Here is a 143165-nt window from a genome sequence, read left to right as displayed (position 1 = left end):
GGAGACAGAGCGAGCTGCAGGAACGGGGATGTGGGACAGGGATGTCCCCTGCCTGGAGCTGAGGGAATTAACGTCCTTCTGAGCCCCACGTCTGCACCTGACTGCTCCCACGCTGCCCTGCCTGGCTTGTTTTGAATAACCTTCATGTAACCCAGGCCGGGCTTCCCTGTCCTCCTGCAGAGCATGAAACATCTGTCTTAATATCTAACCTTTGAGCTTTCTCCTTGCAAATTAAGTTGATTACATCTTGGCCCAGCTCCAGCTCCGGAGAGCGATTGATCACTGTCATCTCAGAGGTCTTGGGAGGCTCTTATCATGTCCTCCTCCTTCGCTGTGCCAAAGAAAAACAAAACCCCGTCTCTTTGGCCAGGTCGTGCCGTCCACTTTGTCATCCCTGCTGCTCCGCCGGCTCCTCTGAGTCGTCTGCATCCGCCAGAGCACTGCAGGGCCCTGCAGCGGGATTGATGGCACCCTTAAAGGCAGGAAACCTCACATCCCAAAGACCAACACAGGTCACTTGGTCCTCTTTACATTTTGAGTGATTTTTGGTCATCAGAGCTTCACCCTTTGGCCTCTGAGCATCTCTCTCTCAGACCGCATGCAGCAAAGCCGACAGGATTTTTCTAAATTGGCACCCTAGTGGGATTTAATGGGGTTTTAGGATAAGACAAGATCAGCCCTCATGGCAGATATGCTTCTCCTGTTGGCTTTGCCTCAGCCATGGCAGAGTCAGCATGCCCTGACCGGAGGATGCTGTGCCTTGCCCAGCTGCCTCTTGACTTTATTTTCCCCAACACCAACACCCGGCATCCCTCTGGGGTCAGCCGAGAGCTGTCTCCAGCTGCCAAAACTTCCACACCGGGGGTGTAGCATTTCTCATCCAACCCCCTGCCAATCAGCCTCCCCTTCCCCCCTTCTCTTATGATTTAAAGCAAGAAAGAGCCACCGGGCAAACAGCTCGAAGCCGGCATCCCGGCAATTATAAAAGCGCTTTCTGCCAGCTGCTAGACTCCTTGTCACCAAGCTGATGGGTAGACTAAACAGCGAGGACCCGGGCTGATCCCCCCGTCCCGCTCCCCGGGGAGGCGAGTCTCGGGCAGGCAGACAGCTGGGGCTCTCGGAGGATGCAGCTCTGCGCCGCTATGGCAGGAAAACCGGGGGGGCTCGGGGAGGGGAGCGCAATGGTTAGCATCAAACCTGGCAGCAACGCCGCAACGGGGAAGGCCAAGGGGATCCTGAGGCTGCTTGAGTGAGGCGGGTGGGAGGAGACGGAGGAAGGGCTGAAGGGACTTAGAGGATGGAGCCTGGGCGGTGGGAAGCGGGGATCTCCCCACGCTGGGGCCTCACCCCCTTCTTCCCAAGTGTGCTGGCAGCTCTGGCTCATCCCTCCTCTATCACCAAAGGGTCTGAGCCTGGAGTGCCAGGGGGGCTGGGCTAATAAAAGTGATTTTTCCCCCCATCAGTTGCCCAAACCTTGCTCTCCCCCACAAACCCCGCCACGTTCTGCCGACAGCTGATATCACAGGTTTCCCCAGGGGTGCTGGCAAGGAGCAGCCGGTGCTGTTATCTGGGCATCACTCCCTTATCTGGCTCCCATTTTGGCTGCAGGGAGCCAGCACCTCTCAGGTGAGGGAGGCTTGGTCAGGAGCTGCTCCGTGGGGGAATCCACCTGGCCAGCCCCGTTTCTAGTAAAACCCCATCAGATAGCAGTGCCTGGACATCCCCAGGGGTGATGGGGTGGAAATGGGACATTGCAGTTGAGGAACCCAGGGATACAGCTGCTGCTTCCTTTAAAAAATAAAGGGAAAAAAAAAAAAAAAAAAAGAGGCAGCTCAGGTTCCCCTTTCCATCAGTTAGTGGCTTGATCATGCCAAAAGAATTAAGCAGGAGTGATGCTGGAGAGAGCTGTGGCTTTTATTGCTCTTATCTGCTGGCTTCTGGAGGAGTGGGATGGCTGCGTGGGGGTCTGGGCAGGGGACGCGGTGCACACGCCACGGGGAGAGCAGCTCCCCTCTAAATCACTGCTTGCCGTGATTTATGTGGAGGCTCACAGGTTAGGTAACTGCAGTAAACAGAATAAACAGACCTCGGTCTGAATTTATGGACCGACAAAAGGACCTTTAACCATAAAAGAAATGTGCTTTCCAGCCCTCTTCTATCACCAGATCCCGAGCAAAGGCTTAAATACTTATGTCAAGCCCTCGCAGATCAGGAGCTGGGCTGGATTCAAACCTCTGCTCTATTTCCCTGTTCTCTGAGTAAGCCATCTCCTAGCGCACCTCCCGCTCACTCTCAGCTGCCCACTGACACCCGAGGGGTGTTTTTGGGGTGCTGCTGGCTGCTCAACCCTTCCTCCCCAGCAGCTACCCGTATCCAAGCAAGGAGCTTTGGCTGCTGTCGCAGAGATAAGCCTCCCCAGTACAACAGCTGCTATCTGAAGAGCAACTAAGGGCTGTATCTTTTTCTCCCAAAGTAAAAGTGGTGGTAGATTTTCGTGTGGTTCTCAAATGTTTGATGCATCTCTCCCTATAGACGTGGAAGGTTGTGGCATGATAATATTACCCACCTTGTGTGCCAGGCAGAAGGGCGTGTGTGAAGGCACAGCATCCAGGGAGCCTTCTTTTTTTTTTTTTTTTTTTTTTAAACCCACCTTTAGACCATCCTTTGAAATATGGTATCAGTGCAAGAAAAGGCAGCTGCAGAGGTGTCTGTCCGTCCCCAAACAGGCACAGCTCATGCTCGGAGCTGGTCCCTCCAGGGGAAGGTGTGCACAACAGGGAGTGCGGGAGGCAAGGGTAAAACCAGAAGCTGGGCTAAAAAATGTTGGAAAATTTGATATTAATAGGACTTATCAGCAGAGTCAGCCACAGAGCAGCACAGAAAACCCAGTGCTATGGAATCTGCTCTGTGAGCCCCTCTTTACCCTGTCCCTTGGTAGCCAGAGAAGGGAAAGCGTCCAGGAAAGCGTCCTGCCTTCCCTCCATCTTGCACATCTTTATTTAATTCCATTGAAAGCAAGCTGACATATTTGAAATGGAACAATTTAAATCCTTGAATTGTTCTAAATCCAGGAGAATTGCCAAAACCCCTGTTTTAATACATTTTTAAATTGCCTTTTCCTCCTGTCTTTGGGAGCCAAGCTATGGCTATTTAATTACAAGCACAGCCTCCATTTAAGAAACCCTTGTAATGAGGCTGGCGTGGAAAGGCACCCAAGTTTTCCATTGTCTGACCGAGGCACTGCGATTAGCACGTGTTATCCCGTGTTCATATTTGGCATGGGTTGGTTCGTGATGCTTTGGGGAAATGGGCTAGCAGTAATCTCCACACCCCGGGCTCTTCCTGAGCTCACAGCAGTGCTTCAACCCGCCCCTTAGATGGGATCAAATCCAGAATCCTACTAGGTAAAAGGGTCGGGATGCCTGCTTTGTGCAGCTCAAATCTGGGAGCAGGGGCTTTCAGTCCTCCAAGGCACAGTTAGGGAACAAGGGGATAGGAAATAAATACAAAAGGGAGGAAGGATTGGGTGAAAAGGAGGCAAAGGAAAATCCTAGCAAGGGAGAGAAGCAAGAACAGCACCACAAAGAAACGACTCTGTGGTCCTTGCGGTAGCAGCATGGAAATATTTCCCTTGGCTCGCATCGAGCCGGGAACTAGAGCCGACCCCGGGGGGAGTTCTCCGAGTACTGCAGCAGCCACTCAGCTCCGAAAAGCACTGCGGAGAGCTTCCCAAAGGGTCAGTGGTGTGATGCAGCAATGTGTCCCAGCTGGGATGCCCCACACCCCGCAGCAGGGAGCTCTCAGTGCTGGAGCCACCACACCACATGGACCAGGGCTTGCAGAATCCTCTAAGCAAAGCTCCTGCCCCAGAAATCCCCACATAAACCAAAATGCAGCCGACCAAAGCCACCCCCTGCTCTCATCCCATGGAGGGGACCAGGCTGGGCTCCAGCATCACCCCGGAGGTGATGGAGCAGAGCAGAGGGACATCTCCTGCCCCCTCCCAGGGCTGGTGCGCGAGCAGCACCAAAACCTGCTTTTGGGGCAAGGAAACCACTCGCACCCACACCATCCTTAAAGCAGCTCCGCATCCCTTGAACCCACATTCCCCGGGGAGAGCTGGGCCGGTTGGGGCTCCCAGGAAGCGGCCGGGCCGCGCTGGAGCCAGCGCCCTCGCCATCCATCATCCTTATCAGCCCCGCTGGCAGCCCGCCGGGCCCTGGCAAGCGGGGCCGCACGGCGAGAGACAGGCAGGAGGCAGCGGGGCGATAAGCCACGCCACAAACAAAAACAACTGGCCCGGCCGGAGACTTCAAAGCGCCCAGCTGAAATTTATGTGGCTGCGGAGCCCGTGCCGGTGCTGGGAAGATGGGGGCAGCCTCCAGGGTTGGGGGGGGGGGGGGGGATGCGGGTAGGATGCGCTGCTGTGGTTCATGTATGCAGAGCCATGGCTTGGATAAGTTCTGGGGGTGTAATCGGGATGCTGGCAAGGGGTGAAGCACGTTGTCCTGCACCGGGCACAACCCAGTAAAAGCTTCAGGCAGGATCGTGCCCCATGGTTCTGCATGGGAGCAGCCCTGGGGCAGCGCTGCTGCCTGCACCCACAGGCTCCCAAAGCTCCCACAGACATTTATTCCGAGTGATTTACCAGCAACAAGGCCGTTTGCTGTCCATACGCAGCCTTCTCAAAGTAGCTTCAGCGACCAGCTGCCGGGTGGAAGATTTCAGGCTGCTGCCAGGGAAATGAGGAGCCCAGGCACAAAGTGCTCCACCTGCCTCGGAAACACCCCATGAGCATCAGCTGGGATCGGGTCCCTCCACACTCAGAGCTCCCCTGGGGCAGGTGCAGCCGCACAGCACTTCGGGAATAAACAGGACAAAACAGTTGTAAGAGCTTATACAAGTTCCCTCTCAGCTGTATTCACATATCGAAGTGTAACAATGCTGTTGAAGCAGAGCCTCAAATTGCTTTGCTGATAACTGCTTCCTTGTCTTTATAGGAAATTTCATTGAGCTTTGTTTGGATGTCATCGTGCTGACAAATAAATGATCACTGACTTTTAAGAAAGTCTTTTAAAATATTAATATAATAATAATTTTTAAATTATGAGTACTGATCAGAAGCTCTTGCTTTCATTTGCCAACAAGATCACTCAAAAATTAGAATTGCTAGCTTAAATTTGTGCAAATGGAAATTGAGTCAAGTTAAATATCTGTTCCTTGTATCTTTTCTTTCCTGTCCCTCCACTTTCATTTAAAAAAAAAAAAAAAAAATTTAGGTGTGGTGTGAGGGCAGTAATAGAAACAATCTTCCATTTCAGTTGCATCTAATGGAAAGGGGAAGGATTTTATTTTTACCATCAGACGAATGAGTCCTATGGCAGCTGAATGAAGAAGCAGTGATTTCAGATAGTTCTTTTTTGGGGGAGAAAAGACCCTTTTCCCAAGTTTTGCTCCCCAGGAGCCTTGGAGGAAGGCTCCCCCCAGACTCACTCCGACAGGAGACTTCCAAGCACTTCAAGGCCCGCTCTGCCTCACCTCGGGGCTGTACAGGGCTGCCCCAACCCCTGTCCCCCTCCAAAGACCCCCAGGGACCCCCAGCTCCCCCCTCCCCTTTATACCCCTGCGGGTGACGTTAGGGCTCCCTGCCCACCCTACTGGCTGGCGGGGCTGGGGGTGGGACGTGGCAGCACCCCTTAAAGCGTGGGGCCGAAGCCCCCAGCCCCAAGGAGCCCACTGACGCGCGGGGGGCTATCTTGTTTTAATTACATCAGAGCAAATGACTCCTTCCCCCGTGCTTTATGTCAGCACGGCGGGGCCGTAATTTCTCTTGGCACAGTCTAGACTGGAGCCCCTTTGAAGCCGCTCGAGGCCGGAGGAGAACAAACAGCTCCTCCCGAGCCGGGGGATTAGGGGAGCCGGCGGCCGCCCCGCTTTGGGGCACGGCCGAGTCCTCGCCGGAGCCCCCCCAGCCTCCTGCTCCCTGCAGTGCCCCCACGGGGGTCCCAACCCCACCGGGGTTTGGGTTCCTTGAGCTCAGCTTGTCCCTGGGGAACAGAGGAGATGCTGGTGTTGGGTGAGGCCAGGCGGGATGCCCACCACCTATCCCACATCCCGGTGCTGAGGGTGGTCCCGCTGCCCCTACAACCCCAGGCTGCCCCCACCACACCCCCAAGCACCGGTCCTTCACCCTGAGCAGCATCAGGTCAGCAGCCCCCATGCTTTTCCCTGAAAAACTTACTGACATCTTCAATGCAGGAAATCTCTTCTTGTTTTCTGCTGATGAAAGTAATCCTGGAAGTACCTTTACTAAGTTACAGCATTTCTCCATGACGTTTATTTTATTTTTTAAGGACACCAATACCAGTTTCATTAACTGGGAAAGGCATTTTCTACCTCATTATCTCCAAGAACCCCAGAAGCCTGAGGGCACATTTTAGAATGAGCACAGAGAACAGTTCTCCCCGAAGCCTGCAAGGCCACAAGAAACACTGACTCCTTCCCCAAATCACTTCTTCCCCTCCCCAGCACCTGCCAGATGAAACCCCAAGGAGCAGCACCGCTCCCCTGTAGGGCTTCAGGCGTTCCCCAAGGTCCCTGGAGGAGATGGGGCTGGAGATGAGCCATGGTGTGGAGCTGTGGGGTGCCCAAGGAGAAGCACAGCCTGTAGGGGGGCCTGGGCCCACCCAGGCACTGAGCTTATAGGGATCCCGCCCGTGGGCAGGGTGAGGGTCCCAGCTGAGGCTGCTTAGGCCCGTCAGCCCCTGTCAGTGCCCCCAGGCCCTGCCGTACCCACCCCACCCCAAGTTCTCACCTTGCCAAAGCGCCGTCCCCATCCCCAGCTGGGCCGAGCTCTTGCCCCCGCTGCCGCCCCGGCTCGGAGCAGCAGCAGCAGAGCTCGCATGGAAACACACGTGTTTTCTATATTTTCCACCCAAACGCCGGGTTTTAAATATTCTAGCAGCACCACTCGCTCGGCGAGAGCTGCCAGGGTTTATGACAGGTCCCTCCTCCTTACAGCTCTGAAATCGGGCTGCAAACAAGCTCTCCGGGCTGCAGTGCTGCCTGCGAAGGGGGCTGCTCCCCTCGTGCTGTGCCTGTTGGCTCCAATTAGCGCTGGCAGGAGGCAACTGCAGAGAGAGGGAGAGCTTCGCCCTGCGAGTGAACTCCTTTATTTACAGCGTTTTCAAAGCAAGATGAATATTTTTATTTTTATTTCTTTTTTTTTATTATTATTTATTTTTTTAAACAAACTTACCCATCTGTGAAAGAAAAAAACAACCAGCCCCTAAATAGAGGAAGAGGAAGGATGCTGCCTGCTTTCCCTGAGATGGAAATTCAGCTTCGATTAGTAAGGGCACGATAGGATCACCTGGCATTTCTCTGCAAGCCCTGCCCTGGCCAGAACTTGGCTTCAGCCCCTGCCTGGATCCAGCTCCAGCAGCATCCTTGCCCCGGCTCCTGCCTCTGCCCCTGCAGGAGTGACTCCATCCCTCTGCTGTTAATTAACACCTGACGAGCAGCTTCAGAGCCCTCAGCCGAGTGTGTGGGCAAATTGGGGGGACCCCATTTGTGGGGTCCCCGTGCCCCCCAGCTGTGCTGCCCGCTGTTTCAAAAGGCACAAACGCAACCCGAAACTTCTCCTCCATGCGGGATATTGGTGGTGTTACTGCAATAAATGGGTTTTGTAGGAGTGCCTCCGGGGTATCACTGAAGTGGATTTGGCAGGAGGCAGAGGAGCTCAGCCTGGTGGGATTTCAGACCTGCCTTGTTCAGACGTCCCGTCACAGCTTTGGGTACCAGCGGATGCTCCTGCTCTTTGCTTCCTGTGGTGCTGCAGGCAATGCACGCTCTGCAGGGCCAGGGGAACGACCGCATCAGGGAAATCCTGCAATAAATAACCCCACGGGAGACAAAACCCCTTGTGCAGGGAAGCTGGGCTCTCTGCTCCCCGTGCCAGCAGCCTCAGCCAGCAAAACCCAGGGAGAAAAGCCGTGTGCCTGACGTACCACATCCAACCATCACTTTGGGTTCACGCCTCATTTGCTATATTCCTTCCAGCCGTGCTCCTTCCACCTCAGCCAGCCGCAGCCCGCGGTGCTTCCAGCAGCCGAGCAGCTGCTTTCTGTCCCGTACCACCAGGCAGGAGCCGGGAGAGGGGCGGCCCCGTGCGCTCGCAGGGCCAGGAGTTACGGCCACCGCTTGCTACCGACTGCGCGCTGCCGACAAGAGCCCTCCCGGCCATAACTCAGCGCCGAGGCCGCCCCAGTGGGGTAGTGGCCGGCAGCAGGGGGTTTATGGACTTTGGAGTGGGCTTAGTTAGCTGTGCCCCCAGGGATTTCTCTCGCTGAGCCATACGGAGAAGGCTGGATGCTCGTTCTGCTCATTAAGCAAGGGAAGCGATGTGGTTTGCAAAGGCAGGAGCACTGCGTTGTGCTCCCTGCCCTAATGCAGCCTCCCCAGCTCCCTGTGCCACCGGGGCTGCTCTGAGCGGGCTGTGGGGGCATCCCCTTGCCCCCTACAGCACCTCAATTGTTTCTCATGTGCCTTCTCACTGCTGATGGGGAAGGATGGAGCTCTGCAGCTCTGTGGGAGGATGCGATCAAGACTCCTTTGGTCTGCCCAGCCACCTGAATGCCCCTACCCTGCCTCAGTTTCCCTGCAAAACCTGCTCGTGATGCAAGGCAGACCAGCAGCTCAGGGTGCAGTGCTCGGCTCTGCCTCCAGAGAGAAAACAGGCGAAGCCGAGCGCAGAGCCCAGAACATCCCGGCGCTGATAGCAGGCGCGGGCCAAAGCCCCACGTTGGGGCTGGGCTCAGCTTGGCAGCTGAATCAGCAAATAATTAGCAGGGCCAGAGCTGGAGGATTAGCAGCGCTCCCCTTTCCAGCCATCCAGCCTGGCGTTAACCCTTTCATCCACATCTCCAAAACCCCAAAGCTTTGGGGACTCCTGGGGGGCGAGATGCTGCTGCAGGACCAGCATGGTCGAGGGTGCCCGGGGTGCTGCCCCTCGCCAGACCCCGGCCCTCGCCGCAGTAGCATCCCTGGGAGCCGCTGTGCCGCGGGGCGAGCCGTCAGTCCCGTGCCTGGCGGCTCGTTTGTTCACCTCCGGGCAGCCCGATGACAGCGCTTCCCTTTACTACCAGCTGCAAAAACCTGGCAGCTGATTTAGGAGAGCTCCCGGGGCCCAAAATGTAAACCGTTTTTCACCAGGAATGTATAAGCAAGCCATAAAATAAGGGATTTGGGTCTGGTCACATGGGACAGGCCTCCCATAAAATTGAAGCATTGATCTGTATTTTAGTGAGCAGCTTCGAAGCTGCCCGGATGATTGAAGACCTGAGCTTTAACAAACTCTGTAATCTCCCGCCATACATCTGAAGTGGCATGTTTGAAGTCCGAGGACGAGTTATTTATATTATTTATATAATGCACGGTGAAAGGACATTAGCCGAAGCCGGAGTGCCGGTGGCGGGTATCGTTTGTGGGTAAAAAAAAGCATCGGCCCCGCTGTCCATCATTGTTCCTCGTTGGGGATGCCCTGCGTGGGCACACACTGGTGATGGCCAAGGTGTCCCAAAATCTTCCCAAAACCTCAGGAACTGGGACCCAGCCCTCAAAAACCACCCTGCAGTGGCTGGGCTGGGACAGGTGTCGGCCCATCCTGGTGGGGGTCACCCCGGTGGCAGGACACGGTGCCCCTTCCTGCACATGTCACCCTGTTTGGGGATGGATCACCCCATTCCCTAGGGCTGCTGGCTGGGCTGTGCTGGGATAAATCATCAATATCTGCGGAGTCCCTGTGCCTTAGCAAAAGGGAAATCCCCACTGCCACCAGCTCATTTCCATCATCCATGCCTGGCCAGCAGAGATCCCGTTGATAAACAACAGCAAAGATTGTAAAAGAATGTTCACAAATTAAAAATAAAATAAAATAAAATAAAATAAAATAAAATAAAATAAAATAAAATAAAATAAAATAAAATAAAATAAAATAAAATAAAATAAAATAAAATAAAATAAAATAAAATGTAAACCTGGGGGTAAACAAAGTGATTTACAAATTCAGATCAAACTCCAGACAGCTTCGGTGAGGCCAGGGGGAGGCCTGGGACATGGGGGGATTGTGGCAAGGTGCTTCATTTCAGCTATTTAAAGCACGGCTGTATTCTTGCCCAGATGTTCCCTCCCTGCACTGAATTCACTTTCTGTAATTTAAGGAGTTAGGCAAAAAAAAGAAAAAAAGTTAAAAGCTGAAAAGCAGCTCCTCCAAACCCAAACTGGAACACCAAAAACCTGCTGGAGTCACCCACAGCACTTCTCAACCTTTAAACCAAATTCTTGGCCCTTTCCCTGAACACGGTGCTGCAGCACAAGCACATGCAAGATCTGCAGCAGCTCCGCAGGTGTTAGCACCGTGACCTTGTAATCCCAATACCGGATAAGCCCCAGGCTCTCCCATGCCCTGCAAATCCTGGCAACCCCGTGCCCAGGAGATCTGCAGCTCAGGCAGGTGCAGCAGCTCGAGCTCAGCCCCTTTTGCCATGAGGGCCTTCGGGGGTGCGTGGAAATTGTGCCTGTGCAGAGACCGGTGGGTGGAGAGTGCCCCAGCAGCCCCGGGCTGCTTCTGGGAGCCTGTGACAGAGTTATTTTTTTCAAAATCCTATTTCTCAGCAGTTTCCTTCTGACAGTTTTCTCTGTGACTGCTAAACCCAGGGAATATTGCAGCAGTTCTTGGGTTCCCATAAAGGAAAGGAAGCACATCTCCAAAGCAAACAAATAAATGCCCTTACCCAAATAACCCCAACATTACTCCCCACCACAAACCAGCTCCGTCGAGCCTAAACGATTTTTAGGGACACCCTGAACATGAACTGTTATTACCACACAAAACCCAGGCTCCCAGCAGCATTTTGCAGAGGCTGGAGCCGGGCTGCCGTGCCCTTGGCAGGGCCGAGGTGGCGGCGGGAGGCTGCGATTACCAAATCCCTTGCCCACTTAAGGCAGGCTCCGCGCTCCAGCCTGCACGGGGCATATTTGAAATGCTTCGGGCCAGATTCGGACTCCAAGGTTTCCAAGAGCAGCCGGGAGCGAGCGGGACGGGGTCTGCTTTGTCTCAGGGAGGCAGCACCCGAGCAGCGAGCACTGAGCATCGCGGCGGGCCAGGCGCGGAGGGGGCCGGGGGAAGCATCGCTCCCCTGGGGATGCGGCTCAGCAATGCCTTGGAACAGGAGCCCCCTAACCCAGTGCCACTTAAAGGAGGGATTAAGCCTACAAGATAAGGGTGTAGGGGGGTTATTTTCCCCACGGAGGTGCCAGAGAAGGTTTTGGCCGGGTGCAGAGTGGATGCCAGTGGTGCTGAGCCCCAGTGTGCTCTGTTCTCAGGGAGCGTGGCAGTGTAAAACCAAAGAAAACACCCAGCATTTCACCACATGGAGAGAGTATTAGGACAGGTTTTTGGCAGGGGGCAGAGCGTCATTTAAATAGGATTTACTTTAAGGAAAGTCAGTGTGTGTTTACAAGATGCCTGCGAAGTTCCCTTTTCCCCTGGAAATTGCTCCGAGTACCCGCTTGGCGCTCACACACCGGCTCTGAAAAGGACCGAGCCCATCACTGCCCACCCTGACCACCAAAACACCCCGCAGCCCATCACTGCTTTGTGCCAGCTGCTGTATTTCCCAATTTCCAGGGATATTAGACAAATCAGCTCCTCCTTGGAGCATTTCTGCTGCAGGACAGCACAGTCAGCCCTGGCTGGCCAGCACCTCCTGCCTTTGCTGCAAGCCCTGGCTGCAGGGCAGGATTTACACCAAAACTGCTGGAGTCCTGTGATTATGTGAAAAATCAGCTTTTGTTAAAAAAAAAAAGTACATTTTGAAAAGCTTTAAGTGCAATCACTTAAAAACGTGTGTCTGTGTGTGTGTAAATAATTTCAAGTTGGTCTCAGGAGCTTTGCTTGCCTGACTCATGGTTTTTTTATGTATCACAACAGAAAATACTGTAAAACATACTTCCAAAGTCTCACAGGGCCTTGGCCTCCTCCAAGTATTCAAAAGCATCAATTACACGAGCATTACGGGCAGGATAGTTTGTACGAACCCTGTTAAAAAGTCAACCTGAGAATTGTGCCTCCAAATCCCCTCGCTGCACCGATGGCTGGAACTGATTTCTGCCCGGGCTCCGGCACAAGTAAATGTTTCAGTTTAAAAACATTGAAAACCATTAAAACCAGGCCGTATGCACTTATTATCGAGAAAATCCCACACAGATGGACTGCATTGAACCGCGAGCAATTATTTTCTGCTGTTCTCGTGAGTTAATGAGATCATCAGGAGTCCCCGGTGGCGTGCCTTTCCCTGTGAGCCCGAGCATCCAGCCTCCTCCTCCGCAGCTCGGGCAGCGCGGCGCTAGCACGGAAACCTCTGCGAGCCCCGGAGGAGCTCGAGAGGCGGCTTTGGAGACCTGGGAGGCAGAGATAGGGACAGAGCCCTGCCTGTGCTGCTCCCATCCCCGCTGTCCGTGCAGCCAGGAGCCCGGCCGGCAGCCGCCCCGCGCACACTCATCCCTCCGGCATGGCCAGAGCAGAAGGTGGCTGAGGTCTGCAGCCTTATCAGCACCAGAGCCCTAATTACCCTCCCAAAGTATAATACTGTGGGCTTGGCCGGTGCCTTACGGGACTGGCTCCCTTAGACAGAAGCTGTTATTGTCCAGATGAGGGGTTTGAAGGCTTGCAAACACAACCCGATCCTCAAAGGGAATTTCTTTTGCTGACGCTTCCCAAGACAAAGAAACATTTCTGCCTGTGCGCCGGCAGATGGGTCTGGCTGCAGGCACGGCTGTTTTTTGGTTTTTTTTTATGCTCTGGATGGTTTCAGAGCTGCTCACTCCTGCTTTCGATGAGGAACGAAAGCGGGCAGGGGTAGGGCGACCACCGCCGTGCAGGGCAGCGCCCGCATCCTGCAGCTGCCGCTGACCGCTCCGGGAGCACTAATATGCCGCTGTAATCGGTGGTTTAAAGGAGTAATCTGATCAGATGCAGCTAGTTATTATAATGGAATCAGCGACTTTAACAAGCTCCTGCGCAGACTGGATTACTGCGTTCACTCACCCATAGTTCATTAGAGCTTCAGAAAGGGAATCCATGAGAAGTCATGAAATACGATCTCCTAATCTCTCCTAAGCAGGAGAAGCCCAGCTATAAAGAAAATACCTTTTAAAAATACCCGTGAAGTGAATAAATCTCCCCTGTGCTAAAAGGCACAGAAAGCTGACCTGCTAGGGAAGGGGATCTGCTAACTGGATGCATTTTCCGTGCACGCACTTAAAGAGGCTTCGTGAAAGAGCAGCGCGTTTGGGCAGAGGAACAGAGGGCTTTCTGTTTTTCATCGATTGGAAATCTCTTTCCGATGGTTTTCTTAGGGCTCCTGGGGGGGGGAAATAAAAGTCATGGGTGGAGGAAGGAGGCGGGTGGATGCGGTGTCCCTGAGGGGCAGCAGAAAGCTTGGAGGGAGGAAATTCTGCCCATCCTGGAGAGATGCCTGGGTTCTGGTGTCTCTCTCAGTCCCAAATGCCCTCACTGAATCTGGCACTGGAAATGTCATTTACGGCTAGGGAAGAGCATCCAGCTGGCACCCAAACACCTCCGGGCATCCCCCACAAGTGCCTTGCCCAGGAAGGGTGGTTTTGGTGTCTGACACCGGGAGGCCAGGGTAGGGCTCTCGTCTCAGCCTGGCACATCGCTTGGTGCCACCCAGCCACGTGTGCACGTCCCCACGTGGGACATCCTGAGTGGGACACGCAAAGCCAAGCTCCGTGCAGTTTCCCCATCCCCTTTGAACCATCCTGGCCCTTATCAGGAGAGCGTTCAGCATGCGATTAAGCAAAGACTTCATTAATACCAGTGCAGCTGGGACTGCTCAGGGGCTTAACCTGAAGCATGTGCTTCTCCGGCCGAGGTCTCCATGCGCTCCGTGCACATCTGGCTACCGCCCGCCTCTTCCAGACCTTTCTTCTCTCCGCGGGTTATCTAAAGGGGAAGGAAGCCTGAAAGCTGACTCTGTCCTCCAGGGCCGTGTTCATTCCTCGGTGTTCCCGAGGGAGGATTTGGCAGTAAGGAGCGTCGTGGAAAGGAATGTCCCCTGATGGACAGGGCTTAATGGGACACCTCGGCACGCACCGCCCGGCAGAGAGGCCAGGGGCACAAACCCCAACCCCGTCCCCGGTGGCATCCCCACACCCTGCCAGCCCCAGCAGCCTCCCTGGCCTGTTTTGGCCAGTGTGGAGAGGGGATGCTTGGGGTGGGAGGATGCAGGAGGATGTTTGAGGATGAGGGAGGATGCAGGAGGATGGGGGAGGATGCAGGAGGATGCCCGTGCTCACGCTCAGGGCAGACGCTCTCCTACCAGACACCTCTGCACAAGCATCGGTACCTCTGGATGCACGGGCTCTGCAGACTCCAAACGCGGAGAAATGTTTGACAGAGCAGCATACGTATTCCAAACATCGTTTGATTCATGTTTTAAAGTCCCACTTGCAAGCATACTTCCACAGCTTGGACATCAATCACTGCAAATATGTTCTTATAAACAAAGCAATACAGACTGACTGTCTCTTCCACCCCTACCATATGCAGGTCACCGGGCAGCACCCCGAGGAGAGGCTTTTTCCAGCGCATCTGAGCCTGCCCCTGGCAGAAGCCACCACAGGTAGCTTGGGAAAAAGCAACAGGAAACCTATTACTGGTGCCATGCTGTTACCTAAGGGCCTGGTAGTCCAAAACAAGGCAGCTGAGTCCTCCACTGCTGCCACGAGGATGACATGGTGCCGATGGGTGGCTGTCCTCCCAGTGCCCAGCTGTCCCTTCAGCTCCTCACCTCCATCACTCAGATCCCCCAAACACACACCAGGCAGGGATGGGAATGCTGTAGAAAGGACAGAGCATTTCCCAGCACCCAGGGTTTCCCCGTTCGGCTGCATGTTTGTATGCTTATTGAGGGCGGGAGCATCATTTCATTTCATTCTTCAGCCCTTGAGGTCTGATGGTTGCATCTAATGCCTGGTCACTAAGAAATTCCTCCTGCAGACCTGTGGATTTTGAAGCCTTTACAAACCAAACTCTGCTTAGGGCACTCTGTGAAGCGCAGAATCCCGCCGGTAGGCAACTCTCCCCCTCCTCAGCCTTCTGTTTAGGAAAAATAAATAGGAAAGAATCCAGCAGCGGCGCTTTCCTCCTGCTGCGTGAGATGGATCGGCGCTCACAACCGCAGAAAAAACCTTCCCAACGTGATCCAGCCCAGCACTTTGTCCTGAAATGCTCTGCTACGTATAAATAAATGGCTCCTCTGGAGCAGGGTGACACATTCCAGCTCCAGACAGTGACACTGACGGATGGAATCAGCCTGGAAGTTTAACGGGAACATGGCGCTGGTGGAGCCGGCAAAGGGAAATTTATGGGGGATTTGACAGAGGAAGAGGAAAAACACTGGCGTTTGCTGCTCAGGGCGAGGAGGACGGGCCAGCACCCAGCTCAGCAAGGTGTGGTTTGTCAGGGCAGCTCGGGAGCGGGTCTGGCAGCTGTCCCTCTGTCCCCAGGGCAGCAAAGGGGTCCAGTTCTGATTGTTGGTCATGAAACAACATCCAGGAAACCAGCCGGTGCCCCAGCTCTCCATTTCTGACACATATATTTGGGATTTTCCTCCCCCGGCCTCACACCGCAGCCCTGCAGGCCCTGCAGCATCTCTGGCTGCATCTCGCCTGAGTCAGCCCGCAGCGGCTGCGATGGCCCCAGATAGCAGCGAGGGGCTCGGCCAGAGGGCTGCAGGGGGGCGATTAGTGAGGAGACAGCTCCTGTCTGCTCCCACAGGGGGCCGGGGGAGGCTCGGCCAGCTGGGGGCTGATCTGCTCCGGGGCATTTCCCCATGGGGAGGCGGTGACAGAGGCGTGCGGCCAGCCCTGTCCTGCCAGGCGCCAGGGCAGGAGGGGGGGAAAAAATGTCCTTGCTGCTCTAGGGAGACTGACTGGGCTCATTATCAGCACAGGAGGAACTTGGGCAGAGGGGCAAATAGAAGTTTCTTTGCCTGGTGAGGTGTTTTTTCCTCAGCACGGCATGCTCAGCTGCACCGCTCATAAGCCTCCTGCTGCTCCAGGCCCAGAGCGAATGCTCTCCCAAAAATCCTGGTTGGATTTAACACCAGTGACTGTGGGCCTGGTGCAGCCCATTGGGGCCTTATTCTGTGTCCAGCAGTTTTGCTCCCAGCCACTGCTCTGGCCTCCATTTCTGTGCCTATTTGTACCCCTACAAATACATCGGGGCAGCGCGAGCTCACCGAGGAGCTGTGGGGAAGTTACCTTCATTCGGTGGGGATGTGTGTGAGAGAGGGGGAGAAATGGCTTCCTCGTCCCACATGCTGAATAATAACATCCATATGAAGAAAGCCAAGGACCGAGCAGGGGAAAGGGACCAGCAGAGGCCTTTATCTGGCATAATCAGAGAAAGATCAGCTGTGGCACGCGAGGGAAACCCGCCGCACACAGGAGACCCAGCCCATCTAAGGTTTCAGCTCTGGTTAATGACACTGTAAATTAGGCCTGTCATCTTCAGAAATGATATTTCTTTCGGTTTCGGCTCGAGAAAACAACAACAACCCTCCAAAAGGGAGATGTGGCAGCGGCAAGGCCTGGCCCCCGCCTCCTCCCAGGCGAGGGGACACAAGGAGCAGCACCCTTATGGCTGGGCAGGTTCGCCCCCATCCGTGCTGATGGTGTTTGCCAGAGGGCAGAGTAGGGAGCTCAGCCATCAGGCTGGGTTTTGGGGAGCCAGCTGCATGACAAACATAGCCAAAGACCCCATTGAGAGGCATTTATGCCCAAATTGGGGTCTGATGGCACTCACTGGGAGGGCGGCCCTCCAGCTAAGTGAGCTCTTGTCCCTCTGTATTTTAATATATATTAATATATTAAAACATATTAAATATATATATTAAAATATATATTAATATATTAAAATATATTTTAATATATATTACATATAAATATATTCCTATAATATATATAGATATATAGTATATGTATATGATATTGTTGATGTTTTAATTGCAGCCTTAGGAATTACTGGGATTTTTTGGGAGTGGATCATCTAAAAACAAGGATTTTACAAAGGGGTCTTGACGGCACCTCCTTGGAAAAGGCTGCTTGTTCGCCCACGAATCAGGCCCCAAACGCAGCTGAACCCAGAGCCAGGCTCCTGCTGCCCTCTGCCAGCGCTGGCAGCAGCAGGGGAGAAGGCAAAACGCCGCCAGTGCCCCTCTCCTTGCCTGGATTCTGTAAAAACATCCCCGGCGAGACAGAGGGCGGGTTTCAGGGCATTTATAGCGTAAAACAAACCTCTTTCTTTCGCCCAAACAAGATGCTTCCTGCAGAAATGGCTTTTATTTATTTTATTTTTTCTTTTACTGGTTTCTCAAAGGGGAGGACTGGTTTGCACGAAGCTGCCCCAAATGTTTCCAAGCAAAGTTTAACAGAAAACTGGAGTTTCGATTAAAGACATTTTAATGGGGATGGCTTGTTTTCCCTTCACGTTCACTTTCTGGGAAACAAGGAGCCAAGAGCAGAAATATCTTCAGCTCAAAGCAAAGTATTTTGTTTCATTTTTGAGAAGTGTGGGGTGGGGAACATCAGCATTTTTACAGAAGTGTTTTCCTCCCAATAAGCTAGATTTTAAGCTTTTTTTTTTTTTTTTTTTTTTTTTTTTCTTCCAGAGCACGTTAGGAGGGCTCAGACACCAACATACAATAAATGTACTCATTATTCTCCACAGCTCTGGATTCACTTTTCCATTCCCAGCACATCCCCAGCTGGGACACCCCAAAAGCCATGCATGGGGTGCTGGGGTGGCTGCCCACGGCAGATAACAGCATCATGTTCACCACACCTCCTTGGGCACCGTGTGGGGCCAGCATGTCTGCAATGCTTCTCCCATGGGGTATTTTGGGAGCACATTCCGACGGGATGGGGATGAACCAGGCAGCCGGGACAGCCCCTCCTGCCACCCCCCTCCTTATCGTGCAGGTTTGCACCTATAAAAGCCGGGATGGCGAGGCAGAGGCTTGGGTACAACCAGTGATCAACACAATTTTCTGTGCTGAAATGTTTTAACCAAAGATACGGTTGCTTTGCAGATCTCCAGATTTTTACTTCTCCCCATTTTATTTTATTTCTTTTTTAAATCATAAACCCAAACTCAAAGAAACAACAAAACTGACTGACCCCCAGCTCCTTCGCCATCTCCTCCCCCCAAGCTTTTCATCCTAAAAAGGAAAATATTTGCAGCCCTGGTCTGATCCCGGCTGCGCTCCTGCTTCTGCCATCTCCCGCTTATGAAATGGGAAAGGAGGGTGGAAAAAAGCACTAAAATTATTTAAAACCCCCAGCCCCCAAATAATTTTCAGTTGTGAAAAAGTCTTAGCAGATGCTTGTTAATTTTTAAAATCATCACAAATGGCAGAAAATGAACCTGGTCTTGAAAAACCAGCCTGCACCACTTGCTGCAGCCTTACAGCAGCCTGGTGGCTGTACAAATCTGGGGACAGCGGGGTCCCCGTGCTCCCCGACCCCCAGCTCCATCCCAGCCCCTCTTTCCCCCTTTTCCCTACATCTCGCCCCCCCAAACCTCGAGTTTCCTTCAGGTTTTCATCTTTGCTCAGCTTCATTTCCTGCCTCCGGCTTTGGAGCCTCCTGACCACTTTAATAAATTTGTGGCATCTGCCTTTTCTCTGCTTAACGCAGGGTGCTTCGTCTGCATTTTTTCCCCCACCACATTTGAAGAGGCACACGAGCCGCTCACACTCACGGGATAGCAGCGGGGGAACGGGTCCGTTTGGGCTGATAAAGCCAATTCTTGTTACACTTCTTGTGAAACTGCACCAGGAGCTGTAGGGATAAACCAGGCTCCAAGAAGGGTTTATATCAGGAGGCATAACACTAGTGCTGGTCTAATGTGGGGGCACTGGTTCCCATCCATCAGTATCCCCAGCAACTGGATCATTTGGGGCAGGCGGCTGCAGCTGAGCCGCACAGCCATGGCAAATCTGCAGATTTTGGTAGGGAGCAGGGCTTGGGGTGTTGTGGAGAGGCTGGGCTGCCTGTAGGAAAGCAGCCCCTCTGTCCCCGGACAGCGGAGAAGCGATTCCCGCACCAGGGAGAGAGGAGCATCCACACTAATAATGCCCCCAAACAGAGATTGTTCTTGTTGCTGTGTAGTGCTGGGAAGGCTTAGCCCAGATCATGGCACCGGGAGCTCTGTGAAGGGACCTGGAATTGCTCCAGACCACTTCTAGTCCAAATGTAGTAGAAAACCGCGGTGGCTAGGTATGGAGAGGAGGGTGGGAAGCCCCAATCCTCAGAAATGCTCTGAGCCTAGGGGACCGTGGGCAAAGCACCTGGCACCACCAGGAGGGCAGACGGAAGGGGAGAAGCTCCCCACACCGCAGCCCCTCGCCTTTTTCCACGCACATGCGGGCGAGGCGACCCAAACCTGTGCTCCCGTCAGGACGAAGGGAAAGTTGGAGGCACCGGCCCGGCTCTCACCCACCCGGATCCAGCAGCTTGTCTCCAGCCATGCCCCAAACCAGATGCTGGAGACGAAGACGCCAGGAGCTGCCTTAATAAGCGATTATGCAATCCTTCTCGCATGGAGGAAATGTCTTTCCCAATCCCCAGCCATTAGCAGTTGGCTTATGCCCTGGAGCATGACATTTTAGAGCCCTTGTAAATTTGCTTCAGGAGTGGAAAGAGTACGGAGGAGGGGCGGGCGCTGGTTTTTGTCAGGGACCTGCACCAGCCCGTGGCTCCTCGCCGCCTCTCCCTGCAGCCGGGGAGATGCCACCAAACCCACAGGCGGCCCCAAACCCACTGCAGGGCACCTCCTGCAGCTGCCCTGAGGGGCTCAGTGAGGTCTCAGCAGGGAATTTGGGTGGGAGGCTGAGGATTTAGGGCAGCAGCACGGCTCCTGCTTCGTTACTCAGGTTCCTTCTGGATGAGGACAGGCCACTTGGAGCTGACCAGTGCGGCTCTCCATGCGCACAGGGTATCTGTACCACAACCTGGCGCTCACAGATCCTTTTTTCCATATTTTTCAACCATGTGCCTGTAACAGGTAATGGAAAATAAAGAGAAAATCCCCTCTGTGGCAGGTAGAGGCCCCTTCCACTGATTTCATTAGGCATCAGCTCAGGGAACGGCACTGGCTGAAACGAGACTCGGGGCACCCTCGCCAGCTCAGAGCAGAGATTTGGGGATGGGTTATAGCAGGGAGCGCCGAGGCTGCCACGAAATCCCCCTCCCGCCTATTGTTTGCGTCCAAACGCAACTGCAAATTGACACGGGACGTCTTTGGGGATCGGCCCTGCTCCGTCAGCACAATGAGCCGTTGTTGATACGGCCGCAGCAATTTTCCAGGTTAATTTATGGCCGCCACACCCCATTAGCGGCAATAAATGTGGAGCCCGGTTTTGCCGAAATTGTGAGTTACGATTTTTCAAATAAATACATTTTCCTATAAACCAGCGCTCTGTTTAGCTCGACTGTTCCTCACAGACACATCCATCTACATAAAATACACAGGAGAGGAAGCTGAGCTGTGACTTTGCTCTGATGACATAAAAACTTCTGTAAACACGATGTCATTTGCAGTACGCGCGAGGAGAGAGGAAAAAAATAAACACCGAGCGCCTGGCGCATCCCTTCAGGAGCACATGGAAAATTTAATAATCTTTTTTCCATAAAGCTTTGTTTTCCTTTTGATTTATCCAGACAAGGCAGGGGCTGCTTGGCCATAAATAGATTGTATTTCTCGAGAGGCAATGGTTGCAGTCATCCTTTACGTGGCGGGGAGGGCAGGCGCGGGAGACGTGTATACAGAGGAGATGCCAGGGATAGCTGCTGGGAACAGGGGGCTCGGGCTCGGCACGCCACAGCCACCGCAACGGGATGTGCCTGGGGGTGAGGAGCCACGGGGTTTGTCCCCAGATTCCCCCCCATTCCTCTGGCAGGGTTTTGGCAAGCAGCAGCCTGTCCCCGCGCTCGCTTAATAGTTTGGGAAGGAAAGGAAAACCCTTTTGGAGTCCTCTCCAGAAGTCTAGGGAGGCCGAGAGCTCTGTGCTGCTGTCACCTCGCTGCAGCAAGCACTCAGGGACAGAATTTGGGGTTGGGAAGGCAGCGGGACGAGGAGGGGCCGTGGCTGTGCCTGTTCAGCTTTGGGAGAGCCGTGCTGTGCCCCAGGTCCTTCGCCCTGCGTTTCCAAAAGCCCAGCTGCGTGGGCACATCCTGGTGGCCTCACCGGTGCCGTGACAGCAGCAGTGGGGCCACAAGCAGCAGGTTTGGAGCCGGGGCTGGGACAGGCAGCAGCTCTGCAAGGGCTGTGCGGCGCTCTGCTGTGATGCTCCAGCACCTCGCCTGGGTGCAAGCAGCCCCCGTGCCTCCAGCACTCATCTGTGCACCCGGGCAGGGTTTCAAAGCTGCAGCGCTTGGAGCCAGCCCCGCTCCACCCCATAAACCCTCCCCAGAACCACGGCCCGCCCTGCCTCAGTTTCCCCAGGCCTTCTGCAGCCGTTCCCCGAGGCCCGGAGGAGCAGCCAGGCTGGGAGGTGCTGAGTGATTATTATTGCGTTATTCCAGGCCGGTGCTATAAATACCCGGGGGCACCTTCAGACACAACCCAGCTGCCCCGGGCTCAGCCCCGCTCCTGCAGGGGGGGCTCGGAGGCACGGCTGGGTGCGGAGCTACCCGGGGGCACGGCCTGCCCGGGGTGGGGGGCACAACCCCATGGGGAGGGGGGCATCGGGGCCGGATCCTTCCCGGCGGCGCCCCTGCAGGGAGACGCTAGCGGGGAAGACAAGGGGAATATTTTACGGGGCCGCAATGTAAACAGAGCTGGAGCAGAGCCCCTTTTTATGGAGTCCCTGTCCTGCCAGGGCATCTGCCAAGGCCCTGATTTACGCTCCTATTTAGATAAGGGAGCAGGGGAGGGGGGAGCAGAGCTGGCGTCAAAGTCACAGGACACCCTGCGCTGCCACGCTGATAAGGAGGTGGCCGAGGGTTTGGGGCCGAATCTGCAGCCCCGCACGGGGCAGGTGATGGGAGCTGAGCGGGGCGGCTCCCGGGGTGCCGGGGGCTGCAGAGACCCTCGATAACCTCCCCCCGTGGCCATGTGTGGCACTGGCCCCCTCGCCCCTGGCCGGCTGCGAGGGCAGGAAGCCTTTCCCCGGGAAGGATTTGAAGGAAAACAGGTGGAGAGAAAGCCGGCTCCTCCGCGATGCGAGCCGTAAATCGCCCGATACGAAACGCTCGGCGTTTCCCCCCAATCGCGAGCGGGGAGACGTGAAATTAAAGAAACTCACCAAAAGCTTGAGACGTGCTAAATTTGGATGCCATGACAAAGGCAGTCTGGTTTGATTTAGAAGGTGTCGGAGTGAAAAGGGCTCCGGTTTTATTATTTTATTAAAACGCGAAAAGATTAGAACGATTTTCCAAAGGAAAAGCACCACGCTGGTCCCGCTATTTGCTCAGCTGAGCCCCACCAAAAAGCACAGGGTGCGGGGACCTCTTTTTTGGGGGGGATAAAGCAAGATAATGCCCCGGCTGGGGCTGGGCTCACTTCCCTCTGGTGTTGCTGGGCCGAGGCGATGCTGTAACGCCTGGCTCCGGCAGGATGAGGTTGTCAGCAGGCTGTGCAGTGCCGGGCTCTGGTGATGGGAGGTTTTTGGGCAGCCCCCAGCCCGGTGGTTTGCTGAATCGGGGCTTTTTGGGGCTGGGGAGGGGCTCGGTGAGGAGGGTGGTGATTGCCAGGGGGACCCGGGCACCGTAGGCGATGCTGTGCCCGCACCCTGCAGCTCTCCCAGGCAGGCACCGGCACCCCACGGCCCCACGCAGGGCTTGGGGATCCCACCCAGACCCCGGTTTGGGAGGGAGTGGGGCGGTGTGGGGGGGACACGATGCCTTATCCAAGGCCTGAGTCCAACAGTGGGGTAATCACTAGCAAATGTTTGCAGGGCGCTTGTATAAAGCGGGAGGGGAAGCGGGGGGGGCTTTGCATCATCTAAGAAAAAAGCAGGGGGGTGAAGCGGGGCTGAGCCAGTTTGCTCCCCCCCAGCCGCTGGGGCCCGGCAGCAGCAGAGACCCCCTCGCACCCTGCCCCGGCTGACCGGGGTGGGGGCTGGCCCCCAGCCTCCTGCCTTTGCAACTCGCCTTGTAAGAGCTAACGATGGAAAATCCGAGGCATTTAAGTGGCTCCCGAATCCGCCCGGGAACCGTGATTGAGAGAAGTCAAATAAAATTTGTCATCTTTAAAATGCAGGAGGACGTTAATGGTGTGTTAGCCCGGATGATTAATACAAGCGCCTGCAAACAACCCTCCAACGTTTCCACCCTCCGCTGCAAGATGAATCGCTGCAAAGCGCCGCTAATCGCTAACATACCTCGGGCCCAAAGCCCCTTCCTGCCCCGCCGTGCCGCGATCACCACCGCAGTGCCCGGGCTGTCCTCACTGGGACAAACTGGGGAAGGAGCAGGGGTCGGTCCCAGCATCACCTGGCTGGGCTGGGACCTGGGTGCTGTCACCCCAGCAGCCGTCACCCTTGGGTGCAGGGGAGAGCGGGATAATGGCCCCAGCAGGACTCAGGTTTGGGGCTGCAGCGGTTCAGGTTCCCAGCCCCAGTGGGACCCCCTGGGACAGGGTAACGCAGGGCACATCCCCTGAACCCACTGCCCTGTTGTGTTGCATACGTTTGCAAGCAGAGTATAATTTTTATGTATTTATATGTGTGCAGTGTCTGGATGGCTGCACACGTGTGTGTACATGCAAGGCCTGCACAGTGCACGTGCACAGATCATGTGTGTGCGTGCAGCCCGGGGGGGTTTGCAGCACCCTGAGCGTGGGTGCGTGCCCGTGAGCTGTGCCCGCAGCCCATGCCCGTGCCGGTTGTGCTGTGCACAGCCCAGCAAGGCGTGCAGCACCTCCCGCTCGAGACGTGGGGGTCTTTGTGTGAGCAGCACGTGTGCGGCGAACCCGTGTGTGTGCGGCGTGCAGTCGTGCAACGCAGCGGTGTGCTGCACACGCGTGTGCAACGTGCCCTGAGCGATGGGAGCCCACCCCATGCGCCCAGCCTACGGACACCCAAAGGACACCCCGCGGTGCCTTCACCCCACTCCCCGACGTACTCCAAGCACCCTTGGCACTCCGGGTGCTGCCGTGCCCTCGCCACACTGCATCACGCTCCCGTGGGGTCTACCCCGTGTGGGTCTGGGACCCTGCCCCGGGACTGCGGCCCCCAGGGGCTCTCCTGCCCCGGCCGTCAGGGATGCGGCACCCGCAGCTCCCCCGCTGCCACCCCTCGCCCCCCGACGGGCGCTGCGCTCCGGGGAAGGGGGCTCGGGCACCCCCACCACCGGCAGCAAAAAAGCGAAGGGGATCGAGCGGCGACGGGGCAGGGGCTGGGGTCCCCCCTCGGGTCACTCCTCGCCCCCTTCTCCCCGCGGGCAGGGACCAAGCGGGAGGAGAAAGCGAGCGGCGGAGGTGCGAGCCCAAAGAAACCGAGCCGGGAGCGCGGCGCACGCCCCCCTCCGCCGCCCCGCTCCCCCCGGGGCCCCTGAGCATCCTCCCCTGCCCATTGGCTCCGCGGCGGGGGGGGGAGCCCCGGGGGCCCCCCGGCCCTATATAAAGGCAAAGCTGGGGAGGCTCCAGAAGGGGTTAAAAAAAAAAAAAAAAAAAAAAAGGAAAAAAAAAAAGGAGCCAACAACGAAACAACCCAAACCCCAAAGCCAGCCGCCGCCGCCGCAGCCCCACGGAGGAGCGTCCCGTCGTCGTCGTCGACCTCGTCCTCGTCCCCATCCTCGTCCCCATCCCTGTCCCTGTCCCCGTCCCCCTCCCCGCCGCCCCCAGCCGGGCAGCGCTCCCCGGGCGGCCCCCGCGGCCATGGTGCGGTGCTGAGCGCGGCCCCCGGGGCCAGCGGGGCGGACCATGAACCTGGTGGGGGGCTACCAGCACCACCACCACCACCACCACCACATGCTGCACGACCCCTTCCTCTTCGGGCCGGCGGCGCGGTGCCACCAGGAGCGCACCTATTTCCCCGGCTGGGTGCTCAGCCCGGCCGAGGTGGCCCCCGAGCTCCCCGGGCAGAGCCCTAATTACGGCCCCGCCGAGTACGGCCCGGCCGGCCAGGGGAGGCTGGAGGCTCTCAGCGGTCGCCTGGGTCGAAGGAAAGGGGTCGGGGGACCCAAAAAAGAGAGGAGGAGGACGGAGAGCATCAACAGCGCCTTCGCCGAGCTCCGCGAGTGCATCCCCAACGTGCCCGCCGACACCAAGCTCTCCAAAATCAAGACGCTGCGCCTGGCCACCAGCTACATCGCCTACCTGATGGAGGTGCTGGCCAAGGACAGCCAGCCCGGGGACCCCGAGGGCTTCAAAGCCGAGCTGAAGAAGGCCGACGGCCGGGACAACAAGAGGAAAAGGGAGACGGTAAGCGGGGGGCCCGGGCCCCTTCCCCTGCGCTGCCCGGCCCCGCTGCCCAGCGCCCCGCCGGGGTTGGGGGAACACCCAGCCGGAGATTTTGCTTTTTTTTTTTTTTTTTTTCCCCTTTTTTCCCCTAGAAAAAAAAAAATAGAATAAAAAAGCGGGGGCTCTCGGTGGAGGAAAAGCCGCCCCGACGGCTCCGGGGCTGCGCTCCCGGCTCCCGGGCGCGTTCCCCGAGGGATTTGGGGCGGGCGCGCGGGGGGCGCTTCGTCCTGCCCCTGTCCCGGCTGCTGCCCGGGGGGAGCCGCGGGTGTCCCCGCTGCAGAAAAAAGCCAAAAAATCCAAAAATAAAAAAAAAAAGAGAGAGAGAAAACAAATCCCCGCTCCGCTCCTCACCGCTCTTTTCTCCCCGTCTCCCCTCCCTCCCGCAGCAGCCCGAGGTCTACTCCTCGCAGCCCTTGGGCCACGGCGAGAAGAAGCTGAAGGGCCGCACGGGGTGGCCCCAGCAGGTCTGGGCTCTGGAACTGAACCCCTGAGCCCCGCTCCATGACCGACCCCTGCCCGGCCCGGCCCGGCCCTGCCCGGAGCGCGGCGGCTCCCCCGGGGAACGGGCAGCGGGGCCCCGCCGGGACGCGAGCGAGGGCCGGATCCTGCCCGCCCCGTCGGCGGCCGGGTTTAATCCACCCTTCCTTCGCCCCGCCGCCTTCCTTCTTGCCTTCCTTCCTTCTTTCTTCCCTTCCCGAGCCGGGCCGGGCCGGGCCGGTGTCACTCGGTCGCTGCTGTAAAGCCCCGAGCCGCGTGGCTGCGTTGAAACTACCTAGAGGTGCATTTGGGACCGCTCCTGGGCCGGGTTTTCTACCTCAGCTCCGCACGACCACTTCCCGAGGGACCGGGCGCGCCGCAGCACGTATTTAAAAAACTGACTGCTTCGAAACCAGCCGCAAAAGCGAACGAATAAAAACCTAAACTTCATGCAAAGGCCTCCTCTCCTTCCCCGCCGTGCGAAGAGCCGCGGCTCTGCGACCGAGGTGGTGCTGGAAGGGGCAGGGGGCTGCAGGGCTCTGGGCACGGTGGGGGCTCCCACACCTCCATCCCGTGTTGCTGAGGGGTTTTGTGGGGTTGAGGCTGGGTCTTCTGTCGGTGCGCTGCCGCGGGGTCGAGCCGTGCTAAGGGATTGTCTCCGCTACGGCTCAGCCGGGATCCTCCGCACGTCTCCTTCGGGGCTGTTTTTGTGCTGTTTGTGTGGGAACGCTTTGTGTCAAGGCTGCAATGTCCGCAGGGTGAGCGCAGCCATGGGGATGGAGCCGGACCCCGGGAGGGCTCGGCTCTCTGCCCATGTCCTGAAGGGCGGCCAGGGGCAGTGGGTCTCTCGCTGCCTCCTGCTCGCCCCAGGAGCTGGCCGGGTCCCCACCACGGACCCATCCCCGGCCTGCCCCTGCCCTGCAGCCCCTTCCCTGCTGAGCCAGCCCAACCCGCGTTCATCCTGGGGAAGGACGGCAGGATGAGGCCTCCCTGCGGGCTGGATGGAGCCCGTTTCATTGCAGCACAGGCACCGACTCCCCGGCCCCATGCAGGACCCTGCTCTCACTGGAAAACCCAGACCCTGCTCCCCCTGCGTGGCTCCGGCACCGGCAGCGCTGTGGCAGCAGGACCGATCCCTGCAGGCGCTGCCTTGGACGTGTTTTGGAAGCTGCAGTGTCCCCTCCTCGCTGTCCCAGCGCGACGGACGCAGCCAGCCGTGGACACGCCGATGCTCACGCAGCCCCAAATCATCCCCGTGCAGCTCTTTTGCTTCTCAGGCATAAATCTTTAATAATTGTTAATAATTAAAGCTGAATCCTCGTTCCTTTATTCCGTGCGGCGGCTTTGTTACTGAGGACTTGCTGCGACGATGTGCGCACAGGGGCTCAGGGCTGGATCCTGCATCCCCAGCCTGGCCCCGCTGCCGTTCCTGGAGATGCCGGGATCAACCCGAACGCTCGTCAGGCTGCGCAGGGCAAAGAACACTAGGATGGGGAAGAGGCAGAAATTAATTGTATGGCTAATATCAGCTGGGAGCGTTCACTTTTCTATTTGAAAACACCTATTTTTTGTGACTAACGGCATATTAATAACGATGTGATGTCCATAAGCCAGGACTGTGCCCGTCGGGGTGTGTGCACAGCCCCCGAACGGCACAGCTAAAGCTCACCGAGCACCCTGGCTGTGCGCAGCCTCCCCTTGCTCCCGAGCCTCCCCGGCCCCACTTCGCGGTTGTTTCCTCATCTCCTCCACCGAGGCGGAGAGGAAAGCTGCCTCTCGGAGCGGAGCAACCCGCCTGCGGGGGGATTTTTTTTCATTCGGGCCGTAAAAAGTTTAGCGCGGCTCTGACTCCACGAGCGAAGCTACAACAGGGCCTTTCCAAAAACAAACACATCTGAGGGAGAACGAAAAAAAAGAACATTTACAGCAGATCAGCCCCAAATATTTTATGGCTAAGTTTCACAATTCCTTAAAGGGCTGGCTTTCTACGGGAACACTCCCAAACCATCTCCATAATGCTGCAATCCAGCGTGCCATAAACGCGCCCAGCCCAGCCCCTGTTTACACGTGCCAGCCCGCATCCCCCTGCCCACATGGCACCACTCGGGGCTGTCCTATGGCACTGGGTGGGACAAAGGGTTAACGGGGTGCTGGGACTTGCTCTGCTGTAGAGGGCAGGGGACATGCACAGGAGCCGTGTCCTCAGTCCCAGCCCCACGGGATCTGTTGGGAACATCACTTGCAGCCCGGGGACCCTGCGCTGCCCTACCAAAAGCCTCCGGTGTTTTTTCTTGTGTGGGTTTCCAGCTCTGCTCCTGGGACGGGGACAGGCAGCAGAGCGGGCGGTGCTCTGCCCGCAGCGGGGGGATCGCTGCTGCTCTCACCCCGTCTCTGGTGAGCGGTACCTGCCGGCAGCACACTTCTGGGAAATGTCTTGCCCGTGCAAGCTTCCCTCGCTCCTTTGTGATTTTCCAAGCGCAAATGCTCCGTTTCCACTTCCGCAGAGGGTTTCCCTGCCCAGCAAGGGGATTTTCCTGTGAGGTTAGATCAAACGGTGTTTGAGGGTGGGTGAAAACGAGCGCTAAACTTTTCCTGTCCCCTTGTACCACATTCCTGCCCCAAAGGCAGGCTTTGGATGGGGTGCATTTGCAAGCAGCCCAGTGCCTGGGGATCACCGAGCTGGGGAAAAGCAGACTGGGGGATGCCCCAGAGCAGCCTCGTTTTCTCCCACAGCAAACCCCACCAGCGGGGAGAGAAGCCCCGGCAGCCTCGGAGAGGCAGCAGCCGGTCACTCCCAGCCCCCCTTCCCTCAGCATCCCCTCTTTTTTCCCCCAGAAACATTTTCTGAGTGGCACAAGAACCTCTCACCCACCGGCTCCACGGTTTTGGCCACCTGACAGCAAAGCTCAGTGGCCAGGATCCGCACACCCACGGCTCGACCCTGCCGTGAACTTGATGCCGCGGGGAAGCGGCAGCCTCCCGGGTTGCCCGGGCAGAAGCACACGCTCGCACGGCCGCGGGGCAGCATCCTACGTGCTGCATCCCCTCCGCTGGAATCCAGCCACTGGGGATGGCAGAGGGGACCCCACTGCCCCCTGGCTCCCCACCCAGCCAAAGGGGCAGGAGATGGGGGCAGCGGGGCCGGTGCACGCTTCCCACCCCACGCTCTGCAGCGCCCGAGTTTGGTGCGTGGAGATTCGGCTCCTCGCGTTCTTTCACATAATTCTGCCTTCCTGCCGAGCCGAGACCCTGCTTGTTGTTGTTGTAGGTATTTATGGGCCTGTTTATCTGATCTCCGGGGAGCCCGGCCTTATCTCAGAAGCAGCGAGGGAAGGGTTACGCTGGACAGCTCGGTAGACAGTATGGAGCCAAATAAAATACCAATCTGACAAAAAAAAAAAAAAAAAAAAAAAAAAGGAAAGAAACACGCAGCCACTGCTCACCCAGGAGCGAGAGGGGAGCTGGAGCAAAACGGCAAGGGCTGGGGGTGTCGGTGCCCCTGCACGGCTGGGGGCAGGGAGGGAAGGGAAGGCAGAGGGAGAGGCACTGGGGCTGACTGGGCAGGGGCTGTGGGCTGGGACCCAGCTCAGCGCCTGCTGGCACCCGAAACAGCGGCAGAGCCGGTCCCCAGCCCCAGCAGGGACTCGCTCAAGGTCGCCCCGAAGGTCACGGCCAGGGCCAGGGCGGCTGCGGTGTCACAGAGCCAGGCCCCGGGTGGTGGCACGGGGCAGGGATGGGGGCAGCTGGGTTGGGGGTGTCCCCCAAACCTCTGCATCCCCTGGCTGGGGCCAGCGGGAGCCCCATTTCTGCTCTGCCTGATGTAAAGAGGGGCACAGCATGGCCAGCACAGGCAGCACGGGGCTGGATGGATGTCCCCGTGCAGGAGGGGACCCCGTGCCAAGGGGGGGTGTCCCCGCTCCCCAGCCTGCACCCCACTAATTGCCAGCTCTTAAGGAAGCGCCCGACAGTTTTGGGCACTTAGGGTAGCCCCAGCCCCTCTTGGGAAGGGTAATTGGGCCATAATTTGTTTTCGGTGTCAAGATGGCGTCAAAGATAAGACAAAAATCTCCAGGTTTGGGGGCTAAAGAGACAGGAGAAATCCTGACCCGGGGCCGACCTCGGAGGAATGGCCACAAGCCCCAGTGAGTAACATGGCAGGTGAAAGATTTACAGCCAGGGGAGCTTTTTGATCCTCTCCCAACACTCGGAGCCTCTGAGCCCAGTTGCTGGCTCCCAAGTCAGACTGTCTCCTGCCAGTACCACTCAGGTGAAGGTTTGCTGTCCAGCGGAGGGCCCCTCAGTTGCAAAGTTCAGGGCGATTTTCCTCAAATCTCCATGCCCAGTTCATCACGTGGTTCTGAGACCCACCCAAAGGGAAGATGCATTTCCAACCCGTAGCTGTAGAAACAGCCTCCAGGCTTGGGAAGACTGCAGCCACGAGGGCAGATAAAGGCTCCCACATTTTTTTTTTTTTTGAATTATTTTTAAATAAATTTGGCTTTGTACACTTATGGCTGCCCCTACTTTGATCTACTAGCACTGCCATCTGCCCAGGCTGTATTTCTCCATGCAGCTGCTTGGGCTGGAAGAAAAGTGAGAACAACGTGTCCTTGGACACAAGGTTGTTCCCAAGAACAACGCTTACAAAATGGCCACACTCACCCCCAGCACCATGCCCCTACCTCTCCAACACCGACCTTAATTTCTCCGCTCCATGAAGGCCCCTTCTCCAGTGCGGGGTGTTGGGAGAAGCATTCACTCCTCTCACAAGACCTGTGCTTGGAGAGGATTTGGCACACGTGCTTACCATGGCTTTCTCTGCAGAAAGACCATTCCTTGCCCTGCTTGGTGGTGGAGCAACCCTGTCAGCAAGCAACTTCTCCTGCAGTGACCCTTCGTGGCCATTTTCCTGCTGCTCCTCTCCCAGAGCATCTCAGCACGGCCCTCAGCTGAAGCTGGATGACACGTGCCACACAACAGCCCACTCGTGTCCCACACAGCAGCCGGTTTTAAGCTCCAGGATGGAATCTGGTGGGAGCCGGGGCTGTCTCATGGAGGATCAGTGCTGGAGCCCCTGCGGGGAGTGTGGCTTGGTGGGAGGGTGTTCACTGGGTGGGTGGCAGGGCAGGTGGTTATCCAGGTGGCTAAAGCTGAGGGAGCACAAAGCAAGAGGGACCGACGAGGCGGGGAAGGTCCCTGCTTGCAGTGCTTCCTTTTTGCCTGCTTGTTCTTCCTTCCACATGAGGAATTCAGGTCCTGACCACCCTGAAAGACTTTACAGTAACCAGAGAACCAGGGGAATTTATGGCGTCACCAGTGGCTGAAAGCTGAGGAATTGAGAGGAAAAAGGATTTTTATTTTTTTTTTTTCTTAGACTACAGCTACCCTGACAAAAATCCTCATGGCCCATAACTGACTTACAGGAGCAGCTAGGGGAACACAGGGGTCAGAGCAGCCTGGTTTAGGTGCCTCAGCTGGGAGCTCCTTCCCAAAACAAGAAGCTGGGAGGAGTTACGAACCTAAGCTAGTGCACAAGGTTTGTATTAACCTTAAAATTCCTTCACCTGCTCAACCTTTCCCATTCAGTTCCTACTACTTTGGTCCCATGTCTGTTGGAGGGAGTGGAGGGCAGGCTTTGCTCTGAAGGATCACCAATCACCAACTTGACACAAACCCGTGCCTGGGCTGCTGCATTCAACAACCCACGCTGCAAAACAGCCAGGAACCAAGCCAGCTTTTTAGGGTTGAAAACAAGCAATTCCATGCACTTTTAGGCTCCTATTTGTAGGAAGATGGCGTAAAGAGGTGGGAAAGTCCTTGCAGAGACACCTTTACTGGCCTCCTTTGGGGAACGCCACTTGGATCAGATGAACAGCAGGGAGGAATGGGGAAAACAGGGTCATGGAAAAGAGAAAAGGGAGGATGAGAAGTGGCCGGGTGAAGGACAGTGGCTCCCCCAGCACTGTACTTTGTTCTAGCCTATAAGAAATGGTCAGTGAAGGGCCTTTAACATGTTTTTAATCCCTGGGGAAATGGAGACACAGAGAGCTGAGGTGACTCAAGGCCAACAGCAGAACACCAAACACTCCTAAATCCCAGCTTTTTACAGGAGGGTCAGGGCTCATGCTCAGTAAGCCAATGGAAATTCCAAGAAAAACAAACTGGTTCTGTTGAGAAGGCGGGTTTGAAACAATGAAAACATCAACCTAGGGGGCACAGGGATCCTTCCAGGGCAAACCAGACAGGGAAGAGCTGAACGGCCCCGTTTCGGGACAGTGGGATCCTGGCTGCCCCCTGTGGCTGGGAAGGTGCTGGGCTGTTCCCCTCCACCTATGTGCGGAGGGGCTGGACGTGCTGCCTGCTGTTCTCAGGCTCCTTGGTGATCCCCACCTGTGGCAGGAGCAGCAGAGCCATCCACCTACCTGATGCTTCTCTCCTCCCCAGTCTCAGCCACTGCTTTTCTGTACACTGGCAGTTCTGCTTCCACCTCGGTGCTCTCTGCTGAGGATGCCGCAGCGATCACAGAGCACTTCCTGCAACACGCAAAGGAAGCAGATCTTGGAAAACGTTCCAAAAACAATTAAGTAAAAGCACATTAGGGGGCTTTGAGGTACTTAGGGAAGAAGCCAACAGTGCTTGCAAGGATAAGAGATGTGAAATTGGCTCCAACTCCTGGCAAAGTGAGATTGAGTGCTGGCAGAACTGTGCAGTCATCCCTTATTGGGTACAAGGGAAATAAATTAAAAGAAGGAAAAAAAAAAAGCTCTGAGGTTCTCCTCTCCACACTCAGCCTGCTCAACCACATCTCTAAAACATAAAACCATTAAATCCACATTCACATTTTTCCCCAGTCCTCTGCGCTGCCCTTTTCTGCTGAGGAGCAGAGAACCGAAGCCTGGTTTCCATCAACATTGCGAGGAGGCCGTACGAAGGCTCACGCAGAGAATCGGACATGTTCAATTTCAATCTCCACCAGGGAGAAAAAAAAAAAGCACCACCAAACAAGCCATTTTTATGATCTCCACATCCCACTACAGCGTAATCCCTCTTCCGGTATCTGACAAGTACGGGCAGCTCCTCCGCAGGAGCCAACCTTGGGACAGGAAAATGTCCCTGGTCCCCCCAGGCAGTTGCACAGCCCCGGGCTGGGAGGTGCAGGCAGCGAGCACCCAGCACCCAGCTTGCTGAGCTAACACTGCCCTCGCACGGCAGCCGGGAGTGCAGAGGGGAGCGTGCGGGTTCGGATTTGATCAAATCAATCTGCTGCTGGTGCAGTTTCTCAGCGTGAACGCGTTAAAAAGAGACTGAGCGGATTCCTCTCCGGGCTCGAGCATGAAATCTTCTGTGGGTTGCTTGGCGGGGAGCCAGAATGAGATTAAGCGACATTATCTGTCTGTCTATACAAATCACAGATTCACCAGCCGTTTGTTTCTATCACTGCAGTTTCCAGTGTACTCTCTCTTGCTGAAGATGGCACCTGCGTAACTGCTGCTTGGTTGTTCTCCTTCAGCCCTTCTGCCTCTCCTCCCTGCACAAGACACCTCACGGTGCTGTCAGAAGAACCCATGCTCACCTGTTTGGGAATATAAATGACACAGCTTTTCCCTTTCCACTGGGTATGCTGCCCTTGTCCTCACCTGAAGACCATTCCCTGCTACCTCCTAGAAAAGCCTGACAACATGCAAGTGATGCCCTGAGAAGCGACCTGCCCTTGCTCCTTGTGCCGTGGTGCCTGCCTGTGCCACCTCTGGTCTTCTTCAGCTGTGAGCTCCCTGGGACAGGGACAACACTTGCAGCACGCTGCCTCGCACAAAAAAGCTCCCAGTTCTTTGCTAAGGCCTCCAGACATATCCAAAAAAAAAAAAAAAAAGACGGTGATGACACTGGGATGTTCCTGGTGTGCCAGCTCAGTCTCTCCCAGCTCTCCGATACATCAAGGTCTGTCTTTAACCAAGAGATTAGACTCAGGAATAATTACTGATCGCTGTTTCTCACAGCAGAGTGAGAAAGATCATCACAATTTGACTCAGTTCTCTAAGGTCGCTTCCCAAGAATTCTCACTTCCTCCCTGCCAAAAGCTAACACCCTGAACGTAGGGCAGGGGGGGACCAAACGCCTGCCGCAGGCACCACTCCAGTACGACCAGACACGTTCCGCATGGCTGGAAGCCACCAGCAGCAAACAGAAGAGCAGCAGCACAAGCTGCCACCCTCCTCCCCGCGGGCATTTCGCTGAAAACAAACAATGAGGAGCGCGCAGGTCAGCTGGCTGCAGGACAGCACCAAGGAATAGGGATACAAGAGGCGGTGTGTGATTGTTTCAGGGAGAATTATCTGTGCAAATCTTTACTGCACATGAACAGTGTGATTTAACTTGACAATGATATATTCAGGTCATGTATTTTGAACATAAAACTCTCAACATCCTCTGTGAGAGTCCAAGTGTCTGAAAAGCTACACTACAACCTCTTTCCTGGCTAAAAATCAAGGCTAAAACATACCTCAGACACTGCCAGCAGAGACTTAGGAAACGCCATGACAGAGTTCAGGAGAACAAGTACCAAATCCCCAATTTCTGGCATCACTCACTTCCTTGCTGCAGGAAAAAAAAAGTTAGACATCTTTGGTGTACAAAAATGATGTTCGGGATGAAAAACTACAGGAAAATGAAACAAAGCACTACACAGAAAAGGATCTCTCAATGGATTTAACACTGGGATGCTGTGTGTCAGCATTGCTCAGGAGTAGCACCCACCTTATCAACCGGGCACGCCGCTGTGACTGGATGACGGGAGCTGGAAGTCATGCATGAAACGCAGCCAAGGGTGTACTCGAGAAGGAAACAGAAGCTCAAGGCTGAACTTTGCATTAAGAAGATTCATTAGGAAACACAATCAAATGAGACATCGCACTTGACTGACTGTTCATGACAGGGAGGGGAAAAAAAAAAAAAAACCTGTCATGGAAAAGCCCCAAATTCCCTGCACTGTAAGGTCCCCCAACTCTCCAGCTAACTCCAGCTTGCTCCTGAGGCTTTTTGTTGCACTCCAGAGACTCCGTGATTTCTCCTGCAGCAACCCACACAGTTTTGTCACAAAATAGCCGATGACCTGAGTTTTCTACTTCAGGCTTGGCATATCCTAGTCAGCAGGTGCCATTCTTCCTTCCACGTCTGCAATATTTTCAGCCCTAGGAAGGTGGGTGGGAAATGATGGTGAATCAGACAAGCCCGGCACAAAACATCCATGCAAAGCAAAACTCCATTGGCTCTGGAGCCGAAAATGCTAAGGGCAGAAAGGCAAATGCAGCAGGGAACGTAGGCCTTGTTGCTAGATAGATCATTTATTAAAGTGAAATTCAGCATTTGATCTTTGTCAGACAGTACAGAGTTAAAGTCTCATACACAGTGGAAGCAGGACATTTCCTACACCTCAGAGAAGTGAGTTCTACAGTCTCGCTATAAGTTACTAAGTCGCTTTAACAATACACAGCTATCTTACAGTTAAAAATACAAGGTGTCCAAAACATTTGGCATAAGATCAGCACAACACATGGAGGCCAGAAACAGAAGAGGGAACACAGTTTTTTCTCTCCCAGTAAGCCCATTAAGAGACTCCAAGCCGTTCTGCGAGTTACCTCCGATTTACCTCCCCTGCACCGTGGCCGTGGAGCAGAGCTGTGCCTAGGACAGGAGCACACCCAGCCCCGTCGGGGTGCAGCAGGAGATCCCAGAGCCTGCTGAAGCACAGCCTCTGAGGGCCTGCGGAGCTGCTCGCGAGGGAAGTTCAAGTTTAAGGCAGGAGCCCCCCTTCTCTCCCCACTCTTTCTTCAACCACTAATTCATTCCAAACAGATGTGTTCGCAGGCAAGTCAAAAACGCAAGAGCGGGGATAGCTGTGAGAAGTGCGAGGAGTACCTCCCGTTGTAACAGTTCATTTGCACTTTGAGAGGGGAAAATGAGCCCTCCGCAGCTCGGTAAGCTAGAGATGGCTCACGGGCATCAGTGACAAGAGGAGTGAGGCATCAAAAACATTCCTTTGCCTTTGGGACTCTCCAGTCAGCGCTGCGGGCAGTGCAAGGGCTCCTTTCGGAAGGGAGACCACCTCGTGTTACCCACTCTGTTAAAGTGTGGAGGCAAAGTGACGCTAGTGCTCTGGGGAAGCGGAACGATCTGCCAGCATAAACAAACAGTCCCCCAGCAGACCGCTCCTCTCCCCTCCAACTGCAGTTACTGCTGAAGATCTCCCATTGGTATTTACATTTGGCTCAACCAAAAGACGTAAAGTGCACAGCTCCCCCCTTCTTCCCCTCTCATAAAACATCCATTACGAGAGTCGACACAGAACAAGCCTTCCCCGTGTTGCTAGCAGTGGAAGGGTGTTTTGCTCAGTCTTTCCGTGGGCCGCACGTGTGTCCTGTTTCTTCGTCTCTTCGCCACTGTGACCCACTTCAAAAAATGCACTTATTGCAGATTATTTCTGCTCTTCATTCCAAAGTCTCTCCGAAGCCAGCTTGCACTTTAGACTAACTTTAAATGTCAGACTTAACGCATTTAGGTCAAGTTTTGCATGCCACAGTATCTACTGCTTTACAGCCAGATTTCTAAGGAAAACTGGGATACCACAGTACTGGGGACAAGCAGCACAAACCTGCCCCTTCTGCTTTTCTCAGTCTGAGCATCTAAAGTGCCTGTCAAAAGAAACGTTAGCTTTTGATGCAATTGTTTAGTTCAGGTTGATATATGATATTCATGATGCAGTTTTTTTTTGTAAAAAATGCATTCTAACACAGCCTCCTTGGATATATTTGCATTTTTCAGCCATCAGATTGCTGCTTACTCCTGTCTTCACATGCTTTAAACTCCCTCGAGTTGAGCTCAAGCCAATAACTACCAACAATGATTTCTTCTTCTTCCCTTAAAGTGAGCAGAGGGTCAGCATAGAGGATGAAATTAACTCTCTTAGAGATGTTTCTGCATTATTTGGATTTCCTACTAATGGCTTTGGATCTGGTCAGAGGTCTAATGAAGTTGATACAACTCTTCAGTGAGAATTGAATTAGTCTATGTAATTGAGTTTGGCTATGTAATGGCTTGAGGGCTTCAAAGACAATTCTCTGCCCCGGGGTGAATGTCACCTATGCAGGCTTGGAAGATGGAAGCTTCCACTATTATAAACGGAAGATGACGTGGTCATCCCCCATGCCCCAAGGCTTGAGCTCCATGGTTCAAAGCTAGACAGAATTTAAGGCCCATCTGTGAAAAGCAAAATGCAAAAAAGGAAAAAGAAAATCCAACAACTTATCACACCAGCCAAAGCAATTTGGGTCTTCCACCTTTCCAATGAGTCCCATCTAAAAGTGCTGAGAAAATGTCCTACCTCATGGCTTCACAAGTGTGAGGTTCAAACACATTTACTTGAAGTTTTTTTTTTAAAAAAAAAGTTGGAAAGTCTGTTTTTAATTGGCATGCAGCATAAGGAATCAAATACACAGAACGGTATTATACAGAATGACAATTGCATTGTTGCGTTTTCTGGTTATTAGACACTAAATGCTTTTCAAGAATCACAGGCACCCTGAACATGGATATTGCTACTGAATTGACATGTGATTTCAGTTTATAGCGTGGCAGCCAGAAAGTGGCTAACCCTTCCAGCGAGACATCAGCTTTCTTTTGCTCAAGGCGTTTTTGCTCTGGCTAAGTTGAGAACAAGGTAATAAGGCATTTGCAAGGGTTTATAAGGCTATGGGGTCTGACAGCCAAAGACTCTTCTGTTTCTTTGGTATCCTGCCCCGAAGCTTTCCACCTTATAAACAACTGCTAATGGCTGGTAAACATCTCTTCATCATCACACTTTGCTAAGAATTTTTCCCCAAAAGTATAATTGCTTTAAGAGAGAAACCAAGAATCACAATTTACATCCATTGATTATTTCCAGAAAAAAAAAAAAAGTTTCCTGGATACCACCTCTGCACAAAGCATTCCAGTGAATACACCTGAACAGATGGAACCTGCCACCGTATTTCCTTGAAAAGAATCATTTTGCTGCTGGCTGCTAAAACACCCCCAACAGATTTATTTACTTTTAGACATAAAATCAAATGACAACAACAACAAAAAAAAAAACAAATACAACAACAAAAAAGAAACCCCCAAACTACATTTTTTACAGTTTTGGTCTAGAAGTTACGATGAGGCACAACTCTCAACTCAGAAACTCGTTTTCCCTTGGTAATATCCCCTGATTACATGAGCACTTGGAATATTAACATGCAGTCAGAGAACGTACCACTTTACCTATCTGTCTTGAATGAGAGAAGCCAGATCATGTTGACTGATGTGGGAATTGCTCCACCCTTTCAGTAAGGAAAGGACCAGGATAATTGGGAAAATTTTAAACATTCATGAAATACCAATGCAAGACATCCTCTCCTCATTCCGCAAGCCTCTCTCATGTCCAATGTTCTTAAAATCCATATGGAAACAAACAAGGAAATGCTGAAACCATCACACTCTCCAAAACTTCACAAATGGGGCATGTACCATAACAGATTATTGTGCCTATGACACAGGACTTTAAACACACTGAAGTTCATTTAACTTGATAGAATATTAGCACACAATTCAAAGCTGATGTGAACAGCTTGCTTTAAATTGACGTGATTTTTAAAGAGACCCTGGGAGAGCTTCAGCAAGAGCTTCACTGCGTGAACCCTTCATGCCTTACAAAACACGTGATGCAGTACGAAGCTGGGATTGTGACCTGTGTGTTCTGTTCTTCAACAAAGCTTCATCCAGTTTGGGAATATTAAAACCGGCCACTGGCAAAATGCTAGTCAATGTGTTTTTTTTTTTTTTTTTTTTTTTTACTGTTCAGTTCATTGCTTAAGGCTTGTTGAGAATACACTCTCTACGTGGAGTCTTGGCATCTTTTGACAGAGCAGAGACATTGGTTAGGACAGCATGGAAACAGAGCGGTGCTTTAAATCGTGAGATCCCCTTGAGTAGAATTTGAGGTCACAGGAGAACAGACAGTCACGAGCAACACTTTCATAAGCTCCTTTTGCCAAAATAACTACTGTGTTAGTTGTTAGGACACCTCGGCCTTAAATAACAGGATCAGAGATATTTCTTCCTACAGTGCCCTGTTAGCGAGCATCAGCATGCCACCCTCTGCTTCAGAGAACTCTCAGAAAGCACACATAATGCTCATAAAAGGCAAGTGCTTCGATACTCAGGATGCTTTGTTTGCTTGTAAAGGCGGATGAAATGCATCATGCTCCAGCCAGTTTGCTACCCTGCTTATGGCACTACACCCGTTAGCTTGTCTTTACACTGCCAAGCCTCTTAATCCACACAGCAGTTTTGTGACACCTGCTGAAGCCTAGCTTCAGTGTGAAATTCCCATCACCTATGACTGATAGCTGACGTGGCACAGAGATTAAGAGATAGATGTTGAACCCATTCTTTCACCTATCATCACCCAGCCTTGAATACAAGGGAAACACATACAAGTGAATTAAATGAGCATTTCTACCAACGCAATCAAACCCAGCAAATAAGCTGTATTTGCCTTGATACCACATTCTGAGGAACTGCAAAAGTTCTTAAATGCTTACAGACAATTAAGTAGTGAGTTCTTAAATAAAAGAACTTAGAAAAACAGCGATTGTAGAAAGTTGTTTGGCTTCCATGTCGGGTGAAACAAGGTGAAAAAAATAAAATTTCAGACTCGTCAAGTCACTGGAGTACATTTGGTGAGCTGGAGCATTTGTATAAGTTTGAGACTTGAAGCACTGACTCAAGGCAAGACAGAGCACGTGTAGGTGGGGAGCAAGCTTCAGACAAACTTCTGACCCACGCACCTCGATAATGAATTTCATCTCTGCTGCTATTCCAGTCCTGTGCCAAGACAAACTGCATGGTGTTTTGTGATGCAGTCTAAATTCAGTGAAAAAAATCCATCTGTGATCTAAATTACATTGAGATGCAGATTTCCAGAAATGTTTTAAAACACTGAGTTGGCAGACTCTGCAGTCCTACAAGTTTACTTCGTTTCCTCATTATCCTCATTTCTTGATTCCAATGTGACTTTTAAACGAGGGGAAGAGAAGTCTTCAGAAACTTGCTGTGCACATGTTTTCATATATTCCTGATAAGAATGTCTATACTTTCCTGTCATCCAGACTTACTGCATTTTAAAAAAAATTTACAATATACTTCAACAGTTTTTATATACCTAAAATGCACAATACCATCTGTTCCTTCAAGATCCCTCTTATTCCGAGTCTTGTTAATCTTCATTCTAGTTGCTTGCTACTTTCTGATTTCTGGTCCAGCCTGCTCTTGTTGTTCTTTACCATATAGATGAAATATGCAAGCGTCTCTTTCTCATTCACAGGAATATTCCTGAAGTGACGACTGACAGTCTAGAAGGAGAACATGCAGAAAGACAAAAATTCGGAAATTAAAAAGTGGAAATATCCAGAACTATGGGTTTTCTGTGTTTTCCTAAAATTATTTTATGGCCACTGAGCATAATATGCTTTTAGGCAAACATGCACCAATTCAAAGTGTCAGTCCTCATTTACCTCTCTCTCTCTGTCTCTCTCTCTTTACAGCTGCAATACGCATATGAACAGAGCAGTCTTACTATGTCAGCACTATTTGCAGCCAACCTACAAGCAGAATTTGGAAGCCAGAATGTCCTCCTGCCAAAGCAGCATATTCTCTCCTCAGTGGCATTTTATGCCGAGATTATTTGGAAGAGTAAGCTTTCCCTGCATCATGGTATTTTAAGGAGTGTGTCAGAAATACTGAAACACTTTGCTTTGTGAACCAGATGTAGCAAAGATTTTGAGTCAAAAGAAAAATAAGCTTTTACTTAAGCTTTTACTGAAAGGTACACCAGAGGATTTGCAATGGGAAGATTAGAGTTCAGTTAAGGCTACTCCTCTCTAAACTGAGCATAAGCCCTGAACCATTAGCTGCTTTTTCCTCAGAAAGTGAATAAAAAAAAACACTGGAGCTGGATGAGGTCTGCCTCTAATAGGGAATAAGCTCTTATTGGTACCCAATACAGCTCCAAAGCTGAATTTTATTCCTCAGCCTGCATCAAGTCACTCCAAGAAGATTTATGGAAGTTTGAGTTTTCCTTACGGTGGGGTAGCAGCAGGAGTCTAAGAGCCTCAGGCAGCAGTGATTCAAGCATGGGAGCTGGACGAGGATCCAGCGTAGGGTCAAAGCTGCTCAGACTTCACAGGAAATCTGGGAAGTGTGTGACAACTTTAAGTTAGGCTCCCTTTAAGGTTATTTTCTGCTTGCACAGTAGTTTTATTTATTATTTTTTCCTCCTGAGCATATGAATGGTAAATTGCTCAAGTATGTAGCCTTTCATGGCAGGAGGTAACTGGCAGACAGTTAGTTATAACATGATAAATCAGCTCTACTAATGTGGACACACAACCACTCTACTTCATTTACCTTGCTCCTACGTGCATTACACTACACATTCTCTATATTCTGTACACTCATTCCCTAGCTGACTTGGAAAGAACTAGAAAGTGTTTTACTGTCTTTTTTGGTCTGACGGTTGTTGTTCTTTAAAGCAGCAGCAAAACTATTCAGTTCTGGGCAGACAGTTGTGACAACCTCAGCTTACAAAAACAACCTCATCATTCTTAACTGCTACAGTTCCTCCAAGTTTAGAAAAGACTTTTCTTAGAGAAAACCTTCAGATCAAGTGAGGAGAGAGAGCGCAGAGCAGATGCACACCAAGCACAACTAGCCTGAATAACAGAGTTGCACAGTTATTTCTTAAGTATGGTGTGAAGAACAAAAAACAAAAAACAACAACACAGGAAAAGACCTTAAGAAAAAAAAACAAAAAACTTTTACATGTTGACTTACTAGAGAATCATAAGATAATCTGGACAAGGGAGGGAAATAAGCAATCTGAAGTCATGGTCAGATTTTGCCTTAAACAATAAGCAATTCCAACCAGTTCAAGTGGCTGTGAGGAAAGAGAAAATAATAGGGGCACTTCAGGTGACTATTAATGGGTATGCTTGAGTTCCAGCAGAACAGAGATTTTCAGATAACATCCAAGCCACTCAAAGCTAGGTTCTCTTTCTCTTTCCTAAAGGTATTAGAATGGGGACTATGAACAAGGAGGGAAAGGAAGCAGAGAAAAGCAAGTTACTAAAACATGCTTTCAATAGCCAGCTTCCATGTTTTCCATGACCATCTCCAGTGAAAGAAAGCACGCAGCTTTCTGTTGGCACCATCTCCTGAGAACTACTGCAGAGCACATGGGACGTGCTAACAATAGCCACCACAGGTATTGGTGTCCAGAAAGTGGGCACCTCAGTATAGGAGCGAAAAAGATTTTTAATGATGAAGATAATAGTACCACTTGCCATCACTTACTTCTGCTAGCTGAGCCTTGTTGAGTCCAGGCCTTGTCTGCAGCTTATAATGTCTCTTGTAACGTCGCAGAGTATTCACTTGGAGCTGGAACAAATCAACCTGGAAGTGATACAGAGAACAGGGGATAAGCACTACCTTTAGCATCTATTAAGCATAAATGCGGAATAATCTAAAAAGAGCTATTTCCTCTTCAGCACAAAAAGTTCCTTGCTCACATTTAGAACCACATGAGCTTGCCTTATGGACAAATCTAAATCTATTTTGTACTTGTTAATGTTAAAGGACCAAAATAGCCTCAGGGAAATACAAAATTTTGTTCTGGTTCACATGCTGTCAACAGAATTGCTGGCCAATTTCTGCTCTCAATTACACCTCTGCAACCTCTGAGCAAAGGGGAATCTTTTGTTCCCACAAGGTTTAAAAAACTCACATATAAAATATCAATTTAGCAGGCATCGAACAAAGGGCTTGTGACATAAAACAGAGTACAGAGAAGAAATGAAATTCAAATATTTCAATGGGAAGTGCAGAGTTTAAAAGCAGGGGGCAGGGAGAGGCTACAGGAAGATGAAGATCATGTGGGAAATGCCACATTTCAAAGACAAAAGGAAGCTCTGCCAGAAACCAAAAAGAAAACATCATGAAGACTGACACACTGCAGAGATCCATATTTTGTTATGTAACGTGCATCCCTCCGTTTGTAACCACCAAACAGCTTGCACGCCCTGTAGCACTAACGTTCTTAGGTGCCAGCTGGGCCTCCACCAGCCCTTCTGGTTAACTGATGTAAACTCTGTATTGTAAAGTTTCAGCAGAGATCCATACGGAATGGAAGCACAAACAGCTACAACAAAGGGTCACATATCCTTGAAAACAAAACAAACATTACTACTTTTTCAAAACCTCCACGCAGGAGGTGCGGGGACACAGTTTTGCTGGCAAAACATTTCTTATTTTAATTCAGAACGCCTTTTCCCAGCACGGGTGGCATTTCCAGCAGAGGGCTCTGCTGACATGGCCACAACTCAGCTGCTCTGTGAACATTACCTTTGCACAACTTTTTACGATGTCAACAGTACCAGAATCATCATCAAAACAAACACTGCACGCAACGGGACAGAGAAGAGACGATTCTAGCGTTTTGAAATCCAAAAAGGAATATGCCAGTTTCCTTAAAATAAAAAGCCTTACAAATACGGTCTGTAATTTGAAGGTAATTTTAAATAGTGTTAAAAATAGTACATGCAAAGGCCTGCAGAAGCCTAGTAGCCCTGAGGATCACATTCCCAAACATAGAGAGACTGACTGGATCAAAGATTTCATACAGGGATGAAGAAGAAAATGAGGATACGACACAATCAATAAGAGTCTTCCTCAAAAATCAGAGCAACTCCACAGTAGTTTCAGTGGAGCTGCAAATTAAATTATTTTCTGATACACAAAAACATCCAAGTGAAACTTCACCATGCTCAAAACTGGTAAAGCATCCTACGACGACTCGGTGCCTACTAACCTCTGGGACATCGGTGTCATGCTCAGGAGAGTCACCTCCATCATCACTGGTCTTCCTTTTTCTTTTGTTTCGGACGCTTTGAATAAAATTCTTGTGAAAATCACATATATACAGATGTCTCACCTACGGATCAGAAGTGGCAAAAAGAAAAGCAATCAAAACAGGTAGTGTAAAAACAGTACTCAACAGCAGCCCTTAGACACCAGAACCACAGCGTGCGTTCTTACTACCTCATGACCGAGGGTAAGAGGCTGACATTAAGAAATTCCTAATCTGAAACCCCAGGCCTGGTATCATACGCTTGTGTTAAAGATAACTTACATTACAAATACCAAAGAGCTCCAGTTGAACCTGAATCTCAGAGATAACATATTTCTTTTTTATGGTTGCAGTCATATAACAGAAAGACACAGTGAACGGCCTGCAGGAAATGCATTTTCTTTAGGAGTAGCCAGGTAACTAACAAGTAAAATATTATTCTGCTCCACCCTGGTGAACTTTCTGGTTTGAATAGCACATCAGATTATTAACACAAGGGTTTCAAAACCTAGGCAAAACAAAACTTGGCTAATTACATCAATTAAAACAGACGAAGTAAGAGCAAAAGCATCTCCCTTCCACAGCTTATCTTACCCCTGAACTGATGTTTTAACAGATATTATAACACTAAAATTCGTATACGTACAAATGATCAAAATTATTTGATGCCAGTAAGGCAAGAATATCTCCAGGTAACACAAGCACCCTACATTCAGAATCCCTTTCTGCAGCATACTTGATACTTTCCCTTCATTTTGAGCTCATTAGGCTGATTTTCTCTTTTTATTTATAAAGCCTTTCATCTAACAACAAAGAGTTTTTTCCTAGAATGAAACAACTATGCCACTAAGCAATTCTGCTGGGGACTACGACCAGGAAAAACCTAATGCTATTCCTAAAAACCACGAGGTTTCAAATTTAGTCACCCTCTTCCCATGACATTTTGTATTTTGGCTGTATAAAAGTGACCTGACCACCTGGAGACGCTGCCACATGGCCGGCCTCAGAACTTCACCTTCTTTGTTTTTAATGCTTTTAACCTTTAAAGATCAGATAAGAAAGGCAAGCAGAGCAGACTTCCGGAAACAGAGTCGCTTCTGAGAAATTCCTCCTGCAGTCTTCACGAGCTGCTGTGCCATACCTGCTCTCTACCCGGCAAACAACCCGCTTCTATCTTGAGCTGTCAGCTGTCACTTCGTGGAATTAAGCGGCCAGCAGCAAACTGGGCTGCTCAGTGCCGAACAGCAAATAACCATGTGGGTGCTGTATTTGTAAGGCAGCACGCTGCACGTTGCTGCGCATTGTGGCCGTGATGCAGCGGTTTATATTTTAGTAATCTGCTCCGCTGTGACTTTAATTAGTAAGAAGGGATGTTAGCTACACTTATATAGAGATAGCGAGCCGTATCGCTGGTTTCGCCTAGCAGCACAAGCATGTTCCAGTACGAAACTGAAATTAAAGCAGCGCGGCAACCCCCGGAGCAAAGCCGGCTTGCTGCCTGGCTCCCTGCGAACAGCACCCACTGCGCAGAGCCTTCCCTCTCAGCCACGGCTTTCGGGGCTGCCGCAGTGAGCCTTAGGAGCCCCTCTGTGCCACCAGGCACTGCTGCCTCTGCACCCAGGCGTGAAACCCTGTGCCCTAGCGCAGAAGCACCGGAGGCAGCAAGTTTGAGAAGCAAAGCACCGCAGTTCCTGCCACAAACCATCCCCACAGCTCCTGAGGCTCGGAGGACCGCGGGGAGGGGGGTTGGGGGGCAGAGCCCAACTCGCCGTGCGGAGAAGCAACTTTAGGGCCGGGCACGGCCGGCGGCGCACTCACGCTTTTATCGATGTCCAGCTTGAGCTTCTTCTGCGAGATGCTCTTCTGGATCCTCTTGCTGAAGGACGCGTTGCCGGCGGGGCGCACGCAGCGGTCCCCGTCGTCGATGAGGCAGCAGCTCTGGCCGTAGAAAGGGGCTGCGGGAGGCCCATCCCGGCTGTCCTCCTCGGTGCTGAAACCATTCATCGCCCGCCCGCCCGACCCTCGCCCGGGCCGCCGGGGGGTGAGAACCGACTCAGCCCCTCAAACCGCCGCCGGCTCAGCCGCCCCTCGGCCCCCGGGGGGGACCCCGCCGCCCGCCCGCCGCACACCGCGGGGGCCCCCTCCCGGGGGGGAGCCCCCTCAGCAGCCCGCAGGAGGCCGCTCCGCCGCCCCTCGGCTCGGAGGAGGCCGGAGCCGGGCCCCGAAGCGCCGCCACCGCCGCCGACCCCGCGGGGGAGCCGGGACCCCGCGCGCGCCGCCCGCTCCTCTCCTCACACACAAAACCGCCTCCCCGGCGGCGGAAGTCCCGCCCTCGCCGCCCTCCAAGCCCGTCGCCGATTGGCCGCGCGAGGTTCGAGGGGCGGAACCCGCCGCCGCCGCTCCGTGAGGCGATTGGAGGAAGGAGCCGCCCGTCTGCCTGCACCGCCCGGCCCCGCGCTCGCACGGTTGCCGGAAGCTCGGGGCGGGAGGGGAGGGGAGGGGGGCGCGCGGCGTTGCCAGGGCAACGCGGTTCGCTCCCCCCCCCTCCCTCCGCGGCCTCCCCTCAGGCGAGGCCCGGCCCCGCGCTGCCCCCCTCGGGGCGCTGCCCCCCGGTCCCGGCCCTTCCCCCAGGGAAACCGGGGGACCCCCGCGGCCCCCATCGCCCCCCGGCCCGGCCCCGCAGGCCCCGGGGCTTCCCCCGCCGACCGAAGCTGAGGCGTCGCCGCTGTAACGTTTAAAAAAATAAATGTGGTCAAAAATAAAAAAAAAGTGGTCAAAATAAAAAGCAAGCATCCAAATGTGTGCGTTTCTTTCCCCTGTCCCTGTGCTCGTAAATAAGTCCCCGGGACACGCTCCTGCCTGGTCCTGCTGCCATCAGCACCTGAGGTGTAAAAAAAAATTATACTTATTTTTCTAATTAGGAGGCGGACAGTGAAAAGATTGAAACTGGAAAAGTGCTTCCCGATGCAAGGTAACTTGAAAGTTTGCATTTCTTTCCTCTCTGGACAAAATAAAAAATAAAAGGACTGCCCTGTGGAAACAAGGCATCACTTCTGGAGGTGCCGTCAGCTGCGGGACACCAGACAGCAGATACTAGCGAGGGGAAAAGCACTGCCTCTATCCGAATAAAAGGCTTTGTGCATAAACAGAAGGTGCTAGAGAATAAAATATTTCTGTAAAGTTTGAAATCATAAGCTCAGTGTGCTTTAGTACCGAAGGAACCGTGCTGCACGTACCCCCATGAAATACCTCTGAAGGGAAGAGGCCGCTCGCAGCCCTGTGGGAGCAGCGGGCCCCCAGCAGCACCCAAAGGGGTGTCCTACACCTAAATAGCCGTGTTCCAGGCAGCTCCTGCAATACCCCACGTGTCAATAAATCTTGAGGGCAGGGCCCAGTCTCCAGACACTTCCTCAACAGTTCTGACTCGTCTTAGTTTTTATTGCTGGTGCGCTCAGGCAATGAATAATTTGTTTGTGCTGCAGAACTACAGCGTGATCTTACAGGGACAACGCTCCCAGAAGCTGGCCACACCAAGGGGAAGGTGGTGGAAACACACAACTCACCTGCAGACCAACAAGCAGATAGTGAGGGGCAAAGAGATCACTGAAATAGTCTTGGATTGTCAGGCAGGACTGCCTTGACATTTGGGAAGCTCAAAGCACAAACCGCAGGGGCAGATGATAACAGAAGCAAGCAACTAGATAAAAGGGAGCGTGTTTGTGTCAGGCAGGGCTTCCTCCTGTCCCCGTGACAAGGAGATGCTGCAGGTGCTCCCGACTGCTCCACGGGAAGCTGGGAGCAACTGGAGGAACAAGCACCAACAGTGCCTGAACAGGTCGGTACTTACCATCAGGCTGTATTTCTGCCTGCAATCTTATCCCATGCAAATGAAACCATTCTTTTAAAATTGTTTTGCAACACCTACTGAGAGGAAAAAAAAAAACACAAAACAACCAGAAAAATAAAAACAAACTTGCTCTTGTCACTGTCTGTTTGCTGTTTCAATGCTAACTACCTCCAGCTCAGGCTAACACAATGACATGGTTTTTTTTAGTCTTCCAAAAAAAAAAAAAAAAAAAAAAAAAGTAAATGGAGGTCTTCGTATAATTGCAGTTTATTTCAGCATATTAATCCTCATGGGAACCTCAAGATTTCACAGTCTGGTAGTCCGGAAGTAGCTTGCTGTAAAATAAACTGCTTCACAGAGACATTCTTTATTAGGTATCTATCACTAACCTGATCTAATAATTCTTTGTGGGAACTGCAATGAAGTGAGAAACAATGTTTCATAAACCCATCAGCACTGAGGCAGTTTTAGTGCCTTTGAAGCAGTAATAGCCTGCCCATCCAAGTCAGCCCCCTAATCAAATTAGGGAAACCTGCGCAGGCTTTTAAATCTTAGTTGGAGCAGCACTACCTCCTACAGATAAGTCTGCAATGTAGCTGTCATCTGGAACCTACTGTTTTAACAGCATCCATTCAAGGTTCTTGAGACAGAAATGCTACTCTCCAAAAGGTATGTGCTGCAGAAGATGCCCTGGAAAGAAGCTTTTTTTTTTCTTTTTTTCTTACACCCCCTCCAGTCTTGGACTAAAAGACTGCTCCCACTGCCCAAAGAACAGAGCACAAAAAGGGCAGTGAGCTGTTGAAAGCCCTCCCCTGAAAACCAAGGTGTAGGATGGATCTACCAGCAGTTGTACACAAGTTAGGCACACTGAGAAAGGAAACTGAGGGCTCCATCGTCCCCTAGGCTAGGCAGTTGATATGCAGCACTGTGTTCCCCCAAAATGCAGGAAAAGGTCTTCAGAAAAGATGCGCGTACAGGCTTGGGTGTTTTTAAAATTCCATTCTCATGGCCATTTATCATGGCAGCAAACACACAAGCTGCCTTTCAGGAAAGCTTTCTGTCGCTTTGAACACATGGCTGATGACAGGCTGGGAGGGAAGTATCCCAGGCATGGTAGCTGCTGCCCAGGTGTCAGCCCCCAGTGACTCCAGGATGGCACTGAGCACCCCCTTACGCAAACATAGCTCCTTCCACATCTCCTCCAGCACAGTCCACATCTCCCTAGATTTCTCCTCAGGTATCCTCCTTCCCTTGTGGCTGCTGCTTTGTGTTAAACTTGGCTGAGGTGAGGTGCTGCTCCTTGGATGGGCTGGTGTTTTGGGGTGCGACGGGGTGTTCCCCTTGGCTTCAGAGCTGCCTGGAAGCAGCTGAGGGGCAGACGGGAACTCACAGCTCCTGCCCCAAAGGCACCCCAGCTGCCTGAATCTGGTAAGTATGCCCAGCAGTGTTCAGGCATGAAAGCAGTAAACCCTGCAAATTTATAACCCAATACAAAGGGCAGCTGGGAGGGATGTTTCCCAGTGGGGCTGGAGGAAAGCAGTGCGTAACGTGGCCGGAATCCTACAGCAGAGAAATGTCAGACCAGGGTAACTAAGCTTCTTCTCATAAGAAGCAGAGGGAAGGGAAATCAATCACCAGAGCAAAACAGGCAGGAACAGTCATTTCTGCATACACAGTTTCAGAAAACACATTAAAAATTTATTTTAAATATATTATAAAAGGAAGTCCATTCAACTTTAAAAACACTAGGCATTCTATCAATGATTCCCAGTTTATGAAAGCTACTACATTAAAGTGCTACAAGTCCTTTACCACCCCCAGATATTAGGCTGTTGATCCTAATATGCACAGAAATAAATATACACTGATTCAAGAGGCACCATCCAGTTTTACAGATAAAATGCATGCAATACAAGAAATAGACGAACTTAGACCTTATCACCAAGATTGTGGAGAATGCATTTTAAAACAAATTCCCTTCACCACCCTACAGGCTAAAGCTATTTGTTACTGTTATAATAAGGGCTAATGTTTTAGACTAATTAGCTTGATCATTTTTTTAGCATGATTTTATTGTGGTTGAAGTTCACATTTGCTTGCTCACTAATTGGGATTAGAACTTTTTTTTTTTCCTAGAGTTGAACTAGTAGCTGTGAGACCCCACAGATCCAGTATCTTTAAATAAAACTCCCAAATCCCTCACATCTGCTGGAATCATTGAAGCCTTTTGGGTAATACAGAAGCATCAAGAAAGCTCAAATGCAGTGATTAAAGCCGAGGCAGAGTTAAAAAACAGACAGGATTTTTTTATTAGGATTTCCATAATCTATTGTTGCCTAGTTTCATACACATATCTCCAAGTTAAAGTGTGGCACTATAAAGGAGCAATCGAAGCAGAAGGTGAGTTTATTTCAGTCACACCTCAAACTTATAAAGGAAGTCAATCTGATCGGTTAATGAAGAATGTGAAATGAATTGACAACTGAGCACTGAACGCTGATGGAAATTTTGGATCTCAGCTTTCCCGTTCTCCACCCATCGCATCTCTCCCCTCCATTTGAACCAGGTAAAGACTTGAAACTTCTTTTAAAAATATGGACTCAATAATAAGGTGGCAAGTAAAGCACTTAAAGCTAAATCTTACACAGGTTGGGAAATTGCAGCACACAGACTCGCCTTGCTCAGGATCAAGCAATAAGCCACTGGGAAATGGAAAAGGACCTCCTGTTCCTGCCCCCCAGTCCGCCTCCCCTGTTACTACATATCCTGTGAAAGGCCTTTAAACCCTACCTCCACAGACTCTGATAATAACCTAAAGCTATTCACCATTTTGTCAACAACTTGCCAATGATTTAAGAAGCTTGCCATGCTAAATAACTGTTAAATGGAAAGCCAGCTTGCTGCTTCTCAGGTAAGGACTGACTTAGGCACCATCAGGCTTTGTCACAAGTAGAAACACGGTAGGTGAGTGGGAACATGAACTGCAGCAGGTGGGAATGGATGGCACACTTGAATCCCCAGCTAGCAAAGCCAGACTGTTTCAGACATAACTACCAGCACTCTTTTGACTGCAAGCAAGCACGACGGGCTGACTGCTAGGGGCTGTTCTCTCCAGTCAAAACCATTCAAGTGTCTGTCCATATCCTGAAAGACAATTTAAGATATAGGCTTCTCCCTTTTAACCCAGCAGTTATGCAATTGCCCAGTATGACTTTTAGGATATATCCCTCACCTCCCCTCAGCGATGTGAGCCAGCAGAACTACTCTAATGATCCGCACCGTGTTCCTGCAGCACTGCTGGCTGGTGCTGCCATTGTGCCTTTCAGCACATTGATGTCTGAGGGCAGCAGGGAAGAGCAAAGTTTGCTGACTGGAACTTTCCACTAAAGGAAAGCAAAGCCCCGAGCACACACATTACAATAAAACAAACCAGGAAGAAAGATAAGGGGAGAAATTGCTTTCTTGCTACTTCTGTATTAAAGATTTGAACACACCCTTTAAAGGTTTCTCAGTGACGGAAGGTGTCGACCGTCCGTAAGATGCTTCTGCCAGAGATTTGATGTGTCCTTGGGACTATTTGTGATTTCTGATTTGGCTACTTAGAACACAAAAAGCAGGACCTTGCATGCCAGTGAAATGTGTCAGCCTTCGCCATGAGGGGAAACATCCAGCAGCTAACTGAAACATGCTCTGGTCTAGCTTTAGTCATCACAGCGTACCAAAAGGAAGCTGCCACTCTTTCCAACTCTTCCTATGAGGAGAGACACCATCTGTCCTACCGCCCCCAAGTCATTAATGACATCAGTTTAACAGAGGAAACTCGGGAGCTTCTGAATTACTGTCATCCACACAAATTTTGCACTTGGAGTTAAACATTTTAAAAAAAGCACACGCACACAAACACTGCACGAGTCAAGCTTTCTCATACATCCTTAACCCCCCCAACCCTTTCCCCTCTTCTCTCTTGTCCAGCAAGGCACTAGGAAATGGTTCAAGTTTAAGCATTTGCTGTACATTTACATTTTAAAAGGCACATCTTTATTTTAATGATGCTGTATTCCCCCATTCGGTAAGGGTCACACTTTCTTCTATTATGCTGTGGAAAGGAAAGTTAAATGCCCAGGCATGAAAAAGGGCACCTTGCACATATGAGGTCCCCAAACCTATTACTGTCTGTAGACCTTAGAGATTAGCACCTGTATAAACCAAGAAATTCAAGAGCAAATCAAAGTATTATTATGCGACATAACACACATCCAGGGATCCCATTCTCGTCTGGAACTCTGATATTTAAAAGCAGCAGAATTTATGCAGCCATGGAGTGAGGGTTTGTTTGAATATTTCTGGGGAGAAATGGAAAACATTTATTTTGCATTAGATAATAACTGGTATTTAATCTCCAGTCTTGACTTGCATGCAGATATGAAGATTTGCTTATGTATTCATGCTTTAGCAATTTTGCTTACAAATAACCAAAGGTAATTGGAATAATTAACCAGTTTGCCCAGCAAAGGCTCGATTAAAAGATGTAGACTGTGAAATACAGCTTCTATTTCTCAATCAGCGAATGGTTGGCTATATTAAATCTTCTCATTAGTCAGCAAAGCCTCTAGGGTATTGAAACTTTTAATTGATGTAAATAAATTAACAGCTCAAAGCACAGTGAGCCAGTCAGAAGTGTACAGAATTTGTGGGGTACTTACAAATTCAGATGGCAAGCCTTGAGAAAACAGATGAGATCAACCACACTGAGAAGGACCCAGTGGGACCAGTCACCCCACAGCTCCGGTTTCCTCGTGCTGGTGGTTGGCTGTCAAGCAGGAAACGCCTCAACAATCCCTAACCTTTCGGTGCATACTACTAAGAGCTGTCCTTTCTCACCAAATTAAGATCACTCTGTGGTAAAAGACCTGCTTGTTACTATAGTTCTCTCTGAAGCAAGCATCCAGCAAGCTAACCAGCTAGGACTCGAAGCTCTCTTTGCAAGGTGAGCCCAAGTACAAAGCAAGCCATGCATTTTAGAAACAGAAACTAATCCTCTTGTTAGAAAACTAAGCCACAGAAAGCTGCAAGCTGCAATCAGAATGCCCTATGTCCATGTATATCACTTGCTGATTGTGTTCCAATTATATATATATAAAAAAATTGCACTGCTCATGGACAAACAGCTTCTTGTTCCACAGGTACTAAAACATTCATAAAGACACCTAGTCAGGCCATGTAGCGATCCACAGTCAACATTACTAGGCTAACGAGAGCATTACTTAAGGAAAGCAAGTCAGACACAAAGCACTGGGAAGTGGTGCTCTCTCCCATAGAAATGAAAAGGGATCCTAATGACAGATCGTAGGTACTGAGAACAAACAACACTGACACTGGTCTCAATTCCATTGCAATACTGCTGCAGAACTGTCACAGGGAAAGCCTAGAGCCTTTTCCCTTTCTTCACTCCCAAAACGTTAGACACTAATACATTTGGCAACCCCAGTCCCAGCTGCAATGCAATGCCCATTTCCCCCTGCTCTGTAACAGCATGAACCAGGTGAATTGGCAGCACAGGTCAGATACAGCTTCATCTGGGAGGATACAAAGGTGGAAATGATTTTGACCTCACAGTCAATACATCAGACTCGAGCACTAGAGATGCAAGTAGTCATTCCCTAATCTGCTCCCAGTTTACAGACAGCACTGCGAGGCCTCAAAGACATCTAAAACACAGGTAGTGGCCCTACAGCTGGCAACAGGAGAAAGGGCTTCTTGCGGAGCTCTGCAAAGGTGGGAGCCAGCCTGACCAATTCTTGACACTAGGCAAAAATCCTGATTTCACAGAAAAGGTATGTCAGAGCAGAGCTTCTCTGCCCCAATGAGGAGGGCAGGTCCATTAACCGTGTTTATCTAGAGTCCCAACGGGGTACACTGCTCTTGCCCTGAGCGATTCAGCCTTTCACTCCTGGAGGCGACTGTACACAACCTCTTGCTGCAACATTACTGAAAGGACAATTGGACAAACTGTGGATGATTATTGGAAAAGGCCTAGTTGCATTGATTTAGGAAGCATCTTTGCAAAAGGTTAACTGCACCATCATTCACAGCTTTTGCTAGAAAATGTCACTGCTGCCTTCAATATAAGTTAACTGAATTATTAAATGTTTTCACAACAACTTCGTTTTAAACCAGTCTTTTGTTCCATTTTTTTAAACACTCACTTTTAGATAGACTTGAAACCGATGGTCCTCTGTTCATCCTTCAGTGTCAGCACCTTCTTTTTCCAGCTTCTGGGATGAGATAATTCTCTTTCAGTGTCTGGTCGATCTCACAGCCCAACCACAAGGGTAATACCTTGTGCTGCAACCTGACTACACAAGGACAGGGTACCAGTGAAACCAGCCCCTTGATCCCACACCTCTGCTTAAGCACACAGATCTCCTGTCACAGTGAGCTGTACAGAAAGGGAGAGAGAGATTAAGAGCATGCTCCCCCAAACCTACACCACCACTGACCACAGGACTCATCACTGGAATAAATTACATACAGACTGATGAATAAGTGGATACAAAACAATGGCTAATCCCGGCCTTGACTCAATTATCCTGAATTAATCCACTCACACCACCTGTGAATTAAGTTAGCCTCTAAAGGAAAAAATAAAGTTGCCTTCGTGTTTAATTCTGAGAAACTCTGGAGGTGTCCATGCTAAAAAGATGTGGTATAAGAGGTGAATTTGATATCCAAAGGCTCCTAACAAAACCCTTAACCTGTAAGAACTGTGCTCACTTAAAAACTCTCTACTAATCTTTCACCTTGAGGATTCAACAGTGAGTGACAAACTGACTGTAAAGTGAATGGAGCAGAAACCCAGATTCCTCATCGCTAATAACCACGGTGATAACCCCAACACTTGGCTGCATTTCCTCTAGAGCTCATTCCTTTATCACAGCTATCATTGGGAAAGTAATAACAGCCAACCTGTTTGAAATATATTTTGGTTTAAGGCAAAAAAAAAAAATCATTTCGTTTTACATTTTGATGTCTTTTTTTTTTTTTTAAATGTCTATGACATCAGAGGATTAAATTTTGTGTTCAAGATTTTACTTAGATGGATTTTGGAAGATAAAGCACCTAAGCGGGAATGCTTCAGCAGGTTGCATAGCAGCTACATAAAGTACGGTACTTTGAGGGTCCTGAAGAAAAAAAAAATCATTTAATGCCAGACCTAGATGGGAAATAAAACATAAAAAAAAAAAAAAAAAAAAAAGCAGTTGGAATCAACATTCAGACTCCTCTAAAAACAGAGTTTCTATTCCAGTCTCAGCACAGAAATGGCTCCGGCAAAGCCTTGAGAATTCCACCATGCCCAGAAGAGAAGGATGCAGCATCTTCACAATAAAGACTGGCCTGCTAGTTTACCTTCTCCTGAGATTCTCCCTTTTACCTTCATTAACTGTTAAAAAAAAGTATCCTTAAAAAAATTTTTCATAACCCTCCCCAGTAAAAACTATAATTGTAAAATATATATATATATGTATATATATATACAGTCAGTCTTTTTAAAGATCAAGGTTTCTGTTAAATTTTTCCAAGACGGTTGAGTTTGTATGTTCAAATATCCACTGCTGTGTTGGAGATGAGGGGTTGCAGCTGTTCATAAAGATCTTTCGATCACTCTCACTGCAGTCCATACAGCTGCTGCTTACTGGGTGGTAGAGGGTCTTGTCCTGGAGAAGAGAAATTTCAGGTCAGGGCACTAAGCAGAGAAGCAGAGCTGTTTTAAAACTGACTGAAAGAAGTCTTAAAAACTAAGGCAAGCCGTTTTGTCACTTGAATGTATCTGAAGAAGTTCCAAGCTTAACTGGTGGGTAAGTAGCACTCCCATTTCCACCCCCTCCCTTGCTGCAGTACTGAACCCAATCCTCCCACCTGCACTGGGAAGGTCCAAAGCTATTGCTGAGAGCAGGTGCTCCAGCACCAGGCTCTCTTCCTGCTGCAGCTCTGTGTGTGCAGATTGCAAGGGCTAGGACAGGGCATTTCATCAAGAATGTGCTTACCTGTTTGCAACAAAAGCATTGCTTAGCAGGAGGATGAATAAACCCTTATCTACTTTTGGCGTGACCTCCTAGTGCTCAGAAGAAGCCAGTAAACGCAGCACACTCCTTTGCAAACTGGTTTTGCAAGGGTGTTGCATCACCTCCCCGCCAGCCCTGGACAGGACTGCACGGACAATGCCCTTTTGCTTAGCAAGCCCTGGAGAAGCTGCGCTCACAATTCCTAACCCATGAAGCAGGGCAGTCAGCTCTTTCTGATCAAGGGTAATTAATGGCACAGTGACTGAGAGATGAATAAAACACGGGTGGTGACATCTGAAGGAAACTCAGGTGCCTACAGGCAACTTGCCACCTTAATGAACACACACGCGTGTGCACGCGCGCACAGCACACACTCACTCTTCTGTATCTCCAGAGCTGGTTCCCCTTCATCCCGTGGCAGTCGTAGAGGGTCACAGGGCTGCTGTGGGAAATGGCATCGAAACAAAACTTCTTGGTATGCTGAGGGTCCCCGGGACGGATGTCTTCTCTCCAGCTGAAGGTGAATACCTGCTAGGACAAAACAGACCCTCAGGACAGCAGGTACTGGGCACAGCGCTTCCACCAGCACTACGATATCGCCTTCTTTGCCCACAGAGTGGGGACTGCTTCAAGGAAAGGACAAAACTATCCTGGAGAAAAACTGCTTCCCCCTCTGGGGACAGGGACTGCTGACTCGGGGGATCCGTAAGAGCTACCCCGTGGCCTGCTGTGCAGCATGCTCAATGAGGCTGTGCTGCTGCACACAGCCATGCTAGTTAGCTTGGGTACTAATAGCAGCCTTGAATGTCTCTGCAATGCAGACATACATCATGGATTAAGTGAGCAGCTGACCAATTACAGCACTTCGCAGCTAGCAAAAAAAAAAAAAAAAAAAGGGGGAGAGCTACAGGAGCTCTGAGTTAACACCAAATATCCAAGTCTGCACAGGCAGCCTGCAGTCACCTTGAGAACAGTTTGCCCCGTGCCTTCTGGTACCAGACATCAGGAGGTCCACAGCTTCCCACCCCAGCTCACAGGAGCTTTGGAAGGGTAAACGCTAGGGCAGTGCTTCCTGGTGCTCTCTTCTACTGACCCTGCACTGACTCAGTCCTTCCAGACCTCTTTTTGCTGGGGTGAAGTGAAAGGAGGGATACCAAGGAAAAGAAAAGGTTTTAGCTCTAGTAACTAAGCATAACCTATCAAATGCCTGGCCAAATCATGGCTTTAATGAAAGCTGCTGGATGCCAGCACATCTTTAATCTATAGTGTTGGAACATGGGGGAACTGTCGGTGGATGTACCATGCTCGGCTCCCCTGGCACTTGCTTTCAGCCACAGCTTGAAATAGGAGCACGGTCTAGCTGCATCTTACGATGATCACGGCTTTGCTTATCACATATGCTTTAAGCATTGTAAGGCTGAATCTCACAAGAGATAAGAGACGTGTTTAAATGCAGGTGCTGCTGTGAAGCTTCTGCTTCCTACTCTGACAGAACAGTGTCTCTGGCAAGGGTGCAAGCGTCCCCTGTGACTGGCACCAGCCAAGGTGGAGCTGCAGGGCTGCTGGGCAGCATGTCCTCCCTCAGTCCCCATGGGGAAGGGGCTCTTCTGGGGGCTCCTTTTGGACCCAGGTGAGGGAATGGCTCTCTCTTCAGAGAGAGGATTTTGTGGGACAGTAAGAAAGACCAGTAATGCGCAGTGCTACTACTTGAAGCAGTGTGGCCAAAACCTTTGGCACAAAGAAGCTGCTTTGCTCCTGTCTCCCTTTAAGCCTCTCTTGTGAGAGAAATTACCATAATCGTTTAGGTTCAAGGCAACACAAAAACCCCAAACGCATTCTCCTCCTCAATGTAAGCCAACACTAATTGTTTAAGATCCTCTTGACACAACAGAGGCTTAGTTTTGGATCGTGCCCGAGTAAATTGGTTTCTAGTTTTCATGCATCAAAATTGATATGCAGCAACACGTTATCTCCTAGTACTGAAGCCATTCCCCCGAAGAGTTACGCATGGCTCTGTAATAGAGGCATTGTTTTCTTGATCTTTTCTCAGCTCAGCTACTACACTTTAGACAAACTAGTATTTCCCTCCCTTCTGCTACAATAAAGCTGTCGTTTCTGGCACCTTATATGTCGAGAGGGTGAATCTATAGCCCGACTGGTTTCATCTCTCTCCAGCAACGGCTGGGTGTTTATAATGTATTTGCCTCCTGTCAGGAGGATGATAGTGAGCGGTTATTGAATGCTCCTGCAGCTTTATTAATATGCATGATGCTCCTCTATCACTTCTTTCAGCACAACCTTTGAAGTTAATATTCACTTTGTTACATATTACAGCTGCCTTGTTACCAGTTTCTTTTATTATTTTGGCATATTGTTTTCTTGTGCTTTCTTTTGTTTACTCCGAGAACTTCAAAGCGGAGGTAAAAGCCCTGCACAGTCTGCCAGGCTCCAGACCCTGCCACAAGCAAAAATGCCACATCGGGCTACCAAGCCCATCAAGTGAAATCAGCATTTGAGTCTTGGGGTGCACAAGACTCACCTGACAGAGTTCTGCAAACGCCTTGCTTCTCAAACCGTTACCTGCACATTGTTCCATGCTGCCTCTCCTCTGTCCTTCACGCAGCTTTCCAGCCTCAGTGGGGATCCCAGGGCTCCATGCTTGGTATCCACACACAGCCCAGTTCCTACATTGCGAATCTGAAACAGCAAATTAGTCGCTGAATCTCCTGCTCTTATCAAGTGACAGCCAAAAGAAAAGAAGACTTAAACTGCCTCAAATAGTGGCGGTATTTGTATGGAAACAGTTTTACGATTCCTCGTTTAACTATATATCTGAGCTGGCAGATAGCAGCTAGAAAAAAGCACAGGAGCTCAAAATGGGACCCACTGCCAGCTGTAAAATAACCTGCAGGACACAGCAAAAACCATTTGCTACACAACTGCAGAGCCTGCTGTGCTGTGTACAACAATCCAATACTTCACTCCTGAGATGCCTCTTCCCCCAGAACACAGCTGACTTTCAAACCAGGGATGACTTTCCTGGCTTTCAGATGGGAAAACCAACGAGCAGAGCAGCTCAGAACAGTTGTGTAGCCCTTTGGAAATACAAGATTTCTACTATTGCTCAGCTGCCTCCTATTCCTAGTTCTCCCCGTTGGCGTGTTTTGCCTTTTACTAAATACATAACATGCAGACCGAGCCAAGTCTCCTTTTCTATTTATTTTTCTATTTCTGCACTAATAGAAACTGTTGTCTCACTGCTTTCATTGAGCAGGCCAACACAACGGTATGGGAATGCTGGTCTTTGAAATGCTTTGAGCCTGTTTGCCCACTGCCGACTTCAGACCCCAAACTTGCCTCTCCCCAGGCAGCTGCTGGAGGCTCCACCGGTGGGTAAAACTTGGGCAAGTCCCACGCCACCTCGCTCATGAACCATTTGAAGCTCTTGCAGTTCAGGTTGTTGCGGAGCTCCTTCTGAGCCGTGACGTCCCCTGCAGAAAGGTGCCGGTACTCGGGCCTGCGCTGGTAGATGTACTCTGCGTACTCATCCATCCACACCTCAGCCACCCGCTTCAGGTTCTGTGGGGGCAACAGCCATGTGGGAAAACCAAGGGGAAAAAAAAAACAGATGAGAGATCTCTGTACAAACCATCAACATTAGCATTCAGAACAGCTCCCCTGTTTTTGCTCAGGAAGGATTTTCATTCACATCCACTCTTTCTCTCCAGCTTTAGGAGAGAGATTATTTTTATTATTCTCTAGTTCCAGGGGACTTTTAGAAAGATATTTTCAGCTGAGGTCAAAACAGAATCCTGGCACTTGGCCATTATATCTAGTTCCTTGTGGCTAAGAAAAACAACATTAATCAAAAGTTGGTTTTCTATTTTATTTTTCAGAATAAAAAAAAAAAAGCAACTCAGAGAATGATGCTGGTAAATACCACTGGCCATTCAAAGGTCCCTGACAAAAAGCTTCTTTCTTATATCTTTCCTATTGTATTTTATATTCACCTAGGAATGGGATTTGTACTACTCCCTTCTGGAAAGCTTCAGTTCACAATATTCTTACCACTCTTTTTTGGTTTCCTTGTGTAAAAAGCTGTTTAAGAGAAACTCTGAGATACGGTAGGAATACACAACTTTCAGGGGATGACCACTGAGAACAGAAGCAAAGGGTTTACTCCCTGGCAGCAGAATACTTCACATTGATCTGCACAGCAGTCTCACAAAACCAAATATCCCCCCCAGATCATGCCTGTCACATCAGTGTTAACTCCAGCTTTGTACTGGCTCTGCAGTGAGACTTCTTTTCTTCTGGGAAAAATACAGATAACTGCACATGCTGAATTCGTGTATCACTGTAATGCTACACCCTAAAACACCACCCTAATCGACTGAGCAAATCCATCCCAGCAATGAACACACACTACCCTCCAGAGTCAGCCCTGCTGCTTGCCATCAGGCACCCAGCAGACTGTCGGACCTTGTAGTGCTCTCTGGCAGCACCAGGGATGCTCCTGGTGCCACACAGAAACGTGACGTGTTCAGTCACGACTTCAGCGACCCAACAGCACTGATCACCTCGCTTGAAGGCAGTCAGTCCAGCAGTGGTCACCCACTGCCAAAATAAATTCGGGTGTTAAGAACGAGCAGCGTGCCGACCCTGCCCCAAGCGCGGCCTACACAAAACAAGAGCACGCATTCACCTCAAGGTGACTTTTATAATCTTAGATGACACGAAACAGCCTTCCCTGCACCTGTCCACCATTTCCTTCCAGCACTGTGGGGGTACGCAAGAGACAAATACTGAATCAGAAGAAATATAGCTCCTTCCTGAAGAGATGGCACAGACAGGAGAGCGCTCTGTCCCTCTGACAGGTCATTGCTGGGCTGGGTAATAAAGTCAAATCTGTAACTAGGACAATGCTATTAAACTGAGAAACATTTTAACACCGTGCAAGCTGTAAGACTGCACGACAGCAGGGTACCTTCTTGTGGTTTATAGTTTTGCAGCCTTCCTGCTCCTATGATTTTTCTTCTCCCCACCAGAGGGCAATGCAATCCCTTCTCAATTTGAGAAATTAATTGGACAAAGCTACTGCACAATAAGCAAAGGCTCTTTCCTCTTTGGGGTACATTAGATTAAAAAATAAGATGGCACAGAACTTCCATTGCAGAGAATTACAGCTTGCTCATTCAGTGGTCTGTGATGCTTGAAACCGAGAGGTCTTTCAATCACCGAAACACAATCAGCACGCTGAAGCCTGCTGCTCTTGGAGAGCACAACTAAAATGACTGAATTATTATACAAATAAAACTGTACCTTGTTTTTTTATTGGTGATTCCATACCAAGTGCCTGATTGCAAAGCTCCTTCTCAACACCTAGCAATAGCTGGTATTTTGAGCACGGAGCTGTCTGTACGTGTCTGTAGCTCCCCTAGACTCTCTTCCCTTTGTGCTAGACATCCTCCTCTGCAACAACTGCTCCGTTTGACCCCCGTATGAGTACAATTTGTGTACTACAAGCCTCAATTTTCCTCCCATTGTGGCGTAACAGAAGACAATAGCACAGCCACATTGCAGATGGACATCTTTTGTAGCTTGAGATGGAGAAAGTAGAAGAGCTTTTGCTTTGCAAAACCTTCCAAGAGGCTGCTGTCTGATCACATGCAGGGTGAGGGGGAACATCGCTGTCACTTACCCTTGCCAGGCTGACTCCTGTTGGAACCTTGTAAGGAACATATTTCCTGTAGATATGGCCAACTCTAGAGCAAGGGATGTCCTCCATACGACCCCCACACATCCATACCTGTGAAACAGCAGAGATGGATTCACTCTTGGTTATATGGAGAAAAAGAGAAGAAAGACTTTCAAGTTATGAAAAAGCTTAACCCAGATTTTTTTTTTTTAACTTTAAAGTACACACTCTCTGAAATATCCTCCCTCCTTGCTTTAGTCTCAAATCCTATAACTACGTGATTAGAACCATGCAAGCCCTGATTTAGTGCAAGTACTATCAAGCCCAATGGCTAAACAGTTTAATTTTGCATTTCTTAGAGGAAAGAACAGAAAATAATCCAGAGAACAGCACACTTTCAATTGACATATGTTATTACAGCAATAGCGATCATAATAATTAAACTGGACTGCCATATAAGATCCTGGGTTTAGACTGTTTATAAAGGAGGCCATATATATAGTACAGGTCAGGTCTTATGCAAAATGCTCCGGGGAATTCATGAGCCCGCTCCAGTGCCAGAAAGCAGTAAAGACCTGCTACTTTTCCTGGTGGTTATCACTGCAAAGTCTGGGATATCACTCTTATGGTTTTATTGCTGACAGGCACTCATTGCTCTTGCAACCTTACAATTAAGCATAAATCCCTTCCTGGTAAAAACATAGTTTGCCTTAAAAAAAAAGTCTTCAGAAAGTCAGTGAAACACACCGCTAGTTAAAGATGACTACCTTGAGGCTTGATTAATGTCTGGATTACACCCAGATGTTTCCTTCCCCATCTGGGAAGACTTCACTTTCTGCAACAACTTTCTGTTATTCCTTATTTATAGCCTGGGTGTAGTCATTTTGCCCAAACAAGTGAAACCAAAGGAGACATTTCTGCAGCAGCTCATCTGCTCCATTAGGTTTAAGAAATATATCGATACGTGCTTCCCAGAGATACCTAATCAATAGTGAAAAGTACTCTTCGCTATTCAAGCCAAATGCTTTTCTAAATTCTTGAAGCATGACATTGAATGGCCTTCGTTTTGTCCCTAGATCTTGTGTTAATACCCCCAAGGCAGCAGTATTAAAGAAGGCCTGCTGGTGCTGCAAGCTGATGCAGAGCTCTTGAGCTCTCCATTCACTGTGGCTAATTTGAGCCACCACAGTTCACCGTACGATGAGCTTAGTCAACAGCTTCACACATAGCAGGCAATTCTATTAATATTCCACGGTGACAATATTAAATACTTAGCTCGGCAGAGAAATATTTGGCCAAGGCTGCTGCATAATTATTAGCTCTGACACTAAAGTCCTCTGGAGTTTCAGCTCTGTCTACTGGCCCTAATAATTACAGTCATTTGCTGACTGTGTATAACTCAATGGAGGTTGGTTGCTCTCAGTTAGTGGAATATTTTTCACAGACAACTTCTAAAGTTCAAGGTACTTAATTACATGCCGTTACGGCGAGAGAGAGACAAGAAGAAAGTTGACAAACACTCCTACAGAATTTCATTCCTTTTGTCCCTGCTGTGTCTTAAGAGTCTGGTGCAGAAGAGATGAATATAAAAAAAGGAACTTGCACTCGGCTTCTGTGAAGTTTCTTGTTGAATTAGAAATGTTTCCTATTCTCTGTCTGCTGTGCTTTTTTACTACAGAGAGCCACAATGTGATTTCACCACTAGGAAATTAACAGGTAGACCGAAAAAAGAATAGTTTGAGATTTTTTTTTTTTGTTTGTTTGTTTGTTTCTACGATAGAGGGTTTGTACAAAGCTGTAAGAGCTGCAACAGATCTGTCCAGAACCTGGGAACTATAAAAAAAAAACCCTGCAGGAACAGCTGAAAAGCCTAGAGTTGCACAGGCAGAAACACCCCTCACCAACCTGTATTTTCACATCGTACGCTGCACCAGCACCAAGTAAGCCCTGTTGATTCACAACCAGCTGTGTTTTAGGGTAAAGCAATCCTGAACGAAAACACCAGCTTGTTAGCCCTGCTGCCTGCCCAAACGTTGTATGGCACACTGGGATGAAGGGGTACGGGAGGCTAGACAGAGCGATGAGATGTGGGGTCAAGAGCTCCTTGCTGGTACAAAGACTCCAGGCCCACAGGAAGACACTACATAAACCCATGTAATGACATGATAAGAAAAGCCACTCAACTGACTTACTGCATAAGTAAAATCTACGATCAGTTTTACATGCTCCTTTCCTAATCATGCCTTACAATATTTACTCCCCAGTGATGCTGCAACACCGCTGTGTGGAGCCAGCAGAAGGCTTCTTAATTCCTGCTAGCAGACCTCCGCGACCCTTTCCAGGTACTTTGCCAACTCAGTGCTTTTTTAATATTGTCTCATGCTGCAAGTGACAGTGTGGCACCCGCAGTACAAATCTAATTTTAAAAGCACGCTTTCCATTCATTCATTGCTGCTTTGATTTATTTTATTAGCGAGCTTCTTTGTGCGGTGACAGAACTCATTACAACCTCCATAAAGACAATTACCAGCCCTTATCTATAAAACTGGAAGAAAGGAGAGAGGGGAAGAGTGTGACGTGTATCAGTAAAACACAGCTAACAAAAGCATTAGAAAGTTAAAGGTCAGGGGAATCACATTCGAGGGCCTGTCAAGGAATAACTGCTAGCGAAGCAAACCCGAAATAGCTGCGCGTTAGCTGAGAGAACACTTCCACTCGGCTGGCAATATTTGGTTGTTTTTAAACAAGGCCACAGTTCACAGGCATGACACATCAGAACTTACACTGCTAAAAATACAGCGCTGCCAAACAGCTGAAACGGCGCTGCTCTGGGGGGAGCTCCTGGTGCCTCTGCTCTAACACTGCCTGCCACTTACTGCATCCTCCTTAAGCCAGGGAGCCAGTTGCTTTTCTTGGTTTTCTTTTTTCCTTTCTTTTTTTTTTTTTTTTTTTTTTTTTTTTATGGTTGCTGTTTTATAGAAGGGTGAGCTGGTGCCTAACCTCACTAGCTGACATGACAGCAAACATCAGAGCCTGAACTTGATGCACTTAATTCCAAACAACAATTTACTGGAACGCTGCAAGAACAAGAATTAAAGCTGGTCCGGCAGGCTGGGCTTTACAAAATGATCTAATCAGATCTCATTAGGAGAGAGCAGGAAATCTCTCTTCCTCCCCAGGCACAATTTCACCAATCTACTTTTTGAGATAGGAACCTAGCAGCTGACAGATCTGCTGGAATTAACCGAAAACCCGGCTACAGTGAGGTCAGTGGAAATACTGCAGCAGATTTCTCTATGGCTACAATCTCTCCTATATCATTAAAGCATATACAGGAAAAGTGAATAACACAGGTGGTATTATTTCAGTCTTCTCAGTGGCCTGGAGAGCCATAACTCCATATTCATAAAGTGACTCAAGAGCCTTTGACTTAGCTATGAAAGCAGAAGATAACACGGCACCTATTCTCTACATGGGAATGTTATTCTGATCCAATTCCCGTTCTGCCATTTCAGAAAACAATAACACGTAAGACAGCTAAACCTCTCCTCTCAAACACACAATACAATACCACGATTGGTGTGTGAACACAAATTATCCGGGTGTACAAGGTTTATGGTTTCCAGAGACTGCAGCACGATGAGCCAATGCTTCCCAAGACAGGAAGAAAAAAAACACAAAAGCACACACACACAAAAGAGTGAGTCAAGCCTTGAAAAGAAAGCTGCTTCTGCGAGGCACAACAAATATAAAGCGCATGGGGTGGATCAATGGAGAGAAGCTGGCTGGGTGTCTGAGCATACACTGAAAGGTGGGAAGAAAAGGACACGGAGCAGAAGCCAAGGGGGTTCTCTGCGTAACGAGGTAAGTGAGAGGATGAAAGCAAGGGCAAACAGTAATTCAGGAAAATTGTAATTCTTTGCATTGTAAGCATCAGCTGCCATTACAGCTAGGACTTATGGCTCTATAAAAGATTGAGGTGACTAAAGAGGCGTTGGGATCTGTGTGTTTGCACAATACACACCAGCACAGCTCCTCCTTATCGTCTGGAGCATTTTCCAATAATTGCATTTCACAGGGGGACAGGGGTGTGTACATGCCCATTTGCCTGCTGGTACTTGGTGGAAGGCTACTCTGAAATCTGACCTAAGCACTTAGGGTGAACAGAGAGCAAAAATTCTAGTTGACAGTCTGAAACTGATCTCTGCATCAATGGGATAGGAAGGGAGAAAGAAGCCACCCTTCACTGCAGCTGAGAGCCTTAGAGTTAAGCAGGATGTGCTGCTCAAAAAAAGAAAAAGCAAAATGCCAGGCCTGTTTCAGTGTGGGCAAACGTGAGCTGCTGGGAAGCAGCGCCAGTATGTGCCTGGAATAAGCAGCAAAGGCCCCAGTCAGCACTAAGTTCAGTGACACAACCAGAAACGTTGTCAGAAGTGACCACTGAACAGAGAAACTAGGCCTGTAGAGTTAGGGGCAGCAGAAAGGAAATGTAGCCAGTGCTGCACAGAAACACTTGTGCATGCTTTTTTATCCTTTCTTCAAAATCCAAGAGTGCACTCAAAGGTTAGTATTTGTTAATCCACTGAGATGAAGGAAAATGGTTCTCACACCACACAGACCTGCAGAGCACTTTGCCTGGAGCATCCTGCATGTAAGGCTTACAAGAGGATGCGGCTCATTTGAATGGGTGTAATGCCAGCAACCAAAATTCAAGACTGAAATATTCCGTTTCACCTGAACATGACCTGACACAGGAAGACCTTTAGAAGAATTGGTTTAATACACCGAGCTATTCTGCATATACACAAGTCAAAAGAGCACACATTTTTGTCCTAAATGGATAGACTGACTGTCATGTCTAATCTACAAATTCCTGTTTTAAGGGATTGAGATTGCTAGCCAGTATTTAGGGTTAGGACCCAAGTTAGGAAGTTTGTTTCTAATTTAACATTTGCCTAAATTATTTTTGTCCCCACTGTATGCTGTGTTTTCTAGTGAAGCTTTGTGTACACGTTTCATCCAAGAAACAAGGCTTTTATTAATGGAATTTGATCCATCCCCTGGTTAAATGTTTCCTGAGGTGCTAAAGACTGGTGGTTTCTCTGCTGGCTTGCTCTCAGCCTGAACGTTCTTTCAATGCATGCAGCAGAGCTAGCTGATGGCAGAAATACATAGGATCTCAGAACAGAAAGGCATGAGACTCCTAAATAAGCTTGTTTATTTGCAGTCTCTCAGGCACAGAGTTCTGGATTTTAAAATAAAGGGAAAAAACTGTAAAGTACAGTCCATACATGGCCGAAAAAAAAGAATGTGTTTGAGGGCAAAAAAAATATCTCCTCCTGGTGAGGCTTGAGAAAGCCAGAGCTGATGCAGTGGTTGAAAGACCATCAGTATAAACCAGTACCTGCACCCACAACTCTCAGCCATAGGAATGAACTCTTTGTTAAAGCTGAGCTGTAAATTTGGCACGCTTAGAATCTGCATCTGCATTAAATAATAAATAATGTGAAAGTAGGTACCCCATGTCTATACCCAGTGCTTTAAATTATTTGACAGTGCCCCTTTAATTACAAAATCTCAGTCTGCTTCCAAAGGTAAGAACATAGCTCTAAGCTCTCCAGGAAACGTCATAGCTTCATAAATTCTATGAACAAACCTTCTATTCTTGCAATTCCAGCAGAATTATTAAATCTATCAGCCACAGATGAATGTATCAAATTTATCTCAATTTCTGAAAATATACCAAGCCTCCTTCAGTTAAAACTTCATTTTTTTCTGTTGCACAATGAAAGAAAAAAAAGGGGTTCTTTGCAGAGATTAATTAAAGCAAACTTATCCCTCCATAAATTACCATCTCTGGCCTGAAATAAAACACTGCGTGCTTCAGAGAGGATAAGCAAACAGATGAATGAAGCAGTCTTATTTCCTGCAGATCAAGCAGTGTGACTGTCTGCTGGGGCACTAGAGACAAAGGGCTTGCCCAGCCACTGTCATCACTCCTGGAAACCAGCACTTTCGAAAAGGGCCAAGGAAAAGAGGCTGAATGCTGCCACTACCCCTCCTGCGGAGAATGACACCGTTACACAATTTTGTTACATGCAACACAAAGAACAAATGGCTCTACCTGTAATGGCATCCCCAAAGAGCGAGTCCCTCCCTCCCTCCCTGCTGCTGTTACAGAGGAGAAGGGATCTCCACCATGGCTTTATTATTTTTTTTGTGATTTTTTTGGGACTGAAAAAAAAAATGTTTGCTGTATGGTGGTACGTTGTACATATGCATGGTAACACGGCTTGCTGAATACAGTTTGATATGCCTTGAATTGCCCAGAGGCATTGAGATCTCAGAATCTGTTTTGTTAGACATCATCTGTGACTTTGTCAGGGGAGACAGATGAGAAATTTCGGTTGCTGAAGCTAAACTGTGCACTATAAGAGCATTGCTGCTGACTTCTGGGCCTGTGCTGAGGCCAACTAGCTTAGTTCAGCACCCAGACACCTATGAGATATATTCATATACCCATATATTCCATATCCACCATATATTCAATCTCTGAAAGAGAAACCATGCTGTGGCCCAGAGTTAAATGTTGAAATCTTTACTTAATCCTCCACAGGTTATGGGAAGGATTCCCACCACTGAAGAGAAGCAATGTGGGGCAACTCAGTGGGTTTCCTAGAGTATATTTCAGAGTGCCATATTCCGTGATAACACAGCTACCAGTGGTCTTTATGGGTCGCAGTGACTTGTTACTATTAGTATGCGCTTTTGGCTAACTCTTACTTTAAAGCCCTCGAACTGAGCAGCTTGATCACGCAGTAAGTAACAGAGCTGTCCCCATGCCAGGTAGATAATGATGTGAAGTCACTGCCAGCAGCAGCGCTATTATTCCGATTGTTGATGATTTCTTTCAGGGTAATTAATAGGCTCGGTTCCTCGCAGCCAGGACTCAGATGGATTGAGCACAGACAGTAAGTTACTCTCATCGCTGGGAAACTCAAGTTCAGGCCCAAGGTACTCAACCAGGCGAGCAATGAGATGCCTGGATTCCTTTCACTGAAGGAGAATATTTCATCTTCTTGCTAGGGTGAGTGCAAAAAGCCTAAGAGTTACAGATAGCTCCACGCAAGCTGACTTACCCTTGCTGGGAAGAGCACATGCATCTGCAGCTGTGAGCACAGAACGGGGGCACCCCAGCTAACGCTCCAAAACTGACCCTCATCATCGCTGATTCTTCTGCACACTATCTTACTACTCCCAGCTCTTTCACCTTTAGTCACACGCAAAAGCAAGGACAAGATAGATCATTCACATTCTGTGTCTCAGAACAATTCTTACTTTTAAAAACAAAAGTAATTTCCAGAGAAAATAGCTCACCTTAAAGGATATTTCATATTGCTCTCCTCCCCATATCTCCAGACCTGCATCATACCCTCCCAGCTCCCAGAACCACTTTCTATCGACTGCAAACAGTCCTCCAGCCATTACAGGAGACCTTAAGGAAAAACCAGACTCCATATTACAAACATATTCAAGGATACAGATCTCTAGCTAAACATTTAAAAAACAAAAGCAAGATTTCACAAACATTCTTTTCACCACCCAGAGTTCACAGTGCATTTGCTGCCCTGCAGGAACAAGCAATTGTTTTTGCATTATCTAGTAATTTCCCACTTGCAAATGAGGAGGACCAGACCAGGCTCATTTCAGAAGCAATAAATGCCTCTCCTCCAAAGAGGCAAGAGAGTTCACCATTAAGTGACAGAACATAACCTCTTCCAGAGGGACCCATATCCTGCACATTAGTGCTCTTTGTCTCAGTACTATGATCAAGTCATTGAGCTTGACCTCCAAGGGTGTTTTTTTGTCGTTGTTTTTTATGCTGCAGAAGTAGAAAGGACAGCAGAACTGTCTCAATGTTGGCAAGCACAGCAACAGCAGAACATAACTTGATCACAGATTTACTTCTGCAATGCACTGCAATCATCAAAATTGCTGTAATTATTCTGCTAGGTTTTCTTCTCCCCCCACCTGGGAATGACATATAAGCTGCCACTGGCTTGTTGTTTTTGGCAGAGCATTAGGGATACTAAGTTATGTTTGAAAGATCTCAGTAATAAATGACCACATTAAATGTTACACATTACAGTTTTAAATGAAATGTTAACTTCTGCGGGAATTAAGGTGGCAAAAAATAGCAATGAAAAGGAGAGCGTTCACAGCTACTACACAATACAGTTCTTTTAAATCAACAAAGCAAACAGCTGCCAAAAACCAAGTAGCTTACAATCAGCTTCTGGCTTCTAATACACGGAGGTGTAAACTAACCCCGTAGCAGGGTTTTATTTTGTTAGCCAGCTCTTAGCACGCTGCGTTTCAGTAACTTACTCAAAGGGATCACTGGGATCGAGTTTCTGTAACTCAGGAGGAATAGGGATCCTCTTGTAATACATCTCCCAGTCAAATGCACCTCGCATTGCGTCTCCAGCCTGAGTTTCATATCCAAAGTGGTCATGATCAATAACATCGATCATTGGACAAACGATAGTCTTGCGGTTTCGGGCAATGCGATCTGAAGATTGGAGAAACACATTAGAAGACCTGCACCAGTTGGTTCTTTTGACCATCAAATTACCGAAAAGAACACCAAAATACCAAGTCATCCGAGAGCAATATAGCTTTCTCCCCTTTCATTCTCTTTTGAGCAGATGCTCCAATTTTATCAATTTATCTGGTGTTTCTGAGATAGCTGGGATATCAGAGCTAAAACTATTGACATCAAAACACCAGGCACTCTTGCTCTGAGGCAGAATAGAAAAAGACAGTCATGCCACCACAGATACCCAAACCACCAGGTTTAAAAAAAAATGACAATCTTGTACGTACTTAGTTAGCAGCCTTGTTTTAATGAGTGACCGGGATGTGAACCCTTTCTGCACGGATTCAAAACCAGGGCAATAACCCATTGTACCACCTCGCTTTAATTGCTATGCCAGGATCTGGCAGGAAGAGATCCAGACTAATGGCATAACTACTCTCAGCAGGCTCAAGAAACGCAAGTTCACCTCCTCCTCTCAGCTTTTTCTTCCAATCAAATAATACAAAACAGGATTAATTCCTGAATAAACATCTGGAACTTCTTAAATACTTTATTACTGAGAAGGTCTCTTGTTGGAAGTTAACTTTCAGAGCTGAGGCGACAAACGATGTCTCAGCTTCCAATGCACGTCTAACAGAAATCCTTTCTATGCTTCAAAATTAAAGCTCGCTGTACATGTTCTCATTTAAATGGCATTTGAGCTAATTCTGCCCTCCCTCCCTAGAGCTCAAGAAGCAGCAAATGTTTTACGTTATTACCAGATACAAACTGTTGTGAAAGCAACAGCATTACCATCCAGCAATCCTGCTGACAAATCTGACTTCTTTCTCAAACCTCCACTTGATTGCTGCTGCCAGCGTATTCCACAAAGCCACACCTCAGAGAGCACTTGGACACATCACTTGCAATGAGGTTGTAAAGGAGTTTGGTTTTCTTTAGGAGGAAGTTTCTACTTTCATACAGCATCATATCTGGCAGCCAAAGCAAACTGGATACTGCAAGATGCCCACTCTAAATAACGTGGGAAGAGCAGTACGTACAACTGGAAAACCTACCAAATCTACAGCAGGGCACAGATCACAGAGAACACACCCCTCCAAAACAAGCACAAAATCCAGATAGCATCATTCCACTCAGCTGAGCACTGCAAAAACAAACAAAAAAGGCAGCTCGCTACTTAAAACAGAAATTTCCTCAAGAAGCACCTGGGTAGAGGTGTGGCTGGCCAGAGGCACAGAGACACCAGGAACAGAAGGCACTGTCCTTTCAATTTGTCATCCTTGAAACAAACTAACATAAAACTGATGCCTCCTTAAGGATGGAGCACTGCCTTGGAAAGGACTACACATTTCCACAAATACATACCAGCAGCTGTTATTCACAAGAAGTGTTTTCCACAGGCTAGCAGACTACGAAGCTGAATATAGTTATACAGGAGAAAAAAACCTGGAAGCTACTTAAAATCTGTACATAAAGGTCTTTTCTGAATCATAAAGTAATTCCTCTCTGCAAGCTGCAGAATGACCATGCTATTGTTTACTCTTCTAGCAAGCTGTAAATTATTTAAGATTTTGTTTAGTGAGGAAATAGAAGAATATGATCTTTACTCTTTAATTAAACTAAGCATATGATAGGATTTTTGAACAGTCTAGTGCAGAAAAAAAATCTTGTAATACAGGCAACAAGTTGCCAACAATTCGCTCATCTTTCTTTTTTTTTTTCCTCTTCCTTTTTAAGACATTTTGTGTTTTTGTCCATTTACTCACAGTGTGAGGAGACAGCAGCAGGTAGAAATAAAAACATCAACATAGATAGGCGTTGCCAGCTCTTTACCAGTTCAGTCTGCAGCCACGTACAACACCCAGCACCACCATGCTTACCTAACAGGGGTGGCAGCCAGTTGACGTTGGCCTCACAGTGGGAATCCAAGAAGGTGATGACATCCCCTATTGCCATGGAGGCCCCCAGCATCCGAGTTCTTATCAGCCCTTCTCTTTTTTTGGTTCGGAGGATTCTCACGTTTGGGAACTGGGCCATATAATCTTCCAGGCGTTTCTTCAGGTGTTCTGTATGAAAACGAGGAAGTAAAACACTTGAACAGGTAATTTCGTCAAAATGTAGTTCCTTCTTTACCAGAAAATGATGCCTCTGGTAGGTAGGTCCAGAACAGTTAACTAATGCAGTAACAAGAAAAAAGAAATAATAATAATTCTGTTTGAACCCAAAGTTTAAATGTAACTTTTTAAACAAGACTTCTGAAGATGTTCTCAAACTTCATGAGTAATTTAAAAAAAAAAAAGGAGGGACCAGGAGAAGATGGAGGAGTACAAGACAAAAAAGGAAAAAAGCAGAGAAAAGGGAAAAGAAGAAAGTCAACTAGCAGACCTCTGGGAGAACTTCATCTGAACAGGCTGCAGGGATTTCTGCATTTTGCAGAAAAATAACAGCTTTGAAGAGACATGGAAGAATTTACTTTCAGAATTAAACTGCACTGGGTGCATTTAAGTTGTGTTTGGTTTCTTCTAAACACAAAACAGGACCATCCACTCATGCTTAGATAAAAAAAGAGCAAAAAGCCAGCTGTCCCTCCAAGCCAGCAAGGCAGGCATAGCCTCTGTATATATTTGGATGGCTACATAAAATGCTTATCAGAGGAGATATTTGCATTTAAATACGGGAATATTCATGCTACTGAATATGGACTGAAGCCACATTTGAAATAGCACAAACATTTGCAGTCACTATGATTAACAAGAATTCAGATAGAAGCGCCACAGAAAAAGATTACTGAGAGATCAAAACAATGGATAGCTTGTTTAGATGTGGAAATAAAAGCTTGGTCTACACAGAGAGTGAGGGGCATACAGCTGTCTTTACATCAAAGAGCAAAGCACCAAAGAAAATCCCAAAAATGGGCTAAGAGCTGATGCTAGCCTAATCACTAATGGGTGGATCTTCGGCATCTGAAGTTCTGACTTGACAGCAAACCCCATTCACAGTGTGCCAGGGACTGTTCATTAATGCTTCGTACTATCTGTTGCCATCAGCCAAAGATCAAGGAGACAAGCCTCTCTAAGCAAAAGCCAGCCAGTCAAATCTAAGCAATTAGCTAATCTTAAAATCTCATACACTAAAAACTGCAATGGAAGCGATCATTCAAAGCCAAATAACCTTGCAGTTTATATGCCTTGACCTCAGGGAACCAAGCAGGAGCTTGCACAGGTGCAGTGAGTGGTCCTATAACACACACCACCCCTGCACCAACAGGCTGTGTAGTGGAGTCCTCCTCGACTCCAAAACAGGCACAAAAGGTAGGGGCTGAAAAGGCAGACACTGTAAAAGCACCCCTGAATAGGGTACTAGGGAAGTCCAGCACTGGAATAGCTTTGTGAAAAGAGGAGCAGGGTAAATAAATAAGTTATGAGCTCTCCTGCATGGTGCTGACCCAGCAATTATGCTTTAGCATTTTAGCTGCTGGAAGAAAAAGCAGGCGAAATCCTTTTGACTACCTAAGTTCTGCACCTCCCCTTTCAAGCAATTATACCTACCTTCATTGAAAGATAACCCAAATTGACTTCTTTTCTTTGGAGGTATTACTAGCAAGCTCTTTACCTTTTTCAAAGCTTTATTTAACATTCCCCAGGATTTTATTCTCACAAATGCATTTTACTCTTTGGCCTAACAAGTCTAATTGTCCCACAATATCCACAGAGGTTTGCCTGCTCAATAAAGCCTTTAGTACTTTTTGCTGTCTAGCACACTTTTTCGTCATCCTTTTCAAGTCCTTTACGAATAGATCTTCACAAGCAACCAGAAATTTGGTCCACTCAATTACAGATTTTTCAAATAAGAGGCTTCTATAGAGACTAGGTTCATTATTAGTACATCTGCCTTCCTTATGAGGTAGCATATAGACTTAAAAAGAAGAAAAAAATAAAGAAAAAAAGAGAGGGGAGAAAAAAAAAGGCGACCGCCACCGTTGTCTAACATCACAGATCATCCTTTGCCATTGTTAGGTTATCACAGAAAAGAAAAATAGTCCTCACTTCAAGCAAAAACTATAAGGTATGGCCTAATAATTCTACCAAAGACAAGTTAAGTAAAAGAGTAGCTGCCAGTGCTCATTATAATAAAAGGAGGGAACTGTCACACAAAAGATTTGTGTCTGATCTGATTCCCCTACCAGTAACTCCAGATATGGTAGCATTTGCAAGATTAGATCCTGCAATATTTATTTAAACCAGAGATATAAAACATGGGAAAGTCCAAAAAAATCCATGGCTCCAAAACAATAGAAAATATTCATGTCTCCTGTGACTCTGTTTCAACAGAAATGAGAATATGAGACTGTGAAAAATCCCAGAGGTTTGTCTTCCACCTGTGTGTGGCTAATTTTATATTTTGGCATCATCTACCTTTCTGAGCTGCCCTGGTTTGTTTTGCAATTTCTTCTGAGATGACACCTCCAGGCAGCCTAGCAGTTTGTTGTTCCATAGGAAAAAAACACTGTACCAAAGCATTTCATGTTTGTAGCAAGAGGCCTGCTCTACACTGCATTGACAAGAAATGCGTCACAGACTAGAAGTCGTCTTATATCTCTGATGGATGGAAGAGGCAAGGACAAGCTGCAGGTACTTCATCTGCACATGCCTATTCTCACTGATGCAGTGCCCACACGTATCTAGTGCAGTCCTCCTTGCTAGGAGAGATGATGCTCAGACAAGCTGCTCCCAATAGCTGTAGAAAAATCCATGCATGATCATTGCATTTTATAAGTTTAAGACTCACATATTATGAACGGCAAGCTAAAAGACTTTATTAACATATTTACTTCCTTTTACTGAAGAGTCACAGACTTTGAAGCAACCTCACTAAAAAAATACAAAACGCAGGGAAATGCACGTTTCAAAGAGAAGTTTTTCTTCTTTCCTTAACCCTGCTCTATTCCTGCTCCAGCCTGGCCTTCAGGAGCCCAGATGGAAGATGTTTGATGTTTATAAAAGAATGAAACAAATATTGTCACAATTAAGTCAATTTTTACTTTTAAAAGAAAATTTCCAAAAACAAACAAGAGGCATTAACTGCTACAAAATTTTATGAGGCTTTAAAAAATATATTATAGCGTCTTGTCACACTGAGTAATTTTTATTACAAGGACAATTTTCTTTAATGAAAGTTGTTAGGTGAGCTGGATGGATTCCAATGGCTGTGCTTACTCTGGGCAAAGTAATATAGCCCAAACATATAAACGAGAGTAAGATTATCTCTAGATTAAAAACTAGGCTGGTAGCTTGCTAACAGACTTTGCTATAAACTTGATATACAGTGTATACATTAACAGTGCCAGCCAAGAATTTCTAAAAACTACCACCAGTCAGGAAATAGTTTTCTTTATTTTGAAGTGTACATAAAAATCTGTGCAAAGGAAGAACAGAAGCTTCAGCAGGCCTGCTTAAGGTAAGCAGTCCCAAAGCCTTTTTCCCTGGGACACGTTCCTGTGGTCTTCCTACTGCACTTCTTCCTTCTGGCCTCACCACCCGAGCAGAGTGACCCCCAGACACCATTAGGCTGGTGACCACCTGCAGCATGGCAAGGACTTTCCAAGGCTGGGAATTTTTACATCCAGCTGAGCTTTCACCCCAGCTACTGCACATTTCCCTACTGAACAGGCACGTAGGAAACATTACCACTTCAAAACCAAACATACGTAGAAGCTGGATGCAGACAGAGGAGCCCAAGGATTATCTTCTTTAAAGCTTAGAGAGGCAAATAAATGAGAAACGGGGCAACTTAGACATGGATCCACAGCACAGACCAGCTTAAATGGTACTGCAGTCCCAGGATCCATAAGACACAACTGCTCAGGCAAAGCAGAAGTTACCTGAGCCCATCCTCTCCCTGCCAGTCTCCATGCAGCTGTGGCTGGATCTTCCCCAGTGGAAGGTTCCCTCCCCATCTCTTCTGCCTCCCAGTGGCTCACCAACGTTTTCAGAGAGGCAGGTGCAAAACCGACGGCAGCTTTATAGCTTATTTTGAATTGATTTGGCTTGGACCAAAGGTATTTTCCCTCAGCTATCAGTGAATAAGATTCAGCAGTTGTCAAGTTTTTAACGTGTCCTTAAACACTGTTTTCCCTGTATACTTTAAGTTAAACAGCTATTCTGCTCAAGAGCTGCCATGGGACACAAAGGAACTGTATTCCCCTGAGCTTACACAGTGTGGTTTTGCAGACAGCAGCAAGCTACTGTATTGCCACAGCTAACAGATGAAGCCTCGTCTGTTTTGTGCCCTTTCCCCTCCCACAAATCACACACCAAGAGCTGCAGCACCTGCTTAGAAGCAATCGCATATGGGGACCCAGCTACAAAACCCACTGCTACGTGTGGCTCTGCATCCATCCCTCCCCAGGCAAGCTGGGCGCACACAGCAGGCTGCTGCCAGAGGCCGAGAGCTCTGACAAGAAGTGCTCACATCAGGCCTGCTGAGCAGCCCAGAGCTTGGTTTTGCTTTGGTTTTGCTTTTAAATAGGGGCCCTGCAGGAAGCAGAGCTGATCGGTCTGGTCATTCTCATCCTGAGACACACACGTAGGTGTTGCTTTGAGGAAGACACTGGGCTGTTATAGGGCAGACCCATGGTCAGCAGCAGTTTGGGACTCTGCAGAGCCTGACTGATCAAGAAGGCCTTCACCTCCAGCTGCAGGGATTGACAGGCAACTGAGAAGTGCTCATCTGCTTTCTGTGCTTGGAAGGGTTTGAGTCAACCATTCTGAATCACACGGCCATTGCTCGGGTTTTTGAGTTGTGAAGGTTATTAACTGGTCACAGGGCTGAAAAGACAGCAGAGTGTTTTGGTCCCATTCCACGAAACCTTTATTTTCACAGATGCCTGAACTCACAGTAGCTGCAGAAAAAAATAACACTTCATTTTCACTCAGGAAGAGGTGTCCTCTGCAGAGGAGGGCAGGATAAAGCTTCTAGGCCTCAACACAGAGCTTGTATGACAATGGCATGGCTGGCATAAAGACTTTTTGCACATGTCCCTGTAAGATCTCTGCGATATTTGGAAGGGAATGGGGTACCAACATTTGTGATCTGGGCACAGAAACAAATTCATTCATTGTAAGTACCAGTCAGGGCTTGAAAATACGACAAAGATTTATGCCCAGAGAAAGGACAGGGGAAGTGCTTCCCTCCTTAATTCTGCTAGTGCAGTGCTTCATGGTTCATGTGTTACTTCAGACCTATCAGTTCAGCTTCTGCATTTTACACTGTACAGCACATCTGTGACACCAGTGCCCTTGCTCTTATGAGCACTATCGACCTCATCAGACTGAGCAGCGCTGCAGAAACCAGGAACCTTCCCAGACACCTTCCTGCATTATTCAGATGCCACAGAAGTTCCCTCTGCCCTACCTCCTGCTGAGATACTTCAATTATGAAGAAAGGAAAGCTGCTACACTCTGAAAATCCAGAGAACTTTCTCCCTCCAGCTGTAGGGCACATGGCACAGGAGAATTGAAGGACCTGCAGGATCTCCTTGCAGCCACACAGGGCTAGTTTTTCTTTCCCCCAGGTTATTTTGGCTACCCTCTAAGCACCAAAAGCAACTGTTTGCCCAGCCTTTGTTTACTGGTTATCCCAGCCTCCCACATGCAGACACGCTCATTTAAGATTACAAACGAGCCCATTCATCTTTACTTAGATACTTGGGCCTAACGTGCTGTTTAACAATTTAAGAATGAATTATACTTCTTTCTGAATCTATCACAATGTGCAAGCCAGGCCTCCCTGAAATAGAAAGCTCTACATCATTGAAATTAACTTCTCCCCCTGTTTTGGTACAGATGAGTAATCCTTTTAAACAGCAAAATGTGCTGTTACGCAAACAGGCAGCACTTACACTAGTTTTAATTTTCCTTCAGTGTTTTCACCCTCTGATCAGTGAAGTTTCAGAGGATAATAAACTGATTTAATAAATTACTGAGAACACCAGTCCCTATAATAGCAACTGATTAAGCTGATCACAGCCTTCCAAGCAGAATCTTCTTACAAAGGAAGAAGAAAAGGCCTGGGAAGGGAGAATATCAATAGCTGTTGCTTCCCTGATTATAATTCTGTGGTAGACTGTCTAAAAATGACATTTAACTTTGCAGACCTGTGCTCTGCCAGCTCTCTGTCCTGCTTAACTGGCAGTAGGGACAGGGCCCAGTTTCCACAGCACACCCTGCATCAGTGTTGGGTCTCAGCCCTGGGGAAGCTGAACTACCCCATTTGAGAATATATATAATATACAGAGACAATAAATTAGGTTTCTGGAAATCTTTGAGTCAAACTGGCTTTGTTCTCTTCCTAGATGTCCACTGACAGAAATGTTAACTGTACGTTCAATGAAACGCACAAAAGTAGAAGACCTAAGAAATATGGCAGACTGCAAGTTGCTGGGGGCAAAGGCCACATGTGCAAACCTGTGCTGCGTGCTTTCAGAAGCCCAAGTTGTTTAGACTTCAGCTGTCTTACACGTATCAATAACTTCTTGAATTTGCAAAGGGAACTTTCTCATAGCTTCCTCCACCCTAGAGCTGACATCCAAACCCTGCTCAGCTATGTTTTCAGGAGATAATGGGAGTGAACAGAGATAAAGGATTAACCATGAAATGAGAAAATTCACTTACTGGCATAACATATAAATACACCTAGACCCCAGGGAAAGTTTAGTATAGGCTGGATTTCCCAACGAGGGAAATACATAAGGAATGATTATCTTAGCTATGGCATAACCTTTTATTCTTTCAGGAAAGTTTAATTTGTAAAGGAGTCTGCTCCAACTGTTTCTTCCTGAGGGAATCCAGAAAAAAAAAATCATTTACTCATCCTTCCTTCATGCTGTAAGGTTTAAACACCTTTTGTTTGTTAAGAGCATCGGTTCTTACATCTTCCATACTGACTCCCTGGTTCATCTACAATATTAGTTTCTCTTTCTGCGCCTGTCTTTCCTAGGATGAAACAGTCATTCTCATTAGTTTACTCTTCTCCCTTCCAATTTCATTAAATATGTATCAAGATTAAAGCACCCACTTCGTTTTTTTCCTCCTCTGTTGACTGTATTTGATCTAAAGAGGTGATTTTGTGACTCAGTTATTTCCCTGTTAATTGCTTTTGATACCAGAGAATATTTTGCTGGCATACTACATAGCTACAGTTTTTCAGCTACATAGCCTTCGCAGCAGCTGAAACAGAAGCAAACTCCTTGCAGCACACTTAATATTCAGCACAAGTTAGATGTAGCCATGGTGACTAGCAGGAAGGGCATTACTGTCCCAAATACTGCCTTTAAAGTGGGGAATCTGTGCCCTCATCTTAAGGCCAAATCGGTGTTTTTGATTATCTAGCTGCTTAACCCTGGGGATGTCTGTACTCCTGCTCAATGCTAATATACTTTCACTAAATTGAAAAATACTGCATGGGCAGATGAAAACACTGAAAATTGTTAAGACAAGCCATTGCACCAATGGTATCACCACTGACAGCAATCAGAGGCTCATGTATGCACCACACACTGGTTCAGGATCCTGAAAGTTTATGCTTCATTTTCCCTACTGGAATTAAAAATCACAAGACCAGATTGATCTTTAACTGCATTTAATCTACATTATCAATTGCTTTTTGAGCACTACAGAGACAAGTGAGGGTGTAAAAGTGTTTCAGAAGTTTACTCACAGGACATAACCAACTCAACACAATTCCTCTGCAATCAGCAGGCTTCAAAACAGAACAAATGCACAGGGAATGAATGAGTCAGAGGAAGCTGCTGTGCTAGAGGGATGAGCTGCTTCTACTTCTGGTTAGTGTATCAGCATACTTGCACTGCAGATAGTGATGTATTAGGTAAGATAGCATGACTAAAACCTATGACTGAGACCAAACAACCCCCAAATTGCCATCAATTGGAGAGATGCAGGCAGATAAAGCGTTAAGACATTTCATGCTGAAACATTTTGGAACATATCAAAGCTGGGAGATTAAAGCCTTAAAAGTTACTGATTTTTGCTGGGGAAAAGCACAACAACAACAACAACAACAAAAAAAAAAAAAAAGAAAAACAACCACAAACAAGCCAGTCCACAGAGGTTCGGCTTTACATGAATACTGCTGATAAAGGCAAAGAGAATTTCTTGGCCTGAAAGTATTTGGTCTGTGCAAAACAACAACAAAGGATTCCAGAAAGTGCAAGAATTAACAGAAAAATCTATTCTGGACTTTTCTGTTAGAGAATATGCCATTAGGTCCAAGATGACCCATTTGAAAGTTGCTTTGATTTGGTAGGAACGCAACCCTTTGGAGTCCAAAAGCTTTGATCTCAAGTGTCTAAGGTGAGGAAGAATAATTATGAAGGCTAAAATTAATAGCACAGACCTACAAAAATTTTGCTTTGGGGTTGCAGCCAAACAGAGTATTAGAAAACTGACAATCCGTCATTCTTACAATGATACTCATATATTAGCAACCATGAATGATGAAACATTTGCATTATAGTAAGTTAGAACAAAAAATAAAATATTTGTCAAACAAAAAGTTACCAATACAGCTGCAGGAAAAAAAAAAAAAAAAGAAAGACTTATAGTAACAAACTCCGTAAAATAAACTTCCTAAATGCCAAACTTAACACTTCACTCATTTCTTCCAGACCTCTTTGCCATCAGTTCCCAATGCTCTTGTTTATTTTATTGGCAAGAGATGCAACTATTAAAGTAAGTTGCTGACATCTGCCAGAAAGGTCAGTAAATCTATTAAGTCCCGAAGCACAAATCCAGGCCTGTTCACAGCTGTGCTGATACCACAACTAAAAGATCTAACGGAAAACAATATTGTTCTCACCTCACACATTCATTTTAGCTCGATTACACAGAGGAGAGGGTATTGCTGATACCTGAAGATGTGCTGCTTTGACATCTTCAGCCTTGGCTTCCACTGTCCAACACAGCAAACTACCATGTTCCACTGGAGATGTCACACACTTAGCTTATTGCTAACAGGCAACATCAGTTTTCATGATATTTATGAATAGATGCTATCTTGAAAGAATGAGTGTCCCACTTCTTTATTGAGAAAATATCACTGCAATTAAATCTGTGCAGAAAATGTTTTAGATTATCACTTGTATTTCTAAATTGCATTATCTTTCAATTTTCTGAAACTGAAGAAGTGTTCACCTGTATCAAAGTCCCTATGTTAGAACAGCTACTTGGTCAATACCACTGAAAACTTTCACTTAAATAGCAGAAAGTGTGATTACCAATAGCAGACATCACATACGAGCTCTAGCAAAGGGTGTTCAAATCGCATTTCTAATTAGCTTCTATGGAGAAGCAGCTGTAAAGCATTAAAATGCTGATTTGCACTGCAGCTGACAGGTATCTAGATATTTTTGACTTTTAGTAGATGAGGACACATACTTCAAGGTGAGGAGAAGAAAATTAAATCTGTTTTCCTGCAGCTTGCACTAATAGCTAGCTACATGCATTGGGTATCATAATAGCAAGCGATGCAGTTAGATTTATTTAATGAGCTGTAATGGAAAGCCTGCTCCTCAATTATTTTCTCTAAACTTTAGTTTGCCAGACATCCTTCACTACAAAATAATTAGCTCAGAAAGAGGTCAGAGTAAACTGGACCCTTTTAATCTACCTCATCTCCTTTCCAGAAGGATCCTTCAGCAGTAGCAACTAATCTTAAAGTAATAAATACAGAAGATGAAAAGTAAACCAGCGAGTTAATTTAGGCTGTCACAAAAAAAAGCTCAAGTAAACAACTAAAATGGGCTCTCAGGTCCTTTAAAACACTAGAGAATATACTTTTAATACTCTCCAGGCATTGCTTAATGAACAATGCAGTTTTTAGATATCCCTTTATGAAGGTACACTCAGGTACAGAAACAGTGTTTGAAGACATTAAAAAATGAATACTCAAAAAGGAAAAAATTAGAAAATTGAATCCTAGCCACATTTCGCTATGCATCCAAAGCAAATTTTATCACTCGCTTGTCTGAAATATCTCACATCCACAAGACATGGCCAGAGGTAGAGAACAAATTACTTGTTTTCATTAACTGAAATTGGACAACTGCACCCGGCTTTATGCTCCTCTCTCCTTGGTGCTCACTATAGAATAGAATATTGCGTAGTCCACAAATTCACTACAACAATACAAACACTCTGCTGTAATCCCTAATCCACACAGGAGTTTTGGTAGTAAACATCACATCTAGACTGTAGGTCACAACCATGTAAGTGACTTTGGAGCCTGAACCGTATTTCACTTGTAATTTCATGCCACTACTTGAGTGAGTGATATTCACCAAAGTCAAGTCATCATGGAAAAATTGCAAAGGTATTGGCTTCCATCAGAAGCATTTTAACATTGGAAGTCTTACACCTTGATTGCAGTCTGAGAATTACTTAACTCCTTACACTGTGACTTCATGCACCTGGTAGCATTAAACCACACGGCAGAGGACCATGTTGAAACCAGACATCATCCAGAAGCTGAATTTTAATGAAATACAAATATCAGAGTACGTTTTGTGATAATTTTATTCTAATGAGAGTGAAAAGTATGTTTTTCTCAGACTTGCAAATGTGTACGCCTAGCAGGACCAACCTGCTGCCGCTTACCCAAGGGGAGATGTCACTGATAGTTATTTCAAAGCTGTTATGAAAATCTAAATAAACCTGAGATGATTTTCAATGAATGTTAAGGGCAAAAAGAACCACCTCTTCATCCTGTAACTTAATTTACAAAAATAATCCTTTTATAAGTTGTTTGAGACAGTTTTCACGGCTTCTAAACCAGAATTTGAAAGAAACATTTAAGAAAAGGTTGTAGAAAAACAGTTGCCTAAGAAAAGCTTGTTGTTCCCTCCCTCCCCCCAAATACTTCAAGGTTAAAAGCTTTAAAATAATCATATTCAAAATTCAGTACGAAAAACTGTCACCACTTTGTCCTAAGCACAGTCACTCTATTCAGAGATGTACTAACCAGATGCACTTTAGTGCATTTAAGAAGAAAAAAATGACTTTTACAGTGCTTGTGCCTAAAGATGAAAAGATAATCTCTTTAGCTGCATAAATCCTTTACTGTTCCATTTAAAGATCAAAACGAATTCAGGTTTTAAACCCTTTTCTATTTCAGATACTAAGAGCATGATTTCTTTCAATTAAAGCCTGGCAGATGTGGTTAATGGAACAGAGTTGTATTTGCTACATACCTGATGCTGCACCAAATTACACATTAATCATCCCTTGCCTTTTCTTTTCAATACGCTGTGCTTTGTGGCATGCCCTTCAGACCAAATTATGCTACATGTGGTTAAGCCGAGTAGCCTTACCTACATTTGTTTTTCCATTCAGATTATCCCATATGGTTACCTTCCGAATTACTTGTACTGCAATATAAATATTCAAAAGTCATGGGGACTTATCTTTAAAAGGGAAGAAGGGGATTTGGCTGCAGCTACCTTTGACACTAACTGAAGAGATAAGCTCCAAGACTCCCACCAGGAAACTTTCAAACAAGCTACAGAATGGTGGAGACAGCACGAACAGGGAAAAGTGACCAACCCCACAGGATGAGAGGATGAATGAAATGGAAAAAAAGTTGGTCAAAGGCAACTTTATCAGAGGTGAAGACAGATGACATTACTCAGGGAAAACATTTCTTGGACTCCTTTATTAAAAGGTCTAAAAGACTATTGCTGTCTTTCAAAGATAAGTGGTGGCTGCAGGTTGCATTCTAGGCTCCCAACATTTAGGTGTCTTCCAACCATAAAACAGCCGCTCTAATTCTTATTGCACAAAGTCCTGCTGAAAAAAACAGCTAAGCAAAGAGCCTGTAAAAACAGCAAAAGACATTAAAAATGAATGAACAAAAACATTTTCAGAACTGCTACATTTTCACAAAATACAGCTCAGGGGAACAGAGTAGTGGTGGAAGAAAGACAAAAGTTTTAACCTGGAACCACCCTAATGATCCCCCAAGGAAAAATAAAATCCCATGCACCCTGCTTATAACATTTTTCTCCTCAAAATCAAATATATTTGAGTGTGCATGTCACAATATGAAAGACTTTTTTTTTTTTTTAATCTCTGAGCCAGAAGGTTGATTTTGCAATTGCATTGTCATATTGTATTAAATATATTAAATTCATTCAAAATTGTTACTGCCTTTCAGTCACAGGTGCGGATTTTGACCGGCTACTGTAAAGAGGATGTTAAGTCTTTATGTATTGCCTCTGTACATACATACCACACCATGAGGCTGACAGCCCAGCTGAGCTAACACTTCCAGAACAACCCTGATGCTCCGAGACTGCAGCATTTTCAGTGCTGCCACGTTCAGCTTCAGCACTGTATCACCACAGAGCTTTGCACGTAACATATGTTTCAGAGATGACTGATGCTGCGGTTCTCATTCTTCAACAAGGGACAACACTTGTACTAAAACACTGTCATTTACACAAAAGGAGTCTTAAAACTGAGTAAGAACGGGCTGTCAGGCAATATGCAAATAACCGAATGGTAAAACGTGATGCATATGAAATTTAAGCACTTAGCCACAGTCACTGATTTCTGTCAAGCTAGACCATAGAATACGAAATACCTACCCAAAGTACTTCTGAACCGCCTGTGTGAAGGTTTTCTTCTGCACGTAGCTAACCCCAAGTACATGGCAAGATGTTTCTTTCAAATGACATTCAACAATAGGTACAGCCTTCTAGTACAAGGTTTACAATGCCTTGAATAATTTAAAATTTTCAATTACTGCTAAGGGTGAAAAGGTAAAAATATGACTTTTTCATTTAAAGGAAGGTCAGAAAATACATGATATCAGTTTGTTCCAGATAATCATACTAACACAAACAATTTCTTCGATTTTTTTGAGCTATGTCTTGCCTAGACTGTTGCCTTTTGGTGACTCAACAAGGCAACTAGGGCATTGGAGCATACAATGTGCTTGTGCAGCCCATTTTATTAGGTCTACTCTTCCAGTACGTTTGGATTCTCTCATTTTGGAGTTTTTCTTACCTATATAAGGCTTTCAATGCTGCCTCTCGTAACATCCTTATGGACAAACCAATTGAAATATTTGCTAGGTAAGTGGACAGTGGATTGAAAGCTGGCTGAGCTTTCAGGCCCTAAGGGTTGTAATCAGCAGCTAGGGGGCTGGACAGTCACTAGTTGTGTACCCTAGGGGTTGATATCAGGGCTAATACCATTGAACATCTTTATCTGAGACCTTGATGATGGAACTCTGCCCTGTTCTTTTAACTCAAGGCTGAACATTGATGTAGCAAGGGACAAAGGCAGCTTTACACTTGCTCATGCAAGCTACAAGAATTAGATGGAGACCAGCAATCCATTTTGCACAACACACGCTTGAGATGAACAGCTTGACTTCTCCCAACCATAGATTCAGATTGTTCACCTAGAAACAGAAGCAGCCCCCGAAGCGCCACAAACTGCCTGTCTGCTATTCACTGCCTGCTGGCAATAATAAAACACCAGAGTCGATACGAAAACCTGCAGTGTTACAGACTGACCTGCATTTCAACTTCTCTTCCCCTCCTCATTTCTATGATATAATGGAACTCGCTTACCGCTCAACAGCATTGTAATTAAATAATCAAAAAGCAAACAAGTTTCACATCTGACAGTCCCCAGGAGAAACTTGATATACATGAAAAAAGCATTTTAGTTTACTTAGGGCCATTCTGGTAACAACAAGCTCTGAGGGATATAATTAGTACCCTGCAAGTCAGCATATGAAAAGGCTTAATTTAACTGAGATCAGAAGTAAAGAATAGCCATATAAATGAAAAGCGAAGCCACAAATCCACGTAGGACTGCCACAACTAAGCATTTTTATGATCAGGAATTCTGAAGTTATAATTTACATGTATAGCATTCTGATTTCTGCTTATCCAGAGGGTATTATTTTGGACCACCATGATATAGCTGAGAGTCTTTAGCACGGGTCTTCAGCAGTTCTCCCTGGGATGCAGGAAAAGACAATGTCAGGCAGCTCATTTTTACTCTCCAAAAATAGCTACTGAATTGGTTTCTCCCTCTAATATAACCTATACTCTTCTGCATATTAAAACCTTCCTATTGCTTTTAAATACTCACGGTCAGAAAAAGAGAATCCTTGTATCACCAACATCCCCACAAACTTTGGGGGGAAAAAAAGCATAAGTTATCATAGCAGCCCTATTGGGAATGCTGGAAAGCAGCTTCTTTCCACTGGAACATGCTGGAAAGCAGCTTCTTTTAAACCAAACTAGATTATGAAGACTGCCTAACAAGGGTATCCCCACAGACAAAGAAAGCCCAGTGTTAGGAAAGGCAGCTGTTGGAGGCAACAGCATGCCCTGCAGCTCAGGCAAACTGGATGCTACTGCTGCACGGCATTAGACCGGTCCCACAGTTAGCTGGGCTTTCCCAGAGCAATGTGGTTGATATGGAATCCAGCACTAACTTTGAAATAGGGCTTGATTTTGATCATTTGCTTTATATTCCAGACATCCAATAAAATTCCAGACAGCAAGTTGTTCCAGCACATTCAGATTTTGCACATACAAAGCAAAGGAAACATTTCAAAAGCACGACTTGTAAAGCTTTTGCTCCTTGCTGTTACGATTTGTTGTCATTGGGACAGCCTTTTTTGGCTGAAAAATATTTATTGTTAAAGGTCACAGAATTGTGTCTCAAACAAATTAAGAAATAAATGGCTGTTGACACTTCCAGAAGATGATTCATCTGTCCAAGAGTTCCAATAATGAAAGCAACCCAGCTGCCTCTCAGGTATGCTGGAGAGCACAGCAGCCGCCAGCTAACCCAGAAATCTGTCTTCACTCTCCTGTCACTTTGTTAGCTGACTTCTCAACTTCTTCATAACCACAGCAAGAATTTCTTACTCTCATGCTTGAAAACAGATGAAAAACTTAGGAAAGTCAGAAAACCACTGATGTGTGCAGCATACTTACTATGTGATGTGTCTCCACATACTTACTGGTGTGTCTCCATACTCACTATTTCTATTATTAAGCCCTCTTTATGTGAAGTAGAGATTCTCCGTGTATGAGAATTGACCAGGGAGACAAAAAAGGCTGATGGATTGACACTAATCACCACCTACAGAAACTAGTGCAATAGCAGAACAATTTAGCAACACTAACAAGAGAACCCCAAGGGCAGCTGGGCAAATTCCAGTGCCTTTAACCCTAAACGCAGGTCAGTTCACAAGACGTGCTAGCAAGAGGAATACAGCCTCCTTGCTGGAGATAGCCCGGTTTCTGAAGGTTAGTCTATTTTAATGAGCTATTAAAGTGCTAGAGGTCTGTTTAGACAACCCTCAAGTGAAAGGCCACCAGGAGGCACAGCAGAGTGTATCTGATATTTTATCTTGTCTGGGTAATCTCTCGATAAAAAAAATAATAGGGTTTTATTGAGCGATTATTCTTCTCATCTTTTGCTATTCACAGGAGTTTACGATGACTGTTTACTGATCTCTTTGGGAAAGAAGCTGACATTTACTGTTCTTACTCTGCTTCTCTGATCTCAAACAGGCCCTCCAGCTATCACCATGTTCAGCAATGGTTCTATAATTTCAGAAGAAAGATTGTTACAAATCTGTGGGACTAGTGTTTGAAACAGAAGCATAGCATTCCACTTGGCAGACAACACAGAAGACTAATCATTTATGATTTTCAAAGAAAATCTCTCCTCACTATTAACTGCTCACCAGTTCTGTGGAACAGAGGTGGTGATGATCATCAGCTCAGGACAGGAGATAAATAACCAGAGCAGTGATCTAAGAGCCCATATCCAAGAATGTGGACTTCTCAAGTGTACATGTGAAGTAAAAGTTTCCCTCCTTCACACAACTCAGTTTGAGGTGTTACATGATCAGTTTTCAGATCTTGGTTTAAAGCAAGACTTTTTTTTTTTAAATGCAACAAATTAGAACCAGAAATTTCTAACCAACAGTGTTTTGAGTCAAGATTATGTATTTAGGACTTAGTGCTCCTGCCTCCTGAAGACTAAGGATCTATTTAAACTCTAGGAGGCATGTGGAAGCCAGCTCCAGCGTGGTTAGGGAAGAACACTGACTGCTGGAGGAGAAGCAGCCAGCAGGAAACGCCACGGTGCAGACACAGAACTGACAGCAGGGAAGGAAATATGCTTCATCCTAACCAGTAATTGTCTCAACACGCATAGATCAACTGAGCTAGCAGGAAAACATTGATTTCAAAAAAAGGTTTTCATTAGCACACTGTGCCTGTGTCTCGTTCTCTTCCCTTGACAATTCAGCTCCCTGTCCAACACCAGCAGTCTTCTGTGTCCATCTGTAAATGGTTGCTGCACGCAAATCGATCTCAGCTACTTCCTGCAACCTTAGTATGGAAGGTGGATGACTGACTAGAAGAGCTTGCATCTCGTCAGATGCAGGTGGAACAGAGCACGAGGGACAGAAGACATGTGCATGGACTGAGGAGGAGTAGAGATGGGAGAGCCACAGAAGTGCTGTCACCTGGTCAGAAGGACACATCTAGAGAACAAGGAAAACGATCCATGGAAGACCAGATTTCATTACTTCTACTTCTCCCATAAGAAACTCGTTTGTACAATCCAGCTGTGGTTACTGCATGTCTAATTTGCTTCTAGACTGCGTAGCAATAAGGAGACCTTGTTGGGAGGGTATTTTATCTCCCAGCTTAGTCTGAAAATCCTCTAAAGAAATACTTCATATAACTGATTGATTTGTTCCAACCAGCATGCCTTGCTTGCAAACTAATTAGAGACATACCTTAGAACAAATACCATAGCTACTGGATAGTGCTTATTTTAAAGTCAATAAAGGTCAGAACACTAAATACTCACAAGCTCATTTTAGGAGTTTCCTATGTGCCAGAATTTTGAAGATGCCTCCTTTAGTATCCATACAGAGAGCTTTATCCTCAGTTGTATAATCTCAGTGGCAGGACTCAAACTCTGCAGCTCGTAAAAAAGCTAAATAATCTTAGTAATTTTAATGGAGAAAACAGTTGCTAGATCTGACCATAATCCCTTAAAGTCACTGTACCCTCTTCAACACTGGAGAGCCAGCTATTTCACAGGGCTTTCAAATTCCACCTGATCTCATTAACTCTGTAATGTCTACAGGACAGACATTCATTCCTCCTTCACTTGAGTGCCTTTTTCACCATAGCAACAGTGAAAACTACACGTTTTACTTCAAGATATAAATTAAATTCTATCTTAATTTAAATCACACAGTGTGTAAATAGTTCAGAGAAAAAGATCTCATCTTTCTGCTACAGAACACATACATTCAGCAGCTACACATATACATTGCTGCAACAACTAAAAATGGTTCCTCCTTCTATGGTGATGTCTTATGACAGCAGTTTTTTATCTTCAAACTTAACGCTTAACCCCAATCCCAAATGATTGCTCTTTGCTCAAGATGCCTCTCCCTGTTTTGCACTACAGTGTAAGTCAGCAAGGGAAAGCAGTCAAAGCTTTGGATGCTGCAGATTTACTTTCCAGGGGCACAACACTCAGGAGAAAAGCCAAATCATTGCAAGTCCAAGGTAGAAATCTTTCTATCAAGGTTTCTTTTCTGTATCTAGAAGAAAATATGAGATGGAGGAGTGAGCTATTTCCCCCTCCCCCCCTTTTTTTTTTTTTTTTTTAATTCTGAATGCCAAACACCTAATCCTGCTCAGCTGGCTCCCTCTTTGTGGTGTCCAAAACACAGGACAGTCTATGCCATCAGTAACTAAATATCACAAACTGAATATGGAACATAATTTTTGCTAGACTTTTGGCCTTTAAAACATCCTCGAACATCCTGAACTCTGTTGCTGGCCAGAAAGAAGTTCTTTAGTCACCTTCCTTATACACCTGTTTGCAGGTTCATCGATCTCTTAGGTAGATAAGCAGAGATGAAGATAGGATAAAATGTTACACGTGCATTATCATACCTCTGTCACTGAAGTCATCCACCAGCACTATCTCTGCTATCAGCTCGGGAGGGGAGCGGTTCAGGACGCTGTGCACTGTGCGGAGGAGAGAGGACCATCCTTCGTTGTGGAACGGTATGATCACACTGGTGTTTGGAAGCTTCTCCAGGTATAGTTTGTTCTTGCAGCTAGACATAGAAGAATAAGGTCAAAGGTGGTGCCAAGAAACTCTAGCACTTCCATGTTAATTGCCGTTAAGCAACTCAGTTCATCCAATTTATGCAACTGCCTGAAAAAAACTTACTCAAGACAACACTGACCTGGTCTAGCCTACCTTGTTTTGAACACAAAGCACAGGAGAACTGGAATGAGGCTGGAAAATCAGGTTTGCAGAGTCACCACATGGACCCCTCGAATTTGGGGGCATTCCCCCATGCCATTAGTCTCCCTTAACCTTGAAATGGGGGTAATGCTCCCTCGTCTTGCAGGTGTGTTTTCAAGATAGCCTCATGAAGAACATTCAGACTACAGCAGTGAGTGCAGTGTTTATTTTCCTACAGGTGCAGCCCTGGGAGTGGAGTTTGAACTTTTTTAAACAGGTAAGATCCAAGGCCACACAAAGCACAGCTGCAGTTAAAATTACCTAACAGCTGTTCACTAGCAGGTAAATCTATTACTTTCCTGGAACCCCAGTCCAGTTGAAAACAGACAGAGTTAACTACATGAGTACAGATTTTTGGAACATATTAATGATAGAGCTAGCAGGGCGGGCTGTCTTCTTTCCACTATCACAGGAGGGAGGCCATCCTCCACTCACTGCCCTGCCACAACACTGTGCTTATCACACAGCACGCACAAGAGCTCATTTGCAGAGTAGGATTTTAGCACATGCACAGCAGAGTGCATGCACACAGGTAGTTCTCTCCCTGTTCTCAGAAGGGCAGATGGGAACAAAATAGCTCTGGCACTGGCAGCTTTTTCCTGGTGCCTTTCCCAGGGAATGGAGAAGGATACACCTATGTGATACAAGCCCAATAAATCTGTGATTACAGGAAGTGACTGTGGTGCCTGCGTGAAAGGACAGTGGCTTATTCTGGGTCTAATGAATTGTCTTGGGGTACTGCCAAGAGTTTGCAGGCTATGGCTGCTTTCATCCAGTCCTTGGCATTGCAATCAACCTTCTTCTGAGGTAGCTGCTAGCTGTAATTCTGTAACAGGATGAAACGAGATCCCCCAAATCTCTTCTAACCCTTCTTAAACTGCAATTCTCATCTTCTGACTTGAACAAGTAGAAACTTTAGCTATTAAGTTTAACCATTAAACATGGAAAGAAACAGTTTCCCTCCAGCTATCACATCCGCAATTGCTTTACAAGACCTGTAAAATTAATATTTAAAAAAAAAACAGAGACACTTAAAAGAACTATTAGCTGGGGAAGACATGACTGCTGGAACAAAGGGCTGTATCATCTGGATGCACAAGGTAGATCCAGCATGCTCCCTTCCCCAGGGCCCTGCAGTTTCCACATTTAAAAGCAGAGGTGAGGCACTGGTTCACACACATCCACACAGAACATCTCAGAAGTGAGCTGGTTCAGTGTCAGCATGAGTGTTTGGAAATCCACGGGATTTCCAGACCCTGACAGGCGATGCAAGACAGCTGGCAGCTCTGCCCAGGCAGGGGAACGTCGGCCAGAGCTTGTGGAGATAACAGGGCTCTCCCCTCTCCTGGGGCTGCAGAGCTGCACAGCACTGCTGCAAACAGTGGCTGCTTCTGTCCCTCCCCAGGCCAGCTGTTGGGAACAACCTCAACCATGGTCCCAAAGCACAGTAAAAAGGCAAGGCAGATCTCTCTTTTTCACCAGTTCTCCTTGTGCTTACACTCCCTTCTACCTCTAGGCATACTTCCGAACTTCCGAATTCCCATACTCTTACCAAAGATAAAAGGCTAGGTAAAACAAGTGCTTTAAAGCACAGCTCGCTTCTTTCTGTAGTGCTCTTTATGGGCTTTACCTCAGCCAAACTTCATTATAAATTGCCCCCATCCAGCTCCCAAATAACATGAAACATAGCACCTCAAGTGTATCTTTTCTTTTAATGGGCAGGGAATGCACAACAAACCTTTCCAGTTGTGAATTCCTTTACTGAAGATCTCCATTAAATGCAGCTCCATTCCCTGCCCACCTAATCCTTGCATCCATTATATACATGCTGTTTATCCTCATCTTGAGACCTCCGCAATTATAACTCACTACTTTGGGGGAAAGGATGTGTCAAACGTCAAGCAAAACCAGCTGCAGCAGGATCATTAATCCCAGCTTAAGGTGTTGGTGACTTAGACACTTCACTTATTAATTTTAACTGGGGACTAGAGTCAGAAGTTTCACGTTTTTAAAAAGTTTAAATTGCAGAATTAGCAATGAGGAATCAGCAACTTTGTGAAGCACTGGGGAATATAAGGTGATATATTAACACCTCAGGTGAGGAAATACTTGTATTGTCTAAAGCTTAAATTCTCAAAGCCCATGGCAGCCCCAAAAGGAAACTATTTAAGTTAACAATCTCAAACTATTTCCTAGAATTTCAGTATTAGCTGACCAAACATCTTTAGTTACCTGAACAACCTCTATACTTAAACATTTCAGCTGCATGCTGAAAGCATTTATAGAGCTATACTCACTACGCTGGTTTATGGGTATACATTGAGAAAGGGTGTCAAGATAGAGTATATGGTTAGGTGGCTGTGACAGCTAAAGAGGCGCTCTCAAATGCCCAAATTATAAAAACCAATTTCTGCAAATTATATCTCATGCATAAAGTAAATGCTGGATTCAGATTCACTAAGTTGTGATAAAAAATGGCTTTACACAAAACAAGCTTTCACTCAAATGTCTAACAAGGCTTCCAAATTAAAATCTGCAGTTGAAAAACCTCTCAGCTTAGTATCAACAAGAGTTAAACAGGTGAATCAAAATCCAAAATTCAATTGGAACTAGTCTCTACTTAAAAGCCCTGGAAAGGTTTTTATGAGGAAGATGTTATTGCTGACAAAACTCTTCTTCACACATAGAGTGGAGCTACCCAAGTCTTGTTCTGCTCCTAAAAATGTCATGGTCATTTCCAGCTACAGGCATACCTAAGAACCAAACAGTGTTTAGTGACAAAGTCATTACCCAACTGTGCTTAGTGCACTTGTGAAGCAAGTCAGACGTTTACACCAGCTTGTACTATAGAGAGAAACAGCTCTATCTTGTTAGCTGCTAAAAGTTGTTGGCTATGTCTGTGGGCTCAGGAACTGAACTGCCTACTTTCTTCATCTCTTGCAACATGTGACTCCTCCCGTTTAAGTTCAAGATTCCTTTTGTGCAGGGCTGCAAGTTTTAAGTAATTTTAACTATTTTGGAATTGAAAGTTATTTTTTTCCTGGTTTGTCTCCTGCATTTCCCATTGCAGTTATTACACACTGTCCTTTATGAATAAGACAGCAGTGCCAACAGGAACCCAGCTGTGATAGGCTTGTATTTGACAAAGATACAAAAGACCATAATAAAGAGCACAGTCCTGCAGATGTGGTAATTTAGAGCTTGTAAACTTTCACTTGTTGAAAAGCAAACGATGTACTCACTTTGGATGTCTGATGTCTGGAAGGGAACGATTCAGAGAAATTTTATCACTCACAAAGATATTAAAGCCATTTTCCCTGTATGCCTGGTCCACCCGCTCTGCATCAGTCATTGGGTAAGGTTTTCCCTGTTCTCCATTTCCTACAGACAGAAAGTAAACATGCATCATTACTACTAATTGGTGCTTAACTGGCCAGAAACTAATCCATATATCAAAAGGACGGCAGTTACCTTACAGCCCTTTCAAAAACCCCTTCATTAGTTCTGTGCTGTATGTCATACTTAGCACTAGGTCAACCATATCAGCCTAACAATTTTATTTGATACGAGATTTTGCTACAAACTACTCAGCTGTGCAAATCCTACAAGTTAGTCTTCCTTCTAACATCAGAAATAGATGAAGGGGCTATGGCAATGCTGGGGAGGATCTATAGAGTATTTTTTTTTTGTTTCACAGCAGGAAGAATACATATGGTTTAAATACCTCGATGTTGCTTTTTTCAGCACAGATGGATATGTATATTTAACAACCTGAGTTCTGGTACAGAGGAGGAAGAGCCCTTGCAGACACACCAGCGTAAAGCTGTGATGCTCAAAATGGAGCCTTCTATATAACGCAAGACAAAATCCAGAACAATGGAATAAAAATTGAATGAATGTTATGATCAACAAAATTTTTCTTACACTTCTTTTCTTTCTGGATCCCTTACCACTTTTGGGAAAGGCGTAGTGTTTTGTGTGTGTTTTTGTTTGTTTGTTTGTTTGTTTGTTTTTGTTTTTAGTAAGCTTCTAAAAATCAATACTGTACCTATCCTAAAAATACCAGAATGTTATCAACATCCTTTCATCTCATAATGGTTATTTTAGAGTTGGTGGAGGCAGCTTTAACTGGGATTACCATGCAATAACTGTTGCATCATGCCAACAGCATCTTGACCCTCAAGTTCAACAATACATTCTGTGCTCAGACTACTAAATAGAATCAAACTGATGTACAAACTGTATTAGAACATGCACCGTAATCTTACGTACATACCCACACGCTCTGAGTCCCTCCTTATGGCTTCTTTGTTATGCCAGTCCTTTTTCCTTTGTCCATCACCAAAGTAAGGGTCTTTCTTTTGTCTCACGTATGATGCCTTTTAAACAAAAGATTGGATATATAGAAAACAAGAAAAAAACAACAAAAAAAGCTTGTGAAACATTTTTTGATAGCCTCCTACTTCCTGTAAGAGAAGACAATACATCTTCCTCAAGGTCAGACTCTCACAAGCAAGCAGTTTTTAACCCCGAAAGGGATGATGAAGAAAGCAAGTTTTGCTTGCCTCAAAACAGTACTTTATCTATAGCTAAGTGATTTTTTTCCAAGTGCAACATCATGTATGCAGACCAGTATTCTTAATCAGAGAATCTATTAAAAGCTCCCATTTTCATTTTGAAAACATCTAATACATCTTACTTCCTATTTAATTAACAATAAAGCTTTAATGGGTGACCTATTGCAGGATCATTATTAATGAGCACACTACTATACCTGAATAAAATAAAAATAAGATTTAAAAGGTCATTTATTAAGACTCTTGCTGCTCAACTTAAATGCAAGTTTCACATGAGGCATGAGCCTGCACCGAATGCAATTAGAGCTGCTCTTTTCATGATGTTTTTTCTGAAATTCAAAAGCAATGAGTGCTTTGGGAACAAGTTAGCAAATGAAAGATGGGGTGAATTCTGGTTCAAAGAGACTATGGTGTGTGGAAATAAAACCGCGATACATCTCTAAAAACACTGACATCCCCAGAAAACAAGGGAGATACATATGTATATATATTTTAAATAGGCTTTAGGATCAAGAAGAGAACATCTCTAAGAATTAGAATTTTTCTTTTTAATGCCTCCAACTTGCAGAGCAAGCTCCACAGAATACAAATTTCTATAAAGAAAAAAAGCTAAAGCAGGGAAGTGCTCAGAGGGCGAGAGGCTTCAAGTCTCACTCTAATGGGTCAATCAAACTAAACCACCACCAATAAAAAGCAACAGCTGGCATAGTAACCTTGCATGGTTACCAGATATCTCTGGCATTAAAAGCACAGATGCCATTTGCTTTAATAAACTACAAACTCGTTATTTTCATGCCTAGATTTGTCTTGCACAAGTAGGGCATCTGGGCATTTTACTTGCTATTTCACTCCCTTCTGTCTGCTGAAGCACATCTCACTGCAGTCTGGCAGACAAGCTCTGCTGAGCCTTGCTGTGAAGGTTTTGCAGGTTTATCCCCATCAGAGCAACCCTTTTCTACAGCCAGTAGGAAAGGCACACTGCTAGTGTTTTCTCCACTCAAGCTCAGCACCCTCAGTGCATCAAAGTTGGACTTAAGCTAAGATGTCCAAATGCAGTAGGGAAGCTGAAGGTGCATACCCTGTTTGCCTGGTTTTGGGTGGTAACCCTTAGCAAAGGAACTGCACAAACAGCACGAGTTGTGCTGGCTGTATTACCAGGCCAGAGGGTAATAAACAAGTGGTCCACAAGAAAGAGAGCTCAACCTGATTAAGAGCTGCCCTATGAACTATTAGAACTTGCTTGGGATTTTCTTTTCCATGCAAGAGATTTAAAATCATTCCAGATCCTTTCAAATCAAGGATCACAGAGTGATTTACACTCAGCTGCTTGACTTATCTGGCAAGACATTTTACAGACCTGGCAGAAGTTGAGTTTCATCCAAGAAACCAGACACTCGGTTACACATATCAACGAGTATCAATATCAGAGCATTTCCCTCCCTGCAATTCAGATGTACTTTCACTGCAGGAACACTGATGGGCACTCGAAATGGACAAGGAGTCACACAGCTACTTCTCAGCATGAAGAACTATTACTGAACTTCCACCTCTGTCACCTGGAGCTAACAAGGGTATTCTCTGAAAAATATTCGTGACACAAAGATGGAGGGAAAGGAATTTCTCAGGGCTTCACGGGGAGAGTGAGACCACACTATGCGATAGGAATAACAGTGGTGAAAAACATAGCTGCCAGTAAAGGCTGGTTATCAGGAAAGGGCAGTTATATCCAGAAGAAGTGACCACTTCAAAGAAAAAGCCCAGTGGAGTTGTATTTAGATGGTATATCTGATTTCTTTCATCCTGCCCATCGTTATTCATCTTCATCATCTGTTCCTTTATTTTCCACCTGATGAAGTTACCTGAATCAAAACTGATAGCTCATTTTACATTAATAATCACTGCCCCTTTAGCCTATTAATTCTAGTCTTCTAAATCTTTATTTCTGTTCAAATGCTGAAATGTGTGGTGTACCTTCCCAAATTCCAATCTGCACCTATTAGGACACAAAATTAAGATTGTCACCAGCAATCTAATATCTTCAATTCACCTGTTGGCATTTGCTGAGGGAAACAGGCTTTATAAGAGGCACTCTTATAGGGAATAGGCCTCACCTATTCCCAAATCACAGGTACTAGGGCAGTGCAGCTCCAGAGCAGCAGAGCTGTGGTGAAGAAGCACACTATTGTCCCTTTTCCCTTTCTGGAAGGGTTTCTGACCATCACTGAACTCTGATATAAACATCAAACTGAATTGGATAACTGTCCCATTAAACACCACTGTTCTTACGCAGATTTCTAGACTTATCACCTGTTGATATGAAAGGTATGTTTAAGTGTGAAAATGAACACGTGCACCAGGAACCAAATGTGAAAGAAAGTTTCAGTAGTAGTGCAAACTGAACACAGTGGACAGCAGCACACATGGGGGAAAAGAGCAAGCATAAAGCTTGTCCTCAGGTCAATCTGAAGCTGGTGTCAACAATACGATCAGAGCACCTTGAAAACCAGGGGGTGCATGCCCAGACCAGCCATAAAGCTGTCTGCTCCCCAGGTCTCCCCATCAACCCCACTAAATATTGCACAGCACACGCTACCGTTTCTTTGAGATTTGTGCCTCTGTTTTACAAGATCTCCTCTTTGCCAGGCCTGTTCATGGGCCTCTCTCCTCCCTGGGATGCTCCTGTGCCAGCAGGAGCCCTGGAAGGCCTCACACACCACACACCTTCCCTGCCAGCAGCTTTTTGCCAACCTCCCTCGCACTCGGCATGTGCAGAAGTGTCATACTGGGCATGGGAACAGCTGGCCAGTTTGAGAACTCAGTATTTTAAAGTCTTTTGTCTGCTCTTTATAGCTCTCTGGACTGGATGAGCAGTACAAGGAGAATGGCTTACAACGCCACTGCCTGTTCCACCATTTGTTGTGATCCAACACTTGTAAAACCCACTACCTGCAGTTACTCTGGAAATCCCACCCACCACAAGGCATTATAAGGCTGTTTAAGGGCTAGATCTAACCAGCAATATAGAGTGCAGCTCAGAGCCTTGTAACACCATTGTGCCACCCTATGCCAGATGTCCAAATCTCTATGAACTGACCAGGGGACATCAGGCACAATGAAGAAAATTGAAAAACAAAACAAACAAACAAACAAAACAAACAAACAAACAAACAAAAAATCAGCAAAAAGACATCCAAGTTGACAAGAAGCTAGGAAGAATGTTTTACATCCCACCTCTTCAGCAGCTTGAGCCAGAATTGCAGAAGCATCTCGCTCCCTTCGACTTCTAGCCTGTACATGTCCCTTTGGAAAAGCATCCCAGGGGGATTGCTCTATCTGAAATACACTAAGAAGGAAAGGTGGATCTTGAGCTCCTGCACACAACTGCTCAGGAGATGGGAGACCAGCTCAAATTATACCTCAAAGGACTCAGACCAACATCTGCACGAAGCCTACAGAAAGCACCTAACTCTCACGAGGACAAGGAGCAATCTGAAAGCCATTAAAAAGCAGTTTCAGCCTCCATGCTCAGGGTGAGCATCTTCAAGTACTGGGCTGGAGCTGACCTTGTGCTTCTGTTTTCAATATGAGATACTAGGAATAGAGAAATAAATTTTCTGCACAGCTTCAAGCCGTTGTTCATAGAGGTCAACAATGTGCATGTAAATACCTGCAGAGCAAGCAAACAAACCTGACACGACAGCATGCCATCCTCCAGTTCTATTAAAAAGAAGAAATCACAGAGACTGCCACTGCATTATGTGGAGTCCAAATGAGGCATACAGACAGCAGGAAGTCTAGTAGAGACATCACGTCTTGCTCTCAAATTTATGCGTAAAAATCTTTGAATTTGGCTAAGCTAAGCTGGGTCAAAGCCACATGTCAAGAGAAAGACTTCAGGAATTTGCAAGCTTCATATTAAGGATGAGGGGAAAATGACAGAGCACAGACATCAGCCATTCAGACCCTTCCAAACTACAGCACTGGGCTTTGGAGAGATAGAATATGAGTTACTTATCCTTAAGTCTTGTACAGAGCCTTTTCGTAAGCTCTCACTCCTGGAGACTCGAAAGGCCTGACTTTTCTCTACATTAGCACTGGCGAAGGAAAAAGAGGTCTGCACAGCGTGACTCATCTGTTCCTCTGCCTTCCATTCTTACAACATTACTGCCCTGTACAAACGAAGCCAGACAAAAGATTCACACAAGATAAACATGGTATTAATCTCCTTTGGATCAACATACCTTTCTAGAAGCACCTTTTCAATCTTTAAGGCTAGACGTAGCTGCAGATGGCCATGACAGACATGCTGCATTGTGGAGCTGTTTTAGCCTTGGGCAGGTAAGTCACACGAGTCAATACAATTCAGAAATGCTCCACTAAATTTAATTCAACTTGGGTAAGTGTTAAGAGTTTAAAATATTTCTCTTAACGGTATCACTTGCAAGCAAGCTTACAACACTTACATTGCTTTCACAGGTCACTATTAAAGCATCGTATGAAAAGCCTGCTGTGAGTCACTGACAAGTTCTGTCAACAATGTCTGAACATTAATTTTAAAGTGACTTTCAGTGCTAGAAAACGAACGTCAGTGTCTTTGCTTCAGTGAACTTGCCAGCACCCACGATCAGCGTAGCCCTGCAGGGAAGGTGCAGTCGCAGCAGTCTGGTAGCAGAGCATTTTGTGCTAGAAATCACACTTTGAAAACCAACTTAAGCAGACTACTGAAAAAAAGTCAATGCAAGTGATAAACATTTACCTTCCCCCCCAAACGCAATTTTTATGCTCATGTCACCACTATTAGCGGAGCAGTGTGTAAAGGTACAGGCAGCATGCCACCACTGTCACAGGGAATATGTGCATAAACGCCCAGTCTCCCTCATTGTCAAAATAAGCAGGTTCCTGACACTGACATTATTTTGGAAGCTTTCTTTCTTTTTTTTTTTTTAATTTTATGTCTGAGCTCTAGAAATCCAGACAGCACACATGGACCAGAATGTTACTTTTTTTAGTGGTTTTCTTCAAGGATGCTGCATGGGATTTGACTCATTTATGCAAATTAAATAACTTGATGATACTCCTTCAACAGAAGCTCTAGACGGATATCTAAGCAGTCTGCAAAACACAGAAAGTTTTCTAGGACCGACTTTTGCCTTCACTATTAAACAAGCATCTCATTTGTGGGGAGCTAAGTCTTACCTGGAATACTGCATTTCATGTACATTTTCACTTTCATCCTTTTTCCCCATGAATTCTAATTGCATAGTCGAAGGCCTAACATTTTTGTCCAAAACCCACAAGCACAACCCCCTCCTTATCTGTATTTGAACTGTGAAATACAGAATCACAGACTCATGTAGGTTGGAAGAGACCTCCAAGATCACCTAGTCCAACCTCTGACCTAACACTAACAAGTCCTCCACTAAACCATATCATTAAGCTCTACATCTAAACATCTTTTAAAGACCTCCAGGGATGGTGATTCCACCACTTCCCTGGGCCATTCCAATGCCTGACAACCCTTTCAGTAAAGAAGTTCTTCCTAACATACAACCTAAACCTCCCCTGGCACAACTTCAGCCAATTCTAATGGCCACTGTTTGAACATTGAAGTTACCTACTCCGCACAGTTAGGGTAAATTGGCATTAAGGATCTGGATTTCTGTCCCTGTAAAACAGGTCAGCAAACAGAAGTACCAGGCTATAGACTTTGTAGTTCTGTTTTTCTCTACCTTAGCTTCTCATTTTGCAAAAATCTGTTCATTTTTTGCAATGGTCAGTTGTAAACAGCAAAACAAAGGGGAGATTTCAAAGCCCAAAAGGTTTATTGCAATCATCTAGTCAAGTTATGTAAGTGCACGGGCCATTGAATTTTATCCATTAACTCCTAGAGCAAGCCCATAACTTCTGTTTCAGCTCAAGCACATTAACTTTTCCTTAAAAACTGGAAGCTGTTTACCACTAAGTGATTACTTCTCCAGCAATACCTTAAACTAATCTCCTGCCTGCTTCCATTTTTTTTTTTAAAGTAAAAATGAATTGAAGTAGAAAGGCATATTAAACAATATATTGAAAATGGATTTAGACAGATTGCTGTAAATAAGCCCCTTCTGTTGTCTACCATGCTGTTACTTAACATGCCACCAAAGGAATCGATCAGCATTTAAACACCAAACACAAAAATGGAATTTTAATCTTTTCTGTAATCACTATTTAGTGTGCCTGGCTCCAGCCAGAATACAAGAAGAGTGGATGGAGATGTAAGCCAAGAGCTTTATATACAAGAAGAAAAAAGATTTGTTCAAGTGCATACAGCTAATCATAATGCTGTATGGATTTCAAACCCTGTTCAAACATTTACTCTGTTGAGTTTTCCTTTAATTTTTTTTTTGTAAACCAAGTAGCTATAATGAGACCCAAGGAACTATGATCTTCAGATGTTATTAAAAGAATGGCAGATTCACCCTAGGTCTCTCCATTTATCAGCGAGTTCTCTCCATTTATCAGCTGAGTATACTCAGCAAGTATATCTTGCATTTATACCTTACAAAATGCTGAAGATGACAAAATGATCCAGAAAAACAACAGAAATGGAGAGCAAATAGAAAGCATTCATTTATTTATTAAAGGAAGTTTTTGCCTGAGGCAGATGTAGGTAATGTACCTGTGTGCTAACTTGAGCTAGGTCAAAAATATTGAGCAGAAATTCACTGCAAGAGTTCAGTTTTGATTATAACTCCATTAGCACTCCAGGCAGCCACTAGATATTTTAAACCAGCAATTGACAGCACACACACACACACACAAAAAAGGCAGGATTTCCTCCTCTGTTGTTAATAGAAATTGAGCTTTGAAAGGCCAGAAGGAAGAGCATTTCACTTCCCAGACAGCTGTGCCTAAACTACATGAGGAAAGACAGGGACATGGTTCAGAGGTTCCTCTCTTTGCTGCTGACACCACCAGCCAAAAAATTCTCTGCAGCACTCCGAACATTTGACAGAGCTAAGACACTATCATTTCAAAATCTATTCACTGGCACAAGCTGCAGTGCTGGTAAGTTGCAATTAATAAGGGCAGAGCGTGCAGACTGCTCCATCATTCCGGAGGACACAGTGCAAGACTCAAGAGCACGCACTTTGTGTGCAGCCTGTCATGAGCCGTGCCCCAGCAAAGCAGAAATAAGAAACGTGTAACCTCACCACCGTGCAGCACCAGCTTCGCTCCAGTCTTCCAAATCCTGGAAGACAAACAGCTTTGGAAGGAAGGAAAGCCTACATTTTAATTATTGTGGGACCATCAACACTAAATGGTGGTAACCTTCTCGTAAATAAAGTTTTATTGCACCATGGGGAATTTTTATTTTATTTTTTATAATGAAATGTGTTAGGTTATCAGCATGCGTTGAACAACTATGTACAGAACCCATGCAGTGCAACCAGACTCCATCCCTGGTACTAGTGTGAAAATAGCTGAGATTTTCAGATCTAAAAAATAAATAAATAAAAATCTGCAACGTCAGTTGGAGGCACTCTTCCTGGGCCTGGAAGCTGAGCATAACCTCAGTCAGTTGCAGCTCCTCATTTACTGGAACGGGAAATAGCGTACTAGTAGAAAAAGGAAGCTGCTAAAAGCTTGTCCTGCATCCTACCCAAGTGTTTTCAAAAGGTTAGTTTTTGAAGCTATTTCAGTCCATCAAAAATTTAAAAGCTACATTAATATAATCCATATCTACGGCATTTCAGGAACTGTTAAAAGGCATGGCAGAACTAAATGGCAGCACATCATGCGGAAAGATTAAGTGCTTTCAAAGACAAAAAAGTCAAGTACATCTTCACAGCTATGTTGTGACTCAGATCCAAGCAACAAGTTTGAATCAGATCTAGAGGTTCCCTGCAGAATGCCAAGATCCTACAATTTGGCCATCGTGCTCTTCTCTCCCACCAGAAACACCACGAAAATCAAAATCCATATGTTCGGATTTGTGCTGTTCTTTGAGACAGTCACACTTCAGGGTATGGAGATAACTTGCCTGGCTCCTTCAGGAATTAAAGGCAGAACTGCTGCCCGTACTCCTGAGCAGTCCTTATCCTGTGTCAGCTAATTAAACCACAGCTGAACCCAAACCAGCTGAAGAAATCAGTGCTCCAGGACAGAGCAGAGCCTTTTCTGCAGAATACCCAGGGACAGTTGGTAACTGTTTGCAGAGCTATTAAAGAAATAATTTCAGGATTCTTTCAAGAGGCTGTGCATGCTGTAACTTGGTGGACAAGACGGCCTACTGCTTAAGCATTACCCAATTTTAGCTGACACAATACTTTTTAATGCAGAAAGCTTTTTGGATCAAGTGCTAGGGCAGTACTTTGTTGAACCAAAACTTTCCCCCTTTTATATTCCCTCATTTAAGTTTTATTCGACCTCAATTGCTGAAAAGCCCTTACCACAAAGAAATGTTTATCTGCAAAAACATCCTGGTTTATCAGCTGATTAAAATCTAAAGACATCAGCTGAGGACAGTGATCTGACATCCAGCTTAGTCATCTCTCTCTACCAAATACTTTACTCTTTGTTCTTCACTTACCTTTAGAAATAATATTACGGTTTTGCAGTGTTTGCTGTTCTAAACCTAGTGTTTGATTAATTCAATCCAAGCCTCCAAATGCACAATGCCATCTCAAAGTCAGTGCAAACAGTGAATTCTTCCCCAGGTTTTAGAGCGTACCTGATAGCACAGCACAGTTTCAGGCTCAAGATTTCTTTCAGCTGTCAAAAACCCAGCTGAAACATTTTTAGACTTCGGAACAGGACTCATAGCTGTTGTGGGCAAATTAAAGCACTCGTCTTTTCCGTTCACTTAAATGTTTAAAGCCCTTGATATCAGCAGAAATGCTGGATTTCCCACATACTAGCATGTCTAAGGGTTCTGCTCAAAGTCATGGAGTAAGCTCCTGCGGGCATTTAGTTGCATCAGAAACCTCCTCATTTTCCCCCTCGAGCGACAGGCACAGGCTCAGTGACCTTGCTTTAACATACAGCAACATGCTGTAAGTTTCCCAAACAAGAGTTTGCTCCCTGGGCTATCCTCGTGTTGAGATTGGAAACATGTTAGTCACACTGCCCGAGGTACTTCTACCATGATGTGCTTTGACAGCGAATATGGAAGGTATGAGGACTTATCTAAGTCATCTCCCAACTGCCATTCAAAACAAGATTAAAGCTTTCCCATCTCTCTTCTCCTTCCCTTTCTGCTATACACGCTTTCTGGAATCTCCGACTTACAGACTATGCTGCATAAGCAGAAACACTTGACTAATCTGCATTATGCTTTAAGAAAAACGCTGGATGTAAAACCTGTTAATTCCATCATCTCCATGAATTCCCTGTACTCAAACTATAAACATCCGATCAGATTAGAGGAACATCAGGCCAGTCAAAGATTGCTCAGATGGACACAACTTCCAAGGATTTCGAAAATTAGCAGAGAACCACACTACACATGTATATCATACCAGCAGAAATTCAGAAACCGCATGGCTGATACCACAAAGAACATAGTGTACCATCCTCAGCATCAATACTACACAGGTGAGATTTACAGTACGCGGACAGCAAATACAAACTTACACATACGCTAGGTACTGCAAGTAGTTGGACCTGGTAAGTACGTGATTGAAAATTTTACTTTGTTCAGTTTATAAAAAAATACATTTGTGACTGGAAAGGTGGAAGAGCTACCACTATTTTTGCAAATAGCATTCAATTTCATAAAATGGAATGGACAGACCTTGGGAAATCCTAGTTTTAGTGCTGAGAAAATTGAGATGGCTGCTAAAGGTCCAACAAACTGAAGTGAGAACAGGACAAAAATCTATCCATATTGACAAATCTATCCATCAGAGAAATCTATCTAGATGTCCAGAGAGAGGTCTAAGTATTTTCCTTCAGACTGATAAACCAAGATGAAACCATGCTGCACAGATCTCAATTTTGAGACTTTCCAATGTGCAAACTATGCTACTAGGATGCCTCGCATTTTGTGATAAAGACAGCCACTAGTAAGACAAGAGACTGTATTATAAACATGTTTTCTTAGTAGGAGGAACTAGGCAGTTTGAAAGCTTGCTGACAGTGATAGTTTAAAAAAAAAAAACAACCAAAAAAAACCACACAAAACAGAAGTGATCTGGATTTTACGTGGAAAAATAGACGGAGCATTGCTGCTTCCCTAGCAAGCAGGGTATGAAGCTTAGAAATTGCCTTTTCCCTAAAATATTTTCAAAGACACTAGAAAGAAGTCTGTATTTTAGCTTTTTTTTTTTTTTTTTTTTTTTTTTTTTTTTTTTTTTGTTAATAGAGGCTTTATCCATCACTTGGAATCCCATAAAACGATAGAAGTGTCTCCTACCAGGAATGCGTGGGGAAGCATGATGTGACCAGGAGCGACAACAACATCTGCCAGCAAGTCAGACTCAGCGCTGGGGGATGTCAAGCAGCCACCAACCGCACTCACCTGCTAGCACAGGAGAGGATCCCCAGACACTGCCAGCTCACCCTCCTCAGCAGGTCACAGCTGCAGTCTAACAACAAACTGTCACTGGAAATGCAGAAGGATGACACAGGACCTCCTGTGCTTTCCCTGCTACAGACACCTGCTGAATAAAGACCCAGGCCCAAAGGAATCTAAGAAGAACCTAAGAGATCCAAAGGCTTGCAGGTATTTTCAGAGATTGTTTTTTCACGTTGCCATCTGCTACAGGAACAGTAACTTGCTAATGTAATACTTACACACCACTTGAACAAAGTAATTCTAACCAACGCCAATAAAGCAAGGGGAACCGCACACATTTGTTTTATTTTCCACACTCCTCAGTCAGTAACTTCAGTGCTGACTTTGCTTTCCTGCCTTCCAGTTACTGCTCAACCAACAGGACCTGTCACAACCGCTGTGACAGCTGTGGTTTAGAAAAAGCCTCAGTTTTAATTGAACGTGTTTATCACTATTACTTCAGGTGGTGCTCCAGGTTTTGCTCCCTAGTTCATGCGTCTAGTATCAGGCTCCAAGTGACATTTTATTAGTAGCAACACAGTAAAATCTCTTTTTTGCTGTTGTTTAGAACAGAATAGCACTATTTTCCTTTTAGATCTTTCAAGAATTTTAAAGGAGAATTTTCTACCAACTTCCTGGCAGACTTGATGCTTCTTGACAGTGTTATGCTAAACTGAAAACATCAGCACTAAAAGGCAACATTTTACACGCCTCGTCTTCCCAACAAGTTATTTAACTGCTGGTTCAAACACCAAGCACACTGCATTTAGCAATAGCAAACGCTCAGATCGATGCCAAAATTAATCACGCTCCTCTCACCATCAGACTTCCTGCTATTACCTCTGGTACTCAAAAAATATTTGAGCCATCCTCAAGCCTCCAGTTTCCCCGTTTGTGCTGTCAGTTCCTCTGATATACTCGTGTTTTGTTTGCATTGCCAAGTTCTCCTTGAGCAGAAGGCAGTAAATAGAGTCGCTGCCCTTGATGGCAAGGAGTCCTGCTGGGCGCTGCAGAGCGGAGAGGCTGTAGGAGATTCGTAGTCAGAGCATTCCTGTAAACAGCTTTCTCTGTCAAAAAGCATGAGCCACTCCTGGAGACCAGGCAAAAGCTGCATGATCCCACTTGGAACAAAAGGTAGAGCTAACTTAGCTAAAATTAACTAATTTCAGTCTTCAAACACCTTCTAGAAATCCAAACCATCACTGGTGGGTTACAAAGATTTGCAGGAGACATCACAGAGTTAAGGACCAAAATCCCACCGTGAACTGGCTGCTGAAGTTATCCCACAAAAGCTCTGGGCATGCTCACAGGAGGTTGTGTTTATGATAAGTGGGTTGTGACTTCTCCCCAGTTAGACACTGAGGTGCCAGGCACGCGTACCCAGCAAGGCAGTGTCTACCACAAGGGAGGGATGGCAAAAAGGAATTGGCAGAATTCCCCCAAATCCTATCTTATGTGCCATCTGGTCATGCTTCCCAAGTTTAATACCTCTCCCCTATGCCTCTCCCCCTTTTGAACATGTTTAACTGTGAACATCACACATCTTTACATTGTCCCAAGGCTTTTACCCTCCATACCTCTACCCTGAAGCTGGCATAAGGCTGGCCCAAGGCCAGGAATGAATCAAGCAATTTATGCTGAAATAAAGAATCTAGAGGCCAGATTTGTGCCTCCTGGAGATGCTCTCTAGCAGTGATCACCACTTGACCCAGGTAGCTGCAAGTTGTAACGCAGCAAGGAATTACCTGGCTGCTCAAAGTGTCAAGAGGGGTAGCAAGAGCAGCACGCTGAGCCTGGTTAGGGTACAATAGGAAAAAAGAAATTGAATCTGGTGACATAAATTGGTTGGGTCTGGGAAGAAGGCTGTTGACAGTCTGAGGTCAACTCAGAGTTGTATCCAACTGCCAGTGTAAGACAGGTGAGATACCCAATTACTGGAAAAGCATAAGCACAGCTGGTGAATTATGGAAAAGAGGGGCTGGGGATGCAGACACAAAAACTATGTACACATACAGGTGACAAATCACTTTTGGATATCACCTAGAGAGTGACAAACAGGTACCACCTATAGCAGTGTCAGGATAAAAACTAAGAGCCATGCAGCTTCTTCTGGGACAGGTAACAACTCTGCGAGAGAAGGCATCACTCCACTGAGCAATGCAAACATGAGTAGGCAACAGCCTTGTTACTCTTGATATCCAGATTGTAATTTACTGAAATTTAATCAAGACCTACATGTTTTGATGCAAACATCCACATCGTGTCAAAATTAGATTTTGCAGAACCTTTCTAGACCCTTTGAGGTTACCTATCGATTTCAGTATGGGGATAAAAAGCACGTTTAAGTCTGCTGATGTTGCCAGCTAAGTGGAGAACAGGATTAAAATCCTGAAGTGGTCCTAACATAACCGAAAACCACGTCAAAAAATTAGGATACCATTCAAAGGGTAAAGAAAACAGCATTAACTAAACAAATGCAGGATATGAATCACTTATTATGCTGCTCAGCAGCTGTTTGGTCATTTTGTCATGGGTGATGACAGATCACTGACTTTATGATTCTTTCCTACTGCTCAAAAAAAATTTCATCCTGAGATATTTACAGAAACATCACATACAAAAGCATGTAAAGTTATGGGTGCTGACTAGGGCAGAGATGACTGGGTGGACAGGAAGGATAAGCATTGCAGAAAGTCCCCTTGCTTTTTCAGACTGCTGCAAGAAGAAAATTGAGAAACATGAGATTAAAAGCTGGAACTGTGGCAGAGGCTTTTCAATCACACGAGAAATTAATGTGTCCCATCTTAAGCCAAAAGCCAGACTTTGAGGAGTCTCATTTTACCACAAGGGTCTTTAGGGAGATCTCTCCCTTGAGCATACATGTACAGTGAGAACACCCAGCTCTGGTAACCTTCACTGACTGGCTTCTAGAAACTTAAAATAAGCAAGGGCTACAGCAGCTGGACAATCTCATGAGCATCCACTAGGAATCACACTAAAACATCCTACAACGCTTTCCTTTTTCCTATGTCTGCTCCAGGTCCTACAGCACAGAACTGTATTCCAAAGAAACTGAATTATTTGAAGCCTTTACTGTCCTCCAGTATCATTACAACAGCACAAAGTTAGGCCTATAATAAAATCTAAATTCTCTTCTCTACAGCACATCGCCTGACCTCGCTATAATGAAGCTCCATGGGACTGAGAAAAATTGTTGTATAGGATGACATTCTCTGCAATGGAGATTTTGTAGCTTGTTGTGCTAGAATAAAGTAACCAATCTGACTGGAACATGTTATACTTAGTTTTTTTTATGAGTCTCACTTCATACTGAAAGAATACTGTTTAAGTGGGGACAAAAAAAAATCAATAAAGAAATAAAACACGGTTGTACATAAGGTACAGAAGAGAATGGCCTACATAAACTCCTCACATTTGCTTACGTGTTTGTTCTACCAAGTCTTATTAAACAGGCAAAGAAGTTTGTTCCACTGGGACTATTTTAAATAGGGAAGGCTATTAGCAGGTCTTGTTGAGGTGCATCTAAGCAATTCATTGCATGCACCATCTCGTGTCTTCCTAAGATTTATGGTGTAACACCTCAAAGCAAAAATGGTGCTGGTAAAACAGTGCTACTGCACAGCTTACATGAAGTGTACAGAGACATGGCACTCTTTTATCTGTCTGGAGGAATTTTAAAGGTAAACTTTGTTTTTGTTTTATTTTGTTTTAAGCCTTCTTTCAATGAGAGCAAGAAGTGAGGCGTATCCTTTATCCTGGATTTTGGGTGTTTCCAGAACAGTTGTTCCAGGTAGTATTCAGGTGATGCTTGGTGTGGTAACCTTGCTGAATGTGTATTGTTTAGTTTTTATTTCTCCTCCCTAAGATCAGTCAGAAATCAGAATGAAAGCTTGTGCTGTTTGCTCTGCTGCAAGCAAACAAACACACAGAACAAACACCCTCAGTCTTGCAGCAGGCAGAGGACAGGAACCTTGATCACCGTACAGCAATGTTACCTTCCTCCTCCTCCTCCTCCTTAGTGCAGGAGGGCACAAGGAACCCCAGCACACACAAGACAAACCTGCCAGGTGTTTGGAGATGCAGAGCTGTTCCTTACACCACACGGACAGATACGCCCAGTTCAAAGACCCTGGGATATATAAACAAGTACTAGTTCTTCAATCACTGCTACTGGTGACCAGATGTTTCGTTTAAATGGTCCTGTCACTGGCTTTTAGTACAGATGGAGATAACTCTACAGAAAGGTGTTATCATTAGAGCCATTCAGAATGATAAGGACGATGCAAGGAGTTCCAGTGCCTCTGAAGAATAATGTCCTGCAGAAAAGCGACAGCAAAATCATGGATGTAACACGAGGCATGTAAAAAATAGGTTTTCAGACCAGTGTTTGCAATGTTGGCCACATTTTTATTTTCCTCTCCCTGTAAAAGCAGAGGTATTTTGAAAACAGAGTGCTCCAAGTCTTCAGCACCATTTGCAATGGAGATACGCAGAGAGCCTCCTCCACTTTGAAGTCTGACTGGACACTTGCATCTAGCATTAGGCAGACTTCCTAAATTCTGTGCCACAGTTGATTGCAACAGAACAAAATTATTTTAGAAATTGTTTTTCTATTTTAAGCTGAGTGGTTTTCAAATGTTTTGTAAGATGTGTATCTGCTGAGTGGGGAGTAAAGCAGGCTGAGCAAACCGGGACTGACGAGACGCAGTCAGTGATAATGAACTGCTCTTATTACCATATGAGACCAAAGTTCAAAACTCGATCTGTGTCATAAGTGAAGAATCAATCTGATTAATTTTGCCAATAACCGCTCTTTGGAAACGTTTTTCATCACTACTCAAGGAAAAGCCCTGACCCGATGAATAAGTGCATTCACCGGAGCAGCTCCGGGCAGCCGACTCTCTCCAAGACCTACTGGCCCTTCAGACCGATCTCCTGACCACAAAAAGCTTTTACAGAGCTTCCTTTTGTTCACAACAAAGGCCTACTTCACAGACACTTTCTGCAAAGTCTCTTAAAAAAGAACAACAACAAAAATATCGACAGCACTAGAGCACTACTATATAATAACTCTAGACTAATATGGGAATGCAGGTTCCCTCCCTGCAAATCAAAAAAGCTTTCTGTTCAAGAACAATTTTGAAGGAAGCATACCACATATACAGACACAACACAGCTCATTACAAGTTCTTTTCAAGTGACAAACAAGGCATGAACACTGCAACATTTTCAAACCTTTTGGCATAAGTGAATCGGCTAAAAAGTTCGGAGTGACTTTGCTCGGGAGGTGGACATCTCTCCGTGCTCCACCTGACCTCACTCATAATCATTCAAGCTTCAAATCTGCTACTAAAGCCTCCGTTGTAAGCAATTATTTGCCTCTGTGCAAAAATGTTAATTTCATGCTCTGTAAACACATCTCCTTGCGAAAGACCAGCCTGCCTATAAAGATTGCTTTTGTCAGCCTGATGACCATCTTCTGCAGCAAGTGACTGAAACACCTTTCGGTGAGCTGGAACATCTGTTCTCTCCTCCAGAAAGGAGAGGACACGCCAACATGACATGTTTACAGGTGAGCCACATATAATGACCTTTATAGAAGGAAGTGGGAGAGTTTAGGCACTTACTTAGAGCAGAGCAACTTGACATCGTAAAATTAAAGACAACAGCAACTGCTTTCAAGTGGCTATAGCATGTCATAACGTTTCATCAACTAACCTATCATGGAAAACATTTGTCTCTGCAGTGCTTCTCTTAGGGAACGGATGCAGGGAAGAAACGGGCTGGGAGTAAGAAAGGTGACTTTTTAAGTAGCAGTGGAACTGCAAGGGAAAGGCTGGTTGTCATGCTTCAGGGAAAAAAAATAAGCACCACGCTTTACCAAAACCAGTAACACGATGTAGGCAGTTTATTTGGACCATAGCACCAAAAATCAGCCACACCTACACATGCAAGCAAGAAACAGACACTGCCCATGAGATCAGGGAACATTATGCTGTATTGCAAACTTTCCCCCCCCCCTCAGTCTTGATCTGAATCCCAAACTAAACCCACTAAATACATACAATTTTAATTTTGGATGTCAGCACGCGTAAGATTGCTGGGAGACAAGATAAATATTTTAAGGCAATATAAAAAAGCAACTGTCTTCTGAAAATGCTACATGTAAAAGTTACCACCTTTGCTAGAAAGGCGAGAATCATAAATATGCCAGGCATCTAATGCTAGGGAACAACTCAACTTTGAATAATTTTATGCTATTAAGAGATACACACTGAATACAGACTCAGATCGCTTCATAATTCATATCTAACATTAAAAGTCAGCCTCAGTACGGCAAAGCAAGTTGCCAGAGTGGTCTTTCAAAAGCATCTGAATTCCCTTCGACATGCATACAGAGCAAGGAAACACTTTCACCTCTCTCAAAGCTTTCACTTCTCTCAGTGTTGCTTCGCAGATGCTCTCAACTAGACCCATTTTCTCATGCCTTGTTTTATAAAAAACTCCAGGGGCCACACATAAAGTGATCCAGTTCTTTTTACTTCTAAGAACATTTCTTGAAACTTGAAGTAACAAGCAAAGAGACTTCAAAATTTAAAGTCTCAAGATGACATTTCCAGATTAGGAAATATTTATGTATTCCCACGAGTTTACCACTGTGCAAAAAGGCAAGACAGGTTCACCATCCCAAAAAGCATAAACCAGAGCAGTTGCCTAATATGAACCCTAAAAAGCTCAGATAGATGGCAACGTTTCAATAATCTCATTTGGGACAGCAGCTCTGAAGCAGCCTCCGTAGGACCAGATTCTCACAAATGACATTAGGAGGAGGAAGGACCATAACACATGCTATAAGAGATGAGACGTCAATCTTACAAAAAAATAATAAGATTCTTAATACTCAGTCTGGCGAAATTACTTTCCAATTCACAAAACAAACACAAATCAAGGCAGCTGTGTACTTTCAAATAAAACTAGCCTTAGACTGATAAATCCTGACACCTTTTTTTCCATGGCCTGAGGTAAACCCTTGCAGCTTCTTTGAGCAGGTGAAAGCAGACTCATTGCTTTACACAGCACCGCAAGAGTGTTTTTGCTGAATTTCATTGCTATTTTATACTCATCTTTTTCAGGAGCAAGCTCATTTAAAAAGCCTTTTCCCTGTTTTGACTCCAGCTCATCTCCCCGATCTAATTTACAGTAAGTCCCCGTACAGATCTGTACCAGCACAACAGAGTGGGAAGTGAGGCAAGGCGAGGGCAGACCATGGGATCGCCTCCATCACTGCGACAATGCGCATCAAAACCCCACGTAACACATGCTCTTGGGTTACTGGATTGCTGGTAGTCTGGAGGAGACTATATTAAGGTAACTCATTTGCCATTCTTGATATCACTACCACGAGCAACCTCGAATTCACACTTTCATACTCCCTCATGTAGGAGCTTGTACCAGTCTCCAGCTTCCCCTAACTTGCAGACCCCTTTGGTTCACTAAGCCTGAAATCTTGCAAAGCAGAAAACCGCTTGTGTGAAAAAGGGAAACCTCAGTGCCAGCCTTAAAGGAATCCATAAATGCTTACTGGGAGGTGGGAAATTCAGCACATTTTTGGCTGCTCAGTACACCTAGTTTCAACACGCCTAGGCAACTTTAACTGGTTGCAGCAATTTGAACCACCCTCCCTATATAAAACTTTAAACAGATACTTGCTTTAGTTCTCAGAACTGCATCGAGCCCATGCTAACATTTTAGTCTCAGTAACAAAGATCCCAATTAACCATGACTCCATAACATTATTCTATTTAAACAATCTTTACAAGCTTCAGAAAAATCATTGCCCCCCAAAAACTAAACCGAACCCCACAAACCAAAATGGAAAATGCTTATAGTGAAAGGCCTTCATCAGCAAGGCGCGCTCTGACTGTCTGGAATAACTTATGCAGCAGCTCTCATTAGAGTTGGCTAAACATTTCATCCAAGAAGGAAAGTATGAAGAAACTATAGTACACGGTGGTGGTGATGTGGGAAAAATCAAATACTTCTACTTCCACAGTTCTCTTAAATGCATTTTCAAAAAGCAGCATTGGTTTCAGACAAGCCAAGATATTCCAGTTAGACCACGGGGACAAGAAACCATGCCAAATTCCTTAAAATCAAACAGAAGCCAACTTTCTGCTAGTTTCCATTAAAGGTGGGATCATATTATTTTCCTTAAGATGCAAGCCAGAACTCATAGCTACTACAGATTTCAAAGTATTGATATGTTCTGAGCGCTGCCTGAAAATGCTTTGTGTTTAATTGAATATTCCGTTTTAAATTGATGCTTCTGAAAATGAACTGTGACTTGTCTTTCAATCAGAAATGCAGACCTTTAGAAAATGCAGGCCCTTCAAATGATGGCCCACATGTCAATGGGGTAACGAAGTTACCTGCCAGCAGAGCCACCTTTGCTTTGGGCCAAACACAGTATCCCTTATTTGATAATCACAGCTACTTGAAGAGGCAAATCACATAAGCTTGCAGTACATGACAGCAAGAAAACCTTAATTACCTCAACAGAGAAGTGACAGTCCCCCTACCGTGTGGTGGCACCTCCTTATGCAAGGGAGGGAGAAAGTCTTGGTGAAGAGGAGCCTGGCTGAAGGACAGCCAAGTGAAGTAAGGGTGAAGAAAAACACCACGATACACACACAATAACAGAGGGGACCTCTGAGTACATGTCAGAGCAGCTCTGCAGCTGAGGGGCACACGAACCTATCTGAGATTTTCCTGATGAAGTCAGAGCAAGAAACCAGAGCGAGTGCTGCAGACAGTGGAAACATCCTGCGTGATTGGGGGAAAAACTTCTCTGTGGTTCAGATGAGCAACCACTAATAAAGATATGTGGTATGAATGGTAATCGTTAGTTTAAACTTTCCCAATTATACTTTGTTAGACAGGAAAATATGCCCAGCTAAGCACATGCAGCCAGCACCTCTACAGCAAGCCACAGTCAGCAGAATTCCCCCCTCGCTCCCATACCGACCAAGCACTTGGTATATATCATTTTCCAGAGTTGCTACATGACTGGGAAGCATCAAACCCTGAACATTTGGCTGTTTCATTTATTATAGCCCACCAATACAAAGAACCATTTTATGCTCCTATACAAACAGAGTCAAAACAAGAAATCTTCTCTTTGCCAGGCACCAGTGAGAGCCTTTGTTCAGCTGCACAAGAATTCAGTGTAACCAGTTCATACCTAAAAACCAGTGTGTGGCAGTGAATGTTCACCATCTCAAAGTATGGAGAGATTTGCTGTGAGGATTATATCTAAGCAGTTTTAAACACTAATGTGAAGTAACAAAATCCAAATCATTAGACTTGCATTTGCTCAATGCGGCTCCCCAGTGCAGGGCAGCGTGCCATGTTCCTGCAGCAAGCAGCCAGGTCCCTGCTCAAGTAGTTACCTACTGACGCCTGCCACCTCTAATCTTCTCTTGGAATTGTTCCCCAGTGCCAGGCAGACTCTAGGGATTTCAGTGAGCACAAGCTGGCTTATACTTAAACTGGTCCAAAGCCGGAGGAATGATCTTTAGGGGTAACAGACGGGCACAGGCACTGCCTCTGGCTACCCTGAAGGGTATAAATCAGATGTATCATTAATCTTTAAATGTAAAGGTACGTATCTTGTTCTGAAACATCTTTTATCCATAAAGACCTTGCACAAGAAGTTAGTGATAACATTTAAACAATTCCTATTTCCCTTTCAAATCCTCTAGGAACATTTCAAAGAATTAGGACCACCGTTACTTAAAGAACTGCTAGTATATAAGCAATTAAATCCATGTCAAATGTATTGCTTGTCTGGGACTCCACTGCCTAGAGGGATATTTCTGCTACCTAGTTTTGAGCAATTAACCTTAGGCACTCAGCCTATCCCCTAACATTGCCTCTTTTCTCAATTTCTGCATCAACCAGACTAAGAACTCAGGGTGATGAATGCTGCATCACTTTTTAATGAGGTGTCCGTAGCAAAGCATAGGTATTTCTCCAACCTCTCTCAGGCTATGCAGAAATGAATGGTTTATGTAGCAGTAAGTCAAGCTGTCCGAATTTTGGAAACCGAGGACACCTGATGTAATTCCCCAGTGTCATTAATCAAGTAGCTCCTCTCCACCACAAAGCCATATACATGAACATGCAACATCTCATATTGTGCATACACACACACAGTGCAACGAATGAAGATTCCTTTCTGAGCAAGTGTTCACTCCAAAGATATGCAAAGACAAAAAAAAAAGCACCAAAATATCTTTATTTGAAATCCTTTATCTCAATCCCAAACAGAACAATTGAAATATTACAAAAGCTTCTGTAATAGAGGGTCATGCCATTGCCACTGGTGCGCAGAACTCAGCAATTCCATAGGTTCAAACACATACGTCAGAATTTTGTTGACTTTATGCTTAAGAGTTTCATACCAGTTATAAAACTCAGTCCAGCCTTTAGATATATGTTGAAGTACTATCTCAAGCAAATGTCCACCTTCAAGTGTTAGTTATTGAAGGCCAGTGAATAACACTGTGTAAGACCATCCACAGCAATATTTGTTCTGGTCTCTATGCATGCCCCCCTAACATCTGTGCATGTCTTATAAAAGAGTTTGCAGCCAATAAAACCCCTGACAAGGGCAGAAAGTAAATTTTCTTGATTCAGCCACTGAACATTTAATTCCTAAAACTTTATTTTCAACATTTCCTTTGAATACGCTGCATGTAATATTTAGAACGCCTGGCTTCCAGGAGACATTTGTCAAAGCACATTTAGAAGCCTGCAATGTCTAAAACATCTGCAGCTGGTTATAATGCATCAGGAAAATAAAGTTGTCTGGCTTCAGTACTGTGCCAGTGTTTGAAGGAAAAGATAAAATCAAAACCATATGCCTGCTCTTAGGTTATTCTCAAGTGGTCTATATTTTATAAGGGAACTTACCATTAATTTTTAAAGTCCTATGAATTGAATTCTACTAATTGGGCTTCTTGGGCTTCTTTAGAAAGATGTTTTTTTAAAAAACTTGAAATTCCCATAATCCAGCTGGCTTTGATACTACAGGTCAAACATCCAAAATCTTACCAGTAAGAGGCATAAGCTCCAAAAGTTCTCACAAAAGTGCCATACCCAGAGTGTCTCCCTTCACTTCTCCCCTAGAAAGGAGTTCCCTTTGATAATTGTTTTAGCCAGGATATCAACATTATGGGTGCACAAAATGATATCCCCTCCTGAGGAACTTCCATTGTGGTTTTAAAATTTGAACCACCTCAAATAGTGGTTTCCAAAACGAAACAATAGCAGGGATTTTAATCCAGTGAGGAACTCAGTTCTAACCCAGGTCCTCCATTCCCTCTGAAAACCACTCAAAGGCAGCAGTAAGGTTGTTTGCCTGCTCCAAAGGGTCCTGAGTTGTGCAAATCACCGTGGCCACACAGGCTGCCCAGAGAAGCTGTGGATATCTGCAAGTAATATGTGCATGTAATACCGCAAGTGGAAATCTTCGGAATAAACACCTAACTTGTCACCTAACTTGTGCTTCAGATTGCAGTGAAGCGGTCCCAAGCCTATATAAACCTTCCCACTTCCTCACCTTCCCAGTGTCCGTTCTTCTGTTGGTCAGAGGGAGGCAACTCTTCTGCGTCTAAACTCAGTGCCTTTTTAATGTGAGCAGCCCTAAGCCTCGTCACTCATGCTGCTCTGGAGGAAGCATCTCTCACACCAAGCAAATCTGCAAAAATGCTTTCAAGAGCAGAGCAACAATAGGGGAGCAAAGCTGGTGCTAGAAAACCAGCTTCTCTCGGTAAGATGCTTTACAAAGAAATTATGAAGTATGGTGATAGAAGGGGCTGAACACAACACATTAGGTTCATATCTCCTGGGAAACTTAAGATATAATTAAATAGTCCCGTCATACTTTTTCCTTCCAGGAGATAAATGTTCTTAGCTCCACAGATTAATGGTCTCACTCTGCCTTCACTGCATAGCCTCTGCCCTCAGTGTGAAGCTCAGAAAGTACCACCCTCCATTCTTCTTTCAGAGCAAGACACTTCAGAATTTGCCTTTGGCTTAAGCACTCAGTAACCACACAGTTTCCCAGCGATGCTTTTACTGATTTACCACCTAGCAGGCTTCTCTGTTACTTAACAGTAATAGCACAGCAAACACAGAGACAGTCATCCATTCCCCCACAGAACCTTTAATAAGGATAGATAATTACATGGCTGTTGATACACCAGAAGATTGCAAAGGAAATATAAAGAACCAGCTTTTCATTTATTGGGAAAGGAAATATAAAGAACACAATTAGCTTTTTGTTTATTGGGAAAAAAAATATCCAGACGATGCACACGACAGAGCTCTTTACAACCACACATTGGTTTTCAGGCTGGGTTTGTTTGATGTGCTCTTGCAGTTGCCAGTCAAAAGCCGAACATCAGCTTGAAGAGCAGTTTCACGGCTGCTCACAGGTCCCAAAAGCAGCAACACAAGTTGTCAAGGTTCTGCTTTTGTTTCTTACACCTTTGGCAACTTGATAAAATTGAGCAGCCAGAAGTCAAAGGTGAACTGCAGGCTTGGGAAGACCTTCGAAGCACCAAGCACTCCTAGCGCCGGCTGAGTAAGGGGAGGTTGAATGTCAGCTTCTAGAGCAGTTACCTGCTCTTACCTGGAAAATATAACTCTGAGGCCACTAGTTCTATCAAGCTATCTCTAAAATGCGAAGAGCATCAAAATCTATGCAGAACATGAAATGGGAAGATAGCAGACCTAGAGCTCTCTTACAAAGAGAGCTTATAAGCAGAGAACTCCGCATTGCTGTTACAGAAATTCACTGCCCTCCAGTACGCAGCCTTTTCTGTAGCAGCCTATGAAGCCTGAATTTCTGCTGCTGATCTGTCAGCACCTTCCCTTCAGCACTAAGGGCTGCTTTCAGCCTGTAATTGCTTCTCTCGCAGCAGCCTGGCACAAAGTTCAGCACCGCACAGCGTACGAGGGCTCTGAGCCTGCTCAGCATGACACAGCCAAGTGTTGCTCGGATCTTGCTTCTGTACTGGGGTTTCTTGATACAGCTGCTGTGACTACTGTCCTGGGAAGGGCATGAATAGTTTTACCCTTCAAAATGCAGAAGTGGTTTGTGGCTTTAGGACAAGGAACTTCATACACAGCTCATGGGGCCAAGAAAGTTAAAATACAGCTACTTGGGATGTCCCCTTAAGATTCAAAGACCCTAATTAAAACCCCAAACCAACAGCACAGTCCAACAGAAGCACCCAATCCATGCATGTACACATGCCTAGAAGTCACTGCATCGTTTAGATTCAGGGCTTTAATCACCGTTTATAACAGCAGAGACACGCTTCTCAGCTCCCAGCAGGGACAGACCCAGGGCAGCACAACTTGTGTACGGGCAAGTCTCTCAAGCCCTTGTTACCTTCCCATCACCCAAACAGTGTATTAAACACTTGTTGGCATCCCACAAAGCTGTCATGCTGCAGCTCCACACAATGCAATTTTTCTGTAAGGTACTAAATCTATCATGTATGATCACCCAGTGTTTTATAAGCAGCCACAGGCTGTGGGGAAAAGAAGGAAAACATTTTAAATGGCTGTTAGTCTGTATGTTGTGCTGCCTTATGCTGACAAGCCCAGGGATTTTGGAAATGCCCTCCAAAGAACACCATTTTTTTTTTTTCCATTACTGCTGAATGTCCACAGCTACGAGATTAGAAAATCCTAAAGAGCTACTCAATGGCAGCATTAGTTCAAGAAAAGGCAAAAATTGCTTTAAGAAAAAAATCATTTATTTGAACTTATCTGTAACCCACCAGCAGCACAATATCACTTTGTAGCCCAGAACAAGGAGTAGATCAGCTTGGAAAGGAATGTGCAGTCAGCTTTCAGAGACTTCTAGAAAATGCCTGGAACATTTTAATAACTTAATTCTGACTTAGAGAAATCTTTAATTAAGACAGCATTTAGAAAGCATTTTCAGAACAATCTGGAATCTCGTGGAATGCCTTAAGGCCTCCATGGAAGCCGCTCTTGCTCGGAGCTGAGATCAGCCACGACTGAGAGGAAGAAAGCAGCAGCCAGAAGTCGCCAGCACAATCCGAGCCTCACCGTGCAATTTGCCTGTCTGTCATGTCACTGCTTGGCACAAGGATCACTCCGTCTACCCTTTATCACAGTCATTCGATGTTTGCCGCATTTTCTCCTACAAGGATGTTACCCAAATCACAGTCATTCGGGACTTGACTTACAAGAATTAACTGCCGCTTACTTTTCCTGGCAAGCCGCTGCTAATCCACGCTTCTCTAAAAAGAGAGAGAATTAGGTCAAGGCAGCTTAAGTGCTGCTAAAATACGTCGCATAGCACCTTATATCCACAGCTCAGACAGCACCTTGTCGCCCACAAGCAAGCAGCAAACAACATCGGCAGACAAGTCCGGATGGCCAAAGGGTCTTTGTCTGGATGCAAATGAACTTTCCCTTACTCTTTAGGAATGCTTATGCCTCCTTTAAATGTCTGCTTATCAAGCAGGCACAGTTCCCAAGAGATTACTTTTGAGGAGATTACACTCCACTGGGTTCCTGTTCTGTAACTTCTTTTAACTATGACCTTCTGAAGTACAGCAGCTGTCCTCCTCACAACAGGAGCAAAGTTGGGGCAGCAAGAGCTGCAGCAGAGGGATCCTTTCCTTCCTGCCTGGTCCTCAATTGACAACCAGTGCTTCATCAGCTATTCTTTAAGAGAAAGCTGCCCATCCAACTGACACTCCTGCACACTGAACTGCAATGCATCAACACTAACATTTCCAGTTTCTGTGATATATACAAAAGAAAAGAGCTATTCTGTTAACGAAAGCAAGAGGACACGCAATCCATCACATCCAAGACTGCTGCTTTAGCACAAGCACTTTCCCATCAGCTGGGCACCATCATCCTGCTGGCTGCACCCAGGGGATGCCAGCTGTCCAGTACTACAAAACCACCAGCTTTGCTAGAATTGGTGCCAAGAATTTTGCCCAACACAGCCCATTCTGCCAGCTGGGTTTGAGAGGATAGAATGCTGTCTGATGGCAAGATGAGGAAAGGGGCACTTGCATCCTCTCCACCTCAAAACCCAGTGCTCCAGAGATGCATGCGGTTGCATTCCCACATCAGCCTGTGCAGCCCCAATAGAAGTGGAAAACAGTCAGTGACCCTCCTGTGGTCAGCAAATACATGACTGGCAAGAACTACACCAGTTCTCTTATTGGACTATTCTGGGCTCGAACGTAAACCACCACGAAGAGCAAGAATCACTATAGCAACATCTCACTTCAGACTGGGACACAGCTATACAACAAAAGTGTAAGAATAACCAGAACAGTTTGACAATCCAGGGAATAACATAACCTTCCTGCCCACCTTTTCACACCCAAACAGATGAACTTGTGTGCAGAGGTCAAAGGATAAAAGGCTCAGCAGCATTCCCTATAGTCTTATTGTCACCCTTCAAAAGGGCTGGTAAGCAGAAATCAACAGCAAGGAAGCCAGGGTGACCAAAGCAATAATATGGCATTACATGGCAGAGATCCACCTAAACTAACTCTTCACCAACTCCTACTGAGAACTGTGCCATTTATCAAATATTTCAGGGACACCAGCCAGCATTTGTAGCTACTTGTTGAATTACAAAAAAATCCATTGGAAAGCTGCTCCACAGTTCCTTTGTGGAAGAGCATTGTTTAATGCTTCTACTATTTTGGCTGCAGACCACAGTAATCTCTTGCATACATCCTCTAAGTTGTTCAAGCCATTCTGCAGACTAATAAGGAGGTAGTTTTCATAAACTAAAGGCAAGATTGCTTTGAACCACAAAAGAAACTTAAAACCTGAGGAGCTCCAAGAAATCAGTGGATATCTTTGCAACTGCTGCTTCTCCCTCCCTGTTTTTTTCCCAAGTATTATGTGTTAAGATTAAGATCTCTTGGTGAGAGATTTCTTGTTACACAGGGAGTTTCAATGCATTAGGTACTAAGCGGAGTTGCTAGAAGTCACCATGAAATTCATAAGCCCAGACATGCAATTAGGATGCTGGATTACATTTCATTAAATTTTAAGAGTACTCTATAACCAAGCAGCTTTCAGGGTCCTCACCACCAGCCAGCTTCCTCTGAGGATCTGCTGGGAGTTTTTATAGGCTTTAGAAGCTTTGCACAGTGTGATTTCAAACAAGACGCAGGTGCACAAACTCATCTCCTCTAATTCCTAACCCTTCTTGCTGACTACACAGCACAGAGTAGAGGACAGCTTACAGGTACAACAAATGGTGATGTGGTACACATTGCTTTCATTTAGGAAACAAGAAGAGAAGCCTGGCTGCATAATCCAGGAGCACCAGACATGCCCAAACCCACATGTTAAGCTAACGGTTTATAAATAGGATGGAAGAAACCTTTCTTTGGTAATGCTTCCCTCATCCAAAATGGAAGAGATTGCTAGAGTCTGTGCACAAATTTACTTTAGCAGTATATCAAGACAATTCTTGAGCAAGATACAGATACCTTCGTTTCAACAAGCTTCCACCAGAAAAGGAAGGGCACCTCACTGCTGATCTTCTGATCAGAGCCATTGCCTTTCCAAAAGATGCTATTTCTGGGAGGAATGGCCACACATTTGCAGAGTTCTGCAAAAATAGGCTGTACCTGCACACAGAGTAAACAGCAGCCCACATGAACTCACTACTGATAAACACAACTTCAATGAGCTTGAAAACATTTTGTTAAAGACATGATGCTAATGTGAAGATGAGACCCATTTATGAGGTAAGCTAGTGCTCCTCTTAAACATTTAAACCTCTAACAGTTATAAGGAATTAAAAAAGGGATTAAAAACAACAAGGTTTCAAAGTCATATCCTGTCACAGCTCTGACAAGCTAAGGAAGAAACCAGATCCAGAAATCTCATGTCTGTGATGGGAGATTGAAAGCATAAAGCAATTGCGCCAGTCAGAAGACTGGAAATGCCAAAGACCTTTAAACACTGGATTCAGTAACCAGTGAAAGCCCAGCCAGCCCCTTCAGGAAGCTGTGGTGTACTTGTGATACAATATAAAGTCAAATTACTGAAGCTGCTTTTCTTGTACCAGTACCAGCAAACGATCTGACTTGTAAGGCATTTTCTATAGAAAAACTTTAGGGAAGGAAAATAAATGTACTTTCAGTTGATGTGACTTTACGAGAAGCATTTTTTTCCTCTGAGCGTTTTACTTTTTTCCTTACAGATTTCTGACCAGGTCTCCTGTGCACTGCAGAAACACAAATCAATTCTCATGAAGCCATCACTTTTCCCTAATGGACCCAGAGAATTTAATGGTTTTTCTAATCAGCTCAACAGTTACTCAGAAGCAAGAACTTTACAGGAAAGTAAAAAAAAATAGACCTAAAACACATGTAAGAGCCTTGGGAGCATGGGCTTAAGGTTTGGGGAGGATCAACTGGTTTCTGAGGATCGCTGTCAGCCTAAGCCCTTAAACCCACTTAGGCCGAAATCCACAGGAGTTAGGTACCAAAGGCTCTCACTTTCTAGGGTTTTCAGTTCACTCTGGCATAAACAAAGTGTGCAAGTATCTGTGTTATATAAACCATGGGAGATAAAAGGGCACACACTTATCTAAATGAAGAAATTAAAGGAAACATGCAGAGAAGGGAACAAGCTGTCCACCTCCTTAAATGTGAACTGATTTACAAGAAGGCACATTAGTTACAAGCAGATAACCCTAAAATAACTATTTTCCTTTCCTATGTTACAACTAATCCATACACCACTATATCTCTCATGTTCAGCCCATTCAGTGTTTCCTACACACAATATTCTCCCATTTTATCCTGCAGCACCGGTCCCTCTAATCACTGACATATGCTCCAGCACAAAGCATTTCCTCTGGCATGCTTTAAAAAGAAGCACTGTCACCAGAGCAATGTAAGTGCTGGCAAATATGGTCTGTCAGGTTTTGTTTTCAAGGACTATAAAAATAGACTTCACTGCATAAGGCTTGAAGATTCATACCCTCTAGAAATAATTTTAAAAGAACAAGTTTTCAGATGACTTATTGTTTTCAAATATCCAGAGAGAAAACCCATAGTTTATTTCATTTAACATTTTTGGGTTAGGCCAATATTTTAACTTTTCTTACATGACTGACAATTCCCAGCTAATTTACCTGCAAACACCAGTGCTCTCCTAATGTGCATCAATTTACAGAATGCTTCTCAGCAGCTTTTCCACTACGAGCAGCTTCTTTTTATGAAAATATCAGCGCCCTGAATGGCACAACCACGCTACTTGTTTCCAGAGCTTAAGCCTTTCACCCTTGAAAAGCAGTGTTATTTTGAACTGATAACAGCTTTGGCCAAAATGCAAGGAAAAGGATCCTGGCACAGACTGAAGTTTGAGACACTTTGTTAGTTTGCAATTGGCTTTGCCAAGGACTCTTGTTCTGTAATCAGTTGGCCCAAGTTTGTATTTGCAGAACGTATGCAACTATGGTAGAAGGAGACCTATTATCTTTTATACACACTCTGCAGCAATCGAAATCAAGGACAACTCAAGTAGCACCTTCATGTGTTTCAGATAAGACTTTTCCAATCTTTCAAACCTCCCCACTTACAGAGCGTACAATCTGCATCTGAAGATCAGAAAATGTGAGGCAGAACAGGGAAATTTCTCCTCAGAGAGATCTACGAGACCGCAGTTGGAAGAGAACCGCTATAGATAGCAAATTTAAATTCAGAAGTCCAGCTCTAACATAAGAATTAGTTTAGGTGATGGTGCCCGTGACATCCTGCTTAGGAGGATGTAAAGAAGAGAACCGACTTACCCTACAAGTGATTATTGAGGCTTTAACTGAAGTTTGTGTGTACAAAAGCCATGCTACGTTGCATGTAGCAGCAGCACCATTTCTTCTTAGATTGAGACAGCACAAGGCAGCAGCAAACTGCACACATCTGGCAGGATGACCAAGGGAGTTCTTAAACTCCATCTTACAGTCCAGCAACAACGCCCTCCCCAACACATACCTGCTGAGGGAGACTATGAGAAAAGATAAGAGAAACTTTGGCTTACGTGGGTCAGCAAAATACTGATGTTCAAAAAAGACAACAGTCCTGTCAAGAGACAATAAGGGAAGAGCTCCTCTGGATCTATTACCGAGGACAGAAAAAAAATCAAGAGACCAATGCCTATCCTGTCAAAACAGTGACAGACATCTGTGAACTGACATAGAAGATAGATTTCGTAGTAGAACTGTGGTTGCTGTTTTTAAAGTCAATTACAGAAACGGGAAATATTTGATATTCTTCCTCACAATGTTTTTAAACATCTGTTTTATAAGCAACAATGATAGAAGACATCACAAAAAAATGGTTCCTCTAGCAGTATTTGAGCAACGATGCCTTTAATTCTTATATGAAATTCAGTCTGGGACATTTTGATAAATCTTGACTAATTGGAAGAGTGGAGATGCAGCTTTTGCACATTCTAACTGCACTACAGGAAGAATTGGCCAAATTTCAATACAAAGATGTCAAAGATGTATTTTTAACTACAATGTATCTGCTCCATGAAGCACAGCACACAATTCTCCTCTCCAGCTCCTCTCCAAAGGAGAGCTCCAGCACCCGTAATTTAACAGATCCTTCTGCAAAGTGCAACAGACAAACGCAATTGATGCAAATTCTGTAAACACTGGAGTTCAGATAAACTGCTAGTGTCTTGGTAAAGAACTGAGCCCTATGCACCTACGCTTTCAGTGCAGCATCACACGCTTCCAGCTTCACTAGCACCTTTTTCTTTAGCTGGAACTGCCTGTACTGGAAGTCAGCCGTTTATTGAAAGTTCTTTTTATTCCTCAGTGCATCCTAAATTAAAAAAACATGTTTGGTTTGAATGATTAAAGGAAGGGGAAAGAGATATACACATGGCAATTACTGGAACAATTTACTCCTTAAAGGCTGACCTCCCTTCCACTTTTCTACAGTAGCAGCAGCAACAGCAGGAAAATGGTAGCAAAGACAATGATTTTGGTAGTCTTTTGGTCTCTCTCTATACAAATAGATTTCTGCATCGAAAACAGAGGTCTACCAATACTTTGCAGATGTTTTTACAGTTTAATTCCATGCCCTCAGTCCCAGGCAAACAAAACAAATTTAAGAAGTCTCATTCTAAACAATTTAATTGTGCCAAGATTACTTCTTTGCCACTGTGAAGGAGACCTGTGAACAGATGCTGCTTTTTTGAAGTGAGATTTTTTTTTTTTGCAGACTAAATCAATTCCTTGAAACAGATTCCAAAACATCACAAAAAAGTTAGTATCTAAAACTAATTTTTTGTTGTTGCTGTTTCCATCATAGCAAGCTGCAGCCTAAGAATACGAGAGAAGCAGCACAGAGTGTATTGGCGGCTAAGCCAAACTACCATATGCATGAGTGAGAAAAGGGTTAGTCCTTATTACTTGGCTATCACACACTAAACCCTGCCAACTGATCACGTGCTAGATAAATGAGAAGACAAAAAGATAATCAGCGTTCACTTCTTTTTGAGATACTGAATAATCTTAAGTAGTAGTTAATATGAACTGACAGTCTGGCTAAATTTAAGTGACCTTCTGTAACGTTACAGCTAGAAACTTACTTGCCTAATTGAGGCCCTTGCCAGAGTTATGCTTGTATTTACCTACCTTTGGGGGTTCTGATTTTCTTCAGTGAAGGAATATATTTTTGCTTTTACTTATCCAAGTTGAAAGTACAGTTTCTAAAGAGTGCCACTATCAAGGAAGCAGAGTTGAGATTAAAGTCAGCCTGAGCAGAAGTGAAGGAACTGCTCTTTCTTTAAAAAAACAACAAATAATCTTATACATAACCAGGTCTGGCATCCTGTATTTTTGTATCATACCCTAGATCAAAGTCACTAAGACTCTTATTTTTCAAAGGAGCATCACACCCTAAGACACCTTTGAAAACTTTAGTCTAAACATTAAGAACACTCGCACACTGTTTCACTTGTTTTATTCATTAAGCAATAGCTCGTGCTTACTAGTCTCTGAAATTTCTTCTTAGGACTTCATCTAAAGGCTAAGAAATGTTAGGTATGCGCAAGAAAGAACAAATTACCTCTTCTCCATCATGGAGAAAAATTGTTTTGTTGCTAGTGTCATGAACTGGATAAAAGTAACCTCCCAAATGACTTTGAACACAAGTAACCTACGCAAAGACAAGGCTATACAATCTTCTACTTTGGAAAAACAAGACAGGCTATTAGAGATTTTAAACGTTAGATCTTCTTACGTAAACATAAGCAAAGATGGAGGAGATGACTTACCCTTGAAAAGTCACCTTAGTTTGCACATACAATTGCAAGCAAAGGATTGCAGACGTTGGAGATAAAGCAGAGCAGAACCCTTTCTAACAACCCAACCCTGTAAAAATAATTGCTCAACAGGGCGGAAGCAAAGCAGCTCTACCCATGAGAGAGACAGCTAACAGTGCTTCCAGATAAGATCCCAAGTCCGAAATCAGGGTGAGGCTTTGACCAAAGAAAATACTCCATTCTCCTTCCAAGAACTTGGGTAAAGAGTAGTGATATACCGATGCAGATTTTATTTATCCAGAAAGTTCTTGCAGGAGACAGACTAATTAGTTATTAGTCTGCGATTCCTTTCTTTCTATTACTGAATAGAAGTTCTACAGCAGAAAGAGTTCATGCAAGGTTAAGATGGAAGTTCTAATGCTTGTACCTGAAAAAAAAAAAAAACAAACAAAAAACTCTTCAACACTTCTTTGAAATTTAACACCCTGGCTGGTCATTATTTCAGTAAACAACTGGAATCCCTATGCATTTTAAAAAATGCACTGCAATGCTTTTGGGGATTTTGGCTTGAGCGGTCACTTTGCGAACCCTCAGGCACACAGGATAGACAGTTTTGAATTCAAAAGCTACATCAGGGAAACGTGTCAAGTCACTGCTACATCAGCTGAGCATGACATACATGCAAGAAATACACATTAGTGCTGAGGGGAGCAGCTCTGAGCACAAATCAGTGACCTCACTGCAGAAGCAGCGCTCAGCGTAACGGGAGAGGATGCCAGCATCCACTGCCTTGAGACGATTTTTTTAGAAGTTACTTTCTGCCACTTCTTGTGCTAATTGGAGAGAAAAAAAGCATTGCAGCTGAAAGATTAATAAGAGGTTGAGACTGGAAGACACAGTCACTGAATAAACACTGAGCAAACTTAAAGGGTGGGTGCTGCTCTGCATTCAAGTCTCGGCCGACTCCATTTTCCTTCCCTTTATTTTGTATTTCTTGCCAAGGGAAGAGTCACAATATCCACACTTGTTACACCAGCTCTCTTGCAACGGGTTTTCCATTTGAGACCCTCACTAAGTTTAGCTGTTTGTCATTTTAATTTGACTCAACAATAAAAGAAATCAAAAGCTACAGAAATACAAGCCACGTTTTGCAGGGAACAAATTTCAAACCCATCAGCCAGCATTTAGTAGCTGCCTGTAAATATGCTCTTGCTCACAGTAGTTGTAACACATCTGAGAGCACCTAGACAATATGAGAGACTTCATCCCAGCAACATGCTCGTGTCATGATTTCCAAGAGACAAAAATGAAGAACCCAGTTTTCCTTAAGATGCCTGCACAGAGTTGTAGCAAAACCCAAAGAAGTCAGACCTTAAAAATGAATTCAATGACGTTTCAAGCTCTCTGAATACACCAGTGATGGACGCTAATTGCTGTAGCTGGTAGTTTGTGCTTCCAAGAAAGCGACAGGAAGAATAAACAAACTTTTCTCTTGTGAGCTACAGAAAACATCATCGACCTGAAAAAGGTAACTTCGAGTAGTGGGAAGGCACAAAACAGCATCAGAGGGAACTCCACGAGTGGGATAGCTGAAAGAGTTCAGTTTCAATAAAATCAGCAGCTTTTCCACTAAAATGAGTTTCTTCCAAGAGTATTGGCGAGACTGGAGCGCTGCTTTACTCTGCTGTAGCTGTGGTTGAGAAACCTTAATTATAGATATATGCTCTGGAGAGCTCTCTTTTAACCCTGAAGCTAAGATTAGAGAAAATGAAGCAACTGCAAAAGGGCAGGGAGAAGAGCTAATTATTTAGAAAGAAAAGCAGATTTAAGGACCAAGATGTGGTAGACCTCCCTTCTTTGAAGCTGCAATTTAAAGCTTTATCAAATTTATGAACAATAAGCAGAAGTGTCAAGTGACATATTTCTGATATTTTCGGGGGCACGCAGGACTTGGATGCAGAGCTGCCAGCAGATCTCAGGCTCAGCAGGTTACTCCTCTACCCAAGCATTTGGGAAGGAGGGGCAGCCTGCTAACTGCACTACACATCGATTTACTTATCTGTAGCTTTCTGCAATCGTGGCCAGACCCTTTAAATCTACTCACAGAAGAGGCACAGTCTGACACGTCAGCCATAATTTGATATCCAGTACTACTTATGTTAGTAACAAAGCCGTGTAGATAAACACTCCCATCCTTGTTACCTATCCATTATCCAGGCAAGGTAACACAAAATGCAGCAAATAACACCACGGTGTCAGTTACCCTGACAGAAGAGATACCATTACCACCCAGGGGTTATGCTTCAAGTTGAATAAAGCAGGACTAGTAACACTTCTGGCTCCCTGGATTGTTAGAAGGCATGAGCAGCATGCCAGATCTGAAAGTAAAACCACAAGGAAACTCTAAAGGAGATAATGAAAAGCTCGAAAGTTTTTTTTTTTTTTCATGGCAAACAAAAGAAAAAAAAACATAAAAACAAAGGAGGGGGAGGCACCTGCTATGGATTAGGGAATAGAGTATCACTGTTATACTCTTGAAAGTGACTTGAGCATCAGGAATTGTTCAGAAGTCTGAAATCAGATAACAGATTCATGCTTTCTGTTCACTGCTAAAAAACATTGAGAGTTATCAGTTTTGCAAGCAAACTGGAACCTGAAGTCACAGTTTCTCTTATAGTTCTCTCTAGAAGCAGAGGAATCCCAGGCCAAGCTGCACACTACCATCCCTGTATATCCCACCAGATTTTTCCAGTTTTTAATTCATTCAGCTCTGGAAAAATTCCTTTCCAATTTTCCACTAAAGGTGATTCAGAAGAAAATGTGCACATGCATTCCAGTCACTTAACTTGAGAGTGCCTCTCTGCTACTCTTCAAGGATTTCACATGCACAAAGTTACTGCAGCCACCTCTGTCCCCGTGTCTGCACGGTATCGTGCAATATTTATGTTATCAAGCTATTTAAAGCTGCACAACTTATCGAGGTTGCTCTACAGAGATAACATGGAAAACATGAGGCATGACGGACCCTGGAGAGAGGCAAAGTCCTCTGATGGTAAATACCCCAGCAGCTTTGTTCATGCACATTTCTGCCACCCTGAAGCATGCTGTGCCATAAAACTGGGCACGCTGCATGCTGGTTGGGGTGCACTGCATAAAAGCCTACAAATGACAGCTCTGCTGTACTCAGCACGATGCCAAGCTGGCACGTAGGAACACCTGCTTCCACAGGAGCTCCAAATACATTTATGCAGTACAAGGTCTTTTTTTTTCCTAGTGATATTTCAAGCACAGGGAGCAGCAATACCTCCTACCAACTCCTAACTCTCCCCAGCAGCTCCGTACTTTTCAGGGGGAGCCTGAGGGCTTCCTGCCCGTGCCAGGACAGGGCTGCACAGACACAAGCAGTGCACAGGGTGCTCTAACACCAGGATAACAGCTTCCTCTGTGTTAAGTTAACCCAAACCCGCTCCTGTGTGACGCAAGTGGGGTTACAGGTGGCTCCCAAGGGAAGCAAACAAGAGAGACAGCAAGGTTAACAGCTGCTCCTTATCTTTTTATAGCGATGACTGCAATTGTATTTAAATAGGGAGTGGAAGGTAGCACTGTGTAACTAAAGGTCTGCTAGAAAGCATTTTTGCCTGACTTCAACACGTCACTGGTAGTAAGAAGCTTCCCATTATTTTCTCAGCCCACTTGGTCAAATGCCTGACAGGGTATTTGTAAGTGCAGTTGCTCACAAAGCTCGCTGTCTCACCATCTGATCCCCATTCATATGGGAAAAATGAACGGCTCCGCAGATGCCTGTATGATTACAGTTTTTACTGGTGACCTAACAAAGCAGTCAGGGTGTCAGGAGCCAGAAAGTTTTCCTGCTGAAGTCCTCATTCAAGGACAGGAATTATGCATCACAGCTTTTAAGAGCTTCGGACAGAGCACGTTTGAACAGCTAGCCATGGCATGGCTGGGCTGGTAACAGGAGCATCTACTCCGCAAGAGGAGAACCCCAGCAGAACAGCAGATACAACACACCTTTCATCTTCATGCAGCATAGGAGCTAGAGCACAGCCTGGTTGTGCTCTCAGCTCCGTGTTACCATCACAGTTAAGACCACCAGAAGGAATAAGACGACCAGGGAAAGCCCTAATTTATCAGCCAACGTCCCTTCCCAGTTGGGCTTTGAAACTTCACAGATGCAAGATGGTTTAGCCACTTCACATGCTCCAAACCCTTGTCTTCTGTCCTTTGGAGAAGGAAACAGGGCTTTCATTTCAGCTCACTTTGCAGTACCACATGTAACTAGTCCAGGAGAAAATGCTCATTTTGCAGCTGCACTAAAATAATGAACTTTAGAGTAGCCTATACTAGAAATCAGGCATAAAAAAAAATGCTTTTTATCTTGAGCACTTGTGCTTTAGCTCTCAGTTGTCAATTGTTTTACGCTGTGCTTATCAAAATAAGCTTTACAAAGTTTGCCTTTGTATCAGTGGACAAGCAACGAGCAAACAGGAGGGATAACACAGCCGTCCCGCAGAGTGCAGAAAGCCACCAGGCAGGGAGGTCTATGGCACCACCAGTTTAGCTGTCAAAGACATGGGCACGGGAAGCACGATGAGTTGGCTTTCCATTCACCCCTGGCTGGCAGAGAGCAGGAAGGTTTTCCTCTCCCTCTCCCCAAGCCCTCGGGAAGCCTTGGCAGCAGGGGAAGCCTGCTAAGCCACCCCCTTCCCGGCCAGCGCTTGCCAGCCGCGAGGTGAAGCTGACAATTGGTGACAGTTTCATCGCTGCCCTGAGGCCGGGATGGCAAAGCCGATCATCTTCCCCTGCTGACGAGGATGAGAGCAGCAGAAGCAGCTGGGCAGGCAGCACCGTGCTGCTCCCAGCCCCTAACCAGGGCTCCTTTCTCAGCAATACAGCCTGGACGCTTTAAGCTTAATTACACGAAAGCCAAAGTTTACAACTCCAAATTGTCCAAGGGCTGCATTCTCGAAAAGGCTTTTTCCATCCCATTTGCAGCTCGTGTCTCGCTGCCGAGCCACAAGCAGCCAGGTACAGCTGGCAGCAGAGGGCACCACACAATCAGCTATGTGATTTATACACTTCCATCATGCTCGCGAGTGAATTTGTAGAACACAAATTACTATTACAACAAGCTACAGGGTGACTTTATAAAGCATGCATCATACCAAATGAAATGCGTAAAATGAAAGGCTGCTAATTTGCTCCAATGCTTTTATCCAGCAATTCAGAGAAGGAGACGTTCAAGCTTAGTCTCTCCTGGAGTTCAAATGCCCCATTCCCCTAACAGGGCACATCACACAGATCTCCTGCCCGACCTGGCAGGTACGGAGCAGCATCTCTGCAGAGGATTAAAAACCACGTAAATAATTGCATTAGCCCAAGCATAAACCGCCAGCCCACAGCCCACCTCATCTGTGGTTTTGCACGCTGCAGGACCACACATCAAACGCTTCAGCTGACGGTGCCCAGCAGCCTCTGAGGCGGACAGCGGGGATTCGAGAGAGAAGGAACAAGCTGAAATTTCTCTTGCAATCCCCCACACCTACAGATCATATGTTTTTACCTATCGAATACTTGTTAAAAAAAGATGAAGCTACACCGGAGTCAATCTGCACTACGTGAGCATGCCAATATACACATCCTGCCATTTTTTCTCACCAGCACAAGAAGCTAAGCTAATACCTTTGCTGTCAGCAGAAACATTTTAGCACCTTGAGCCCATCGTCCCTGCTGAAAGCCACCACACCAGCCAAAGCTGTTACACACCCCAAGAAAAAAGGACTTGCTAGTTCTTATCATCCGAGGAGCAACTGTAAATACATAATGATAAAGGAAATTTCCTCACATGCAGGTGTACTAGAAAGAAACTCGATGAATCTACTTTCCTAATGACATCTCTCGTAGGACTTTAACGACTCGAGGCCATGCCCTCTCCCCAGGGATGGAGAGCCAGCCAGCAGAGCTCCAGAAGAAGAAACCCAACAGCAGAAGGAAGGAAGAACGCCGACCTAACCCCGGTATTAAGGCAATGAATTATTTTCAGCCACTGTGTTTTCCCCTCAACATGTAAATACAGAAGCAATTAGCTGCCTAGGCACTTCTGCAGAAACAATTTAGCATAATCTTTTCTAGAATATATTTACATGGCTCCTGATTGCTTAATTTCTGACACGTCTGTTTCAGCCACTAGAAAGATTAAATAAAGTGAAATGGCATGCACTGATACCTTGCCATTTTGAAGGTAAGAAGCTGCACAAGGCACACTGCTACACAAATTCTTGGCACAATTTGAACTTTAAAATTTTAGTATTGAAACTTTGCAACTGTATATTCTAAGAATTGCCTTTTTACGATTTTAATCCAACTGTTTCTTAGAACTTCTCTGCCCTTTTGCTGTTACTCTGAAAGATAAAATTACCGAAGAGCAGACACTATTTAAGCAAAAGAATGAGTATGGGCAGAGATTTCATGGAAAAGCTCATTTCTCTATCACATCTGAAACATCTTCAATTCACAGATTAGCCTGTGCAAGTAGGCAAATTAAAGCCAGAAAGAAAAAAATATTTCCTGAGTGCTATGCATATCATTCTTTTAATGATATAGCCTCCTGTGGTCTTAAACTAGAGTACTGGTGTTAAGAAGTCGGCTGTTCCATACAGATCCGTGAATGAGCAGACAAACAGCAAATTAATTTACAGGCTGGAAGTTGATCAGTGAGTACCAAAACCATGAGTATTTGTCAAGACCATAGGAGAAGAGACAGGAACCACCAGAACTGAAGACACCCAACAGACAAACTCTCTGCAGTCAGCTGGCAGATAACTCTATGACAACAGTAAGAAAAATGTTTTTATCTTTATTCTGCATCATCTGAAATTATTTTTACCAAGACAGCCAGCTGTCCTTCAGGGTATGTTTTGCCTTGCTCAGTGTAACACAAGCTATCATTTCAGGGCGCAGTCCTTAAAAAAATATCTGTGATAGATGTGTATCTTTACTGTCAGCCCCACTGCAACCCATAGTTCCCCAATAATTAGGCAGGAAGGTTGAACCTTCAGCTTAAGACCCAGCAACCCCGATTTACACAAGAGCAGAGAGCTTTTATTTCAAATTCTCCTGTAATCGGCACAGACATTTGCTGCCCAGCTCACCACACACCCAAACCAGTAGCAGATCTCAGTTTATTGACAGCCGTCATGCTTCAAACAGACATAGCATAAAGAAAAATAGGATGAGCGCTCTGTATAACAAGTGATATGACATTTTTTAATTCTGAGAAGACAACACACCGAAACCAGCAGTGACGCACTGCACAAACTGCCTGGCCTACAGCTGCTCCAACCCAAGGCCCACAGCACAGGGATGACTTTGGAAGACGAAAAATAAAAAGTCAGCTTTTTATTGTATTTTCAGCCCTGGTAGATTTAACCAATGTTAACTGCTACCTCTAGCAAGGAGCTTTGAAGCCTGACAATTACCAACTTCCTCCTTCGCAACCTCTAGAAGAGGCATGATTTTACACTGGTCTTCATGTACTATGTGGAGCTGTGCAGCAGTAGCCTACAAGGCTTAATTTTGTCAGTCATGCAAAATAGATCGCCTGCATGCAACAGAAATACAAGCATAAGGCAATAGCATCAGGAACTGTGGGCACACAACGATCACTGTGCATTAAAAGGATCTCTGGGCAGGTCTGGGGTCTGCTATGTAACCCCACGTTACGGCAGGTACCGACTGACTTTTTCGTTTCTTCCCCTATCAGCATGGCATATGACCAGGACACAATCACGGTTATGCCTGGGTTTACCCAAAATGCTGGAATTTGAACAATGTTTCTGCTGGGAAGGAAGAGCTCAACCTCAGCACCTCATTCCTGGAGCCTCCTTGCTCTCTGAGCAGAAATTGCCATGCTAAGTTTCTCCACCTTTACGGTGCAGTCGTAATGGCAAGTCTCTGAGGAGGGGAAGATTGAGACAACTAAGAGTTTTAAGTGGTTTTGAACAAGGAGCTGAACTGATAGTTACACACTGACATTTCAGGCTTTCAAGCCCCAATCATTCGTAGTGGTATGAAGCCAAACCAAGGATGGGATAAAGCAATTACAGAGCCAAAAGTAAATGCAGCTAAACCAAGCTTACAAACGTCTAATCCGGGTGGTCTGGCATTCGTGTCCCTCACATTAAGCAGGGGGGTTTGCCTGTTTCTACCCCAGAGGGACAAGCAAGGAATGCATTTTGCTGCAACACCACCAAGCAGCAGGTACCTAGCGGGTATTCCCCACCGCGATGGGAACAGCTCCGTGCTCTTCTTTCCCCAGAGGAGGATCAGGGCACAGGCATCGCCCTCACGCTCCACCTGGTGCTTTCTGCTAGCCCTTGCCACAAGGTCTGTGGAGACCCCGAAGTAACTGGTGATGCGCGTTCCCCGTACCTTCCTGAGACAGGTGAAGAGAAATGGAGCAGAAGGGATGCCCTCAGGAGACACATTTACTATTCTTTCCATTGCAAGGAGGGGGCAAACTTCCCTTCCTTACTCCTTAGAGCGAAGATCCTGCTTTATTCCCTTACCAAGCCCGGCCAGAAAGGCAAGCAGACCTCTGGTTTCTGGATCCGTAAGCTGCCAAGAAAGTACTTGCCTTCCACCTCCGACCCATCCCCTACTCGAGCCCCTTCTCTCCTCAGCTTACGTCAATTCAGCTGCTCCCATTTCTCACGGGAGCCACACTCGGCTCCCTCCCTGCAGGCAGCCTCCCTCCTGCCACTGCCTCCTGGGGGGCTGCCTCCCGCTGGGCTCAAACCACCAGATCCCTGCTGCTGTGGGGCAGGTGCTCCCCGTCCCTGTGTACAGAGGGGCCAGATGAGACCCCCCCAGACACCAAGACACAGGCGGGGGTCCTCAAGAGCTCAGCTCCATCCCCCAGGCATGCACGAACACAACACACCGCAGCTGAGCTCTGGCCCCCACCCACTGCAGCCCCACACTGCTGGGCACTCCCTACACACACAGCACCCCATATTTACCCAGGACCCCCCCAGCATCCTCCACACATCCAAAATCACCCCCAATACCCCCCCAGCACCCCCTACGCATCCACAATCACCCCCAGAACCCCCCCAGCAGCCCCATACACACTCCAGGACCCCCCCAGCACCCCCTCCAAGCCCCTCACACCCTCCCAGTACCCTCCCATCTCCCCCATACACTCCCAGCACACCCCTAACACCCCCTAAACCCCCAGTACCCCTCCAGAAACCCCCCTCCAGTACCCCCCACAGCCCTTGCCACTCTCCAAGGACCCCCCCAGGACCCTTTACACTCCCAGTAACCCCCCAGCAGCCCTCCCCTCCCCTCCCAGTACCCTCCCAGTAACCCCCCCACTCCCAGTACCCCTCCATTACCCCCCCCACACACACCCTCCCAGTACCCCCCCCCCTCACTCACCGTCTCTTCTCCAGCCCCCACCTCCACCACCACCGCCGCCGCCCCTTGCCCTGCAGCCCCCCCCCCGCCACCACCGCCGCCGCCGTCCGGCTGCCGCTCCCGGTACAGGGACCAGAGCCCCACGTTGGGCAAGAAGACGAGGGCGGCCAGCGCCAGCCCCACCGCCTGCAGCAGCCGCTTCTGCTTCCGCCGCATGGGAGCCGCGGGGAGAAGGAGAACGACGGCGGCGAGGAGGAGGAGGAGGAGGAGGAAGAAGAGGAGGGGATGAAGGCGAGCAGGGGGCGCGGAGCCGCCCCCGCCCCGCCGGAGCCCAACTTGCCCCGCGCGCGAGCAGCGCCAACTCCGGCACTTCCGCTCCGCTCCGCGCTGGGGGGGCGGGGCCTCGCCGGGACACGCCCATAGAACGCCGAGAAGTGGGCGGGGTTTAGCACAAGGCACGCCCCCCTTCCCCTGTGCCACCCCCCCTCCCTGCAGGCGGCGCGCTAATTGCGGGAGGTGCCCCCAGGCAATTAGCGCCCTGCGGGGGGGGTTGCGGGGTTAATTAAGCTGCCCATACACTGGATGGGTTGGCTCAGCATGTGTTGTTTTTTTTTTTATCTTTTTTTTTTAATTTTAATTCTTTTTTTTTTAATAATTATTTTTTATTGTAAATGCACCAGCGGCAGCAAAACTGGGGGGATTTGGGGAATATCCCCTAAAAATGGGGGGGTGGATCCAGTCCTTATTTACGAGCCAACTTGCCCCTTTAGCTAGGAAGGTGCCCGGCTCAGTTGATGCCAGCAGCAAGGCTGTGACACCGCTGGGGTTCCCGCTAAAAAATCAAATAAAATAAAATAAAAAATAAAAATTTAGGTCTTTTCCAACGTAAAGAAGTTGTTATTTCGCAGAAGGGCAGCAAAGGGCTTTGAACTTCCCCAAAGTTCCCCGGGCCGCCAGGGGGCAGCTGCTGGCGGGGGGATCAGCTGGGGGGTGCAGGCTGCAGCTCCTGAGTTGCGGCACGTTCAGGCAGCTCCTGCTCCCCTTTTAATTATAAATGAGGATTTGTCGCCAGCTGATTTCCCTTCCATTGTTCCTTCGTGGGTGGAGAAGACGGCGACTCGTGAAACGCCTCTGCTACTGTCTGGGAGGGGTCTTCCAGCATCACCAAACCACCCCTGGGCAGCGCAGAGGCTTTGGCCACTGCTGAATAATGCTTGGCCACCAAAATCCTACAAAAAAACTACGGCTATGTTATCCCTGCTTTCTCTGTGAGCACCTAGGCTGGAAAGCTCTGCTGCTTCTGCTTTAATCCTGCAGCCATATGGACCCCTACAGCATCATCCCCAGCCCCTTCCTTGCCTCTGCCCCCTTTGAGAAGAGCTCGTGCCCCAGCAGAGGTCTGTAGGTAGGCACGCGGGACCGCGTTCTGCCCTTGGCAGAACATTCTCATTTATATAAAGAAATGACAGCCGCAAAGTTGGAGAGTTAATTAAAACAAAGCTACTGGCTGGCTTGACACATGCTTAAATGTGGGATTCTGAGCCTCCTTGCTAAATGAAATGTTTGCCTGGTATATTGACTTCAGCGGAGTCGCATGAGCTCAAACTGGGGCAGGAATTGGCCGGTGCTGCAGGTAGATCAGTTTTGTACCTGGGAGCATCCCAAACAATCGAAGTGTCTGAAGAGCCTCGTAGCAAGGACACCGTGGCTGCTCCTTGGTGATCACACTGGAAATGGATGCTCTGGGTTTCTCCTACCCGCTTCGTGATGGATTGGATCCCCTTGGGGTTACCAAGTAAAACCATTTATACCCATGCAGCCGCCTGTACAATAAATGGGTGGACTTCCTCGTGTCGCAGCAGGAACCTGGGGGGGTCTAGAAGGACCCCCGAGAAGTGTTTGCAAGCCTGGCTTCAAGCAAAGCCACGGGCAGATCTCCAGGAGCCCCAGGAAAGCTGCTGGCACCTGAGGGGCTCCTCGCTGTGCTCCATGGCACCAGGGGAATGCACTGCCGAAACACTGCCACACTGAGGCCAGTCTCTTTGACTAAAAGCCCAGTGTTTCTCCCTCTCCTCTTTCTCCTGAAGTGTTTTAGCAGAGGCAGAGCTCTCGTTTTGGCCCGCTAGGTGTAATGCCTTGGGGATTAATCGGGTACATGCAAAATAAATGGGGATTTGCTTCTGAGACAGGAGAAAGACTGCGGATGTTAAGCCTCTAGTTGGAAAGGGAAATGGTGTACCTTGCCGAGGTGCTTTTCAAAACAAATATAGGATGAATTAATAGCAGCTCAGTCCCTGTGTGGAAGCTCTCTACTAGCGAGCTGGGTTGCCTGGCTTGCAGCTCCTGTGCTGAGACGCTGCAGGGGAGGGCACAGCACAGGGGCAGCGGTGCCAGGAAAGCTCAGACGGAGGAAGAGGAGCTGGGTGCAGGAGGAGCTGGGCCAGCAGGGGCTGGTGGAGGGCTAGAGAAGAACACAAAGTGCTAAGGGGGGTGTACAGAGCAGGAGCTGTGGGATAAAGTCCCCGGATGGCACGGCAGCATGGGGACGAGATGGCAGAGCCCTGGGTCTGTGCTCTCCTTCTGGTCTCCTCTGGCCACAGCTCCTCAGGGCAAGGACTGATGCTGGAGAAGGGCCAGATTCTGACCTGGGGATGCCTGCAGGGGTGGGCAAAGGAAAGCAGAAGGCCCTTTACCTGCTGCAGAGAGCTGCCAGCTGTGCCAGCCCCTCTCTCCAGCCTGGGAGCGAGATGAGTGCTGGCTTTCTGTGCCCTCTGCTGCTGTGCCAGCCTCGCCACAGCGGCTCTGGAAGAAAATCCTGCTGGAGGCATGGCACAGCTTCCTCTGACAGCAAGGGGGAAGCGATGATCAAAATACCACTCAGGAGCCTGCTAGGTTTTTGGCTCAGGTTCAGCTCCATGTTGCCACGGCAGGGGTTGGAGAGCAAAAATCCAGCCCAGACTTCCGTGTCCATGCTGGGCCAGTGGCAAATGACATCCAGAAAGCCAGCTCTGCCACAGCGGCTGGGACTGGGGATAAATGTCTGTATGCTGGTGATGCTTCCTCTTTGCTGTACATGTTGTTTTTAACCAGAAGAAAAGGAACTCCTTAAAAAATAAATGAACCTCAGACATGGCTGTGTCACAAGACCTTTTATTCATGGCACTGTTTTATCCTTCAGTATTTACCGGTTGAAGTTCAGCTCAAATCTCATGTGAACTGAATTAATTTATTGGATTTTTTTTTTTTTTTTTTTTTTTTTTCCCCTCAAAAAGGCAATGTGCTGTGTGCAGCAACCAGCTCACCTGTGGGCAGGAGCAGAGCCTCGCTCTGCGGCACTGCTGGCTGCCCCCAAAACTTGGAGCTGCTTCCAGCCAGCACCTGTGGTGCTGCAAAACTTGAATTGTAAGGGCTTGAATAGCTCAGGGAGCTTTTTATAAGAAATTTAAAGCCCTGGCCCTGTGTGAGGGCATCCTGCCCTCCTGCCAGCCCTCGCAGGGAAGGGGCACCAACACCGTAAGCCCTGGTCCCTGGGGAGCGAGGCGGGGAGCTGGCTGTGGTGTGACCGACCTGCAGGTTAATCCATATAGGACAGACCCACGCGCAGCTTCTAGCAGAAAAATAAATAAAACAAACATGTCGATATTCCCCCTGGATCCACCTGAATGAACAAAATCCCTGCAGTCAACAGGGAAATCTGCCTGCGTTTGCTCTGGACAAGCAGAGCCCGGAGAAGGGGGTGGCTGGAAGCTGTGTGGCCGCGGGCTGCTGCTCCGCCTGCCTGCTGCGAAGGGGAAGGAGCAGCCCGGAGAGGTGCAAAAGCAGCCAAGCTGTTGGAAGAGTTTCCCGGAGCGAAACACTCTTTTAACTCCCCTGGCCTTAAATCAGCTAGGTAATTTCGCCGATCTCCCGTGGCAGGGGAAATTGCTGATGTCTAAGTGGAAGCACAGCCCTGGAGGGCGAGGTGGCAGTGGCTTGCTGGGAGGATAAATGCTGGAGCAGAGCACAAAGCAAGGAGGGATGTGGGCCGCATTCATCTCACATGCTGCCGACAGTTGCATGAACATACCCAGAGATTAGCTTTGCATGGGGACATGTTTTTTTCCCAGGAGTTACCTGAATCCATCGCCCACCGCAGGGCCAGGCTGCACAACAGGCACATCAGTGGTTCAGGAAGAAAAGGCTTTGCTGTGCTTTTCAGGCACAGGAGGATGCCAACAAACACGGGAGTTTTGAGGGAATTCCTCAGCTGTGGGACCAGGAGCCTTGCACAAGGATGAAGACGTGCCAGGCATGGCCTTGGTGGCAGAGCCTGGAATAGAAATGTGGGACGAAGCCATCCCTGCTCTCCTCTGGGTCTTTATGATGGGTGAGGAGCTCGCTTCTCCAGGCAAAGCCACTCCTTGCACAGCACCACATCAGCCTGGTTTCATCCTGCTGCTGCTTTCCCCAAGCAGCCCTGACAGCCCATGCACATCCATCAGCAGGGCTTGGCGATGAGGAGCAAGAGGGCCTCCTCCAGGCTCTCTCTCAAGTAACCTTATTAAAAAAAATAATGCAAACCACAACTGTTGCTGGAGACTTTCTGCCTGGAATAGGCAATGAGCCTTGTCTGCTCGCTCTGCTCCAAGCTCCGAGATGCTGCAATGAATCGGACCAGCTCCAAGTCCGGTGGAGCCAGCGAGGCTGGCTGCAGCAGGGATGTCCCCAAAACTCCCCGGCTCCAGCTTCCCTGAGCACACCATGATTTTTTTAGGCCAGTATTTTCCGTGCTTCTCGAGGGACGTGGAGGCTCACGCTCTAATAATTAAGGCAGCTCTGAACGCGGAGCCCTCAGCCTCGCTTTGCTTCGTAGTCTGTTTCCCGTCACAGTCGCTTGTGCGTGGAGCAGCCGACTGCTTTCCCACTGTGCTCACGGGGTTTTAGCACGGAGGAACTTAGAGCAAGTTCTCCAGTGCACACATGAGATAGTGAGAGAAGTTTGCTGCTTTCCTCTGAGCAGCTGTGCAGGAGCACTTTACGCAGCACTGAGCTGGACCCGGGGGAGAAGTTGGCTCCTCTCTGGCTCACTGGATGCCTGCTGGGATGAGAGGAACACTGCTTGGTCCGAGGTCTTCTGCAGGGTGGATCAGGAACACTTCAGTGCTCGAGCCCTCCTTTAGGAGGTTGTTTGCAAAGTGTGCTAAACTCTGCTTGCACTGTTAAAAAATAACCTTATGGAAAGGGGAGAGAAGGATGAAGGCACTTAAACCAGCACTAAAATATCTAATGCTGAAGACACCCAGGAGAAAGGAAAAAATAAAGCTGGCTATGAGAAAATCTAAGTGAACTGCATAAAAACTTAAACGAGGTGGATAATATCACCCCAAGTGACTGCACTCAGCCCCACTGAGGGGAGAGGAGCCCAGGCTGCAAAATGGAAATAAGGGAGAGGCAAACCCAGAACGAGAGCCAAGAGTTACCTGCCTGAGGGGAGAAGCATCGGTGCAGGGCTGAAGCTGGTGCCCCCCCGGACACGAGTCCCCCTCCCCATGGGCTCTGCTACTCAGGGCTGCTGGCATTTGTCCCCTGCTGGGGTGAAGTGGCTGTGGGCAGGTGGCTCGAGTGCCCGAGCGGAGGGCACGGCGCTGAGCCTGCCGCTGCCGAGCCGCTTTTCCAGCTGGGGGTTGCTCTCTGCTCTTAAAATAGGTCCTCTCCAAGGGCTCTTGTGCTTGAGAGCTAGAAGAAAGCCAGGCTTTTTGCCCTTTATTTTCCCTCTCTGAAGGGAAAGGCAGGAAACCCAGCACATGAGGACAAGGGCGGTGCAGGGTGGGATGCAGGGTGGCAGCAGAGCCCTCGAGATGCTGGTGCACCCCAGCCCACGACCTTCTCTGCCCCCTGAGATGCGTTGGTGGCTTTTGTTTCCAGACCTGAAGGAAATGTCCTCATAGCTTTCTCTTCTTTTTCTCTTTCACTCCTTTTTGAGAGCTTTCAAAGAGCTTTGTCAAAGGGAAGTGCTCTTATCTTGGGTTTAACAAGGTGTCAAGGGGCTCGCTGTACCCTGAGCGGTGCTGGACAGGGCTGAGGAGCCGGGGGACCTGGTGCCTGTCCCCATCCCACACACGCAGAGCATCCCCTGGCTGGTACCCAGCTGGTTCCCCTGTGAGCCCCGGAGTTTGCCAAGTCCCCGACAGGCTAAGGAGAGACTTAAAGAGGGATTCAGAGAGGAGACAGCAAAAGCTGGGCAGGAGGAAATAAATTAAAACAATAAACAAAGCAGCTGATGGCGTTCTGTTGAGCTTTCCCAGACATAAACCCTCTGCTCTGCGGGCACTTGGGTGTCTCTCATCAGCTGGCATTGTTTTGTTCTTCTGTGCATTTCCAGTTGTTTGGATGAGAGAAAAGAAATGTTATGGCAGGGAAGAAGAAAGATAGGGGAAGGCTACAAAAAGCTGCGAGCTGCCAGTGTGTTTTGAGTTGCTTTATTCTGAATCAATATTGAACTGAAGAGGAATTATAAATCTAGCAGATTACAGCTGAAGCAATGCCAGGGCATCTGTTTCCAGATATTCTTTTTTTTTTCTTTCTTTTTTTTTTTTTTCTTTTTTTTTTTT

General features: G+C 46.5%; 3 protein-coding genes and 2 long non-coding RNA genes across 7 annotated transcripts; 1 reads left to right on the top strand and 4 right to left on the bottom strand.

Annotated features, from left to right (window-relative positions):
- Positions 1–1896: 1896 nt before the first annotated feature.
- Positions 1897–6756, bottom strand: LOC311444785. The gene is made up of 4 exons (XR_014698064.1): positions 6242–6756; positions 4649–4859; positions 2651–2813; positions 1897–2062 (listed from the first exon to the last, which is right to left on the bottom strand). It is a non-coding gene; the product is annotated as an uncharacterized lncRNA (long non-coding RNA).
- Positions 6757–24780: 18024 nt separating this feature from the next.
- Positions 24781–26479, top strand: HAND1 (heart and neural crest derivatives expressed 1). 2 transcript variants are annotated; one of them, XM_084536173.1, is made up of 2 exons: positions 24781–25513; positions 25942–26479. In XM_084536173.1, exons 1-2 carry the CDS (start codon positions 25013–25015, stop codon positions 26041–26043), a joined length of 603 nt encoding a protein of 200 aa, XP_084392299.1. In that variant the 5' UTR covers positions 24781–25012; the 3' UTR covers positions 26044–26479. The 2 variants fall into 2 exon arrangements, with proteins under 2 accessions (XP_084392299.1, XP_084392298.1); XM_084536172.1 differs by having other exon boundaries at positions 25939–26479.
- An 814-nt stretch (positions 26480–27293) lies between these two features.
- LOC311444784 lies at positions 27294–34966 on the bottom strand. Of its 2 annotated transcripts, XR_014698062.1 has the most exons (6): positions 34784–34966; positions 34530–34624; positions 32452–32562; positions 30837–31356; positions 28435–28563; positions 27294–27513 (listed from the first exon to the last, which is right to left on the bottom strand). It is a non-coding gene; the product is annotated as an uncharacterized lncRNA (long non-coding RNA). The 2 variants fall into 2 exon arrangements; XR_014698063.1 differs by lacking the exons at positions 30837–31356; positions 32452–32562; positions 34530–34624; positions 34784–34966 and adding an exon at positions 29473–30796.
- A 3116-nt stretch (positions 34967–38082) lies between these two features.
- On the bottom strand, positions 38083–46304 carry SAP30L (SAP30 like). Its single transcript, XM_084536174.1, has 4 exons — positions 45828–46304; positions 43971–44093; positions 42458–42556; positions 38083–40458 (listed from the first exon to the last, which is right to left on the bottom strand). The coding sequence occupies exons 1-4, from the start codon at positions 46011–46013 to the stop codon at positions 40330–40332; spliced, it is 537 nt and encodes a 178-aa protein (XP_084392300.1). The 5' UTR covers positions 46014–46304; the 3' UTR covers positions 38083–40329.
- Positions 46305–49532: 3228 nt separating this feature from the next.
- Positions 49533–136946, bottom strand: GALNT10 (polypeptide N-acetylgalactosaminyltransferase 10). Its single transcript, XM_084535729.1, has 12 exons — positions 136597–136946; positions 94895–94997; positions 93861–93999; positions 90258–90424; positions 72097–72282; positions 70006–70189; positions 68995–69112; positions 61621–61728; positions 59277–59498; positions 58500–58616; positions 56298–56447; positions 49533–55571 (listed from the first exon to the last, which is right to left on the bottom strand). Exons 1-12 carry the CDS (start codon positions 136789–136791, stop codon positions 55404–55406), a joined length of 1857 nt encoding a protein of 618 aa, XP_084391855.1. The 5' UTR covers positions 136792–136946; the 3' UTR covers positions 49533–55403.
- Positions 136947–143165: the final 6219 nt, after the last annotated feature.

This window comes from Aythya ferina, assembly GCF_964211825.1.
Source record: "Aythya ferina genome assembly, chromosome: 14".
Classification (NCBI taxonomy): Eukaryota; Metazoa; Chordata; class Aves; order Anseriformes; family Anatidae; genus Aythya; species Aythya ferina.
This window is presented reverse-complemented; position numbering and strand designations above follow the sequence as displayed.

Excerpts from the sequence above, each read along its gene's own strand:
- GALNT10 (XM_084535729.1), bottom strand. The coding sequence starts at position 136,791 with ATGCGGCGGAAGCAGAAGCGGCTGCTGCAGGCGGTGGGGCTGGCGCTG. Across the intron at positions 70,190-72,096 it reads CTGGCTGCCACCCCTGTTAG|ATCGCATTGCCCGAAACCGC; the intron begins GTAAGCATGGTG and ends TCCAATCTTCAG. Across the intron at positions 59,499-61,620 it reads CAGGAGTCAGCCTGGCAAGG|AACCTGAAGCGGGTGGCTGA; the intron begins GTAAGTGACAGC and ends TTGCCCCCACAG.
- HAND1 (XM_084536172.1), top strand. The coding sequence starts at position 25,013 with ATGAACCTGGTGGGGGGCTACCAGCACCACCACCACCACCACCACCAC. Across the intron at positions 25,514-25,938 it reads ACAAGAGGAAAAGGGAGACG|CAGCCCGAGGTCTACTCCTC; the intron begins GTAAGCGGGGGG and ends TCCCTCCCGCAG.
- SAP30L (XM_084536174.1), bottom strand. The coding sequence starts at position 46,013 with ATGAATGGTTTCAGCACCGAGGAGGACAGCCGGGATGGGCCTCCCGCA. Across the intron at positions 44,094-45,827 it reads AGCTGGACATCGATAAAAGC|GTGAGACATCTGTATATATG; the intron begins GTGAGTGCGCCG and ends TCTGATCCGTAG. Across the intron at positions 40,459-42,457 it reads ACAAGGCTCAGCTAGCAGAA|ACTGTCAGTCGTCACTTCAG; the intron begins GTAAGTGATGGC and ends TTCTCCTTCTAG.